Below are 110,970 nucleotides of genomic sequence, written 5' to 3'. Positions count from 1 at the left end.
TACAACCTGAGATGCAGTCTGGTCCTGCTGCTTTCCTGGTGTTTACTTTCTTCAAGGCTCTCCTCACGTTGTGCTTGGTGATGATGGACGCGTTTCCGGTGCTGGCAGTGTCTTCCTGTCTGCAGCCATTAGCGCCGCTAGCATTAGCATCGCTAGCGTCTTTAGCTGCAGCCTCGAAGCGAGCATAGAAAGTGTTCAGCTCATCTGCCAGAGTCACGTCCGCGTTCGTCATACTGGTTGTTGGTGTTTTATAGTCCGTTATTGTTCTTAGTCTCACTGTTGGAGCTGTTACTCTAGTTTCCTCCCGTAGCGCTGCTTCACCTCTTTCAGCGCTTTCCGGACATTAGATGATGCATCTTACAGGTCCATGTCCCCCGATGCAAGTCCTGTGTTGTAGGCAGCGGTGCAAGATCTCAGAGCGTCGCGGATGTTTTTATCCACCCACAGCTTCTGGTTGGGAAACATTCTAATAGTCTTTTTCTCCACGGTATCATCCGCTAGTTTCCCAATGAATCCCACAACCACTTCCGTAAACACGCTGACGTCATCATCGGAGCGGTTTCTGAACATGTCCCAGTCTGCGTCATCGAGTGCGTCCTGTAACGCTGCCACCGATTGGTCCGTCCAGCGCGCAACCTCCCTCTGAACTGGAACTTCCTGTTTCAGCCTTTGTTTGTATTTTGGCATGAGGAAGATGTCAGCATGGTCGGATTTACCAAACGCTGGACGAGATTGTGCCTTGTAGCCGTCCTTGACTGTTGACAGTGGTCCAGTGTCCTTTTGCCCCTGGTGGGGCAGGTGATATGTTGATGAAAGTTTGGCACTGCGCGTTTGAGGTTGGCACTGTTAAAGTCCCTCGCCACAATAAGCGCAGCGTCCCGGTGTTGTGTTTGGTGCTGTGTGAGTGCCAAGGCAGTATCCGTGTCCGCTTGTGGTGGAATATAAACGGCGCTGATTATGACCGATGTAAACTCCCGAGGTAGATAAAAAGGATGACACATGATGGAAAGTAGTTCCAGGTTTGGTGTGCAGGAGCGTGTAAGAGGGACATGTCTCTCTGGAACTTTACCCTGGCCCTGGGGCCATCGAGCTTGTTCCCCAGTGACTGGACATTGACGAGCAGGATTCTAGGCAGAGGTGTGCGGTGTGCATGGGCTCTCAGCCTGTTTCTGACGCCGACTCGTTTCCCTCTGGGCCGCCGTTTCGCATCGCGTCCTTTGTTCTCTCTCAGGATCTCACTCGGCCAGCTCGGATCCGGAGTTAAAAACGTTGAATTGTGAGTACATTGTATACCAATAGAAACAAGAGTGTCTCTATCATTCCTAATGTACTCAATGGTGATGAATTAGCCGGTTTAAAGTTACTGAAAGATAGCTTAAAAGACGAAAACAAAGTAAGATAGGTCAGAGCAGTCATGACGGCAGCCAACCTTACCAGCGCCATCTTGAAACCAGTCGTGGTTCTCACTGCTGTGATTGGCGCAGTCCTTTGTAGTTGGTCTACCGCTACAGTGTGTGTCGGAAAACTAAACGCACAGTACCCTAACTGAACGACAGCTCTGGAGACCTGTCAATACATAGAAAAGATGGCCTAGATTTTACCCTATCAATTCGAGCCGAAGTCTGACGATGAAACAGTTGAAGTGGCACATCGACAAGAAACTGTTTCGCAAGCATGACTTAAGCAGGACTTTTCTCAGTGGTAAGTGTAATATGTTAACAAGAGTGTGGTAACGTTAATTGTAAGATGGCCGGCAAGTTGTTCGCAACGTAGAACGTGGGCGGACATTCTGCAAATATGTTATGCAATGACGTAGATCCGTAACAGAGAAAGATTCTAATTGCTAACGACTCTTTTTTTTTTTTTAACAGACTTCTTCTTTGTCTTTCGGCTGTTGCCTTTCAGGGGTCGCCACAGTGGATCATAACCCTATCCTCTGCAACCTCTTCTCTCACATCAACTCATGTCACATCATGTCCTCTCTCACTGCATCCATAAATCTCCTCTTTGGTCTTCCTCTAGACCTCCTACCTGGCAGTTCCAACCTCTTCTACCAATATATTCACAATCTCTTCTCTGAACATGTCCAAACCACCTCAATCTGGCCTCTCTGACTTTATCTCCAAAACATCTAACATGGGTTGTCCCTCTGATAAACTCATTCTTGATCCTATCCATCCTAGTCACTCCCAAAGAGAACCTCAACATCTTCAGCTCTGCTACCTCTAGCTCTGCCTCCTGTCTTTTCTTCAGCGCCACTGTCTCTAAGCCGTAGAGCATTGCTGGTCTCACCACTGTCCTGTACACCTTTTCTTTCATTCTCGCTGATACTCTTTTATCGCACAACACACCTGACACTTTTCTCCACCCATTCCAACCTGCCTGTACCCGCCTCTTCACCTCCTTTGAACACTCTCCGTTGCTCTGGACCGTTGACCCTAAGTACTTAAAATCCTGCACCTTCTTTACCTCTGCTCCCTGTAGCCTCAGCGTTCCTCTTGGGTCCCTCTCATTTACACACATGTATTCCGTCTTGCTGCGGCTAACCTTCATTCCTCTGCTTTCCAGAGCATAACTCCACCTCTCCAAATTTTCCTCCATCTGTTTCCTGCTCTCGCTACAAAGCACAATGTCATCTGCAAACATCATAGTCCATGGAGACTCCTGTCTTACCTCATCTGTCATCCTTTCCATCACCAGAGCAAACAAAAAGGGGCTTAGAGCCGATCCTTGATGCAGACCCACCTCCACCTTAAGCTCTTCTGTCACACCTACAGCACATCTCACCACTGTCTTACAGCTCTCGTACATGTCCTGCACCACTCTAACATACTCCTCTGCCATTTCAGACCTTCTCATACAATACCACAGCTCCTTTCTCGGCACCCTGTCGTACGCTTTCTCTAAATCTACAAAGACACAATGCAACTCCCTGTTACATTCTCTGTACTTCTCTGCCAACATCCTCAAAGCAAACACTGCATCTGATGTACTCTCTCTAGGCTTAAAACCATATTGCTGCTCAAAAATGCTCACCTCTGCCCTTAACCTAGCTTCCACTACTCTTTCCCACAGCTTCATTGTATGGCTCATTATCTTTATACCTCTATAATTGCCACAGCTTTGCACATCTCCTTTGTTCTTAAAAATCGGCACCAATACACTTCTCCTCCATTCCTCTGGAATCCTCTCACTCTCCCAAGATCTTGTTAAACAAACTAGTCAGAAACTCTACTGCCACCTCTCCTAAGCACTTCAATACCTCCACAGGTATGTCATCAGGACCAACAGCCTTCCCACTCTTCATCCTCTTTAACGCCCTTCTTACCTCACTTCTACTAATATTTGCTACTTCCTGTTCCACAACAGTCACCTCTTCTACTCTTTGTTCTCTTTCGTTTTCCTCATTCAGCAACTCCTTAAAGTACTCCTTCCATCTTCCCATAACCCTCCTGGCATCTGTCAGTACATTTCCATCTCTATCTTTAATCACTCTAACCTCCTGCACATCCTTCCCATCTCTATCTCTCTGCCTTGCCAACCTGTACAGATCCACCTGTCCCTCCTTACTGTCTAGCCTAGCATACAAGTCCTCATATGCCCTTTGTTTGGCCTTTGCCACCTCTACCTTCACCTTACTCTGCTTCTCCTTGTACTCCTGTCTACTCTTTTCAGTCCTCTCAGTGTCCCACTTCATCTTAGCTAGCCTCTTTCCCTGTATACACTCCTGGACTTCCTCATTCCACCACCAAGTCTCCTTGTCCACTTTTCCTTTACCTGATGATACACCAAGTACCCTCTTACCTGTCTCCCTGGTCACATTGGCTGTAGTTGTCCAGTCAACTGAAAGCACCTCCTGACCACCCATAGCCTGTCTCAACTCCTCCCTAAAGACTACACAACATTCTTCCTTTCTCAGCTTCCACCACTTTGTCCTCTGCTCTGCCTTTGTCCTCTTCACCTTCCTCACCACCAGGGTTATTTTATACACCACCATTCTGTGTTGTCTAGCTACACTTTCCCCTACCAACACTTTGCAGTCACTGATCTCTTTCAGATTACTGGTGAAAGAGACTGGTGTTTTAGCAAAGACCCGTCCCGAGTGAGAAGAAGCTGTCGGCCATTGTTTTTCGCTGCTGGAGCAAAATGTCGCCTAAGCGAGTGTGGTGTACAGTTGTTGGGTGTAATAGCGAACACAGCAGTCGTCATTTACTACCGACATCTGAGCCACTGAGGACGCAGTGGCTGAATTTTGTTTTTGAAGCTACAGTAACGTCCCCGCCGATCTACCTAAATGCGTTCATGTTTGCACTAATCATTTTTCACCAGACTGCTTTATAAACAAACAAAAAAAAATTCTTTCATTTTTGTGAAGCTGCTTTGAGACAATGACCATTGTTAAAAGCGCTATATAAATAGAATTGAATTGAATTGAATAAACGCGGGTCAATATAAAGCAGCTTTTGCTAGGAAGCAGCTCCTGAAAAATGAATCTGTACTAACGCTTTGTGTTCCTGCTTCATCTTCACCAGGCTTGGTGAGTGGGATTTCTTTTTCTATGAATCTTTGCAGATCGCCTTTTCTAATAACCACGATGAATACGGAGTGTAAGTTAACTTATACTCTCATAGAACATGGTTATGGCTTTGGTGGTTATGGCTATGGTTTGGCTTTATGGCTTTGTGTACATCCGTCTCTATATAATTCCTAATCACACATTTATAATGAACAATGCATTAAGGTAATTGTCTAGTTGCAAACTGTGTACGTAGTCGGAAAACTATATTATGCTTACCTTTGTAACGTTAGATGGTTTATAACGATGTCTGTCAAAGATTAAGAAGTCATGTAAACACATCGGTAAACACATCGCTTTCGTATGTCTCTCAGTAAGCCTTTTCCGCTTTTGTTTTTGTTGCTCGCGGCAGCATAACAGGCCGTTAATTCATGCCCATGCAGTGATGAAAAAGACAAATCGAGTCGATGCATGTTCATTCTTTTAATTTCTGCGTTGTCAGGCGATATTACAAACTTCTGCGTAGGTTCCGTACTTAAATCAAACCAAAAACTACTTAAGAAAACAGGCTTAGGCTCTATATTCCAGCGTTTTCCAGTTTGGACTGCATTACCCACAAAGCATTGCCCGCACTGTGTTGTGGGCAATGCTTTGTGGGTAATGCAGTCCAAAGCATTGCCCGCACTGGACTACACTCCCGTGGCTATAACCCACGTGTGTTGTGAAGACACGCTCCACAGAACTGGGGGGCGGGCTCAGCAGAGATCATAAGCATTTAAAGGAGCATGTACTGAAACAGGTTGCTGAGAAATGAATTCTCCAGGTAAAATTCTTTTACCAGGTAAAAGTAGTGTTTTTTTTACACAACCATTGAGAATTTTTAATTAAAGTATATTACAAACTTTTCATTAGGACCCTAAAGAATCATATTAACATTTAAAAATGGGACTGGATGAGCCCTTTAACTCACATTCTACCTGTGGGGCATAACCACTAACAACATTGAACATTATCCCTGCAATTTCCAGCTTCAGACTCATCACCCTATCTGATACTCTCTTTACCTCTAAAACATTCCTTACAAACTCCTCTTTCAGAATAACTCCTACTCTATTTAATTTCCTATCCACACCATGGTAAAACAATTTGAACCCTGATCCTAAGCTTCTGGCCTTGCTACCTTTCCACCTGGTCTCGTGGACACACATTATATCCACCTTCCTTTTCTGCATCATATCAACCAACTCTCTTCCCTTCCCTGTCATGGTCCCAACATTCAAAGCCCGTACTATCACTCCTAAACTCTTGCCTTTTCTCTTCTCTCTTTGCTTTCGAACATGCCTTCCTCCTCTCCTTCGACCAACAGTAGCCCAATTTCCACCGGCACCCTGTAGGTCAACAACACCAGTGGTGGTCGTTGTTAACCCGGGTCATGACCGATACGGTATGGGAATTATATTTGTGATTCGCATCATTGATTTGGCAAATGTTTTACGTCGGATTCCCTTTCTGACACAACCTTCTGCATTTATCCAGACTTGGGACTGGCACAAGAAGACACTGGATTGCACACCCCCATGGTTGCAATTTTTTTTAACAGACAAAAAAATTAATTTATCGTGCACTGTCGGCGTCACAACTTTGCAGATAGTTTATGTTCACATACAGCTACATGACACACTGCATGAAAGATCATATTTAAAAACCCATAGTAGGGTCACTTTAATGTGTTTTTAAGTGGCCAATTATGTCTACATACCTAAACCATATTGAGCACCCTTGGGGCGTCCTTAAGTGGAAAGTGGCAGAACGCCTTGTGTCTAACATCCAGCAGCGCCGTGATATCATTATAACGATTGTGCTCACTCTAAATATTGACACTTTGGACAAAGTTTTGATATGTTCACATAGAGTGTACTTATTTTTGTTGCCAGTTACTTAGACAATAAAATCTGCTTAAGTTATTGCTAGAGGACAGTAAATCTGTACTCTTATACAAGCGGCACATTGACTACTCTGAAGTATATCCAATTTTCATTTCCATAGTATGCTCTCAAGGGACACCTTGAGAACATACTGTATAATAAAGTCTTTTGTGAGATACTGTTTGTAAATGTAGAAGACATTTAACCCCTTATGGCTCAATAATAAAAGATCACTTCGTCTAAAGACAGTTATAAAAAAAAGCTGATTTTTGAACGTTTATGATTTTAATAAAAAACTGAAATGTGTTACAAAGGCCTACTTCATAAATCATAAATAACTGCAAAAATAAATACATCAATAAATTATAATATGCATGCTTTTCATTGTTAATTATATAGAATACAAAAATTCAAAAGTAATCATTAAGTTTTTTTTTTTTTTTTTCTATGTTTTATCGCATTATTAACTTCTTTCATGGGTTTGATTAATGCCTGTAATAGTTCAAACTGTCTCCCTTATCTGTGCTTTACACAGGCCAAAACAAGCTCTGTTTCAAGTCTTAAAGACAACCATCGGCCAGTGCTCATACATCGAGCTCACTGCCAGGACTCGCCTTCAGTTTAGACCAGGGTACTTACAACGATGCCGCCTGTTTTTGTGTGGTTTTTACACACGAAATACGCAGTCCTGGCTCAAGCTGCAGGCGTGCCACACACTACGGCCACTGCGCAAGAGTGCGGCTGTGTAGCAGGCCTCAGAAGAAAGAGGAAAGGCCTTTCTCACTAAACGTGTGCTTGAACGCTTGAGATCTGGTGGCAGGAAATGTCTGGAGGAAACACAATTGCTATCGTGTGACAGAAGCGCAGGTCATTTAGCGGCTGCCTGGTTGAGTTTATACCGTTTTCATGTGTGCTTTAAGTCCAGTCTCCGGCCGAGGGGACAGAGGTTCAAGTGTTTTACAACATGCTTAGCGTTACACTCGTTTATTCTACTCATCTCCCTGAGAGAAGGCATATACACACACACACACACACACACACACATATAAATACACCTTTGTTTCTGCTCTGATTTTTCATGAGATGGACTTAAAGATCTAAAATTCATTCCAGATACACAATGATACCATTTTTCTCAAACATTGTTCACAAATCAGTCTAAATGTGTGATAGTGAGCACTTCTGCTTTGCTGAGATAATCCATCCCACCTCACAGGTGTGCCACATCAAGATGCTGATTTGACATCATGAGTAGTGCACAGGTGTACCTTATACTGCCCACAATAAAAGGCCACCCTGGAATGTTCATTTCTCCACCATAAGCCGTCTCCAAAGGCGTTTCAGAGAATATGGCAGTACATCCAACCGGCCTCACAACCGCAGACCACGTGTAACCACACCAGCCCAGGACCTCCACATCCAGCAGGTTCACCTCCAAGATCGTCTGAGACCAGCTACTCAGACAGCTGCTGAAACAATTGGTTTGCATAACCAAACAATTTCTGCACAAACTGTCAGAAACCGTCTCAGGGAAGCTCAACTGCATGCTCGTCGTCCTCATCGGGGTCTTGACCTGACTCCAGCTCGTCGCCGTAACAGACTTGAGTGGGCAAATGCTCACATTCGATGGCGTCTGGCACGTTGGAGAGGTGTTCTCTTCACGGATGAATCTCGGTTTACATTGTTCAGGGCAGATGGCAGACAGCGTGTGTGGCATCGTGTGGGTGAGCGCTTTGCTGATGTCAATGTTGTGGATCGAGTGGCCCATGGTGGTGGTGGGGTTATGGTATGGGCAGGCATCTGTTATGGACGAAGAACACAGATACATTTTATTGATATTCAATTCAATTCAATTTTATTTGTATAGCGCTTTTAGCAATTTTCATTGCCGCAAAGCAGCTTTACACAATCAAAAGAATTATTTAAGTTTGTATGAAATGTGAATTTGTATGAATCAAAATGGTCAGTTTGTCCCTGGTGGGCAAGCCGAGGGCGACAGTGGCAAGAAAAAACTCCCTGAGATGGTAATAGAAAGAAACCTTGAGAGGAACCAGACTCAACAGGGAACCCATCCTCATTTGGGTGAAACAGAAAGCAGTAAATGATCTGCATTTATACAGTGTGTAGGGTGGGAGGCAGTTCAGCTATAATAGCTGATGTTAATTGATGTTAATATGGAGTCCAGACAGTTATTGAAGACCCAGGTAGACTTGTGAGAAGTTCCAGTCCTGAACTATCGAACTGTCAAGACCCCAGAGAAACAGTTGCCAACACCAGTCAAGGCCAGAACCATTTTTTAGGTAGAGAGCAGGGCACCAGGATGGGTCAGACAGGTCCAGAGGGCAGAGGGAGTCTGGATCACTGGCAGCTCGGGAATGACATGTGTAGCTCGACAGAGAGAGAGAGAAAGAGTGAAAGGGGAGACAGGAGGAGAGAGGAAAGAGAAAGGGGGGGGGAAGAGAAGAAGAGGAGAGATGGCAGTTAGGTATGGTCACAGTCACACAATGTATAATGTAAATGTATATTAACTGTCTGAAGTTAACTAACTGAATGCACAGAGATACCGTGATAAGATCCTGAGGCCCATTGTTGTGCCATACATCCATGAACATCACCTCATGTTTCAGCAAGATAATGCACGGCCCCATGTTGCAAGGATCTGTACACAGTTTTTGGGAGCTGAAAATGTTCCAGTTCCTGCAAGGCCAGCATACTTATTGGACATGTCACCTGTTGAGCATGTTTGGGATGTGCTTGACCGGCATATACGACAGCGTGTACCAGTTCCCACTAATATCCAACAACTTCGCACAGCCATTGAAGAGGAGTGGACCAACATTCCACAGGCCACATTTGACAATCTGATAAACTCTATGCGAAGAAGATGTGTTGCACTGCATGAGGCCAATGGTGGTCACACCAGATACTGACCGGTTCTGAGTCCCCAGACCCCCAATAAAGCAAAAAACTGCACATTCTAGGGTGGCCTTTTATTGTGGGCAGTATATGGTACACCTGTGCACTACTCATGATGTCAGATCAGCATCTGTAAGGTGGGATGGATTATCTCAGCAAAGCAGAAGTGCTCACTATCACACATTTAGACTGATTTGTGAACAATGTTTGAGAGAAATGGTAATATTGTGTATCTGGAATGAATTTTAGATCTTTAAGTCCATCTCATGAAAAATCGGAGCAGAAACAAAGGTGTTGCGTTTATATTTTTGTTGAGTGTATATATATATATATACACACACTCAAAAAGCGGATTTCCTTTTAAGAAATAATGAAAACTCAGATAATTCATTCCACAACTTAATAACAAAAATAATTAATACAAAATACTTTCACACACATGCCTGCACACATACAGACACACTAACAGAATCACTCCTCTCTGACAGAGTCTCTGCCAGAAAACTTTTTTAACAATGAGCCACTTGGCTGCACTTGCTTTTGCCTCCTTTTGAGGATTTCATGGAAATGTGACATTACTTTGTTATTAAACAGAATCATCTCCTACACTTCTACAACCTTTAAAACTTTTTTTTTTCTTATCACTGGCCATTGTTGCAGTACAGTTACTAGAGAACAGTCACTACACTAAGACACAAAATAAAAATAAAAAAATGCTTTATTTGCACACACACATGGTCACGATGCTTTAGTAAACAGTACGTGTGCACAGTACAAGGATCTTGACTTATCTTACATGAAAAGTGGTTTTTATTGAATAATAAACGTTTATAGACTTAGATGGATGAGTGAATTAAAGAGGAGAAGTTAGAAATTGACAATGTGCATGTTTGGGTCAGAAGCAGTGTGCACAGTGCCACTGATATCAGTGGCAGGTTGACAAAATAGGCATAAAATTCATGCCATTCATTCAGACATTGAACGGTCATCCAAGGCCTCATCTGGGTGGTCTTTACACCATGTCACTAAATTTCTTATTCTTATTTTTCTATTGTTTTTTATTGTTTTCTAGTGGTTGGCAAGCAAAAAAATAAAATAAAGATGCACAAAGAATGCCATCCCACCTTTGTTTACTGAGTTTTTGATGCATCTGTGTAGATTTTAATGCAGCTGCAGTAATTATCTATATAGGCTGTAGGTTATGCTGATCAAAATAAGATTTTTTATTTTTCATTTGAAGTAATGTAAAGTCTACTATGGTGTCTGGAAGTGCCCATGGACATATTTCCTTTAATTGCAAATTGGACTTGTTTTAAGCAGATCGATTCTTAGTTTTGTGTCCCACCAGGGCCACTTCAGCCCTGGGGAATAAGATCTGGCTCACCGGATTACTGAGCTGCCGCTTTGTCTACCCCTAGTGTGTCTACATGTGTAATTATTTTCCTTTAATTCTTCTAGCACCAAATCAAGTTCACCTGTGTCTACCCCGTAGTCTCTTCTTATTTATTCCAGTCAAACCCGTAGCACCTTGTCTGTTCACTGTTGTGCACCATCATGTCTTGTATGTTTGTGTATATTCTCCCCCAGGACTGAACTGTGTCTGCAGGGTCGGGCGTGTTACGTTTATGAAAGACCACCGTCAAGGTCAAGGCTGAGTGAGGCTCAGCCAGCTGTGTTCAACTCTAGATTGAGTTGTTATTTTTGTTGTGTTTCCTTTTCTTCTCAACCAGCCCACCTGCAGACCCAGCCTGGGGAGACAGCAGTATTATTTTGTTTCTTTTTTTGTTGGGATATTAATATAATCTTGGCTAATAAACCCACTTGTGTTTAACCCTGCATCTGCGTTCGCCTCCTAGTCTTACAGACCTGACATTCTGTTTCTTTCTTCTCCTCTGTCTATCCAATACTTTTTATTACTTCTCCATCCGTTTACGAACAAGGTTTAGGATGTTCTTTGTCTGATGCTTTTGGTTATGTCCCTGTAAAGTCACCCAGTACTTTGCTGACAAATTGAATTTTTCTCATCTCTAAAGGCGTTTCTCTCATTTCTCCTATAGTTGTCTTAAATGCACCTGTACACCATCTTAATGCTTAATATTAAATACTGTAATTTTTTAAAAGCTGTTTATACTGCTGATCCATTTACCACACAACCCTACATTTTGTGTGTGTGCTTTTTCTATGCAAATATGAACATATTTGCACTTTTAACTTTTCTAGTTGGACAGCTGACAGGGTTTGATGTCAGGTTTTTTAATTAGTGGTTTAATAGCTGCTAATTTAAAAGATTTTGACATGTACCTACTGCTGAGTGAAACATTAAATATTTTTAACAGGGGTTGTGTTATTTCTAGCACTATTTGTTTAAAATAAAATGTATATTGTCACTACAGTACATGATGCAGAAAAGATTATGCTTTCATCACATCTACTGTAGGTTGGATTTTTGAAATGCCGTACTGTTTAAATGTTCTTATCCCAAGCATAAAGCTGGGCCCTTAATATTTCTCCTCCTCCACTGAAACCACTCAGTGTTTTGTCAAATGTCCTTTGTCTTCTATATATTATGTTCATCTTTTATTTCTTATTATTTGGATCTTTTCTAAATTTTTGATGGTTCCCAACCCCCCCCCCCCCCCAAATCTGCTTCTTTCTAACTTTGTGACAATTTCCCCTTCTCCCATACTTATTTGCAAAGCTCCGACCCTGCAACCCTGAACTCCTTACCTCATTTTATAAAAGAGGGGTAAAGTCCATGGTCTTCAGCCATCATTTCACACCGGCATGTGTTAGATGTGTAATGGACATCTAATGGCGCTGTCGAGCCCCACGCGTTCATCGCCCAGGTGAAGCTAGCTGCCGACTTTGCGGGCTGGTCCCCGGCGGAAACAGACGTCCGGGTGGCCCTCTCGCAAGAGGGCGAGGCGCTCCGGTCATTGGAAGACCTCCGGGCAGATGAGAGGAAAGACTGGGCGAAGCTGCGGGAGTCGCTTCACTTCCAGTTCGGTGCGGGTGACCGTCAGGAGGCCGCGTGCGAAAAGCTAGTGACCCGCGAGCGGAGCGCCTTCGAGCCACTGGGGGCGTTCGCCATGGACTTGAGATCTCTCGCACGCCGGGGCTACCCGGAATTCGGGCAGGAAGAGCTAGCTCGCCGTGCGTTCCTGCGGGGAATTCGGCCGTCGCGGCTTCGCGAGCACATCCGGTTAGCGGCACCGGCTTCCCTGTCTGAGGCGCTACGCGAAGCCGAGTGTGCCGAGGCCATCATGGCAGAACACCGCGGCGAAAGAGCCGAGCGTTTTCCCGTGGCTCGGGGCCGCTCGGTAGGTGAACCTAGCCGGGGACAGGGCTACCCGTCGCGACTAGGCCTCGACTCAGCATCCGAAATTCCGGATGACACTCACAGCCGAGGGCGAGACTTTGCTACTGGGGAGCAGGTTTGGGTGTATTCTCCCGGAAGGAAAAGGGGGCTCTCGCCTAAGCTCATGTCTCACTGGGTGGGCCCCTGTACGGAAATCGCCCAGCTCTCTGATGTAGTCTACCGGGTGAGGTTGACGGGGCGGTCGCGAGTGGTCGTGCTCCACCGGGACCGTCTCGCGCCCTACCAGCCCAACGCCAGCGAGACCTCGAACTCTGTGGAGGCCGGTCCGCCTCAGGGAGAGGGTAGCGGCCCCCCTTCCCCCGCAAAAAGACCCGACCACCGTCACGCTTCCAGGACTGAGTTCGCCATCGTGACCGGGGACAGTCACAGCTTGGGTGGGGGCAGTGTGGCGTGGGTGGGGTTTGGACTAGTAACCATCATGCTTTGTGGGAGGGGTTGTTAGGTGTTCACCCTGTCGAGGAAAGGTGTTTGGGTTAGTGGCTTTGGCCATGGTGTGTGTGTGAGTCAGAAGTGTGTCCTGTTGTTCTGTGTTTAGTGACTGTTTGACTGTGTGGTTTATGCTGTTTTGTGCCGTGATGAATAAAGTACTCCCAGCCATTTGCATTGGGCAGCAAGGAAGCTCACTTGTCTCTCCAAGTCCCTTTGTAGCAGTGAAAAACGCTACAATATAATTAGAGCTCAGCCTCAAATCACATGCTTTTCAAAAATGTACGTGCCTACATAGACACTCATTTGTTCGGCGCCCCGCGTACACGAACCCAAATGAACATATTACAGTTTAGATTTTTTTTTTAATTGTAAATAAATTATATTAAGAAATACAGCGGAATATTGTGACTAAATGACTATTTAATTATTATAACAAATAATTAGCATGTTAAATAATTACATGTTAAAGTATCATTTTTCACTGCCTAACTTTAAGGGGGCGGCACTCCAGCGCCCCTATTGACCGGCCGCCACTGATGTTGATAATTAATTGCTTTTCTGTGTTAAAAAGACAAACATTTAATCAATGTTGATTTTTGGTTTTGGAACCCATTCAACAATTTAAGGCAAATTAAATTAACCAAGTGCATTTCTATAAAATGTGTATGTGTTTAAAACAGGTTCAAAAATTGACTGCAAGAGATTTTTGCCATGGTTTTCAAAAAAAAAAAAATATATATATATATATATATTTCTTTGCTTTTTTATTTGTAAAACTTACTTTACTTTATTCTCTTGTGTAGATTATTAAAGGTATGATAAAAAATCTTCTCCCATTAAATATTTAAATATTTTCTTCCTGTTGTAATAATAAAAATATTAGACATATTAAAATATTTCTTCCTCTTGTAATAACAAAAAATATTAGACACATTTTTACATTTTGCAAGGTAAATATAATAATAATATATATATCAAAGAGAAATGTGCGAAAATGCAAAAAAAAGAAAAAGAAAAAACGTGCCAACTGTAATGAATCGAGAAGACTGGAAAGTTGTGTGCTGCAACCTTGGAATGATCGTCATGGGTATATTTTTAATGTAGTAATTCTAAGACTTATTACCCATGCAATTTTCCTTGAATGATACAAGATTGGTATAATCATGAAATAGCTTAGTTTTATTTTATTATTATATATATATATATTTTTTTTTGATAATTTTTTTCCCAAAAGTACATTGTGTTCAGGTGATGAATTTTTTTTTTTTTTTAAAGATTCTCCTTTTTTTTCTCCCACAGTGTCCTGGAGCTCCAAAACGGAATTCGCCTCCAAACAAAAGGTTTTGACAGACAGAACAAACAAGGAACAGGAACTGAGAGGATTGGCATAAGGTCAGAGACGGGGGGTTTTAGAGAAAAAAAAATTTGACGGTAAGTTTTGTGTATTTTACTTGCTGTCTAGATTACTAACATACTTATCTCATCATCCCTGTTAATCGTAGTTTTAAATTGCCATATCAATAATTGGTATTAAACAACAACTTTATATTATGCAGTCCTATTACTTATGAATGTGACAAAGTGCCATGCCCAACATGGCGAATAAATCCCGCCTTCTAATTGAAAGCTATTGGCATCTTTTCGCCTAGTATGTGTACAGTTTATTTTTTACACAGAATCGTATTAATTGTGGATACACATACGGTTGAAAAACCTACACTGTAAAAAATAAACCGTAAATTTTACGGTAAAAAACTGGCAGCTGTGGTTGCCAGAACTTTACCGTCAAAAATACGGTAGCAACGTTATTAGTTTTACGGGATGGCAACCACTGTACTGTATATTTTACGGATTTGAATTGTTTTTTTTACAGTTTATAACTGTCTAATTATACTTATGTTGCTAAAAAAACAGTTTATACTGTCAAATTCCAGGGTTTACACTGTAATATTTATGGTTCATGAACATCTTTTTTACAGTTCAGAACTGTCTAATTTAAAGGTTTATGTTGTAATAAATACGGTTAAAACCTATAATTATTTCACAAAGCAGACAGAAAACTAATTAAACTGAGGAAAAAACTTTTTATTTTTAATATAAATAAACTGAACATAAGTGAATTCATTCAGCAATTCTGTCAAAGCACTATTTTATTACATAAGCTGGGAGCAAGAAAAGATAGAAGTTACATTGCTAAACATTGAAATTTTACCTTTAAGAAACTATTAATACTTTTATACAAACCTAAATTAAATCATAAATTGTCTTTTTTTTGTAAAAATACATGTCTGCAGATCCATCAAAGGGGTTTATGATAAAAGAAACACTTGAGTTTGCTATATACTCGCTTAATATTATTGTGAAATCAAAGTTAAGCAGGTGTCTTTCTAGTATATTGTAAAGGCGATCATCTCTTATCCTAAACCTTTTCGAGATGTCTGCAGCGGGCATGTATTTTGACATGACAAGCCATGCAAATATGTTCACAACGTGCGATTGAGAAATTGAGAATATTATGGTCCAACAATACAAAAGACATACTGCACACAAAATGCAACATATTCTAACGGTTCCACTACTTTAACACATTTAAAGAGGGGGAAAAAATGTGTGTGTTTGACACACAAAAAAAAAACAGTAAAACAGTATTCTGGACATGTTTTACATAAGAAAAAAATCATGTCACCCACAAAAAAATAGAAAACAAAAAAGGTTCTCACTGTATGAATCTTAAAAAAAACAAAAAAACTTTTTTAAAAAGGAAAATGCACAACCCTGTCCCTAAGGTCAATAATACCAACTAAACATTTGTTAACTTACCATATTAACAAAATTAAGATCATTTACCCCTATTTTTTCTATCAAATACAAACAAAGCCCAAATATATTGCATACAAAACAAAACATCCAAACATTTTCAAAAAAGTGCAAAAAAGGCCTTCATTGGGAACTCAACTCAGGTGCTTGATGTTGGTTTACTCATAAAGATTGTTTTTAAGCATCTGTACTTTTGGTGAAAGTCTGGTAGCATCCAGCTGGAGGAAGATCTTCTGCAGTACCTCAGAGAATGTTTTCAGTTCCTGAGGATAACTGGAGACATTAAGACCGTACATGCAGTAGCGATGTCTCCCAAGTCATGAAGCACTTCAACACCCTCAATAACAATTCCAACATCAGCTGGAGAGGTAGTGGCATCACCTCCAACACTGATGCTGTAGATGCCAAATACAACATGTTCAAGATCCTCTCTGCAGCACGGCCATCTGTATCCTATTGGTACACAACTACCCGGTAGTTGTTTTTCTAGTCTTTAAATCACTAACATTTGGTCCACACTGATTTCTCACATTCCTTTCTCAAGTACACCTGTGATCTGATGCCATCTAATAGCAGCTTTAACTTATAATTTAAGAAGACTAAATGGATATTGTGATGTTCTGAAGAGCCCAATGATAACATTACTTCTGCAGTAATCATTAGCATTACCTACCAGATATTCTTTGAAGAGACTGTCCGGTTCTTCATTTAGGTAGACACAAAGTGCCTTGATGAGGCACTCCCTCTTCTTCTCAACAGTTGCATTCTTAAAAAAAAACAAAAAGAGAAAAAAAAAAACAGTACTCAATATACTTAATACAATCTTATTAAGTAAGTAAACATTTCACTATGAAATTAGGCACATGGCTAATGTCGTAAATAAAACTAACAAGCTACTCAGAACTAACAAATGAAATGTCATGGTTTTTTAGAGAGCATTGACTGAAATCAACACAAGCAGGTTTAATTTTTAACAAAATAATAACATCATGTTTATCTCATGGTTTTTACATGTGATCCCATGGGTTTCACACAAAAATGTTCCAAAAACACATTTTTGCACATGTAAAAACATGTAAAATTTATGTATTTTCTGTAAAGGATAATACAGTATATTGTTGATTTTACTGCAATTAACCGTATTTTCATATGTTTTTAACTGTTAAATGTAAGGTCTTACTTCTGTAAAACTAATTACGGTTTTTCACTGTAAATTTTACGATTATCGCATGTTTTGTGGAATACGGTTTTATTCTGTAGCATTTATACAGTAGTTTACCGTTAAATTTACGGACATTTATATAAAAAAAACAATATATATATATACCAATAGAGTGTCATGATGTCACTGCAACCAATAGAGTGTCATGATGTCACTGCAGCAGCCAATGGGAGTCTGCAGCCTTCACTATATATATATATATATATAGTGAAGGCTGCAGACTCCCATTGGCTGCTGCAGTGACATCATGACACTCTATTGGTTGTTGCCAGACACTGAGAGAAAGGCTCATCATATTAACAGCTTACAGAAAATGATGCGGTTTGTACTGTCGCTTTGCACATCCAGGGTCCATGTTCGATTCGCACCTCTGGGTCTGTGTGTGTGGAGTTTGCATGTTCTTCTCCCTCTTGGCTGCACTTGTTTTTGCCTCCTTTTGAGGATTTCGTGGAAATGTGACATTACTTTGTCATTAAACAGAATTATCTCCTAAACTTATACAACCTTTGAACTTTTTTTTCTTCTCAGTGGCCATTGTTGCAGTTTAGTTACTAGAGAACAGTCACTACACTAGGACACACACACACACACAAAGAAAAATGCTTTCTTCCTATGCACACACACACATGGTCACGATGTTTTAGTAAACAGTACATGTGCACAGTACAAGGATCTTGACTTATCTTACATGAAACGGGGTTTTTATTAAATAATAAACCTTTATAGACTTTAAGAATGGATGGGTGAATTAAAGAGGAGAAGTTAGAAATTGACAATATGCATGTTTGGGTCAGAAGCAGTGTGGCAGGTTGACAAAATGGGCATAAAATTCATGCCATTCATTCAGACATTGAACGGTCATCCAATGCCTTATCTGGGTGGTCTTCTTCTGAACATCCTTATTTTTCTATTGTTTTTTTATTGTTTTCTAGTGGTAAAATAGAGATGCACAAAGAATGCCATTCCTTGAATGCACTTGCACCATCTTAATGCTTAATATTAAATACTGTTTTTTTTTAAAAGCTGTTCTTGCTGTTAATTCATACACCACACATTTACATTTAGGCATTTGGCAGACGCTCTTATCCAGAGCGACTTATATTTTTATCCCATTACACACCTGAGCAGTTAAGGGTTAAGGGCCTTGCTCAAGGGCCCAACAGAGGCAACTTGGTGGTTGACAAAATGGGCATAAAATTCATGCCATTCATTCAGACATTGAACGGTCATCCAATGCCTTATCTGGGTGGTCTTCTTCTGAACATCCTTATTTTTCTATTGTTTTTTTATTGTTTTCTAGTGGTAAAATAGAGATGCACAAAGAATGCCATTCCTTAAATGCACTTGCACCTTCTTAATGCTTAATATTAAATACTGTTTTTTTTTAAAAGCTGTTCTTGCTGTTAATTCATACACCACACATTTACATTTAGGCATTTGGCAGACGCTCTTATCCAGAGCGACTTATATTTTTATCCCATTACACACCTGAGCAGTGAAGGGTTAAGGGCCTTGCTCAAGGGCCCAACAGAGGCAACTTGGTGGTTGTGGGGTTTGAACCTAGGACCTTCCGAACCATAGTTCAATGCCTTAACCACTGAGCTACCCCCTGGCCCACAGAACCTTAATTCAATGCAGACCCTATTATTCTATATATGTAAATGTCCCTCATAGCCATTCTATCTGCTCCTATCCACTAGGAGAACATCAAGACTTTTGAGAGGGTTAGAGATTGTAAGAGCACTGTTATTTCTACAGCAGAAAGTCTGGGTCACGTAGGCAGAAATAGCCAGCCCCAGATACATTTTATATGTGCTTTTTCTATGCAAATATGAATATAGCTGCTGCATTCTTAACTTTTCTAGTTAGACAGCTGACAGGGTTTAATGTCAGGTTTCTTAATTAGTGGTTTAATAGCTGGTAATTTAAAAGATTTTGGCATGTACCTACTGCTGAGTAAAACATTAAATATTTTTAACAGGGGTCGTGTTATTTCTAGCACTATTTGTTTAAAATACATATACTGTCAAACATATATTGTCACTACAGTACATGATGCAGAAAAGATTATGCTTTTATCTACTGTAGATTGGATTTTTAATATGACTTACTGCTTGGATATTCTTATCTCATGCTCTAAGCATAAAGCTGGGCCCTTAATATTTCTCCTTTTCCACTGAAACCACTGGTGTTTTGTCAAATGTCCTTTGTCTTTTATCTAATATGTTCATCTTTTATTTTCCCATTATTTGGGTCTTTTCTGAATTTTTAAGGTATTTTTCCCCCAGATTTGCGTATCAGGACAAAATCTGCTTCTTTCTAACTTTGTGGCAGTTTCCCCTTCTTCTATACTTATTGTCAAAGCTCTAACCCTGCAACCTGCAATGATGGTCTGCAGCCATTATTTCACATCAGCATGTGTTAGATGTTTAGTGGACATGTCATTGGAAGATCTGTGACTATATAACATATAATAATATATAATATATAACTATATAACAAACACAAAATATAAACAAATTAAAAAGCCATTAAATAAATCTAGTTGTAATAAACTGGTAGCACCATGGCACTTAAGGCTCCTTAATTTAGGTCCACACGGAGACGCGTTTCGCTGTATACGTATACATTTTTTATCATATTGTCGTTTCGTCCACACGAATCCGGCGTTTTAGGAGACTAAAACCGCTATTTTTTTAAACCGGGTCCCAAAGTGGATAAATCTGAAAACGACACCCTTGCGTCTTCGTGTGTACGGCCAATCCGTATATTTTGTGAAACGATGATGTCATTACATCACGTGTCGGCTGCGTAACACGTAACAGCAACAACAATAATGGCGGACTGTTGCTACAAAGCCTACTAGCTTTATTACAGCAAAATCTATCGCTTCTATGCAACTGTTATGAGCAACAAGCGATAATGGACAACACCATCTTGGTTCGTATACAGTATACATCTCTATGGCAGAATTACAGCGGCCCATACTGGTCTGGCATATATACTACACCGTTTTCAGTGGTTTCGTGTGTACGCAGATATTTCTTGAGACGACGCCGTGTTTACACAAAAAAATTATCGGATAGGGAACGCACCGGCTTCGTGTGGACGGAGTCTTAATGTACTGTAGAGAGAAACACGGTACCCAAGACCATTAAACCTAAAGCATTTTATTCTAGTAGCTAATTTAATTTTTAAACTCCTCTGCCACTCAACAACGAAATTAATTTATCAGTTTTATGTACAGAGAATTGCTGGAATAATGCTGGTTTGGATGACATTCCACACAGACCTTATAACAGACCTTGCGCCTGACCTTTGAGGGCAAAGCTGGCCTGTCAGGGCGGGACGGTGTCCATCCCACTCTGGAAGGTGCTGTTCTCATTTCTTGTAATATAGCTCATAGTTTTAGAAGAGGCCTAGTTAATCGGCGACAATCCAGAGCCCAGGCCAGGGAGCAGACAGACAGGCTAAACCAACCATCTGCTAGCTGCATAGAGTCGTCACTCAGCGTTCACTGTATTGAGTCTTTTGCCCGAGCTAAGCAAAAATGTAGAAAGACTTAAAGTCTGTTTTAGTAATTTAATTAACATAAAACCACAAACTCGGGTCTTACTGAATGCGCAGCCGGCACCTCTGATCTGAAGCTAGGACTGGCAAATATTAAATCTCTCGCATCTAAAGCAGTTATAGTTAATGAAATTATCACGGATCAGGAATTTGATATTCTGTTTAACTGGAACCTGGATTAAACAGGATGAGTATGTAACTCTAAACGAAGCTAGTCCTCCTGGATACAACTACATACACCAGCCTCGGTTAACTGGTAGAGGAGGAGGCGTCGCAATTATTTACAATGATAATCTGACTATCGTACAAAAACACGGACACAAATTAAATTCATTTGAAGTTCTCTACAATAACATAACAAGTGTAGCTACAAATATTAAGTCAGCTCAGTCGACCCCGATAATCATCATTTACAGACCTCCAGGGCTCATCTCATATCTGTTCTGCAAATTCATCAACCTGTATAATAGCAATAACCAGCAATAACAGAACCCCTGTTGAGAATAATTAATTCCTGACTCAGCATTAGGTATGTTCCAAAATCCTTTAAAGTAGCAGTTATTAAACCGATTATTAAGAAACCTGACCTCGACCCCTGTCAGCTGTCCAATTACAGGCCAATATCAAACCTCCCCTTCATCTCTCAGATTCTCGAAAAGATAGTAGCGGATCAGCTATGCTCATATCTATATAGAAATAGCATACATGAACAGTATCAGTGAGCATTTAGGCCTTATCACAGCACAGAAACAGCATTTGTTAATTGGCCTCTGATCAGGGTTGTGTAACTATGCTTGTATTACTCGTCCTCAGTGCAGCTTTTAACACCAATGATCATAGTATTCTTCTTCACAGATTAGAAAATTGTTATGATTCACGTCCTGTCTGCACTTTTTCACACGCTGTCACCGTCAACACGCGCCTTTGTTTTTCTTACCTGTCTCATGCCCCTCCTGCACACCTGTTTCCTATCCTCCGCTGAAAACTCCAGCGATTTTCGCTGGATTATCTAGTTATCTAGTTTCTCATTTTCGCTTTCGGTTTCTCGTCTCAGTTTTGTTTGCCTTGCTCTTTGATCTCCCGGTTTTGACCTAATGCTTCTTCTTTTGACTACGGCTCTCGTTTTTCGATTTGGCTTGGACGCTACGTTGACTGATCTCCTGGTATTTATGGAATAAGATCACTGTCAAAAATATTTGTGCGTTAAAATTTGTGTGTAATTCTGTCTTTTGTCTGAGTTGGATTCCAAAATCTATGCCCACGACAGCTTACAGATACATAGTATTGACCTCCGCTTCCGCATTCCTACCTCGCTCTCATCTAATGTTGTAATAGCACACTCATCTGCACTTGGATTCACCTTGTTTCTGCTCAGTTTCGTGACAGAATAATCCAGCCAGCGATATGAATCCAGCAAATGTAGACCGCATGAAAACAGCACTGGAGAATCAGGGTGCTCTTCTTGGAGCTCACCACCAGGGCCTGCTCAGCACCAAGCAAACCCTTGTTGACGTCACGACCCAGCTCCAACTGCCCCAGCTCTCTCCAACTCAACATAGGGACTCCACCATGCACCGCGAACCACGCCTCCCTGCCCCCCCAACCTATGAAGGTGACCCTGGCACCTGTCACTCATTTCTCTCTCAGTGCATGCTGATATTTGAGCTTTAATTCTCCAAATTTTCCTCCTAATGCTCCAAGGTGGCATGTGATAACGCTCCTATCAGGACGGGCTCAAGAATGGAGTACTGCTCTCTGGGACTGTCATGACCCCTGTTGCTCTAACTATGAGGACTTCGCTAAAAAGATGAAGAGGGTTATTGATCACTCATGTCACGGAAGGGACACAGGTCACAAGCTGTTAAAGCTTTACCAAGGCTCGCGCTCCAGCGGGTGGAATAATCAGGCTTTGAGTGATGTTTTCTTTAAAGGACTGACAGAAATACTTTAGGATAAGCTAATCTCTCGAGAACTTCCATCATCACTCCAAGAGCTCATGGATCTGGCTGGCCGAGTGGATTCACGTCTCCGCCTTCGGAGAGTGGCCAGGAGTGCACCACCCAGAGTCCTCCCGCGACCCAACCCTCAGGTGGAACCAATACAACTGGGCAGAACCCGTGTCTTGCCACCGAGTGGAGGGAGCCTGCTTCTACTGCGGTAACTTGAACCATGTACTTAAGAACTGTCCAGTAAAAAGAAGGAACCATAAAGTTCAGCTGGGAGCGCTAGAGGGCACAGCTCCAAAGAGACCTCTAGACCAACGCTGACTGCTTCCCATCTTTCTCATTCACGAACAGCGAACCTACCTGGTGCAGGTATTGATTGATTCCGGTTCGGACTGTAACTTGATCAATGCTGCCTCAGCCTAGGCCCTGGGAATCCCTGTTCTGCCTTTGGAGACCCATCTTAAGGTTCAGGCCATCAATGGGAGCCCACTCCATTCCATCACTCACAGGACCCCTCTTCTTAGTCTAAGGGTCTCAGGCAACCATTCTGAGCAGACTTCGCTATTTATCATGGAGGGATCTCATGCCACGGTCATCTTGGGCCTTCCCTGGTTGATCCGACACACCCCACAGATTGACTGGGCCGGAAACTCGATCTCAGCTTGGAGCCCATCTTGTTCCATGACCTGCTTACGAGCTGCCCTCACCTCATGCCCCAACCCCGCCCAGGCGGACAAACCACTGGGGGAATCTGAGGGGGCCTTCACAGAACTTAAGAAGCTATTCACGTCCACTCCTATCCTCATCATCCCGGACCCATCATGTCAGTTCATTGTGAAGGTCAACGCCTCCAGCACGGGAGTAGGAGACATTCTCTCTCAGAGGTCCGCCCATGACAACAAACCGCACCCATGCTCCTTCTTCTCCCACCGATTAACTCCCACCGAAAGAAACTATGGCATCGGAGATTGCGAGCTCTTGGCCATCAAGCTAGCCCTGGAGGAGTGGAGACACTGGCTAGAAGGAAATGGAGGTTCTATTCCTGGTCTGCACCAACCACAAAAACCTTGAGTACCTACGAGGCGCCAAGAGGTTGAACTCCCGCCAGGCCCGTTGGTCACTATTTTTCGCCAGGTTCAATTGTATCCTCTCCTACCGTCCAGGATCAAAGAATACTAAACCAGATGCTCTCTCCAGACAGTTCACCCCCAGCCAAGACTCCACCACCAGTAACACCATCCTCCCTTCGCCCTGCTTGCTTGCAGTGGCTAAACTAGATATAGAAACTAGGGTGAAGCAGGCCTTGTCCCATGAACCAGGCCCCAGTAATGGACCCCCTAATCGTCTTTTTGTCCCACTCACTCAGGCTCCCAGGGCCTGGAATGGGCACATTGCTCCAAACTGTCTTGCCATCCTGGCTCTGCCCGAACTCTGTCCAAAGTTCAGCAGTGTTTCTGGTGGCCAACCATAAAGGAGGATGTTTCTGGCTTTATGGCAGCCTGTGATGTTTGTCAGCGATATAAACGCGTCAACACAGCCCCAGTAGGCCTCCTCAGACCGTTACCAACCCCGTACCGCCCATGGTCCAATATTGCGCTTGATTTTGTGACAGGATTATCCCCCTCTGATGGCCACACCTGTATCATGACTGGTTCTCCAAGGCAGCCCACTTCATTCCCCTTTGAAAACTCCAAGGAGACTCAGAACTCATGATCCTTCACGTTTTTAAGCTCCACGGCCATCCAAGGCATTCTGTAAGCTTATCGGAGCTACCTCTAGCCTATCATCAGGTTTTCACCCTCAATCGAATGGACAAACTGAAAGGAAGAACCAGGCTCTCAAGGTTGCCCTTAGATGCATGACCTCCCGGGACGTCATTTCCAGGAGCAGTTTCCTGCCTTGGGTGGAATATGCACACAACACCCAAATTTCATTATCCACTGGCCTGTCCCCATTCCAGTGCTGCTTGGGCTACCAACCACCTCTGTTCCCTTCCTTGGAGGAAGAAGTTAACGTTCCATCAGCGCAGCGTTTCATCTGACGATGCAAGAAGACCTGGCTACAAGCTAGAAGGACGTTACCACGATCCAGCAATGCCTACAAAAAACAAGCGTATCGGAGACGTTCTCAAGCTCCAAGTTACAGGGTGGGTCAGAGAGTCATGCTCGCCACCAGAGATATTCCACTAAAGACCATCTCCCGTAAACTCTCCCCCCGATATGTTGGCCCATTCACGATTACCAAGGTCGTCAATCCCTGCGCTGTCAAACTCTTGCTCCCCTCAACCATGCAAAGAATAAACCCCACATTTTATGTATCCCAGCTACGCCGTCTCACCTGCTGCTTTAATTGCTGGATTATCTTGTGTGTTTTGTGCCTCGATTTTCTCGCGTTTGTTTTCTCTTCTGATTTCATGTTGTCAAGCTCACTTTGTTTTTCATTTTCGTGATTATAGATTCCAGCCTTTCATTTGAAGCACATGTAGATAATATTACCAGGATAGCATTATTTCACCTCAGAAATATTGCCAAGATAAGAAATATACTGTTGCTAAACGATGCAGAAAAAATAGTTTTATCACCTTTAGGTTGGACTATTGTAATGCCTTACTGTCTGGTTGTTTAACGAGATGCATAAACAAGCTTCAGCTGATCCAGAATGCAGCAGCGAGAGTCCTCACTAGAACCAGAAGATACAAGCACATCACACCTACCTTATCTTCACTTCATTGGCTCCTAGTCACGTAAAATTTTGCATTCACTCTAAAAAATGATTCTGTGGCCTTGTAAATTTTACAGTAATAAAAAGGTTATTGTTTTGTCACTGTTGTATATAATTGAGTAGTGGCCTCTAAGTGTAAGTAGGGAGTTGTCATGTGACCTGTATTCAGAGGCAGTCAAGCAGAGACAGAGAGTAGCTGTTCGGCTTTCCTTGCAGTGAAATGCGATATTTGAGTACTCTTTGCTTGTAGTAGCATCGTGGGTATGTGTTTATTGTTTTATTGATCCCTACATGTGTTTTGAAAATATTGAGAGCACTTAACTTATTTGAAGTGTTAAGTTCTTGTGCTTTGCTAACATATTGTTGCATTAGCATTTTTTGCAGTTCATAGAATGCTAACACTACATGTACAACAGTGAAAAAAAATAAGTCTGTTAAATGTTATTGAATATGTTATATTTGGGAAAGTGCTACAGTTAAAATGAGAACATTAAATTTATTCCTTTAAGCATTTGTATAGCTGTGCATTTTACACAGAAGTTAATTGGATTATTCTTTTGTACTTTTAAATATTTCAGTTTCACCTTTCTTGTTAATGTCAATAAACCTGTGGACAAGGAGAGTCTCATCTTCAGAGTCTTGATGTTATGAAAGTGTTTAGCTGGCTGTCAAGTTATATTCAGGACATATACCGAGGGCATTTACCTTAATAAAATCTCTAAAAATCACCTACATGATTGTTTGAGTTGGACAAATCAAAACAAATGCCAAAAAAACTACAGTTCTGTTTGTCTTAAACTTACACTATAATTTAAGTTTATTTCACAAATAGAAATTAGCATTTGACTAACTGAATTATATTTTTAACAGGCACTTAATATTTTTGATACATTTCATTCAAAATATTTGGTAATGGAGTAATACTGATTAGAACTACAGTCATCACTCATTCCAACTCGATATTCTTTATGTTTAACAACAAAAACTTAAATAATTGAGTAAATTGCCCTGTGCAAGTGCTCATGGGAAGTCTGGTGTGACATCAGAGACAAGAAGGCTGTGAGGATGGACATGAAACACCTGGAACATTCCTTACAAATCCTGGTGAGTAAACAGCTAACACAAGTTACTTAAATAATGACTCTGTCTGCCTGCACACACAACTTTATAGGGTGTACTGTAAAGTACTGTTCTGAATCCTGCCACTGCCGAGCTCCATACCCAGATAGAAAGAGCATATCATCTGGTAAACATCGAGTTCGTTTTTTTATAGTCGTATTTTGATCGCCTGTAGATCGCCTGTTTGAGCTGTTAAATGATATCATCTTTACGTCTATACAACATCTATACGACGTATCTTTATCATCCGAAATTTGCTGGCATGTGAACGGGAAGCTGCGGCATCAGCTATGACTTGAATGATTTAAGGGGAAATACGTGATTTTTTTTTTTTTATTATTTAGTGGCGGAAACGGGCTTCCATTGGTTTATTCAGAAGAACTACATGAAGAAAAAATATCTGATGTTAATTGAGTGTAATTGGGAAAAGACTGGTTTATATTTTTTAAATTATTGTAATTGTTTCTTTTAACTTACGGCATTAGCTATGAGAAATTCAATCCTTCAATCTCCGACAGAATCGGATGCTGAAAAATCAATCAAAGATTTCCTTCGCTTGGCCCCAGCAGGATGTTATTTTTTGTTATTTGTTATGCATGTACACACTAAAAAAATGCTGGGTTGTTTTTTCTACCCAAACGCCGGGTTGCCGCTGTTGGGTCATTTTTCTGGGTTATTTACAGAGATCTGTAACCCAGCTGCTGGGTTAAAGTTTGCTTGGCCCCTCCCCCAAAGTTCACCAATGTATTCAGCGGCTGTCAGTCAGCTTTGTGACTCTCTTGAGCTCCCATACCGCTGATGAAAATTATGTTAAATACAAGGTCTGTAAACACATGTTCACTCACCTAAGTCACATATGACTGAAAAATTATTACTATATGTAACATTTATTACTGTTACTGTGTTAAGGTTACACACAAACTTTCTGGCTGGTCTGAGGTAAGATAATTTAGCTGAGAATAGCTGTTAGCCAAAGAACCCCACCGGTGTATGAAAGAAACCACTAAGATGTCTGAGCTTTTTAGCTTTCTCTGTAAAATGTTTGCAGGGTGTACGAAGATGGTGAAGTGATGAATGAACGCTAAACTGTTAACTGTAGTGCTAGCATGACGCAGGCATTTAGTTAGGTTGCTAGCATTAGCAACCACATATCTTTCTAAATAGAAACGAAATACTGAACATAAATGTCAACTGTTGTTTAGCGATGTTTAGTCACGTTATTTTGGTTTAAGCTATTTCTTGTATTTTTAATCACACTTAAAATACCGACGGTTATATGCGCGTGCTTAATCTGCGGTTCAGTTATGGTTTGGGTCTGTTCTCATGAGTTGTGAAGCGAGAGGAACAAAGTATAAATATTTTTCATTTGCTAAATTAAGTATCATGAATTTTAATTAAATCTATCTCTATATTTTTTCACAGCAGTTTGTGACTGAAAGTGTCCTGTTTGCATCTGACTTCAGGAGTTTCCTGACCAACCGTATCTAATGGTCATATTTAAAAGTCATAACATACAGTTAAGTACAAAACGTTTTTGTTGGTGTTATCTCGTTTTCTCATTTTTGTATAAATTAATCAAATGTTTGCTTGTTATTAAATGTATTTTTTATAAAAAAATAAACGAATCTGTGTTTTCTTATTAGTTGAGAGTGTGGTTTATTCATTTATTATCATATTTGGTCATTGTAACATGCATTAGGGAGCATTATAGTTGTGCCGAGGGTATTTAATTAAAATAATGGGAGGGGGGTGTTTTAATAAAACGGCGTCTATCCAACGTCTATCCGACATTTGGCAGATGTATAAACATCTGATTAGCATTGTCTAAAAAGCGGATCAGGGTTGTTTTAATTCATTTACGTCTTAAATACGTAGGCTAAGCGTCGTTCTAACATCGGCACAGTCGTCTCGGCGACGTCTGCCAGATAAGCAAATGCCCTCTGCCAGACATCTGCAAGACAGATCATGCCGTTCTAAACTTCAAATGTATTTGAAGTACAAAAGTACTACAAGTACATCACAAACAAAACAGTGTACTTAAACATTATTAAAATGGCTGTTGATGAAATAAATGTGCTAAGTAAAGTACAACATTTCTCTTAGAATTATAATTGGGAGAAAGTAATATAAAGTTAAAATATTAAAGTGAAATATGTTATGTATGTTGTGATATGTAAGTAAAAAAAAAACTAAAACAGATTTTTTATTTATTTTTGTGAAACATTATATATTTTCAATATCTCTTTCACAGCACCAACACCATTAAAGAAGAGAAGTTGAATGGAGATAAAACAGGAGGTAAATGTCAACTTTTTAAATGTTTCAGAAGTATTAAATGTGTAACCATTGAATCCAAGATAGAAATTGAAACAAGGCTTGAAATATTTCACTTTACCTATATTGAATCCAGAATATATTGAATGCTTCTAGCATATTCTCTTTCCCTCTCTCTGTCGAGCTAAACATGTCGTTCCTGAGCTGCCAGTGATCCAGACTCCCTCTGCCCTCCGAACCTGTCTGACCCATCCTGGTGACCCGCTTCTGGTTGGAGATCTCATCACATGGATGCCCCGTGTGTCTCTTTGGGATGCGTCTGGTGTCTGGGGATGGTTTCACTTTACCATAAAGACGGTTCTGGCCTCGACTGGTGTTGACAGCTGTTTCTCTGAGGACTTGACTTGGCTGCGGTTGCTTGATAGTTCAAGACTGCAATTGTCTCTAATAACTACCTGGACTCTATATTAACATCAATTAACATCAACTGTTATAGATGAACTGGCTGCCACCTAACACACTGTATAAATGCAGACCAATTCCTGCTTTCTGTTTCACCCAAATGATGATGGGTTCCCTGTCTCGTTCCTCTCAAGGTTTCTTCCTATTACCATCTCAGCAAGTTTTCCCTTGCTACTGTCGCCCGTGGCTTGCTCACCAGGGATCTGCTCATTTTGATTCATGCACACTTACATTCCATACAGACTTAAATAATTCTTTTGATTGTGTAAAGCTGCTTTGCGACAATGACAATTGTTAAAAGTGCTATACAAATAAAATTGAATTGAAATTGAATTGAATTGAACGGCAGTAAAAAAGGCAAGCCCTACAGCCACAGAGGAGCTCATCTGCCAAGCCACTTTAAGGATGTCCCTGGACGAGCAGCAGGGGGCACCATTCTACAAAAATGTCTCGAGAAGTTCGGTAGAACTTATACGAATACATTTAAAAATACACTTTAATTACGTAATACTTTTGTAATTATCTGTTAAATGTTTTCGTGTTTTTTGTTGTTTTGTTTTTCTATTGAATTATGCTGTTGTGAATGTCAGAGATCCGTGACTGACGTTATAAACAATTTAAAACATATATAAACATTACGGAAGCGCAGGCATTCACAGAGGAAAAAAATCTTAAATAGAGTAAAAGTCTCAAATGGGCAGAGGCTGGGGCTTTGCCTCTGTCTCTAAACAGCACACTTTGTCTGTCTGCTTTTCTTTTCCACAGATCTGCCCGTTTATAACTTTGCAGAGTACTTATGCGTACTTCTGCCCCACGTGAGACCCGCATCGTTACAGGTTTAGCTGCTCCTGAAGGAAGAGAGCCACTTCGAGAGGGACAGAATGTGCTTTCCTCCTGAACAGTCCTAAGCACTTTAGATACCTGTGCAGTGTTGACATACTAATGATGATATCATCCAAATTACTTAATGACATTAATATCTACCAGTATCAAGATCTCATAATTATGACTTATTATCTCATAAATATGACTTATTATCTTATAAACAAAAGTATAATTAATCTTTCAATAATCGCCTGTAAATAGCCATAAGAAGTGCTGGAAAAGCACCAAGTGTAAGATCACTTGACTGCTGCTTAATTAGAAGATCAGGTCGATCTGGTCCAAGCTCCCTAACTTTTTTTCTTTCTTCGTCCAATCGCCTTGCGAAGGGGTATTTTAGTGAAGAAATTACAGAATTTTCTCTCATATTTAGTGCCACTGTTCAATCACTATTCAGTACATTAACTAACAATGTTAATAAGACTTGTTGAGAATGGTCCAATCACATGAGCCCAAATATTTAAAAACAATATTGATTCGCTAAAAACAAAAGTGGGCGGGTTCGGGACGCACAATGCTCCGCCCCAAGGATGATTTAAGAAAAAAAAAATACAATTAGAGCTCAGCCTCAAATCACATGCTTTTCAAAAATGTATGTGCCTACAAAGACACTCGTTTGTCCGGCGCCCCGCCTACAGGAACACAAATGAACATAAAACCCTTGGTATTTTTTTTTTTTGTAAATACATTATATTAAGAAATACAGCAGAATATTGTAACTAAATGACAATTTCATTATTAAATCAAATAATAAGCATGTTAAATAGTTACATGTTGAAGTAGCATTCTTCTCTGCCTAATTTTAAAGGGGCGGCGCCCCAGCACCCCTATTGACGAGAAGCCCCTGTCTGCAGCCTGCAGATCGGGGCGGGGCTGAATCTGGGGCGGGGCTGCACGTGTCGCCCTGCCCACATAGTTTCTTATTGGTTGTAAGTAAATTAATGACATCGACGCAACGTTCCTCCCACAACTCCTCTCATTGGTTAGTGAAATGGATTGAAGTCGCTGCCACGATAAACAGTAAATGCAGTTGGAAACAATACTTATGAATTATACATTTTATACAAACGCTGAATCCTTTGCTTATTTGTTCAGCTTTCAGATGTGTACAAATCTCACTTAAGTTTTTTTTTTTAAATGTACGCTTATGACTGGTTTGTGGTTCAAGGTTACATACATTTACAAGCAAGACTTCTGCACATTAATGACACATTAATGAATTTCACTGTTATTTATTTAAGATGATACTGTTCACAGTTATTTTTGATAGTGGAGAAAGCATGTGGTCAAGCATTAATTCTCCCTCCCAATTAAATAATGGCACCTGGAACAGCAGTCTGGGTCCTCTATGCCATCAAAAAATCCTCTGACGCAACCACGTTTTCCTTTTCTGTAATAACCAAAGCAGGTCTTGAATAACATTTTACACATTTTACATTCTTTCATTTCAAAAGGCACTCGTAATTCAGCCCTTGATGTTTTACTCCAATTTTCCTAGTTCACAACACCTGTAGTCAAAAACACCCGCACAAAGCAGAACTCATCTAGGATTATTAGCCATGCTTTAAAAATACAATAAGCAAAATTACATAAAAAAAACAAAAACGGACAGATGCTTACTGTCAAGCCATGCATAGTGTGCCTTCTGTCTGAACAGGGTCCTGTTCACAATTGCACTAAAGCAACTGCAAGTAAGCGAAAGATTCATGTAGGCAGCATCTCCATCAAGTAGAACTACTTCCAAGAGTATTATTTTCAAGATCTCCATGGGTAACTGGAAAGTATATGGAAAAGGTTTAACCCTTCATTTGCTTAAATGAAACAGGACAGTATTCCAGCACTTACGAGACTTACATCCAAAAGTTGCAACTCAGGAGTCATGATTGCCTTTTGTGCCTAAAAAGAATAGCAGAGAAGACATGTAATTTTACATATGTTAAGAGAAAACGACAAAAAAAGTCATATTAAGTGTAATTAAATTAAATTATTTTCAGTTTGCCTCTTGAGTCTCTTTGTTGTATGTCTTTCTTCTTTAGACCTGTAATGAAATGTAGTAAAGGAGAGGTATGTTTATATTATGTAAATAAAAGTTTTCAAAATAATAAGTGCTATGCCTTTAAAATAAAAAATTGACTGATTCTTATTAAGCGTACAAAAGTTACTCTCTTTGTGCTTTTGTTCATGACCATAAATAGATTAAAAACTGAAGCGATTGTGCATATCGCAATATGTACATTTACAATACTTTAAACATTTATAATTATATTGCACAGGCCTAGTATGTATAATGTAAAAGCGACACCTCGGCAAAAAGTTTAGTGCTAGGCCATAAAATGTAGAGAAATAAAGGAAAGACAATAAACCTCAATAAACCTCAAGTTGAAATTCTCCAAATGAAGCAAACACCACCATTTCCTAATACCAGGCATAGCTGTCTGAGCTGTCTGTAAGATTAAAGTCCCCTGTGGTTGCAAAGCTCAGGAATTACTGGAATTGTAAACATTACAAATACATTTGTTCTATACTGGATCAAAATCTAGTAAAAAAACAAACAAACAAACAAAAAAAACAGCAGCTCTATAAACTTACCATCAGGACAAAGATTAAAAATTCAAAGAACTTTATTAATCCCAGAAGGAAATTGCTAATAAAGAACAGACAAGCCACGAAGGTGGGATGCAACAGTTGTTGCTGAAATGTTGTCGTGGAAGGCCCCATTGATGTAGCCATGAACACAGTCAATCTACCTTAAAAAAACTAATTATTTTAAATGCTTTTACATTTATTTATTCAAATGATACTTAAAAAATCAGACATACTTAAAAATTACACATAAACAGACATACTTAAAAATCATGCACAGAGCATTACTGGCTGGTTTGGCACCATAGTAAACAAAATAAAGTGACAAAAGCAAAAATGTTAAACTCACCGTTTTTGATAGTATACCAACTGTGGTATACTGGTGTATGGGCAGAAAGGGCAATTGCTGCAGCAGTCTTTTAAATACTGCTCACACCGCCCCCTGCTTAACACTGTTTTGTGCATGTTTGCAAGGAAAATGGATCTTAAAAGAGCCCTTGGGTTATGTGAAGAAAACAAAGAGAGCATTGATGGGTAGCGTAAGGGTTAGAGAATAACAGCAAAACAAAACAAGCTAAACAAAATAGAAAATGTGGTGCACAGGGAATATTAATGGGGATGTCAACATCAAGGAATTGCAAATAGAAGGAATAGATCATTGGTTTTAGTATCAAATGATTTAAATTGTGCTTATATAGAAGTTGCATAGTTGTTATATAGAAAGCAAGCCCTCCTGTCATGCAACTTGTGCTGAATGATTTTAGTCACAGAAACAAATCCTAACATTTTGCTCTTTTAAAGTACAAGTTAAAATCACTACATTTATAATGAAACCGTTTAATATAACTTCTTAGTATCATGGACAATACATCACATCCCCTACACAAGTCACTGATGTCATACAGGAGCACGTTCAGCCACAGACTGAGACTACCAAAATCTAAAACTGAACGCCATAGGACATTATTTATACCAGTGGCAATTAAACTCTATAACTCCTCCCTCTTCATTCGGGAGCTGTCATGACAGAATAATCAATAAAACTCTATCATGCCCTGATACACTGTGCAATACTATCACAATAACAATATCACATGCAAAACCACTAATTATACAATATTATGAAAATCATGTGCAATATTTATATATATCAGGTGTCCTATATCATTACTACTCTATGTGCAATATCAAATAACAATTTGATATTGCACATAGTACAATACAATCATGGGTGCAATAACATAAATGTACAAGAGACAATTCTGCACCTTTTTGTACAGTCTGTAGTTTTTTAGTTTTCTTTATCTATTTTTTATTCTATTTATATCTGTTTTCCCCCCTACTGTATTTGTATCTTTTTAAATATGTAGCCACTGGAAAAACAATTTCCTTCGGGATTAATAAAGACCTATCTTATCTTATCTTATCTTATCTTAAAGTTAATTTACTGAGGAAAAAATACATTTAAACAAACTCAGTAACGTTAGTCCCTTTACATTTACTGTTGTAATAAAGATAAAAACTTATTACATTAAGGCTCGTTTACAGTGAAACATCATCCGCAACAGACAGCAAATTGTATACATATGCATAAATTACTAACATTTATAGATGGAAACTATATCCATGACATATCATCTCAAATGCATTAAAAAGCACACACACACAAAAAAACTTTAACACTTTAACAATTCAATTTAACAATTTAACTATAACAAATAATCAATTTACACATAAAATGTAGCAGGTGCACCCACTCACCATGCGCAAGAAATAAAGGTTTCAACGTCATTACTTTGCCACCAATGAGATGAGTTGTGGGAGATACGTGATCTCGATATCATTAATTTACAGTGGCTTGCAAAAGTATTCGGCCCCCTTGAACTTTTCCACATTTTGTCACATTATAGCCACAAACATGAATCAATTTTATTGGAATTCCACATGAAAGACCAATACAAAGTAGTTTACACGTGAGAAGTGGAACGAAAATCATACATGATTCCAAACATTTTTTACAAACAAATAACTGAAAAGTGGGGTGTGCGTAATTATTCAGCCCCCTAAGTCAATTCTTTGTAGAACCACCTTTTGCTGCAATTACAGCTGCCAGTTTTTTAGGGTATGTCTTTACCAGCTTTGCACATATAGAGACTGAAATCCTTGTCCATTCTTCTTTGCAAAACAGCTCCAGCTCAGTCAGATTAGATGGACAGCGTTTGTGAACAGCAGTTTTCAGATCTTGCCACAGACTCTTCAATGGATTTAGATCTGGACTTTGACTGAGCCATTCTAACACATGGATATGTTTTGTTTTAAACCATTCCATTGTTGCCCTGGCTTTATGTTTAGGGTCCTGCTGGAAGGTGAACCACAGTTCAAGCCCCAGTCTCAAGTCTTTTGCAGACTCCAAGAGGTTTTCTTCCAAGATTGCCCTGTATTTGGCTCCATCCATCTTCCCATCAACTCTGACCAGCTTCTCTGTCCCTGCTGAAGAGAAGCACCCCCAGAGCATGATGCAGCCACCACCATATTTGACAGTGGGGATGGTGTGTTCTGAGTGATGTGCAGTGTTAGTTTCCCACCACACGTAGCGTTTTGCATTTTGGCCAAAAAGTTTCATTTTGGTCTCTGACCAGAGCATCTTCTTCCACATGCTTGCTGTGCCCCTCACATAGCTTGTGGCAAACTGCAAATGTTAGGTGGACGGCCTTGTCTTGGTAGGTTTACAGTTGTGCCATACTCCTTCCATTTCTGAATGATCTCTTGAACAGTGCTCTGTGGGATGTTCAAGGCTTTGGAAATCTTTTTGTAGCCTAATCCTGCTTTGAATTTCTCAATAACTTTATCCCTGACCTGTCTGGTGTGTTCTTTGGACTTCATGGTGTTGTTGCTCCCAATATTCTCTTAGACAACCTCTGAGGCCGTCACAGAGCAGCTGTATTTGTACTGACATTAGATTACACACAGGTGCACACTATTTAGTCTTTAGCACTCATCAGGCAATGTCTATGGGCAACTGACTGCACTCAGACCAAAGGGGGCTGAATAATTATGCACACCCCACTTTGCAGTTATTTATTTGTAAAAAATGTTTGGTATCATGTATGATTTTCGTTCCACTTCTTAAGTGTACACCACTTTGTATTGGTCTTTCACGTGGAATTCCAGTAAAATTGATTTATGTTTGTGGCTGTAATGTGACAAAATGTGAAAAAGTTCAAGGGGGCCGAATACTTTTGCCAGCCACTGTACCTACAACCAATGAGAAGGCATGTGAGCGAGGTGACACGTTCAGCCCTGACCCAGAGTCAGCTCCGCCTCGAATAAGAAGGCATGTGGGAGGGGCGACACATGGAAACGTTATGGGAACGTTAGGAGAACGTACAAGTACCTAAACCCCTACTGTTATACACTCCCGGACAGTAGGTGGCGGTATGCACCTGAACACATCGGTTTGCGACCTGCCAGTTAAATCAAAGAAGAAAAATAAACGGGCTTAGCGGACGGTTTGTATTTTTTCCTGCGTTATTTGCTGACACACGTTGCGAGACTGAGACTGTTTGATGAGATGAATTAAAACTCCAAGCTTGTTGTGTCTTGAGGTAAGTTCAGCTAAAAACGGGAGGTTAAACTTTAGGCCAGTGTTTTCCTTTAACAGCAAACCTACCAGATGGCTGGGATTTTGCTGCTACTGGCAAACTTGTGCAAACCAGTGGTGAGCATGTTTACTAGGAGTTGCTGACTTTTCATTATTGCCAGAAGGTTGTTGAAAATGTGTTGCTAGTAGAAAACACTGGCAAACCTGTAACAATTTTTGGCAAGCTAAATTCTTTGCCAAAAGTGAGCTGAAAGCTTGCTGCAAACCTTTCATGTTTGTAATGGAGAAAACAAAAAGAAGACTGAAAGTCTTAGAAGAGCTGCAGGACACTCACTAAATGCTAATTTCATTAAAAAAAAAAAAATGCAAATTTTACCTGAGGGGTAAAAAGGGACAATGTACCAAATCCTGACTTTGTTTCATTTCTTACTGTTTACAGTGATATCATTTTTTTAATTGATGAAATATTTTGTTTGTGATGTGTAGGCTGCATTTTTAAATCTTTGATAAAATACAAATGCTTTAGAATAATGAAACAATTTTTGATTTGTCATTATACTTAGAGTTTTTGAAGACTAATCAGGATGACCTATTAAAGCGATTATATTAGTAGATGTAGTTTGAAGTGTAGAGTGTAACTAAAACTACAAGTGAAAACCCAACCATGATCCAGTTTACAGTGAATAAAGCTGTTTATTGAGACCTAAAAGTGAAGCTTAGATGAATGTAAATTAATTAAAGCATTTAACCATTTTAAACAAAGAATATAGTGTTTTATCATTGCCATAACACTATGAACATTTGCTCATGTGCTCAGTATTGCTATTCATGCTAACAACCTTTGAAGAGAGAAACTCCTAGTCTACAATAACAAAGTAAATACTCAACTCATTTGCTTTAACTCTAAAATTTTGGAAAGGGGTAAAACTAGGGGCGGGCGATATAACCAAAATCTTCTATCACGGTAGAAGCTTTTTTTCTACCTCGATAATGATATCTATCACAATTTAGCAATTTGTATCTGAAAATGCATAAATACAAATTCAAACACAAAGAAACTGTTTTACATAATGTAATTTTATTTAAACTGTGAATTGCTGAGGTTTGCCGCATTTTTTTTTTTGTTGTTGACCATATTAGTTTGGATGCTTGGATTTTTGATGATAGAAAAGGTTTGACGTGTTTCCACTACTTGCTAAAACAGTGCACTTGCATACCTTGCAAATCACGTTCGTCTCATTTGTATAATTTTTATACCCAAACCAATTTCACACCACAGACGATGCACCTTTTTTCTTTACAATCTCGCGATTGAGATCACTCGACGTTGCACGTTAAGTAACCTCGCAATACACATTTACTTCTCTGGGAAGCCAAACACATCTAAAGTGGGACGAAACTGTGGCACCCGATTGCACCAGCGTGGGCAGACCAAATATCTGCGCGGCCCAGTGGACAGCGCAGAGCGACTATTTTGATAGCGCAGAGATGCTCTGGTTTATTTGCGCAGCCCGGTGGATTGCGCAGCGCTGACCAACTTAAGCAGACACACCTAGTCGATTAAAATTTTCTACCACGTGCACCGCTACTGCCTTTCCAGAATTTTAACAGTATGAAATTGGACAGTGAAATGTCTGATAACACTTTTTGTGGGATCCATCAGCACAAGTAAAGCGAGAAGGAAATTTACAGAAACAGGTTGAAAAATTTTAAAATTTTGTGGTGCATTCGAGCCTCTGGTATCATTACCACCGCAACCAATGCAGATAGGTCAACATTGTGTCAGATTTGGGCTGCTAGTGTAGGATTACAAATTTATAAAATGTTTAATCTAGCTTCCAACGTAATAGTATATAAACTAAAAGAGTTATGTACATTGGGTTTTACATTTGGAGGTAAAGATGGTGACATTCTAAGATGATCAAGTCTGGTAGCCCAGGTGTCTGAGACATTAACCTTTTGTCTTTATGGGCTTCCTGACCACTGGGTAGGGTCCCAAAGTAAATGTGAATGCTAATCTTAAGGCCAGGCTGTGCCTTTGTCTCTATGATAATCTGAAGGTCTAGGTGATACTGTAAGGCTGATTAGTAGGGCTGGGTGATATGTAAAAAAAAATCTACGTTTTTTTTTTTCATAAAGTTTGGCCAATTCTATTTCGATTTTTTTTTTTTTTTAAATGTGTAACTAGTCAACTTAAAACATTATAACGACATGACTGAAGTAACATTCTCTTTTTTTTTAAAAAAACCATCTGGTTAAGGAACATTGTATTTTTAATCACCATGCCATACATAAATTGGTCAACAAGGTGTAAATAAATGTAAAACAAATTCTCGAGTTAAATATCTTTGCAGAAGATTTGAATGAAATCTAAAAGTAAATATTAGAAAATAGATTTGAAATAGCAGTTCATTGTACTTTGACAGAAATATTGTGAAGGGCTTACTCCTTCATAACTTGAATATGAATAGTATATGAATCTATAACCTCATATTAAGTGACTGGCACTGTTATTATAAAAGCAAAACATAATCATGATCATAATTTCAGCTATTAATGTACTAACATCTGAATAACTGCGATTTTATTGCTTGAATTATTAATCATACTTACCAATGACATTGTGAAGACAATGTCATTGGTCCATATGTCCGAAACACTGAAGATGCGTCCAGTCGTTCATCTTCTTTGCCTTGATTATGTTCCACTGTCAGTGGTCATGCACACCTGTCGATCCTCCACAAGCTTCCAAGACTCCAGTGCATCTTTAAGCCCATGACCAATTATTTCCCCAGTATGATCGTCAGGAAAATAACATGTCTGGGGTCAAAAACTTTGCAGTTTCCATTCTGCATTAACATAATAGGCTGTAAGGCTCATGTAAGGCTGAAGAGTATGACTACTTCACAGGTCAGTCGTTGTAGAAAAAAAGATGCTTTTTCAAGCTGCTCCGCTATTTTTCACGTGTTTCAGTGTACATTCGGGGAATATTAATGCGTGACCTAGTGTCTTTGTGTGTGTGTTTGTGTGTGTGAAGCAGAGAGGGGGTGCTTCACACACACACAAACACATTAAAGGCAAGAGAGAAAATGTGGGAACTGGCACACGCAGGCACACACACTTAACAACAGAGAGGTAGAAAATAGATTTTTAACCTCTAATAACACTTTCTTTTGCTTTACATGCGCACGCGCGTGTTATAAGAAACAATACATGTGCGCTGTAAACACGCGCTTTTAAACACAAAATAAAATGTGTTTTACGCATGCACACGGTCACAGTGTTATAGTAAACAGTACACGTGTGCATGGATGTTGATTATACCATTAAGAGACGAGCACTAAGACCTAGCAGGGGAGACTATTACCCACAATTCCACAGTGCAAGAGAGAGAAAAACCGTTGGCTCAGTTGTGATCACGTGACGCTCGGCGTCAAAACAAGAAGCGCATGCATGATGCATGGTACTCGTAAACCAAGACTTGCTAGTTTTTCAAGTTAAAATTTATTTAAAAATCTTACAGTGAAGTCCGAGGTTTCACTGTATTTAGCATTTGACAAAAGTTTGTTCAACGTCTGACATCTCAAATCTGAACCATTTCCGAACCATTTCCAAACCACAGAGGAAACGTTACTACCTTTCTCTGGCACAAGGTCATCCTGATGTGAAGAGTCACCATCCATCTCTAGTGCACACAGTGTGGGAGGGGTTTTACTCTCTGTTGCTTATTACGTTCCTTCATATAGTGCTTTAATCTCACAAGTGAGCGGTAAATTAAGCGCGCCATCATGTGGTCGGACAATATTGCCTTTTCATTATTCTGCCATTGGTGCAATTACAATGTATCTAATATTTTTCTAAAGAATCGCGATACCTTGATTCGAGAACAAACGTAATCGTCTTAAAACGTAAATTCGAATTAATCGAAAAAATCTAAAGAATCGCCGTTACCAGGCTGATTCCTCTACTACACTATGCTTTGTTTAGATTATCTCAACCTCTTTGTATCCCCCCCTTAAAAAGGTATTAGTCAGTTAGAGTTTTTAGTCAGACGTGGATTACTACAGCGACGCACGGCGAGTTCTCAATAAAGAGTAACTTCTGCTTAAAAGATATCCCAATGTCTCCTGGTCTGCTTCGACAAAGGGAAAAAAAAAAAGTTTCCAACGCTAGTCTAAACAGAGCCAAATTTAATCTGACCACTTTTACATAACATCATAGACAGTCAGCCTAAGAAACAGATTTGTGACACAGCATTCATGACCTTGTTAATTAATAATAAAAAATTACTTAAACTAAAAAAAATTATATTCTTATATACTGCCCTTGTAAAAAAAATTATTTTTTCCCTCTCCAGATGAGACATTTTCTCAAGTCTTCTCTTGCCCCTGATGTGTTCACTGCACTTAGATTTACCTCCCAAAACACTTCAAGATATGGCCTTTAAAGAAAGTACTAAGAAAACATTATCTGCTCATCGTAAGACATATCATGAAGAAATGAAGAAGCAAAATTACCAGTGCTCCGTTTGTGGGAAGAGATTTAGTCACCCAAGTCGTCTGAAAAGACATCAGCGCATTCACACAGGAGAGAAGCCGTATCACTGCACACAGTGTGGAAAGAGTTTTTCTACTTCTAGTTCTCTTCAAACACACCAGCGCATTCACACTGGAGAGAAACCGTATCAGTGCTTACAGTGTGGGAAGAGTTTTACTGCCGCTACTAATTTTCAAATACACCAGCGCATTCATACAGGAGAGAAGCCGTATTCCTGCTCACAGTGTGGAAAGACTTTTACTGAAGCTAGTTCTCTCAAAAAACACCAGCGCATTCACACGGGAGAGAAGCCATATCACTGCTCACAGTGTGGGAAGACTTTTACTGGAGCTAGTTCTCTCAAAAAACACAAGCGCATGCACACAGGAGAGAAGCCGTATTACTGCTCACAGTGTGGGAAGAGTTTTACACGGGCATGTCACCTGCAAATACACCAGCGCATTCACACAGGAGAGAAGCCGTATTCCTGCTCACAGTGTGGGAAGAGTTTTACCGCAGCTAGTTCTCTCCAAAAACACCAGCGCATTCACACGGGAGAGAAGCCGTATTACTGCTCACAGTGTGGGAAGAGTTTTACACGGGCAGGTCACCTACAAACACACCAGCGCATTCACACGGGAGAGAAGCCGTATAACTGCTTACAGTGTGGGAAGAGTTTTACACAGGCAGGTAACCTACAAACACACCAGCGCATTCACACGGGAGAGAAGCCGTATTACTGCTTACAGTGTGGGAAGAGTTTTACACGGGGAGGTAACCTACAAACACACCAGCGCATTCACACGGGAGAGAAGCCGTATTACTGCTTACAGTGTGGGAAGAGTTTTGCACGGGAAGGTCACCTACAAACACACCAGCGCATTCACACTGGAGAGAAGCCGTATTACTGCTCACGGTGTGGAAAGAGTTTTACTGCAGCTAGTTCATTCCAAAAACACCAGTGCATTCACACAGAAGAGAATCCATAACACAATCACAATATGGGACGTGTTGTATGCACTGCAGTCACTCCTAAATATACTGCTTGTCAACATTTCATCAGAAGGGTCAATTTATTGGGCTGCATCAAGCTAAGAAAACAACTGGAGAGATTTGAAATTACTGGAAAAGGATTAAGAAACTATAATGAAATATAAATACTTGGAAGGATAGTGCTGAACCATCAACTTTTTGGAAGAAATATCGGAAAAAAAATCAAGAATTGAGACTACATAAACACTTTATAAAGTTACATGGCAAAAGATCAACAACAACAAAAAAAGGGTATGTTTAATAGTGGAAGGAAAGAAAGCATTTCCATACACACAGAATGTGATGCCAACTCTCAGGATTGGGACTAAACAGCTGTGTGTCCATAAGAAAAACCACTTAATGACGAGAAACATCAGAAAAACTTGAATTTGCTGGGGGTCATAAAGACTTGACATTGGAGCAATGGAAAAAGGTCATGTGGCCTGATAATTCCAGATTCATAATTTCAGAGTGATGGGTGCATCAGGGTAAGTGAGAAATCATGTGAAATCATGTAAATTCAATAAAATTTTATTTATATAGTACTTTTAACATTGGTCATTGTCTCAAAACAACCACAAAAATTAAAAGAAAATTACAAAAAAAAAAAAAAACTTTTTATAGAAGTGTGTATGTGTGAGAAAAGTGTGTCTATATGATGAGATTGTCCCCTATATAAGCCCTGGGGGCAGTGTTGTCTTTAAAGACTGAACCGTTGGGTCACTATTTAACACTATTGAATACTAAACATTTCTGTGGTTTTTATTGACTTTTTGCCACATAACTTCACAAAGGTTTTGTGATCTCCATTTGTTCTGTTGTGTTTGCCATTGTTTGGGTTAATGTTTTGCCTAACTGCCATCTAGTGGTCTCTTTAGAAAACTGCTGATAATTTATAAAACAGGAAGTGAGTAGCTGAGCACATGGCTGATGTACAGGTCCTTCTCAAAAAATTTGCATATTGTGCTAAGTTTATTATTTTCTGTAATGTACTGATAAACATTAGACTTTCATATATTTCAGATTCACTACACACAACTGAAGTAGTTCAAGCCTTTTAATTGTTTTAATATTGATGATTTTGGCATACAGCTGATGAAAACCCAAAATTCCTATCTAAAAAAATTAGCATATTTCATCCGACCAATAAAAGAAAAGTGTTTTTAATACAAAAAAAGTCAACCTTTAAATAATTATGTTCAGTTATGCACTCAATACTTGGTCGGGAATCCTTTTGCAGAAATGACTGCTTCAATGCGGCGTGGCATGGAGGCAATCAGCCTGTGGCACTGCTGAGGTGTTATGGAGGCCCAGGATGCTTTGATAGCGGCCTTAAGCTTATCCAGAGTGTTGGGTCTTGCGTCTCTGAACTTTCTCTTTACAATATCCCACAGATTCTCTATGGGGTTCAGGTCAGGAGAGTTGGCAGGCCAATTAAGCACAGTAATAACATGGTCAGTAAACCAGTGGTTTGGCACTGTGAGCAGGTGCCAGGTCGTGCTGAAAAATGAAATCTTCATCTCCATAAAGCTTTTCAGCAGATGGAAGCATGAAGTGCTCCAAAATCTCCTGATAGCTAGCTGCATTGACCCTTCCCTTGATAAAACACAGTGGACCAACACCAGCAGCTGACATGGCACCCCAGACCATCACTGACTGTGGGTACTTGACACTGGACTTCAGGCATTTTGGCATTTCCGTCTCCCCAGTCTTCCACCAGACTCTGGCACCTTGATTTCCAAATGACATGCAAAATTAGCTTTTATCCGAAAAAAGTACTTTGGACCACTGAGCAACAGTCCAGTGCTGCTTCTCTGTAGCCCAGGTCAGGTGCTTCTGCCGCTGTTTCTGGTTCAAAAGTGGCTTGACCTGGGGAATGTGGCACTGGTAGGCCATTTCCTGCATATGCCTGTACACGGTGGCTCTGGATGTTTTTACTCCAGACTCAGTCCACTGCTTCCGCAGGTCCCCCAAGGTCTGGAATCGGTCCTTCTCCACAATCTTCCTCAGGGTCCGGTCACCTCTTCTCGTTGTGCAGCGTTTTCTGCCACACTTTTTCCTTCCCACAGACTTCCCACTGAGGTGCCTTGATACAGCACTCTGGGAACAGCCTATTCGTTCAGAAATTTCTTTGTGTGTCTTACCCTCTTGCTGGAGGGTGTCAATAATGGCCTTCTGGACAGCAGTCAGGTCGGCAGTCTTACCCATGATTGTGGTTTTAAGTAATGAACCAGGCTAAGAGTTTTTAAAAGCCTCAGGAATCTTTTGCAGGTGTTTACAGTTAATTAGTTGATTCCGATGATTAGGTTAATAGCTCTTTTAGAGAACCTTTTCATGATATGCTAATTTTTTGAGATAGGAATTTTGGGTTTTCATGAGCTGTATGCCAAAATCATCAATATTAAAATAATTAAAAGGCTTGAACTACTTCAGTTGTGTGTAATGAATCTAAAATATATGAAAGTCTAATTTTTTCAGTACATTACAGAAAATAATAAACTTTATCACAATATGCTAATTTTTTTAGAAGGACCTGTATATGGTTAAGATTGAATGCTTTTTTTGGGTAATCATAATTTTTTTTTTTTTTTTAAGAATTTGAAGGGCAATAGCTGTAAGTTTACCTTTGAGTGATGTATAATTTTGGTATTAATGTGTAAAGTTAATAGAATGTTGTCATTTCTAAACATGATGTTATGTTAAGCCTTTTCATTGCAAATGTTGAATAGAAAAAGTCTGTAAAATTAACAGCAGTCTTGTAACCTGAATTGTTCATCATAATTTAAGTTTATTTAAACATGTTTGTCATATTATTAATAAGAGATTATACAGTGAAACCTTGGATTGCGAGTAACATGGTCTACGAGTGTTCTGCAAGACGTGCAAAGATTTTTAAGAAAAATTTAAGAACAAGTCTTGGTTTCTCGATTTTAGTGCGCATCTTTCACTGGTATAATCCACATCTATGCACGTGTGTACTGTTTAATATAACACTGACCACATGTGTGCACGTACAACATCCTTTATTTTGTGTTTGTATACGTGTGTGTAAAGCGCGCATGTAAGCAAAAAACGTCTCATTAGAGAGGTTAAAGATCCCTTTACTTTTTCTCCCTGGGTCAGCATGCTGTTGTGTGCGTGCGCGTGTAATTTGACACTGTGCGTCTTTCCACACACCGCCTCTCGCCTTTACACACAATCTCTGCTCTACACAGAAACATTGCTCTGTCGCAATTCTTTTCAAACCTAAAGTGCAGGTTAATTTTATTTATTTTTTTTATTTTACAATAGTGATTCCGTTAGCGGTGTTTCTTGATAATTTTTTTCGATAAAACAGTCTTTTTGTTAGTGTTTGTGTGAAACAAGAGAGAAGGAAGTGTTACTGTGTAAACTAAGAAGAGGGGAGGGGCTGATTCCTCCTCTCCTCTTACTTTAGCTTCACACACACAGCGCCTGCGCGCACAAACGGAAACACTTATCTGTCAGGTTTTTTTTTTTTTTTTTTTAAAGGTAAAGTGGTTAGTTTGTTTTGTTTTTACTTTAAATTTTGTATTAATTATTTTATGCATTTATGTTTTTGGGCTGTGGAGCAAATAATTTGAGTTTTCGTTATTTCTTATGGGAAAATTTGATTTATGGAACAAATTGTGCTCATAATCCAAGGTTCCACTGTATTTGTTTTCCTTTAGTTTCACTCTGATTTCTACACTTTCATTGTATAGTTGATTCAAGTTTTAATAAATGCTGGGCTTGAAACTTTGAACATCTTTCAACTTTGTAGTGGATGGAGTTTAGCTTGCTTTCAAATTTCATAAAGGGGAAAACAGGACATGAAGGGAGGACAGTACACCGTTCATGATTTCCTCCGAACCACGTGACGCCAGCCGACCGCATCTTTTCTAACTGCTCGCTCATTCACTGTTGGGTGCGGCGCAACACACTCGGAGGACAGCGCTATCCGCTCCGCCTGCTTGCATGAGCTTACAGACACCCCTGATTGGCTTTGGACCTGCGTTTAATGTGAGTGCACTAAGTACCTTTCATCCCTCCCCTCGGCTGCAAGAGGTTACAGCATCACCCTGGGATCGAACTTTTTTTTGAGACTTTTTTTTTCGAATTGAGACTGTCAGACATACACTGTAAACCCAGATAGTACTATTTACTAAAATAAAGATTATCCATGTAGCAATTAAAACCTGCCATTTGGTTATTACAGCTGAAAACGTATGAGTTTTTATAATGAGCAATGAGGTTTTTATTTAATCTGACTTGGTTTTTGAGTACACTTTGACAGACTCATCATTATTTAAGTATTCAAAGAGATGCAGCGTCTGACATCAACATCTTAGCGGGCTTTACTGTGTTCAAAATTCCAAGATGACTGCCATGTAACAGGAAGAGGAATTTTCATGCAAAACTGGTAAGTTAATTAATAATCTTTTAAGATATTAAACAAATAAAAATGGCTTTAGCAGACTTCTAATGGAATTCTGGAAATTGAGTGTTGGCTGTTAGCTTAAGTTAGGTATGTCTACCTATGGCCAGCTAATTACATTAAGGTAACTTGAAGCCTAATTAATTAAACTGTGCACGACGTGTAGGTATCGTTAACTTGCAGTTTTCCATATTTATAATTTAGTTGTTAATAAACAGGCATGTCTGAGTGTTGGGTAAAGTATGTTCGGGTCATAAAATTATCTCTAATTTGAAAAAATACATGCTAGCATACTTAAAAAAAAAATCCAGCAGGTTGGTTTGCAGAAGGTATATAAAGTAAATTAATTGAACCTATTAGACTTTCACGTGAACCTGGATAAATAAATAAATAAATTTGGTCTGGAGCATGATGAGAAAAAAAAAACTTGTTTCTCTAAGCTTAATAACATTCGCCATAATAGTAAGAATTTTGTAAATACTTAACTATATACTAAATCTTTTACTGACTTAAAAGGGCAAATGTTAAAAATTACCAAATGTTAACAAAAAATTTAAAAATGTTTGGAAGTTTTTTGTTTTGGATGCAATATATTTAGGCTTTGCAGAAACTTGGAAAAAATAGGGTAAATTATGTTAATTTTATGTTAATATGGTAAATTAACGAATGTTTAGTTGGTATTATTGACCTTAAGGGCAAGGTTGTGCATTTTCCTTTAAAATTTTTATATTTTTAAGATTGACACAGTGAGAACCTTTTTTTTCCTTTTATATTTTTGTGGGTGATATGATTTTTTTCTTATGTAAATGTTTTTTCTCTCTCTATCTTTCTCCCCCCCTCTCTCCCTTTCTCCCCCCCTCTCTCCCTTTCTGTTTCACCCTTCTACTCACAAGTAGGAAGAAATGGCTACCACCTGACCTCAATGATTGGCTGTGCCCACTGATTGGAGGATGAGAGAGAGCAGTTGGGATTTAAACAGCATTGCTAACACGGCCCAGGTTGACTGTGTGTGTGAGAGACCATGCTGTGAGGATCCTTTCCCACTTTTGGTCCTAAGAATTCTCTTGTTGCTTTTGGTAATTTATACTTTTGTTAAGTTGAATCCTTTGAGTGAAGTTGAGGTAAATTACTTTTGTTATATATATCGTTATAGTTAAGAAAACTAGTCTTTCTTTGTAAGTTATCTTTGTTTGTTCTTTGTTTGTGATGAAGCCTTAAGTTTTTGGTAACTGTTAATTTAGTTTGGGGTTTAGTAGGGATGTGCACCAACCCATCAGCGACGATCGAGCATGAAAATGACGATCGATTGGCTCTAAAAATGCATTTTTTAAAATTAAATTACTTTCTCTCTTTCTGATTGGTTATGCTGGTATTTGGGTGGTAGTCTGATATTTGATTGGTTACGGCTGTGAGAATTTGCGGTCTAAAGACAAGACCGGAGCACAGAGCGAAAATGGCTTCTAAAGCGCACAGCGATGTCTGGCAACACTTTGAAAAACTTGGCGAAAAAACAGTCAAGTGTAAGATGTGCAGTGCCACACTCGTCTACAGCTCCACAACGAGTTCGATGCGTTATCAACTTGCACATAAACACAAAAAAGCAGACGATGCCGATGCCAATACCAGCAATCAGACAGAAATGCGACAAAGGCAGGGAGACAGAAGATGACGCAGGTAATAGCAGAAATGACAGCAGAAGACTTGCTGCCTATTAGTTTTGTTGAAGGTTTTTTTAATGAATTATGCTGACCCCTACTATACTGTCCTACCCCGCAGAACGGTCACTGCAGGGATTGATGCTCTACACAAAAAATGCGCTTGTTCACTAAAAGACAGTCTGTCGAAGCCAGCGCGGGTGGCAATTGGAACAGAGGTGGGCTGTGTGTGCTATTCTGTCCGATCGCAATGTTACAAAACCTGCAGATGCGAGGACACTTGACCTAAAAGATGAGCACTGGGAGACTGTGGAAAAACTGACACCTGTTCTCAAGTCTCTTAAGTGTGCCACAACTACAATGTGCAGTGAGACCCATGGTTCCAGTTCAATTGTCTATCCGATCACACAGTCTCATCACTAGACATTTAAACGCACAGAGGAGTGAGTCTCCAAGTGTGTGAATTTAAAAATGCTGTAGCCGAATCTCTAAAACAGCGCATAGTCGCAGTTGCTGAGGATGCTGAGAAAGTGTATCTGCCTCTGATTGCAGCGGCTTTGGATCAGAGACACAAACATCTCAAGTTTCTTGAGACAGAGCTTCAGGAGAGAGTAAAAGAGAATCTGAAGCAGCTTTGCGAGACAATCCCAAATCCCGTCAGACCCATACAAAGTAAGCCAGACTCAGCAACGGCGCTCGACACTCTTTTCGGCGAGGACTACGGCATGAGTGATGCTTCTCCACATGACACCAAAATAGAAAGCTACTTCATGCATACTACATGCATCTCTGTAAACCAGGATCCTTTATTGTGGTGAAGAGTAAATGAGTCTCGATTTGCACAGCTAAGCACCCTTGCCCAGTGGTACCTGGCTGTTCCTGCAACTTTTGTGCCTGCTGAACGCGTTTTTTCCACCGCTGGTCTAATTGTAAATAGACTCCGCACTCGGCTTTCATCTGAGCACGTAGACCGACTGATCTTTTTGAATAAAAATGTCCTTATGTTAAGTTTTCTTAGTCATGCAGGGTAAACTATTCAGGCTGTTTTTGTTTTAAGTTTAAGCAGCATAGTTAAATCATGCCGGCTTTAAATTTACCTTTACTGACTAATCATTTTAAAAGAAAAGATTAGGGAACATAACCTTAAGTCTTATAGCTGTGGTAAAAATATTCGGGCTATTTTTATTTTAAGTTTACACAGCCAAATTATGCTGGCTTCTATTTTTTGTTAGGCAATGGGCTACTTAACAGTCATTTGAAGTTATATTAAACATTATTTTTGCGAACCTTTAACAAAAAAAACTTTTTTGATCCACAGCTGTTGATGCTGCTAAAATAAAAATTTTGTTTAAAATAACACTTGAATAAAATAACTGAAAAGCAGGGTATCATGTGTGTTTTATGTTTTATAAACATAGAAAAATGTAACTGATCAGAGAGAGTGGATCTGGTGGGAGGGGTCAGGGTGCAGGGCTTCAGTTGCCGTTGTTTTAAAGTAACTGGAGAAGCGCATCCACTACTTTATGATTGGCATGTAGTTCAAGCTCACATGCATTTTGTGTAGATAAATACAATTTATAACATTTACATATTTATGTATCTAGGCTGTGATTAATTTCATATACAATGCATCATGTAGAAAAAGCACTTCAGCTTCACCTCATGCTGTTTAGTTTAAATGTTTACTGTATACTGTGATGCAAACGCCCCGCCCCTTGCTTAAACTCCACTCCTGATTAATCGAGCTACAATTTTGTCAGATAAAGAAAGTTGACCATATAATTAACAATACTGGAGATTAAGAAATATGAAAAGAGCATATGGCATTAAGTAATAACTACAGTCAGTTGTTACAGCCCCAGAAATCACCAAATAAAACACCACCTCAGATTAGAGCTGTTATGAAGGCTTTACAGAGCAGTAGATACATCTCAATATCAACTGCTCAAATGAGATTATCGCTAAGATAATTAACAAAGATCATATATTTAGGTAGCTAAAAAAAATTAAGTTTAGCATGTGATGTGATTGTATTATAGGAGAGAAGACCGGTCTGGCTGATTGAATAAAAGATTCATCCCAGTGTTCCATTTACAGTACAAACCAGAAATGGTATATCCATTGTAGATTTCATTCCTAATCATTAATATGTAACAACCATAGATACAATAAATTGCAATAATTATGAATGTAAAAACAAATAGATGCAGAAAACATGCTATATTGTTTCCTTTAAAGGCCTTGTATGTTCAAGTCCAATAATGAAGAAATAGAAGTATTGTTTGCAAAATCACTGGAACAGCAAGGCCGTTTTTTTTTTTTTTATACACAGATGTTTGCATTTGATATCAAAACATGACTAAGAGATAATTTCATTTTTCATTCACTGATATTTACATGCTGAGGTGTTAAAAAGGACATGGCCCCTTGGATGGTGAAACACCAAAAACTGTAGGTGAGCAAATATACAGATACACTCAAAAAAATAAAAAAAGCACTTTGGTTGAACATAAATTAATTGTGGACAGTGGTTCCACATGATTACACCACCTTAACATTGGAATATGTTAAAACAAGTTGAAATATTTGTGTTCATTTAACATGAACAGCTAACTTTGATTTAACATTTAAATATTTCTATTTAACTTTTTTTTTTGTTGAACTTCAACTATTTATGCTGTACAAAATTTATTCCTTGATGTAAGTCCTATATGTTTACATCAATTTCAATGAATCCCATTTAGTCATGTTACTACAACCAGATGTTATACCATAATGAATAGCAGCCCTATTTTCCCTTGCTTTAGTGACCCTTAAAGACAACTCCAAAGGCAGTAAATATGTAATACATCCTTTTTATTAGGGAACAACTTAAAAGGTGGCATACTTTCATAAAATAATCTAATTCACACACAAAAAAAATAAATGTTGGGTTTAATTAATTTTTCTTGTCAAGTTCCACACAAATGACTTTAGTAAACTCAACTAACATTTGTAAGGTCCTTTATTCACAACATTAATGTCACAAGCATTTTAATAACAAATGGCACTGTTTGAAATGCAGCACAGAAATCGAGAAATTGAGAATATGATGGTCCAACAATACAAAAGACAGACTACATAATATGCAACATTTTTTTTTTTTTCTTCTTCCTTTTCAAACCTTACTGTCAACTTTGACATTTAAAAAAGGGGGGAACAAAAAACATTAAAAGTTGGTTATCTTCAACTTTTCTTTCAACAGTATTCTGGACATGTTTTACTGTTCGAAGCCATATTTTTACATCTATAAGGGAGAGACGGCATGCAACAAAATAATGCGGAAGCTGTGCGTGTGTGGGGTAGCACTGCTGACCAATCAACAACCTTCATAGGTTAAAGAACAAATTAAACACACGTTGCAACCGAAATAGGTGAAAAACTTACCATGTTCATTGTGAGGAGGCTAAAAACAGGGTTTAGAGATTTCAAGAGGGGAGCTCAGGCCAAAACAACAAACAAAAACACCTATAACTGGTAAACAGAATCTAACTAACCTGCCAATAGAAAGAGACAAAAGTACATAAAAATACCCTAACTAACAAACAGGAAAGAAACAGACTCAAGAACAAAAATGGCACCCCCTCTCTACTAAATCCCAAACTGAATTAACAGTTAGCAAAAACTTAAGGCCTCATCACAAACAAAGATAACTTACAAAGAAAGACTAGTTTTCTTAACTATAACGATAAATATAACAGAAGTAAGTTAACTTAACTCCACTCAAAGGATCCAACTTCCAACTAGAGAATTCTTAGGACCAAAACTGAATCCTCACAGGATGCGCTCTCACACACACAGCCAACCTGGGCTGTGTTAGCAATGCTGTTTAAATCCTAATTGCTCTCTCTCATCCTCCAATCAGTGGGCACAGCCAATCATTGAGGTCAGGTGGTAGCCATTTCTTCCTACTTGTGAGTAGAGGGGTGAAAGAGAGGGAGAGAAAAAAGCAAATACGTCCAAGGACGTAACATTTACATAAGAAAAACAAATCATGTCACCCACAAAAATATAAAAGGAAAAAAAAAGTTCTCACTGTATCAATCTTAAAAATATAAATATTTAAAAGGAAAATGCAAGATCTTGCCCTTAAGGTCAATAATACCAACTAAACATTAGTTATTTTACCATATTAACAAAATTATGTTAAAAAAATTAACATAATTTACCCAATTTTTTTCCTATCAAATACAGTTTTTTTCCCCAAGTTTCTGCAAAGCCTACATATATTGCATGCAAAACAAACAAAAAAAACATCTTTTAATAAGTGCAAAGAAGGCCCTTCATGTGAAACTCAACAAACAAGTACTCGATGTTGGTTTACACCCATGGTTCTCAAAGTGTGGGGCGCGCAATGAACGGGAGGGAATTAGTGGAAAATAATAGGAAAGTACCTATTCTAATTCATGCCTTTTTTTATTGACAATAAAGATTGGACACTCGAAACTAAACAATCACACGCAAAGAAATGGATCATTAATACAAGTAAATTAAAATAACATCAGAAAAAAAGTGGAACCATAGTGCAACAATAACGGTTTAACGTCGGCATGTTAATTCCAGAGGAACAATATATAAAGAAACATTCGGTATTATATATGTCATTTCATTTATTCCAATGTGTATGCTGATGTTTCTGTATTTTTGTTAGGCAGTTCTAGTCTGGCATTTCTAGTTTCCAGTGTGGTAACAAAGTTGCTTTTTGATTCTTCAGGCGCTGAACAAAAGGGAAGATCAATATCGTTCTACGCTTTTTGTTGGTGTGCGGCATTTAGCGATGATCCCTAAATCATTCGTTGCATCGTAGAAAATAATGGTGTTTATGCTTTTAAACATGTATAATTTAAGGCGGATGTAAGCCTGTCACGATAACAAATTTTGCTGGACGATAAATTTTTAAGAAATTATTGCGATAAACGATAATATTGTCGATCTGAGACCATTTTCACCTAGAATAATGATAATGGCATAATGCACATACGCCTTTCAAAATTCAAAAACGTTTATTTTTAGACTACTTAACACTGAAAATGGAAAACATTTTAAATATCCACAATAACAATGAACAAAACTACCAAAAACAATAAAAGCAATGGACTCTCAGTCTCTGTTAACAAAAAATGCACTTGAATAAATACCAAAAACAATAAATAAAATGGATGTAAACAAAATTGCACTTCAAAAAATATTAAACAATAGGCTCAACATGCATTCCATAACAGGCAAAACTGCCTGTTAGGACCTTTGTAAACGAACAAACAAAAAGCCTCAAGCCATATGCAAAAAACTTTTGAAAAATAATTTCTCCAGCAAAAAAAGTGAATTGCAGTCTATGTGCACCAATAATGAGAGAGAGAGATAGTGATTTCATGGCAGATTCCGTGCAAGAAATACCAACATGTTGACTTTGTGTGGCTTAAGGCAGGATCCCTCAGGAGTAGCAATGTTGCCAGCTGTGCTAAACATTCTCTCAGAGCTGGTGCTTGTAGCACAAATGCACATGTATTTTTGGGCCAACTTGGCCATCAAAGGATATCTTCTTTGATTGTCATGCCACCACACCAAGGGATCACAAGATGCATCAATTGCATCCTCTTGGAGGAACTTAGTCAGCTCTGCATCAGCCAGCACTCTTTTTGGAAATGCAGCCTGGGCCTGACTGAGATTACGAGCTCTTCTGTTTTGAAGAAGGTCACTCAGCCTCTTCTTGGTGAGTGCGGCAGCAGTAGGTTCATCCTCGTTTCCTCCAGTGGCCTTGCTGCAGCTCTCACCACTTGTACCTTCTCCACTTTCTTCTTGTCCTAAGTCCAGTAGCTCTTGCACAAGCTGATGTTTGACATCATCCAATGCATCTGCCTCCTCCATGCTGCCACGATACCTTGGATCCAAGATGGTGGCCTTTCTAAGTAGGACATTGATTGCAGGTAAGCTGTATTTTTCAGTCAGTACCCTGCACATGTTTTGTTTAATACTGTCTGTCAGTGCAGTGTCATCAGGGCCTGGAAAGAGAAGGTCGTCTTTAATTAGTTCCAACACAGGCTTAACCGAAGACACCGTGATGTATTTTTCCCCTGAGAGGATGTCTGTGAAGTCAGCCAGTGGTTTCATTGCTGCGTTGATAGACTCCAACACAGCAACATCCTGCCAGGTTGGGTTGAGATGGCTATGTTTTTTGTCTTCAACCAGGACACGTCTTATGGCTGGGAGGTGCTCCAGCACCCTCTCTACCATCTTCTGCTTAGTGCCCCATCGTGTGACAACATTCTGTGTGAAAGATAATATTGTTCTTGTTCATTAGTTTGTCTATCAACATTCTTAAATAAAATAACTTCTTTTTACATGTCCATTATTTTTATTAATGCTCATATTGACCATTTAAACTGTGGATTAAAGTAGGCCTGCTATTTTTATTTGATAAAAAAAAGATGCCGTTTGTTTTCGAAGCTTTAAATTGATTGTGTTTTCTTTTTGTCATCATAATTTGTTAATTATTTAAGTTAATAAAATATATTTATTGTAGGCCTATCTTATGTTTTTAATTTATATTATTTTTTTTTTTTTTTTTTGTTGTCACTGTCAGAAATGCTGCAGGTGCGTGAATTTTATGTGAATCCAGGTTCTGTAACTCCTGTTGTTGATCTGTCCTGCAGTCTTTTAGGGTATGTCTCTACCAACTTTGCACATCTAGAGACTGAAATCCTTGCCCATTCTTCTTTGCAAAACAGCTCCAGCTCAGTCGGATTAGATGGACAGCGTTTGTGAACAGCAGTTTTCAGATCCTACCACAGATTCTCGATTGGATTTAGATCTAGATCTGGACTTTGACTGGGCCATTCTAACACATGGATATGTTTTGTTTTTAACCATTCCATTGTTGCCCTGGCTTTATGTTTAGGGTCGTTGTCCTGCTGGAAGGTGAACCTCCGCCCCAGTCTCAAGTCTTTTGCAGACTCCAAGAGGTTTTCTTCCAAGATTGCCCTGTATTTGGCTCCATCCATCTTCCCATCAACCCTGACCAGCTTTCCTGTCCCTGCTGAAGAGAAACACCCCCAGAGCATGATGCTGCCACCACCATATTTGACAGTGGGGATGGTGTGTTCAGAGTGATGTGCAGTGTTAGTTTTCCGCCACACATAGCGTTTTGCATTTTGGTTTAATCTGACCAGAGCACCTTCTTCCACATGTTTGCTGTGTCCCCCACATGGCTTGTGGCAAACCGAAAACGGGACTTCTTATGTTTTTCTGTTAAAAATGGCTTTCTTCTTGCCACTCTTCCATAAGTGCACGACTAAGTGCACGACTAATAGTTGTCCTATGGACAGATTCCCCCATCTGAGCTGTAGATCTCTGCAGCTCGTCCAGAGTCACCATGGGCCTCTTGGCTGCATTTTTGATCAGCGCTCTTCTTGTTCGGCCTGTGAGTTTAGGTGGACGGCCTTGTCTTGGTAGGTTTACAGTTGTGCCATACTCCTTCCATTTCTGAATGATTGCTTAAATAGTGCTATTTAGTCATTAGCACTCATCAGGCAATGTCTATGGGCAACTGACTGCACATAGACCAAAGGGGGCTGGAATAATTACGCACACCCCACTTTGCAGTTATTTATTTGTAAAAAATGTTTGAAATCATGTATGATTTTCGTTCCACTTCTCACGTGTACAACACTTTGTATTGGTCTTTCATGTGGAATTCCAATGAAATTGATTTATGTTTGTGGCTGTAATGTGACAAAATGTGGAAAAGTTCAATTCGAATACTTTTGCAACCCACTGTCATTTACTTTATATACCTTCTGCAAACCGACCTGCTGAATTAAAAAAAAAATTTATGCTAGCATCTATTTTTTTTAAATTAAAGGATTATTTTATGACCCGAGCATACTTTACCCAAGACCCAGACATGCCTGTTTATCAACAACCAAATTATAACAGGGCTCGAAATTAACTTTTTTATTTGGTAGCACTGGTGCTCCCAACTTCAAAAAGTTAGGAGCACCAGCAAAAATTTAGGAGCACCCACCAGAAATTAATGAGCACCACAACTATAAATTGTATATTTTATATACAAAACAGATTTCTTTAATTTGAATCTAAACATGAACTACTGTTCGGTATCACACAACAGCTCAATGCATATTGCTCCTATATGAAGGAGCCAAAAAGATCGCTGTCTGATATACAGCACAGTTGTTTAGGTTCTGTCACCTGACAAAACAGGATAAACACATGCCATTTAAACAGCAATCATTTTATTTCACTTTTTCTGAGTCTTAGTGTGCAAATCTCGAATCAAATCATTAATGTTTGCCAAGTCAGTGAATGCATTTTAACAATTATTTGTGCGAAGCGGATTGTCTATTGGTGAACTGTCAACAAAATTCTAGCCATGGCAATATTACTATGTAGCACATCAATTTCTTTTACAAGACTGATTTCTGACAAATAGTCGTCATTAGATTAGGAGAACTGACAGGGATCATATTTAAACTTTTACATTTAGATGTTTAATCTGCTGTTATTTTTAAGTCCGTATTCACAGACTATAGCCTGTCCTGCTATAATGAATGTGCGTCAAAGCGGTAAAAAAAATTAAATAAATAAAACTAGCATTAACGTTAACTGTTGTCGTTACTTTGATGGACTTTGATAGATTCACTAGCGAACTTAAAGTGACTTACACTTTTCTTTTAAAAAAAAAAAGCTCCTTATGTCCAGCTTTTTTTTCTTTCATCCAACACACCTTCTTGCAAGGAAAAAAAGTGCACTTCATTTGGCGCTGCTTGTATCTGAACGCAGCCATAGGCTCTCACATGAGAGCAGGGAAAGGCACAGCCAATCAAAATGTTCATATGTGTTTTGGGGGCGGGACACTTGTCCCTACATTTCTTGTGTTTGACACTCTCACCGTGTTTGACCAAGCTCTCGAGCTTAAAGTGCGTAGATTAAGTGGTGAACGCTGTGTTACCTGCAAACTCCGTCCCACAGGTTTTATAGTGAATGCAGTGCATAGAGCCATTTTTATAGCGGAGCCACTCAAAGTCTTTCAGCCATTCCCTCCGAAAACTGTACACCACCTTTTCGGCTGGTGAATCAACATTCACTACATCACTATCACCAGCGCCATTATTTGTAACGTTATGTGGTTTGCAAAATAAATCAGTCAGTGTTCTTTCATTTTCCCTCTTCTTCACCTCTTTAAATTGAAATTTTCCCGCTGTAGTTAGCGCCGTTACCTGACTGAATGATTGACAGCTACTGTATTATTAACCAATCTAAAATCTCAACGGCAGAACGTCATCGTATCAGCATTCAGCGCACAGAACACACACATACTGTTATCGTATTAATCTGTTTAATTTGTAGAGATATTAAAATAGGTCGCACGGCAACAATTACATGCACTCGCACCAATGCTCCCAAATATATTTTGAGGTCGCATAGATGAAATTTCGGGAGCATATGCGACCAAAATGGTCGCAATTTCGAGCCCTGTATAAATATGGAAAACTGCAAGTTAACAATACCTACATGTCGTGCGCAGTTTAAGTAATTAGGCTCCAAGTTACCTTAATGTAATTAGCTGGCAACAGGTAGACATACCTAACTTAAGCTAACAGCTAACACTCAGTTTCCAGAATTCCGTTAGAAGTCTGCTAAAGGCAATTTTATTTGTTTAATATCTTAAAATATTATTAATTAACTTAGCAGTTTCGCACGAAAATTCCTCCTTCTCTTATATGGCAGTCATCTTGGTCTTTTGAAGCCCGCTAAGATGTTGATGTCAGAGGCTGCGTCTCTTTCCATACTCAAATAATGATGAGTCTGTCAAAGTATACTCAAAAACAGTTTAAATGAAAACCTCATTACTCGTTATAAAAACTCATACGTTTTTAGCTGGGATAACCAAACGGCAGGTTTTAATTGCTACATGGATAATCTATAATTATTAATCTATAATCTTTAATCCGGGTGTACAGTCCACATCTTACAGTCTCAATTTTAGAGAAAAATAATAAAAAATAATAAGTTCGATCCCCGGGTGATGCTGTAACCTCTTGCAGCCGAGGGGAGGCATGAAAGGTACTTAGTGCACTCACATTAATCGCGGCTCTACAGCCAATCAGGGGCATCTGTGAGCTTATGCAAGCGGAAGGAGCGGATAGCGCTGTCCTCCGAGTGTGTTACGCGGCACCCCAGGGTGAATGAGTGAGCAGTTCGAAAAGATGCGGTCGGCTGTCGTCACGTAGTTCGGAGTAAACACGTGATGGTCTTCAGCCCTCCGGACTGAGTGGTAATAGTAGCCTTAATGTGGGAGCCCTCTAGTGACGGGGAGGAATTGGACACGACTAAATTAGGGAAACTGGGGAAAAAAAAAAAAAAAAAAAAAAAGGGAAACTGAGGTAAAATGGTTTGTTAAGAAAGCATCTTGGTCTGTAAGACGATGACAGCAGAGATGGGTTTAAGGCACATGTCTGTCAGGACTGAGGTCAGAGATTTTAGTGTCATTTTAGTGACAAATCCTGAATGGAAACGACCGATCCTGCACTAAAACGAAGAAGGGGAGAAACAAAGACTTGTTCTTAAATTTTTCTTAAAAATCTTGGCACATCTTGCGGAATACTCGTAGACCATGTTACTCGCAATCCGAGGTTTCACTGTATAATCTCTTATTAATATTATGACTGAAACGTGTTTAAATAAACTCAAAATATGATTAACAATTCAGGTTACAAGACTGCTGTTAATTTTACAGACCTTTTCTATTCAACATTTGCAATGAAAAGGCTTAACATAACATCATGTTTAGAAATGACAACATTCTATTAACTTTACACATTAATACCAAAATTATACATCACTCAAAGGTAAACTTAAAGCTATTGCCCTTTAAATTCTTCGAAAAAAAAAATATATATATATATGATTACCCAAAAAAAGCATTCAATCTTAACCATATACATCAGCCATATGCTTAGCTACTAACTTCCTGGTTTTATAAATTATCAGCAGTTCCTTAAAGAGACCAGATCGCAGTTAGACAAAAGATTAACCCAAACAATGGCAAACAAAACAGAACAAATAGAGATCACAAAAACTTTGTTTAAAAAAGTTAGGTGGCAAAAAGTCAATAACCACAGGAATGTTTAGTATTCAATAGTGTTCAAAAGTGACCCAACGGTTCAGTCTTTAAAGTACAACACTGCCTCCAGGGCTTATACAGGGGACAATCTCATCATCTAGACACATTTTTCTCACACACACACACTTCCATAAACTTTACTTTCAAATTTTCTTTTCATTTTTGTGATGCTGCTTTGAGACAATGACCATTGTTAAAAGCGCTATATAAATAAAACTGAATTGAATTTACATGATTCCTCACTTACCCTGATCACTCATGAATTATCAATCTGGAATTTTCAGGCCACATGGCCCTTTTCCATTTCTCCAATGTCAAATCTTTATGATCCCCAGCAAATTCAAGTCTTTCTGATGGTTCTCGCTATTAAGTGGTTTTCTTATGGACACACAGCAGTTTAGTCCCAATCCTGTGAGTTGTCAACACATTATGTGTATGGAAATGCTTTCTTTCCTTCCGTTATTAAGCATCCCCTCATTTGTTGTTGTTGATTTGTTTGCCATGTAACTTTATAAAGTGTTTATGTGGTCTCAATTCTTGATTTTTTTCCGATATTTCTTCCAAAAAGTTGATGGTTCAACACTATCCCTACAAGTATTTATATTTCTTTATAGTTTCTTAATCCTTTTCCAGTCATTTCAAATCTCTCCAGTTGTTTTCTTAGCTTGATGCAGCCCAATAAATTGACCCTTCTGATGAAATGTTGACAGGCATATTTAGGAGTGACTGCAGTGCATACAACACGTCCCATATTGTAATTGTGTTATGGATTCTCTCCTGTGTGGAAGCACTGGTGTCTTCTGAATTGACCTACATGTCTAAAACTGATACGGCTTCTCTCCAGTGTGAATGCGCTGGTGTGTTTGGAGAGAACTAGCTGCAGTAAAACTCCTCCCACACTGTGAGCACTGATACGGCCTCTCTCCTGTGTGAATGCGCTGATGAATTTTTAGGTGACCTGCCCGTGTAAAACTCTTCCCACACTGTGAGCAGTGATACGGCTTCTCTCCTGTGTGAATCCGCTGGTGTATTTGGAGATAACTAGCTGCAGTAAAACTCTTCCCACACTGTAAGCAGTAATACGGCTTCTCTCCTGTGTGAATGCGCTGGTGAATTTGCAGGTGACATGCCTGTGTAAAACTCCTCCCACACCGTGTGCAGTGATACGGCTTCTCTCCTGTGTGAATGCGCTGGTGTATTTGAAAACTAGTAGCTGCAGTAAAACTCTTCCCACACTGTAAGCAGCGATACGGCTTCTCTCCAGTGTGAATGCGCTGGTGTTTTTTGAGAGAACTAGCTGCAGTAAAACTGTTCCCGCACTGTGTGCAGTAATACGGCTTCTCTCCTGTGTGAATGCGCTGGTGTGTTTGGAGAGACCTAGCTGAAGTAAAACTCTTCCCACACTGTGCGCAGTGATACGGCTTCTCTCCTGTGTGAATGCGCTGATGTATTTTCAGATGACTTGGGTAACTAAATCTCTTCCCACAACCTGAGCACTGGTAATTTTGCTTCTTCATTTCTTCATGATATGTCTTACGATGACCAGATAATGTTTTCTTATTACTTCCTTTAAAGGCCATATCTTGAGGTATTTTTGGAGGTAAATCTAAGTGCAGTGAACACATCAGGGTCAAGAAAAGACTTGGGAAAATGTGTGATCTGGGGACAAGAAAAAAAAACATTTTTAACAAGGAAAGTACCTAAGAATATTAAGTTTTTTTGTTTAAGTAAAATATTTTTTTAAATTAATTATTAATTAACAAGGCCAGGAATGCTGTGTCACAAATCTGTTTCTTAGGCTGACTCTCTATGATGTTATGTGAAAGTGGTCAGATTGAATTTGGCTCTGTTCAGACTAGTGTTGGAAACTTTTTTTTCCTTTGTCGAAGCAGAGACCAGGAGACATTGGGATATCTTTCAAGCAGAAGTTAATCTTTATTGAGAACTCGCCGTGCATCGCTGTAGTAATCCAAGTCTGACTAAAAACTCTAACTGACTAATACCTTTTTAAGGGGTGGGATACAAAGAGGTGGCGATTATCTAAACAAAGCATAGTGTAGTTGAGTAATCAGCCTGGTAACGGCGATTCTTTAGATTTTTTTCGATTAATTCAAATTTACGTTTTAAGACGATTACATTTTTTCTTAAATCGAGGTATCGCGATTCTTTCGAAAAATATTAGATACATTGTAATTGCACCAATGGCAGAATAATTAAAAGGCAATATTGTCCGAACACATGATGGCGCACCTAATTAACCGCTCACTTGTGAGAGTAAAGCACTCTATGAAGGAACGTAATAAGCAACAGAGAGATCATAGAGATGGACAGCGACTCTTCAGATCAGGATGACCTTGTGCCAGAGAAAGGTAGTAACGTTTTATCTGTGGTTCGGAAATGGTTCATATTTGAGATTTCAAACATTGAACAAACTTTTGTCAATGCTAAATACAGTAAAACCTCGGACTGCGAGTAAGGCGTTTTTTGTGAGTGTTCCGCAAAACGAGCAAAGATTTTAAATACATTTTTACTTGAAAACAAGCAAGTCTTGGTTTACGAGTACCACGTATCACGCATGCACTTCTTGTTTACACACTGATCGTCACATGATCACAACTGAGCCAACGGTTTTTTTCTCTCTTGCACTGTGGAATTGCGGGTAATTGTCTCCCCTGCTGGGTCTTAGTGCCCGTCTCTTACTGGTATAATCAACATCCGTGCGTAAAACACATTATTTTGTGTTTAAAAGCGTGTGTTTACAGTGCGCGTGTCTTGTTTCTTATAACACGCGTGTGCGCGCATGTAAAGCAAAAGAATTTTATTATTATGGATTATAGATTGTTATTAAAGGTTAAAAATCCATTTTCTCTCTCTCCGTTGTTAAGTGTGTGCGTTGTGTGCCTGCGCGTAATTTGATACCGTGCCGGTTCACACATTTTCTCTCTCGCCTTTAATGTGTGTGTGTGTGTGTGTGTGTGTGAGAGAAACACCCCCTCTCTGCTTCACACACACACAAAGACACTAGGGCACCAAGCTGAATAGGAAGAATGTTCAAAATTAAGAGATGAAGACAAACCAAGTTCAAAAGATGGACTTGGCTTTGCATAAACGTTTCAAAGACGTAGCTATTCCCCGAATGTACACTGAAACACGTGAAAAAGTAGCGGAGCAGCTTGAAAAGGCATCTTTTTTTCCTACAACGACTGACCTGTGCAGTAATCGTACTCTTCAGCCTTACATGAGCCTTTAGCCTTACAGCCCATCATGTTGATACAGAATGGAAACTGCAAAGTTTTTGCCTTCAGACATGTTATTTTCCTGACGATCATACTGGGGAAATAATTGGTCATGGGCTTAAAGATGCACTGGAGTCTTGAAAGCTTGTGGAGGATCGACAAGTGTGCATGACCACTGAAAGTGGTACATAATCAAAGCAATGAAGATGAACGACTGGACGCATCTTTAGTGTTTTGGACATCGTCTTTACAATGCCATTGGTAAGTATGATATGCAGTTATTCAGATGTTATTTCATTAATAGATGAAATTATGATGATGATTATGTTTTGCTTTTGTAATAACAGTGCCAGTCACTTAATATGAGGTTATAGATTCAAATACTGTTCATATACAAGTTATGAAGGAGTAAGCTCTTTACAATATTACAAAGTACAATGAACTGCCATTTCAAATCTATTTTCTAATATTTACTTTTAGATTTCATTCAAATCTTCTGCAAAAGATATTTAACTCGAGAATTTGTTTTACATTTATTTACACCTTGTTGAACAATTTATGTATGGCATGGCCATTAAAAATACAATGTTCCTTAACCAGATGTTTTTTTTTAAGTTACTTAAAAAGAGAATGTTACTTCAGTCATGTTATAATGTTTTAAGTTGACTATTTACAAATGAAAAAATAAAATAAAATAAAAAAAATCGGAATTGAAATTGTGAATTGGCCAAACTTTATGAAAAAAAAGGAGATTTTTTTTTTTGCCATATCCCCCAGCCCTACTAATCACCCTTACAATATCACCTAGACCTTCATATTATTATAGAGACAAAGGCACAGCCTGGCCTTGAGATTAGCATTCACATTTACTATGGGACCCTACCCAGTGGTCAGGAAGTCCATTAAGACAAAAGGTTAATGTCTCAGATCTGTCTACCAGACTTGATCATCTTAGAATTTCACCATCTTTACCTCCAAATGTAAAACTCAACGTACATAACTCTTTCAGTTTATATACTATTACGTTGGAAGCTAGATTAAACATTTTATAAATTTGTAATCCTACACTAGTAGCCCAAATCTGACACGATGTTGACCTGTCTGCATTGGTTGCGGTGGTAATGATTCCAGAGAACATTTTCTAATTTTTCATTCTGTTTCTGTAAATTTCCTTCTCGCTTTACTTGTGCTGATGGATCCCACAAAAAGTGTTATCAGACATTACACTGTCCACTGTCCACAGAGTCCTGTGCTCAAATTTCATACTGTTCAGATTCTAGAAAGGCAGTAGCGCTGCACGTAATAGAAAATTTTAATCGACTAGGTGTGTCTGCTTAAGTTGGTCCGCGCTGCACGATTCACCGGGTTGCGCAAATAAACCAGACCATCTCTGCGCGATTTAGATAGTCGCTCTGCGGTGTCCACTGGGCAGCGCAGATATTTGGTCTGCCCACACCGGTGAATTCGGGTGCCACGGTTTCGTCGCACGTTAGATGTGTTTGGCTTCCCATAGAAGTAAATGTGTATTGCGTGGTTACTTAACGTGCAACATCGAGTAATCTCAATCGCGAGATTGTAAAGAAAAAAGGTGCATCATCTGTGGTGTGGAATTGGTTTGGGTATAAGAAAAATGATACAAATGAGACAAACGTGATTTGCAAGGTATGCAAGTGCACTGTTTTAGCAAGCAGTGGAAACACGTCAAACCTTTTCTATTATCGGAAATCCAAGCATCCAAACTAATATGGTCAAAGTAAAAAAAATGCGGCAAACCTCAGCAATTCACAGTTTAAATAAATTTACATTATGTAAAACAGTTTCTTTGTGTTTGAATTTGTATTTATGCATTTTTAGAAATAAATTCCTATACTGTGATATATATCATTATCGAGGTAGAAAAAAAGCTTCTACCGTGATAGAAGATTTTGGTTATATCGCCCGCCCCTAGTTTTACCCCTTTCCAAAATATTAGAGTTAAAGCAATTGAGTTGAGTATTTCCCCTTTCTTATTGTAGACTAGGAGTTTCTCTCTTCAAAGGTTGTTAGCATGAATAGCAATACTGAGCACATGAGCAGATGTTCATAGTGTTATGGCAATGATAAAACACTATATTATTTGTTTAAAATGGTTACATGCTTTAATTTACATTCATCTAAGCTTTACTTTTAGGTCTCAAAAAACAGCTTTATTAACTGTTACCTGGGTCATGGTTGGGTTTTCACTTGTAGTTTTAGTTACACTCTACACTTCAAACAAAATATACTAATATAATCGCTTTAACAGATCATCCTGATTAGTCTTCAAAAACTCTGTTTAAGTACAATGACAAATCTCAAACTGTTTCATTATTTTGTAGAATTTGTATTTTATCAAAAGATTTAAAAATGCAGCCTACACCTCACAAACAAATAAAATATTTCATCATTAAAAAAAATAAATAAATAAATAATTATATATATATATATATATATATATATATATATATATATTACTGTAAACAGTAATAAATGAAACAAAGTCAGGATTTGGTATATTGTCCCTTTTTACCCCTCAGGTAAAATCTGCACAGTTTTAAAATTAAATTAGCATTTACTGAGTGTCCTGCAGTTCTTTTAAGGACTCTGACTTTCACAGTCTTCTTTTTGTTTTCTCCATTACAAACATGAAAGGTTTGCAGCAAGCTTTCAGCTCATTTTTGGCAAAGAATTTAGCTTGCCAAAAATTGTCACAGGTTTGCCAGTGTTTTCTTCTAGCGACACATTTCCAAAAACCTTCTGGCAATAATGAAAAGTCAGCAACCCCCAGTAAACATGTTCACCATTGGTTTGCACAAGTTTGCCAGTAGCGGCAAAATCCCAGCCATCTGGTAAGTTTGCTGTTAAAGGGAAACACTGGCCTAAAGTTTGCATTCAACGACCAAAACCTCACACCAACAAGGCAAAACTAAAGCATAATTTCAATATTATTACATACAAGTTGTGTTCTTATACTGATTGTTGTGCCCGGATTTGTGAATAAAGGTTTAATGTTTTGGAAAAACTCTTAAATGACAGTGCAAGTTAGAGAATTAGCTTGTAGTTTCACTGACATGTTAGAATAATTTTGGGAGATGTTAATTTGCATTTGTAAATAGGACCTTGCCTCAAATTTCCCACAGCTGTTTATCAGAAGCTTAATTTGTTTGTAAAGCTGTTGCATGAAAAATCCCTTTCATTTGGTTTATTGTCTGCAAAGTGGTATCTTACATAATAAACTGCTGCCCTTACTCACATACACACATTTTATCTAACATTTTACACTGTGCCGGAAAAACTAATGTTTGGAAATTTTAAATGATTGTGTACTGAACCATTAATTAAAAAAAAATTAGGCAGCCCCCTGTTTTCAGCTGAACTTACCTCAGACACAACAAGCTTGGAGTTTTAGTTCATCTCATCAAACAGTCTCTGTAAAAAATCCGTCAGTAACATTTCAGTGTGGAGGCGATTATCAACAAAACCTAAGGAAAAATATATAACGCTGACGTTAATTATTAATGCTGAGGTAAAATATCAAAGCAAAATGTTGAAGCGAATGAACAGCGTGAGTCAGCAGATAACGCAGGAAAAATACAAACCGTCCGCTTATTTTTCTTCTTTGATGTAACTGGCGGGTCGCAAACCGATGTGTTCAGGTGCATACTGCCACCTACTGTCCGGGAGTGTATAACAGGAGGGGTTTAGGTACTTGTACGTTCCCATAACGGTAACATATTTTAAATCACCATGTGTGATTAGGTATGCCTCTGTTACGCATCCCACATTATATTGATGTATTGTAGGCTACAGTTACCCTGCTGACTTAGTGGGAGAAGTGACATTTTTTGTTTTGAACAAGAGCAGTGACTTTAGGTTCGTAAGTTGTCAATGCAATTCGAAGGCATTGGTGGAGAGTATGGTCAGTCAGGGAGCAACGAGAGTTGCTTTTTATGGAGTTCATGTGTGAAAAACTTGACTCACATATGTTGATCCAAACATACTGAGCATGACGATCGCTACTTTCTTAATGTTAGGGAACTGATGTGCGTTGACATCAGTCCAAAACATTGCAGGCCCGTTAGTGGAAAGCTCCTGTGCCATGGTTACAGATGACTGTTCGAGTGTGAATTTCCCCTCGTCAATGGAAGGGACCAGTTTCTTAGCTCTGGCGGATAAGTCCCCTTCTATTGCAACAGTGTCTCTGACAAAAAGTCCATCCAATCGACCAGCAAAGTTATTTTTCAACATCACAATGAAATCTGTCATCACATCCGTGATTTATGCGGGGGATAAGATGCATTTGCGGAGTGTCGGAAAATGTAGCATTCGGCCTGTGCTAAAATCATTTGCGAAAAGGTCCAGTTTAACTGGACAGGGTTAAACTTACGATTTTCATCGGCAATTTTACGTTTCAGTGTTGAGAAAGACATATTGATTGATAGTAATCTAAGCTACTACCGGCATGCTCTGCATTGTTTGTGTGTTGCAGGCTATGTAATTGCATTGGAATGCGCGTTTTTGGCGAGACCATAGACATAATAAATACTTTATATTTATATTAATGTACTATATATTTATATTAATATTATATATATATATTATATTAAATAACAATTTATGAATAATATATATTAATTTATTATCTATGGGCGGAACCACGGGCTGGGCCACTCGGAGCCGCCAATTGAATAGCCCTGCCATAACGTTTCCTCAACGATCTCTTAACCTCACCTCCAGTTGCGGCTGGTTAATAGCAAGTACCTCTGTCTGCAGCTTGCAGATCGGGGCTGGGCTGAATCTGGGGCGGGGCTGCACGTGTCGCCCCGCCCACACGCTCTTTCACTTGAGGCGGGGCTGCACGTACATTTTTGAAAAGCATGTGATTTGAGGCTGAGCTCTAATTGTATTTTTTTTCCCAAGTACCAGGGAGGGGATCCAAGATGAAGGAGTGAGTAGCAAGTTTGTTGCAGGCCCTGGAACATTTTGTTGTTTTGTCCTGGAATTGTGCCTTAGTAAAAGAGCGATAACCCAATATTTGTGAATGTAAACTAGTACCAGAATAACCAACTGGCCACCAAATTCGCCTTAATTATCCTGTCTTTTCTGATATTTTCTCCAACTAAGATGGATCATGACCACACCTTGTCGGTGCCAAGAGAGGAGTGTGACGATGATGACGACGTTGAGGCTTTGGAAGTCGACGATACGACCTCCAAAAAAATAAATCCCTGCGCAGCTCCTGTGAGGAACATGCTTGTTACAAAGGGAGGTGGAACCTGAGGCTGACTGATCTTCCTGATAAAGATGATGAGAACACGAGAGAAACGGTCATTGAAATTTTCACCAGAGTTGTACCCATGTCTGTGGATAGACTGAGAGAGTGATATCTAAAAACATGATTTGATTAGATAAAAAGACACCAACATCTGCAGTCGTATTGTTGACATGAAGAAATCTCTTGGTCGTTGGCTGACTAGGGATATTACTTGGTAGAGTCATCCTTTCCAAAGCTGAAGGTCTTTCTAAATTAATTTTCTCCTTGTCATTCTCTATGTTTCTCTCCAAAACATCAAGAAAGTTATTTTTCAATTCCTGTGAAAAAATAAAACCCACTATATTAAAAGATCACAATTGGTGAAAGATTATGTTAAGGGTGGTGCTAGAGCTTTGGACTTTGAATCATTGGTAGGAACTTTTAAGATTAAATGGCTCAAAGCTTGTTTATTTCAATCTGATTTCATGTGGTTTCATATACCCAGATCTATATTTAAGGAATTAGGAGGAATTGATTTTTTATTAAAATGTGACTTTGAGATCAGCAAAATTCGTGTTAAATTATCTAGTTTTCACAAACAGATCCATTCTTTCTGGAAAATTATATTTACACACAACTTCTCTCCCCACATGTCAACACTATGGAACAATAGAGTGATAACTTTTAACAGAAAGCCATTGTTTAATAGAAACTGGCTTAAAGTGGTATTTTGTTTGTGACTGACTTTTTGGACTCAGATGGTATTCTGTTGGGTTATGTATCTTTAATTTAGGTTGTCAGCAAAAAGAATACAAAACGGTTTGTCGTGCTATCCCATTGGCTTTAAGGCAGCTAATATGCAACAGAATGTTATATACAGAAGTCAAACCAATGTTGCCAAATAAAAAAATTGGAAATTGTAATTTAAACGATAGCAAATGTAACAATAAGGTTATAAGTGTAAACTTCAAATTAATTATTTTCCATGAGTTTAACTCAGGTAGGCATTTGCAGGCTTTTGATGGGGATCAGTCACTCATGGAAAAGGTGTTGTCTAAATTTGTTAAGTGGCCTAAAAGTTAAAGAAACTCATTTTAAGATAATTAATAATATATACCCAGTGTCCGAATTTCTAAAGAGAAGGAAAAAATTGAGGTGGACCTATGTTCTTTTTGTGATTCAGCCTGCAAAATGTTACAACACCAGTTTTTTCTATGTCCTGTGTCAGCTGATTTTTGGTCAGAAATACACATCTGGTTATCACTCAAGATCAATGATATTCCACAGTTTGACGTATCTGATTTTATCTTCTACATGGATAACATACACCCCTCTGTTTCTATTGCGATTAACATCATCCTTTTAGGTAAATACCATATACATTGTAGTAAGTGGAGAAATAGTAAACCATCTTTCATATAGTTTTTAAATGACTTTAAACAGTACTTCATGTCACTTAAGAAACTGAAATCAAGCAAATCAGTAAGGATCTGTGATACCATTTCTCATTCGTTACTGTTTTGATTCATGCCTCCAGTGCCGTGCTCTCTGTTATTTTGCACTCAATTTTTATAACTGTTAATCTTTTTAGCACCCCTTTCGTTCCTTTCTTTCTTTTGTTATTGTATTGTAGTAATTGAATGTTGGTTTGTTTTATCCTCTGCAAGATTTTGTACTGTATTGTATTTTGTTTATTTCATAAAAATAAAATAAAATAAAGTACCTAAACACCTACTGTTATACACTCCCGGACAGTAGGTGGGGGTATGCACCTCAACATATCAGTTTGCGACCCACCAGTTAAATCAAAGAAGAAACATAAGCGAACTTTGCGGATGGTTTGTATTTTTCCTGCGTTATCTGCTGACTCACGCTGTTTATTCGCGTCAACATTTTGCTTTGATATTTTACCTCAGCATTAATAATTAACGTCAGCGTTATATATTATTTTTCCTCAGGTTTTGCTGTGTGATGTCGATAATCGCCTCCACACTGAGATGTTACTGACGGATTTTTTACAGAGACTGTTTGATGAGATGAACTAAAACTCCAAGCTTGTTGTGTCTGAGGTAAGTTCAGCTGAAAACGGGGGGTTACCTAATTGTTTTTTAATTAATGGTTTAGTACACAATCATTCAGTTTTTCCAAACATTAGTTTTTCCGGCACAGTGTAAAATGTTAGATATAATGTGTGTATGTAAGTAAGGACAGCAGTTTATCATGTAAGAGACCACTTTGCAGACAGTAAACCAAATGAAAGGGTTTTTTCATGCAACATCTTTACAAACAAATTAAGCTTTTGATAAACAGCTGTGGGAAATTTGAGGCAAGGTCCTATTTACAAATGTAAACTAACATCTCCCAAAATTATTCTAACATGTCAGTGAAACTACAAGCTAATTCTCTAACTTGCACTTTCATTTAAGAGTTTTTCCAAAACATTAAACTTGATTCACAAATCCGGGCACAACAATCAGTATAAGAACACAACTTGTATGTAATAATATTGAAATTATGCTTTAGTTTTGCCTTCTTGGTGAGAGGTTTTGGTTGCTGAATGCAAACTTTAGGCCAGTGTTTCCCTTTAACAGCAAACTTACCAGATGGCTGGGATTTTACTGCTACTGGCAAACTTGTGCAAACCAATGGTGAACATGTTTACTGGGGTTGCTGACTTTTCATTATTGCCAGAAGGTTTTTGGAAATGTGTCGCTAGTAGAAAACACTGGTAATTTTTGACAAACTAAATTCTTTGCCAAAAATGAGCAGAACACTTGCTGCAAACCTTTATGTTTGTAATGGGGAAAACAAAAAGAAGACTCTGAAAGTCAGAGTCCTTAAAAGAACTGCAGGACACTCAGTAAATGCTAATTTCATTTTAAAACTGTGCAAATTTTACCTGAGGGGTAAAAAGGGACAGTGTAAAAAAAAAAAAAAAGGTGAAATCTTTTATTTGTTTGAGGTGTAGGCTGCATTTTTAAATCTTTGATAAAATACAAATTCTACAAAATAATGAAACAGTTTGAGATTTGTCATTGTACTTAAACAGAGTTTTTGAAGACTAATCAGGATGATCTGTTAAAGCGATTATATTAGTAGATTTAGAAGTGTAGAGTGTAACTAAAACTACAAGTGAAAACCCAACCATGACCCAGTTTACAGTGAATAAAGCTGTTTATTGAGACCTAAAAGTGAAGCTTAGATGAATGTAAATTAATTAAAGCATTTAACCATTTAAAACAAATAATAGTGTTTTATCATTGCCATAACACTATGAACATTTGCTCATGTGCTCAGTATTGCTATTCATGCTAACAACCTTTGAAGAGAGAAACTCCTAGTCTACAATAACAAAGTAAATACTCAACGTAAAGCAAAAGCAAGTCTCATAGAGGGTAAAGATCTATTTTCCTCTCCTCGTGTTTCGCGACAGAGCAGAGTTTGTGTGTAAGGCAGAGAGTGTGTGTCTGTGTGTGCGAAGCCAAAAGGAGTTGGGGGTGGGTGAGGGTTTGTAAAGGTGAGTGTGTGTATGTGTGCGCGCGCGTGCGCTTCTGCTAATTCTACTAATAAGCTGAGTCTGAGTTTTAATTATTTGATAGTTTATTTCAAATTTCTTGTTTGTAAAGGCTAAATACAAATAAAAAGTGAACCTTTATTTTTTTGTACTGTTTATATAAATTTTAATAGGAGGAGCCTGGAGGTATTATAGACTTTGCAAATTCAGTTTGCAGACATCCATTGTGTGTGTCCTCGGCAGTTTTTTCCTGAGGCTTTTTAATATTTTCCATACCGATATCGGAATTATATCGTATCGACCAAAATTAAGAAATATATTGTGATATAAATTTTTGCCATATCGTCCAGCCCTATCCTTAATGTGAAAAAGGAATTTGTTCTACTGGATGCATCACCCTACATAGCTGTGATAGCATCTGTGCTTTGTCTGTATCAGACTTGCTCATTAGTCTTGGCACCATTGACAGTACTATGTGGACTTTCAGATTGGTTATTTGGAATCTATCGTGAAGGTTCAATCAAATGATTTAAGTGTCATCAAAGACATGGTAACTGCCGAAAATAGCTCTTTGTGGTCTGCTTGGAATGCGTGTGGTGACTGGTGGCTGGGATTTTCTTTTTTGTATCCTCAGAACACCTTAATGACATTCTTGCTGACTTCTTTATCAAAGCCACAAAACGGCTTTCTCTAAAGTGTCTTATCGTTCCATAACTGTGAAGTTCAGCAGCAAAAACTGCACAACAAAATTGCACAAAAATGTTACTTCTATAGTTCTATTATTCTTTGTGGCAATGTGGAGATCAGTTGGTTCATTTACAAGTCAAGATTTCTGACAGAAGTGACACAGACACCAGAGTTGGAGATCACATAGACGTTATCTAGTTTAACCACAGCAGGAGCAGTGTTTATAAAGCATTCTTCACATGCAAGAAATAAGGAAATTAGTAAAATGGTCAGTTAGGACAAGTCTATGGCAACAGCGTGTTAAGAGTGTGCTAGGTTGCAGGTGTTGTAATAGATCTGGAGAAATGGGGAAAAGAAGTGGGATGTGGGGAAAATTCATAGGTAAAGATGTTTAGTACATCTTAAGCTATACACACATACATAACTATACTGAACTATATTGCTGGCCAGATGGAACACCGACTGCCTCTAACAACAAAACAGTCATTCTGACATCAGTTTCACCTAACAAATTACACAGCCCATAGTCCTGGAGCAGAGGGGTAAAACGGACGAGTGTGGGTCAGATCTGGCGTGTACATTAAGCTGGAGTGAATTATTGGTTTGTGTTGCACTATGCTTTTACACAAAGCTGCACTAAACAAGAATTCAGTAAGCACTTAGTCACTCATCTTACAGACTACACATGCATGTGCTGTCATTTTACTACTTTTTTGCTTAGAGTTTAGGTATAATGAATAACTTGTTACATTTAACCCTTGTTCATACTTAAAGCCCGTATCTGATTTTTGGCATATCACATGATTGAAATCATCTCGAAATTAGATCCAAGCTCAATGAGTTTTTGTGTAGTCTAAACAAGAAAAAAACAAATAAAATAAATTTAAAAAATCAATTTATTCTGATTTTTGAAAATGTAAATGCAGCTAAACCATTCCAGCCGTCCAAAATATTACCAGTATTATTCCATCATAATTTCCATCACTATAATCATATGTTTTTAAAACAAACAATACATTTAGGGAAAACAATGAAATGAAGTAAAATATGAAATAATTAGACATTAAACCTCACTTAACCTTAATTTTGGATTCCTCTTGGCACTGCCTGCTTTAAAAATCAAACTAAAAGTGGTTCCCTTTTTCTTTCTTCCATTCTTGATAAAGTTTTTGGAACCCATGGTGCTATGGTATTTCTCAAATAATAATAATATAATAATAATACAGCCCTGTATGTAAAGTGTGTTCGAGAGCAATATAAGGTATAAAAAGTAAATAAAGTATATAAAGTATAAGGTACACCTGTGCACTACTCATGATGTCAGATCAGCATCTTGATGTGGCACACCAGTGAGGTGGGATGGATTATCTCAGCAAAGCAGAGGTGCTCACTATCACACATTTAGACTGATTTGTGAACAATGTTTGAGAGAAATGGTAATATTGTGTATCTGGAATGAATTTTAGATCTTTAAGTCCATCTCGGAGCAGAAACAAAGGTGTTGCGTTTATATTTTTGCTGAGTGTAATTTTGTAGAATGTTAAAGGTCCCCCATCCCCACCCCCACTATTGCTGCTCAATATGTATAAGCTATGCCCCAGTGCATGCAAACAAATTAACCATGTTTTAAGAAAAAGCTGCAGAATCAACAATTTTATAAAAAAAATATTCGTCTTGCGGAACACTCGCAAACCGCGTTACTCGCAATCCCAGGTTTCAAAATTCACATACACAGTCATACACGGTGCGATATGTAGTGAAATGCTTATACGACTGCCTGTGACCTTAAAATCTTTTTAAAAACAATTAACAAGAAATAAGAGAAATAGAAAAGAATTAATAAATAAATAAAGAGCTTAACTATAAGAAGTTAGACTTTAAATATAAAAGCTATCTGTACAAGACAAAATAAATTTAAATGCAATTATAAGGTGTAATGAATAAAAAATGTCCAGAAGTGTGCAAATGTGCATTGTGTGTGCAAATGTGCTATGTCCATGATTGTCCGGTCAATAGTGTATTGGGGTGTGTGCACAGTTAAATAATGTCCATAAGTGTCCATTTCTGTGCAATGTTGCAAAAACACGGAGATGATTTGTCCTGTTTGTTATCCTGGTTCAGAGACCGTATCGCCTGCGGGAAGAAGCTCCTTCTCAGTCTGTCTGTGTTGGCCTTTAGGGAGCGGAAGCACTTTCCTGACAGGAACAGAGAGAACAGTCCATTTTTGGTATGGCTGAGGTCCTTCACGATCTTCCTGGCCTTGGTCCAGCACCGCTTGCTGTAGATTGAGTGCAGGTCAGGGAGCTCGATGCAGATGGTGCACTCAGCCGAAGGCACGACCCTCTGTAGAGCTGGTCTGTCCAGCATGGTGCTGTTCCCGAACCAGGTTAAGACGTTTCCTGTCAGGATGCTCTTCATGGTGCAGGAGTAAAAGTTTCTGAGCACCTTGGAGGACAGTCTAAAGTCTCTCGAGCGTCTGAGGTAATAGAGACGCTGCCGAGCCTTTTTCACCACGGTGTTGATGTGACAGGACCATGACAGGTCCTGCGTGATGTGAACACCGAGGTATCGGAAGCTGTCCACTCTCTCCACTGGGCTCCAGTTGATGATGGGATTCTGGTAGTTCCTCTGTTGCTTAGTGCTAATGTCCACTATCAACTCCTTTGTCTTGCTGACATTCAGGAGGAGATTGTTCCTCTGGCGCCAGTTCTCCAGATTTCCAGTCTCCTCCAGGTAGGCTGTCTCGTCGTTGTCAGAGATCAGACCCACCACTACAGTGTCATCAGCAAACTCAATGATTGTGGTGGAGTTTGTAGTGGCTATGCAGTCATAGGTGTACAATGAGTACAGCAGGGGGCTCAGAACACAACTCTGGGGGGCTCCAGTGCTGAGTGTGAGTGGCTGAGACATGTCCACCCATCCTTACTACCTGGGGTCTGCCTGTTAGGAAGTTGGAGATCCACTGATGGAGAGTCCCAGGTGCTCCAGCTTGGTGATGAGTGTGGAGGGAATTATGGTATTAAATGCAGGGCTGTAGTCGATAAAGAGCATTTTAACATTATTCCCTTTCCGAGTGTCAAGGTGAGTGAGTGATGTGTGAAGGAGATAAAATTGCATCGTCTGTAGAACGGTTCAGCAGTACGCGAACTGTACTGGGTCTAGTGTGTCCGGTAGTAAAAAGATGAAGTCTCTGACCACCTGCTCAAAGCACTTCATTACTACTGAGGTGAGGGCTACAGGGCCATAGTCATTAAGAGAAGCAGGATAAGTTTTCTTTGAGGCAGGAACAATGATGGACTCTTTGAAGCATGTGGGGATCACTGACTGAGATAGGGAGAGGTTAAATATCTCTGTGAACACAGGTGCTAGCTGATCTGCGCAGGCTTTGAGGACTCCTGAGACCTGAGATGCTGTCTGGTCCTGCTGCTTTCCTGGTGTTCACTTTCTTGAAGGCTCTCCTTACGTCATGCTCGGCGATGATAAACGCGTTTCCGGTGCTGGCAGTGTCTTCCTGTCTGCTAGCATGAGCATCACTCTAGTGTCTTTAGCTGCGAGCATAGAAGGTGTTCAGCTCGTCTGCCAGTCACGTCCGCGTTCGTCATACCGGTTGTTGGTGCTTTATTGTTCTTAGTCCCTGCCACAGGCTCCTAAACTCACTCTATTAGATTTGTGACTCTAGTTTCCGCCCGTAGCGCTGCTTTGCCTCCTTCACCGCTTTCCACACTTTGTATGACGCAGCCTTGTACAAGTCCATGTCACCCGCAAGTCCCGCATTGTAAATCACTAATTTATCAACTTTATGCGCGCGGCTGAGCACTGATTAGGCTACGTAGGAAGATAAAGAGAAGGATCATGATATGTCACGGCGTGCGCCTGTGATGGGCATGTGCCCAAATCTACTATCGCTCCTCGCTCACTCCGTAGGCTCCCTAGATAGGCTGTACCCCCTTCTGCAGGTATGCAAAGGGACGGAGGCGCCTATTCGGGCCGGCTGGTGATAATTAACATTTAATAGGATCTCGGGCTTGATCCGCATTATAAAATTAAGGCGCGGAGTTTAGTGCGAGGTCCGGGAAGTACGTGATGCGGTGAAACAGGACTAAATAGCACGTGAGTGGGGCGATGTGACGTGCCCCAGGGACTTTAAACAGAACACTGGAATTCTGCCCTTCGATCCATGTGCTCCTGCGGCGCCTTCACTCCATGCAGGAGCGCTGCATCCGCGTACTCCGTTCTGCTACTCCACCCACCGCCACCTTTCACCAGCTGTGTGCCCGCATGCCAGTATGGCACAGCCCCCGGACCTGCACGTGCACTTCATCCCTTCCTCTTTCTTTCCTTCCTCCTTTAACCCTTTCCTTTTCTATTTCACTTTTTCATAGTGCCGCCCGTGCAACCCGTTACAGATACCAAATCAAAATCCCAAGCCCAAACCTCATTTACATTAAATCAACAAATATTTTAAGTAAACAATAGCCCACGGTAGACACAGTAACAGTAATATTTCAAACATTTTGCAGGCTGCCGTTTGGAGAAACCAGAGAATAAAGAATAAACCAGTTGTTGGGTCAAAATAACCCAACCAGGTGTTAATTTGTAAATGACTCACTACATCCCATTTAACCCAACATAAGCAACGCAACAATGTGTTTAAAGTACCCGAAATAACCCAGAATTTTGACCCAGCATAAACCACCCAACGATGTGCTTACAGAAACAACACCGCATTTTTAGTGCGTCTTTTTTGAGTTATTGTAATGTTCTATTCTGAAAGTCTATTTTACCGGTTATTTCTATGTTCAAAGTTTAAACATTAGTTTAACTAATGTTTCTCTCTCTATTTTTGTATATATATATATTTTTTTTTAAACTAACATAGAGATAGGCTATATAACAGTTCATTCTTTGTACAAAATAAAATTATCAGCTAGTAAACTTGTTTGTCCAAAAATATTTAACCAGTGTTTGTTTTTTTTTTCACTCATTATTATACAATAAATATTAATATGTCTGGTTCAGATTTTTCATTTTTGTTGTATAAAGTTCTCAGATGTGGAAATTACAATCACTGTAGTATCTAATCAATACAACATATTAAGACTTTTTTAGGACTTAATTATATTTAAAACTGCATAGAGGAAGAAATGTCAATTTGCTCCACCTGGTGGTCATTTTACGAATGACTTTAAATGCAACTGATTTATTTTGGCTGCTGTCGTTTTCCCACAGTAAAAACACAAGTAACTTGAAAAACCATCCGGTCAAGTCAAGGATGATGTGTATTTTTAATGGCCATGCCATACATAAATTGGTTAACAAGGTGTAAATGAATGTAAAACAAATTCTTAAGTTAAATATCTTTGCAGAAGATTTGAATGAAATCTAAAAGTAAATATTACAAAATAGATTTGAAATAGCAGTTCATTGTAGTTTGACAGAAATATTGAAGAGCTTACTTCTTCATAACTTAAATATAAACAGAATGAGTCTATAACCTCATATTAAGTGACTGGCACTGTTATTTCAAAAGCAAAACATAATCATTATCATAGTTTCAGCTATTAATGAAATAACATCTGAATAACTGCGATTTTATTGCTTGAATTATTATTCATACTTACCAATGTCATTGTTAAGACAATGTCCAAAGCACTAAAGATGGGTCCAGTCGTTCATCTTCATTGCTTTGATTATGTACCACTGTCAGTGGTCATGCACACCTGTCGATCCTCCACAAGCTTCCAAGACTCCAGTGCATCTTTAAGCCCATGACCAGTTATTTCCCCAGTATGATCGTCAGGAAAATAACATGTCTGAAGGCAAAAACTTTGCAGTTTCCATTCTGCATCAACATATTGGGCTGTAAGGCTAAAGAGTATGACTACTCCACCGTTCAGTCGTGTAGGAAAAAAAAGATGCCTTTTCAAGCTGCTCCGCTACTTTTTCACGTGTTTCAGTGTACATTCGGGGAATAGCTATGAAATATAGTTTTTGAAATATTTGAGGCTCAGCAACTTGTATCTTGGATCGGCAGCATGTAGCATTTCTATAAACCCTGGCTTTTCGATGATGTAAATTGGAACCATGTTCTTAGCGATATAAAACGCCACAGCATCTGTAATTTCTGTTCATTGGGGTGCCTTTTTGTTGTATGGAATGGAACTGGAAAATTATACCACTAATGACATCTGGCGTTTTGGAATTTTAGGTGGACCTTTTGCACTTGGACTTAGCTTGTCTTCATCTTTTAACTTTGAACATTCTTTTAATAAATAAATACATAAAAATAATTAACACAAAATATAAAGTAAAAATAAAACAAATTAACCTGTACTTTACCCTTTAAAAAAAAAGTTAAAATAAATCCCAGAGATAAGTGTTTCCATTTGTAAGGATTTCTTGAATTTTGGTAGACCTCCTTTTGTCTACTCAGTGCTCAGCCTGTATTCTGTCTGTCCCGCCTGGATCCAGGGAACTTCTCAATAATACAAGTCAGTGCTCAGTGAGACGTTTAAAGTTTATTGTGGGAGACAGTAGTATATACACACACACACACACACACACACACACACACACACAAAACCCAAAGAAAAGGTGGATGCAGGAGTGTTTACATCCGGTCTGGAATGTTTATGAAAGATAAGAACATAAATTTGGGAGTAGCTCTGCATTTACGAGCGTTCAACAGTTTTACGACCTTTAACATAAACTACTATAGAATGTGTTTATTGAAAGTGCAGCTCGTGTCGTGAGAAAAGGAAGAAAAACACTCTGTTCTCACGCACACAGAATATCATGATAAAATCAAATATTTCCTACACGATTTATGCGTGCAGGCGTTGTGTGTTTCTCTCTTGCGCTGCGGAGTATGTGTGTTGTGTGCGTGCGCATACGTAATTTGACACTGTGCCGGTTCACACACACTCTCTCTCTCTCTCTCTCTCACCCTCTCACCTTTAGTGCCTTTGTGTGTGTGTGTGTGTGTGTGTGTGTGTGTGTGTGTGTGTGTGTGAAGCAGAGAGGGGGTGCTTCACACACACAAACACAGTAAAGGCGAGAGAGAGGGGGAATGTGTGAAATTACGCGCGTGCACACAACGCACACACTTAACAACAGAGAGGGAGAAAATGGATTTTTAACCTCTAATAACACTTTCTTTTGCTTTACATACGTGCACACGTGTGATAAACAGTACATGCGCGCTGTACACACGCGCTTTCAAACACAAAATAAAGTGTTATAGTAAACAGTACACGCGTGCAAGAATGTTAATTATACCAATAAGTAATGAGCACTAAGATCCAGCAGGAGAGACGCAGCGCAAAAGAGAGAAAAACCATTGGCTTAGTTGTGATCACGTGGCGCTCGGGGGAAACCAAGACTTGCTTGTTTTTCAAGTCACAATTTATTAAAATCTTTGCTCGTCTTGCGGAACACTCGAAGGTTTCACTGTATTTAGCATTTGACTCAAGTTTGTTCAACGTCTGACCTCTCAAATCTGAACCATTTCCGAACCACAAAGGAAAAATTACTACCCTTTTTGGCACAAGGTCGTTCTGACGTGAAAAGCCTCCGTCAATCTCTATGATATTTCTGTAGCCTATTACGTTCCTTTATAAAATGCTCTACTCTCACAAGTGAGCGGTTAATTAGGTGGGCCATCATGTGGTCGGACAATATTGCCTCTTAATTATTCTGCCATTGGTGCAATTACAATGTATCTAATATTTTTCTAAAGAATTGCGATACCTCGATTTAAGAAAAAATGTAATCGTCTTAAAACGTAAATTCGAATTAACCGTAAAAATCTAAAGAATCGCCGTTACCAGGCTGATTCCTCTACTACCCTATGCTTTGTTTAGATTGTCTCCACCTCTTTGTCTCCTCCCCCTCAAAGTATAAACTGTCCAGAGCTGAGTTTTTAGACAGATTAGGATGACTACAGCAACGCATGGCGAGTTCTCAATAAAAAGTATTCTTCTTAAGTTTCTGCTTAAAAGATATCCCAATGACTTCTGGTCTCTGCTTCGACAAAGGAAAAAAAAAAGTTTCCAACACTAGTCTGAACAGAGCCAAATTCAATCTGACCACTTTCACATATCATAGACAATCAGCCTAAGAAACAGATTTGTGACACAGCATTCCTGACCTTGTTAATGAATAATTATTTAAAAAAAAATGTTTTACTTAAAATAAAAACTTTATTCTTAGGTACTGCCCTTGTAAAATAATCTTTTTTTTTCCCCAGATAACACATTTTCCCAAGTATTTTCTTGCCCCTGATGTGTTCACTGCACTTAGATTTACCTCCAAAAACACTTCAAGATATGGCCTTTAAAGGGAGCACTAAGAAAACATTATCTGCTCATCGTAAGACATATCATGAAGAAATGAAGAAGCAAAATTACCAGTGCTCAGGTTGTGGGAAGAGATTTAGTTACCCAAGTCGTCTGAAAAGTCATCAGCGCATTCACACAGGAGAGAAGCCGTATCACTGCACACAGTGTGGGAAGAGTTTTTTTACTTCTAGTTCTCTCCAAACACACCAGCGCATTCACACAGGAGATAAGCCGCATCACTGCACACAGTGTGGGAAGAGTTTTACACAAGCAGGTCACCTGCAAAAACACCAGCGCATTCACACAGGAGAGAAGCCGTATCACTGCGCACAGTGTGGGATGAGTTTTACTGCAGCTACTTATCTCCAAATACACCAGCGCATTCACACAGGAGAGAAGCCGTATCACTGCTTACGGTGTGGGAAGAGTTTTACACAGGCATGTCACCTGCAAAGACACCAGCGCATTCACACTGGAGAGAAGCCGTATCACTGCGCACAGTGTGGGAAGAGTTTTACTGTAGCTTGTTCTCTCCAAACACACCAGCGCATTCACACAGGAGAGAAGCCGTATCAGTGCTCACAGTGTGGGAAGAGTTTTACTGCAGCTAGTTCTTTCAAAACACACCAGCGCATTCACACTGGAGAGAAGCCGTATCAGTGCTCACAGTGTGGGAGGAGTTTTACTGCAGCTAGTTCTTTTCAAGCACACCAGCGCATTCACACTGGAGAGAAGCTGTATCAGTGCTCACAGTGTGGGAAGAGTTTTACTTCAGCTAGTTCTCTCCAAACACATCAGCGAATTCACACAGGAGAGAAGCCGTATAAGTGCTCACAGTGTGGGAAGAGTTTTACTTCAGCTAGTTCTCTCCAAACACACCAGCGCATTCACACAGGAGAGAAGCCATATCACTGCTCACAGTGTGGGAAGAGTTTTACTGTAGCTAGTTCTCTCCAAACACACCAGCGCATTCACACAGGAGAGAAGCCGTATCAGTGCTCACAGTGTGGAAAGAGCTTTACTGCAGCTAGTTCTTTTCAAACACACCAGCGCATTCACACAGGAGAGAAGCCGTATTACTGCTCACAGTGTGGGAAGAGTTTTACTGCAGCTAGTTCTTTTCAAAAACACCAGCGCATTCACACGGGAGAGAACCCATAACACAATCTTAATATGGGACGTGTTGTATGCACTGCAGTCAGTCCTAAATATACTGCCTGTCAATATTTCATGAGAAGGGTCAATTTAGCCAAATAAATCAAGCTAAGAAAACAACTGGAGAGATTTGAAATTACTGGAAAAGGATTAAGAAACCATAAAGAAATATAAATACTTGGAAGAATAGTGCTGAACCATCAACTTTTTGGAAGAAATATCGGAAAAAAAACATGAATTGAGACCTCAAACACTTTATGGCAAAAAATCAACAACAACAAAAAAAGGTATGTTTAATAGTGGAAGGAAAGAAAGCATTTACATACACACACAATGTGATGACAACTCACAGGATTGGGACTAAACAGTTGTGTGTCCATAGGAAAACCACCTAAAAGTAAGAAACCATCAGAAAGACTTGAATTTGCTGAAGATAATAAATTTTTGACATTGGAGCAATGGAAATAGTCATGTGGCCTGATAATTCCAGATTGATAATTCCAGAGTGATGGGTGCGTAAGGGTAAGTGAGGAATCATCTAAATTCAATGAAAAGAAATTTATGGAAGTGTGTGGACGTGCACAGGTTTTTAAGAAAAATTTAAGAACACGTCTTGGTTTCTCCCCTTCTCGGTTTTAGCTCACATCTCTTACTGGTATAATCAACACCTGTGCACGTGTGTACTGTTTACTATAATACTGATGTGTTCAGTATTAATGTGTTCGCGTACAACATCTTTTATTTTGTTTTTGTATGAAATAAGAGAGAAGGACGTGTTACTGTGTAAGATGAAAAGTGGGGAGGGGTTGATTCTTCCTCTCCTCTTACTTTAGCTTTTTTTGTTTTTTTAAGGTAACGTGCAGGTTAGTTTTTGTTTTTACTTTATATTTTGTATTAATTATTTGTATGTATTTTTTGGGGGGCTGTGGAACAAATTGAGTTTCCATTATTTCTTATGGGAAAATTTGATTTACAAGTGTTTTGAAATACGAGCCCGCTTCTGGAACAAATTGTGCTCACAATCCAAGGTTCCACTGTATTTGTTTTCCTTTAGTTTCACTCTGATCTCTATACTCTTTCATTGTACAGTTGATTCAAGTTTTAATAAATGCTGGACTTAAAACTTTGAACATCTTTCAACTTTGTAGTGGTTGGAGTTTAGCTTGCTGTCAAATTTCATAAAGGGGAAAACAGGATGTGAAGGGAGGACAGTATACCATTCATGATTTTCCTGACATTTCCTTAACAAAGTTAATGGTTCTGCACTATTCATCCAAGTACTGATAATTTCGTAACCTTTTTCCAGTAATGTTAAATATTTTGTTTTCTGAGTTTCACAGCTGTGAAAAAAGAAAAGAATCATATCGGTCGTTACCATTCAGGATTTGTATTGTTTCTTTTTTTTTTTTTTTTTTTTTAGTGTTGAATTACCAGTTTTGTCTATGAGACTAAAATCTCTGACCTCAGTCCTGACAGTCATGTGCCTCAAATCCATCTCTGTCATCTTCTTACAGACCAAGATGCTTTTTTTAACAAACCATTTTACCTCAGTTTTCCTTTTTTTGTTGTTTGATTTTTCTTGGATTTTCTCCCTAATTTAGTCGTGTCCAATTCCTCACCGTCACTAGGGGGCTCCCACAATAGGCTACTATCACCACTCAGTCCAGAGGGCCGAAGACGCCAGCTGGCCGCATCTTTTCGAACTGCTTGCTTATTCACCGTTGGGTGCGGCATAACCACTCTGAGGACAGCGCTATCCGCTTCTTCCACTTGCGTGAGCTTACAGACGCCCCTGATTGGCTGTAGAGCCATAATTAATGTGAGAGCACTAAGTACCTCTCATCCCTCCGCTCATCTGCAAGAGGTTACAGCATCACCCGGGGATTGAACTTATTATTTTTGACTTTATGAAATTGAGACTGTAAGACGTGCACTGTAAGCCCGGATAGTACTACTTACTTATAAAGATTATCCATGTAGCAATTAAAACCTGCCATTTAGTTATTTCAGCTGGGATGTTGGGTAAAGTATGTTCGGGTCATAAAGGTATCTCTAATTTTAAAAATTACATGCTTACATGCAATAGCATACCTTTTTTTTTTTTTTTTGCAGAAGGTATATAAAGTAAATTAACTGAACCTATTAGACTCTTCACGTAAACCTGGGGGAAAAAAATTGTCTGGAGCATGAAGAGAAAAAAACTTGTTTCTCTAAAAATCCTAATTTTGTATTTCAGGCGTATTTTTTTTTTTTTTTTTTTTTTCTTAGCTCGGTTTGTAAGAATTCAAACGGTTGTCAGAATTCCTTGGGGAATTCAGGAAATACTGTTAACATAACTTTACTTTGATTGAAAAGGTAAACTTTTTTTTTTGTTTTAAGTAGTGTTAGGTAATGTTTTGGTCATTTTAGATATGTTTCTGTAACTTGCATGTAATTTACTTACAGGTTAAGTTACTTATGAGTAACTTTGATTAGCATTGTGTATGGAAATTACTTAATAAGAAATAAGCAAATCTTAGTCCTTAATAGAAATATATATTTCTATCATATTTTAGCACAGGATAATTCCATCATTGCATTATTTAAGATGCACTGTTATTCAAAAAGTAATGAAAGTACTTTAAATAAATTCAATTAATTTCATTTGGACTTGAACTGAGGTTTCAAAATATCTTAAAAAATGATGCCTCTGCATCTAAATTACAACCAGCTGCTTAGTGCAGCAGGTGAACAAAATGATCGTGACGTGCATTTGTCCGGCTGCACGTTTATACGGCGTTAAAAAAACGTTGCATGCAGCTTTTTCTTGGCGTTCAAATCCCAACGAACGCAAGGAAAATGCTTCTATTACGTTTTCTTCGCGTTCGTTTTACGCTTCGGAGGACCGGATATATCCCATGATCCTACATGCTATACATAGGGAAATGCGGGGAAAAAAAGCAAAAATAAAATGCTTAAAAAATAAAACTTTCGCAGAAACTTGGCATTTCTTCATAAACCACAAAAAAACTTCCTTTAATTCGACGTTGTACAGTCAGAGGGTGAACCCAGTAGCAGCGGCGATTTATTTCTCTCGCCATATTATTTAAAAAATATTTTATATATATTATTTAATAATTTAATTAACATTTTTAAAACAAAAAGATTCATGTCTAATATATCAAAATGGTCCACATTAAATAAAACGACAAGGGTTTTTATATCTAGTTCCCGACACTGCCTCCAGGTTAACACACAAACTACAATTTGGGCTGCAGGCTGGCGTTAGACAGAGACAAACGAACGCCAATCGAGCGCCACTACAAAACGCAACATAAACGTCTAGGACGTTTAGAGCACGTTCGTTCATCCAAAAATTTTATGCCCGTGTGAACAAGGCCTTACTCAGCAATGGCCAAATCACATATAAATTAATGAAGCAATTGGTTTTACAGTCACATAAGGCAACAACAGCATTGTGTTTTAAGTTTTGATTAGAGCAAAGATGGTTCTTTTTTTTCTGTCAGTTTTCCATTTGTGAACAGAGAGGAGACACATTTTATATGGGTTTCAGATTTTTTCTGTAGCTGCCAGCCCCACAAGTTAAATGTTATGGAACAGTTTTGGCTGCATTTTTGTCTTTTGCTTACTTTTTTCCCTCCTGCTACTGAAAATTTCACCTGTAAAATTTTTCTTTGTTGTACTGCTTGAGGATGTCATAGATGCTATTATGAAATGTGTCATAAGAGGACTCTGGCACAAACTCACCACATACTCCTGCAATAGATCGTGAAGATCCTTGTTGAGGTAGATACAAAGTAAGATGTGCTAGATTAAAAAAAGATAATGATAAATCTTTTTTTATGTGAAAACTAGACTTGGCTAAGTTAATTAGGATTTGGGCTAAGTTATTCAAACATTCCTACACAGCTGCATAATAAAAACCGAAAAAATGTAACTCGCTCCTAAATGAATTATTTTCATTTTATCAGAACATGACTGATATCAACACATTGAAGGCCACAGAGGGCAGAACAGTGGGGATCTACCATATGTTGCCATGTGGACTTCCAGCAGTGACTGTTCTGATGTTGGAGTTATGCGCAAAATTCTTTTACTGAAAGTAAAAGACTGAGTGGTTTGACTGGTTTCTTTCGCCAAATTTAAGGTCTCTGATGATGTGCAGTTGTAATTACTGTCAAATTATTTGCATACGTAATTAATATTACATAGGCTGTTTTATTGTTGTAATTCCTATACAGTTATCTGCATGTTTGTTGTTTCTATTTTGTTTGGCAATATTCTATATATTGCAGAATAATCTTTGCATTGTTGCAGCACCTTAACGTAAACTTGTTCAGTGCATTTCTTTTTCCATGAGTTGTGCAAACTATAATATATTCAAAACTTCAAAACACTAAAATGCAGTGCTTCAGCTTGGTGACATCAATTTTTGTGTCATTTTAACTTTGCCCTTTTAATGTGTGAACACCTGCTGTTGATGAAGGATCTTGATTAAAGGTTTTGAAACAAAACTGTCATTGTTTTACGTGGTGGGAAAAGGTTAAGTTGCTATGTTATGATCGATCAGGAAAATAATACTTTCAAATTGGACAACAAAATGAATATTTGCTGAAAATGTAATTCGTATTTATTTTCTTCATATAAGAATTTATTTTAAATATGAACATATAAAAGTTTATAGCTTATTTTTTAATAATTATAATTCATGAATTCAATTTGATATTTCGTTTAAAATTTTGAAAACATTGGACTAACAAATGAGTTCAAATAACAAGTGATCAAATTATGTTGAAATAAAACTTAGTAGTTTAACTTACTTTAGTCCCAGCCCTACCCTATATATGTATATTTGCACATCTACAATTTTTGGTGTTTCACCATCCAAGGGGCCATGTCCTTTTTAACACCTCAACATGTAAAATAATTAAATGAAAAATGAAATTCTTATCTCTTAGTCGTGTTTTGATTTCAAATGCAAACATCTTCTGTGTATAACAAAACAAACAACAAAAAAACATCAGCCTTGCTGTTCCAATGATTTTGCAACCAACAATACTTGTATTTCTTCATTATTAGACGAGAACATACAAGGCCTTTAAAGGAAACAATATAGCATGTTTTCTGCATCTATATTTGTTTTTACATTCATAATTATTGCAATTTATTATATCTATAGTTGTTACACATTAATGATAAGGAATGAAATCTACAATGGATATTACATTTCTGGTTTGTACTGTAAATTGAACACTGGGATGAATCTTTTATTCAACATTAGCCAGAACGGTCTTCTCTCCTACAGTACAATCACATCACATGGTAAACTTGATATTTTTTGAGCTACCTAAATAAATGATCCTAGCAATAATCTCATTCGAGCAGTTGATATTGAGATCTATCTGCTGCTTATAACTTTCTTGGCAAATGGATGACAAAATTGTAGATGCAGGGGAATACACTTTTAAAAGACTATTCAGAATCAGTCCTTTAAATAAACAAATTGGAATAACTGTGCTTATTACAACGTCTTTTAGTGCAGTGGTATTGCAAGAGAATGTAAGAGTCAAAAGACAAATATAGACACAAACAGATTAGGAATTTAAAAAAAGATTATAGAGTGTTTGACACCACAGGCAGGACTATAGTATATTTAGTAATCAGGAATGTGGGTTAGAGAGACCACATGAAGTAAATATGATTATTTAAATTACTAACTAAAATATTTTCCAGGGCATGTTTTATATCAACTCAATCCATATTTCATGATGAACAATGTGGTGACATCATAAGTATCATATAAGATTATGAGAACATTTATAGTGTATGATTTTATATTTTGATTGCTCTCCATACATACACAGAGGAAATCTTATCATTACTTCCCAGGCTCTATCGCAGGAACAAAATTCACTTACTTAGGATAAGCTACCCTGCTGGATAAAACCTAATGTATGGCAACTAATTAGGGAAGGCTTAGGCCTGAAGCTGATTTAATGTGATTTAAATATTGAGGTATTACACTTGCAGAACTCATTATTCAGAACAGAACAGAGTTTAGAAAATTCACCAATATATTATTAGTCATTCAAAATTTGCACTGACAGAACAGAGGTTTCATGTGAGAAATTTGCATCATACATCAAATAACCTTGTAGTCCAAATAAGCATTCTATCAACACAAGCAACAAGAGAATGAGAGCAAAAGCCAACACTGAAACAATCATCAAACAGTAGGCATCAGCACATCTGATCTTCCACCTGTTTTTCAGGGCAGAAACTTTATCATATGTTGCAACGAGAAATCAGCTTTCACTCCCTGCATCTCTGGTTTATAAAACATGCATGTGTAGTTGTGTTTCTCCTCCACTGGGCCTTTTAGAATGCTTCTTTTCTGGAAGCTCAGTGACGTCTCACTGAGCTCCACATCCTCATAAACATCCTCTCTGTCCTTCCACCAGGTCATATTTAGTGGTTTGGAGAAGAAACCTGTAGCGTGACATATCACCTCTGGAGAAAACGAGTGTTTCAGCCTTAACACAACAGTACCTCAAACATGTTTGACAGATGATGTGGTGGTTTGTATCATGAGCTGTTCCTTACTCCTCCATACTTTCTCTTCGCTTCATTGTGGTACATGTTAATTTTGGTTTTAACAGTCTAACATATCTGGCTATGTTTTTTTTTTTAGCAAATACTAATCTGGATCACCTATTTTTGAGTGAGCATTTTGACCAGAGTTGGGTATAACGCCTTACTGTGTAAAAAGTTACAAAATTGCATCACACAGAATTATTAGGCAAATTAGGAGCGATTTCCTACTCTGAGACACTTAGTAAATATGTTCCCTAATGTCTTTATGAAAGATATATTCTAAAAATGATCTAATTAAATGTTGACTATAATCTGAATAAATGTGTTTCGTTACTTTTTCAATTCAAGCCTGTTAGCAGTAACAGCAGCTCACACACTTTACCTTTTCTCCATGAGGACTGCAGAGTACTTAAGAGTGACACATAGGCCTTCAAGCTCTGCTTTCTCATTAGCTACATGCCAGCTGAGAGTGCTCATATCAAGAAAGAGGAAATCTGTTCCATCATAACTGTACAGATTGTATCCTGTGGTGGTGCCATTATCATGAACTTTACAGCCATACATCCACTGCATTGTGTGATCTCCTGTCCATGGGAACACATACACACACAGAATGGTTCTTGTTATATGATAAGTGCTCATTTGGTAAATGGCTAGAACTTTGTTTAATAGTAACTCTTGGTTGCTATTCAATTACATCATGTGCACCAGTGAAGACACTTCATGTGATTATTAATTTCACTCTCTTATATTAAAGCCTGTGTACAAAAATGAAAAAGCAAACCTAGTTCATCAGTTCCTCTCACTGTTTTGGACATTTTAAACCACTCGTCTTTACAACATTGCCTCACCGTAAAAAATGCTGGGTTAAAAACCCAACTGCTGGGTAAGTATTGGACTAACTACATGCTGGGTTAATTTAACCCAGCAAAATGGGTTAAATATTCAACCCAAATGCTGGGTCATATTTAACTATAATGCTGGGTTAATTCTACCACATTAATTAAAAAAATAATTACAGGAAGCCAGTGCTCCCTGTCCTGGCTTCCTGTAGCTGCCCGCATCAAATTCAAATCACTGATGCTTGACTACAAAGCTAACAATGGCCCAGCACCCACTTACCTCTCTGCGCTAATTACACCACGCACTGCACCACGTTCCCTCCTATCCTCCAGCACTGCTCACCTCATCCTACCATGGGATCGAGGGCGGCATTCATCCAGGCTCTTTTCTGTTCTAGCACCTAGGTGGTGGAATGAACTTCCTCTAGATGTCCGTACATCAGAGACTTTGACTATCTTTAAACGACGACTCAAGACGCATCTGTTTCTCCAGTAATTGGACTAACCCCCCCCTAAAAAAAAAAAAACTCTTCCCAGTTGTGTTGGACTAACTTAGTTATTAACCTAGTTAACCCAGTGTAAGTATGTATCCAATGATGTAAACATTAAAGCACTTTCTGTAAGTCTGGATAAGAGCGTCTGCCAAATGCCTAAATGTAAATGTAATTGGTTATTATTATTTTCATGTTTTACAGTGAATCTGTAAAAAAACAAAAAAAAACTACCCATGTCTATTAAACAGTTAAATTACTCTGATATACTGGTTTATTACCAAAAAAAACTTGAAAGTTTTGCAAAACACACACACACCACATATATATATATATATATATATATATATATATATATATATATATATATAGGCTATATATATATATATATATATATATATATATATATATGTAGGCTATATATATATATATATATATATATATATATACACACACACAGTGGTGTAAAAAACTATTTGCACCCTTCCTGATTTCTTATTCTTTTGCATGTTTGTCACACTTAAATGTTTCTGCTCATCAGAAACCGTTAACTATTAGTCAAAGATAACATAATTGAGAACAAAATGCAGTTTTTAAATTAAGGTTTACGTTATTAAGGGAGAAAAAAAATTCCAAATCTACATGGCCCTGTGTGAAAAAGTGATTGCCCCCCTGTGTTAAAAAATAACTGTGGTTTATCACACCTGAGTTCAATTTCTGTAGTCACCCCAGGCCTGATTACTGCCACACCTGTTTTAATCAAGAAATCACTTAAATAGGAGCTACCTGACACAGAGAAGTAGACCAAAAGCACCTCAAAAGCAAGACATCATGCCAAGATCCAAAGAAATTCAGGAACAAATGAGAACAAAAGTAATTGAGATCCATCAGTCTGGTAAAAGTTATAAAGCCATTTCTAAAGCTTTGGGACTCCAGCGAACCCCAGTGAGAGCCATTATCCACAAATGGCAAAAACATGGAACAGTGGTGAACCTTCCCAGGAGTGGCCGGCCGACCAAAATTACCCCAAGAGCGCAGAGACAACTCATCCGAGAGGCCACAAAAGACCCCAGGACAACATCTAAAGAACTGCAAGCTTCACTTGCCTCAATTAAGGTCAGTGTTCACGACTCCACCATAAAAAAGAGACTGGGCAAAAACGGCCTGCATGGCAGATTTTCAAGGCGCAGACCACTTTTAAGCAAAAAGAACATTAAGGCTCATCTCAATTTTGCTAAAAAACATCTCAATGATTGCCAAGACTTTTGGGAAAATACCTTGTGGACCGACGAAACAAAAGTTGAACTTTTTGGAAGGTGCATGTCCCGTTACATCTGACGTAAAAGTAACACAGCATTTCAGAAAAAGAACATCATACCAACAGTAAAATATGGTGGTGGTACTGTGATGGTCTGGGGTTGTTTTGCTGCTTCAGGACCTGGAAGGCTTGCTGTGATAGATGGAACCATGAATTCTACTGTCTACCAAAAAATCCTGAAGGAGAATGTCCGGCCATCTGTTCGTCAACTCAAGCTGAAGCGATCTTGGGTGCTGCAGCAGGAAAATGACCCAAAACACACCAGCACATCCACCTCTGAATGGCTGAAGAAAAACAAAATGAAGACTTTGGAGTGCCCTAGTCAAAGTCCTGACCTGAATCCTATTGAGATGTTGTGGCATGACCTTAAAAAGGCGGTTCATGCTAGAAAACCCTCAAATAAAGCTGAATTACAACAATTCTGCAAAGATGAGTGGGCCAAAATTCCTCCAGAGCTCTGTAAAAGACTCGTTGCAAGTTATCGCAAACGCTTGATTGCAGTTATTGCTGCCAAGGGTGGCACAACCAGTTATTAGGTTCAGGGGGAAATTACTTTTTCACACAGGGCCATGTAGGTTTGGATTTTTTTTCTTCCTAAATAATAAAAAAACATCATTTAAAAACTGCTAATTAATTTTGTGTGACAAACATGCAAAAGAATAAGAAATCAGGAAGGGGGCAAATAGTTTTTCACACCACTATATATATATTATATATATATATATATATATATGCAATAAACAACATAAACAGCGACATCATTACTATACTATTACTCACAAGGGCAGAATGGAGTAATAACACAAACAGGCTAAGGCAGCTTCTACAGAGCAGGATCTCTCTGTGACACTAGATATCTTTTCTGCAGAACAAAACTATCCAGCCCTGGTCTCATTTTAACATGCAAACACTGTCTATGACTTTTCAAGTAGGCCTCGCTATTTCATATCATCATTACAAAAAGTCCTCTACAGGAGCACACGGCTTTGGATAGTTAATGTCAAAAATATAAAATGCCTTGAAGCACACATCAACCGCCTCAAGTAGTGTGCATTGCTCCAGAGCCTGTCCCACCAGAATGAGGAATACTTGAGAGCAGCGCTGGTCATTATCTCCCAACGTCAGGATGTAGGTGTATGGCCTTGACACTTCAGCCTGCTGGAGGTATTCCACCATGTTGGTGCCAACTTTAGAAAAAATAAAAAAAAGTTAAAAATTTGTTGAACAACAAAGATTAAACTGAATAAGACTATCAATTTAATGTGTAGTAGGATTTAAACTAAATGAAAAAATTACAAAGCTAGGGTATAGGTAACCTGAAACAAAAACATGGAGACAGCTACTACCAAAATAGGCAAAATAAGCATGGCTTTTGGGATAAAGCACATTACAGTCACCCTAATATTAATACTTCCATCTAGTAGTTACCTGTACAGCTGACTTAATTTAGCCTAAGTCACAAGCAACTTTGGTTAAAGTGAGCTACCTGGTTAGCTTACATGCAGCAGTCATATTTGCATACTTACATACTTGCCAAAGGGGGAAAGGTGTAATATATTGTTATAACTCGGGAGAAACGGAAGAGAATTTTGACCGCGGAGTAAATTACTAGCTAGTGAAAATCGGGAGGATAAGCAGGTCTGCATATTTGTAAGGGGAGCAATGTTTTGTAACACTCCAGCATTTTATTGTCTCAAACAGTTAGATTAATTAAGTTCTAATGTTAATGTGGTTGCTAACGCTATCAATCTAACTAAATGCTAGCGTCATGCTAATACTACAGTTACAGTTTCTTCACCCTGCAAACATTCTACAGAGAAAGATAAAAAGCTCAGACATCTTATCCGCTTCTTTCATACACAGGTGGGGTTCTATGGCTAACTATAGCTGCTATTGTCAGCTAAATTATCTTACCTCAGACCAGTTTGAGTGTAACCTTAACACGGCAACAGTAATAAATCTTACATATAGTAATCATTTTTCAGTCATATGTGACTTAGGTGAGTGAACATGTGTATACAGACCTTGTATTTATAGTCATTTTCACTAAAATGATTCGTCATCAGCGGTGTGGGAGCTCAGGAGAGACACGAAGCTCTGACACAGCCGCTGAATACACCGGTGAACTCTGGGGGAGGGGCTTTAACCCAGCAGCTGGGTTACACAAAAACTACCCAACTCTCTGTAAATAACCCAGAAAAATGACCCAACAGAGGCAACCAAGCGTTTGGGTAGAAAAAACAACCCAGCGTTTTTTAGTGTGCTCAGTTTGTTTGTTTGATGGCATTTGTTTATGCACAGCTTTTATGATCCCACCAACAGCATCTTGGTTGGGCTGAATTCTGAACTTTAACTTTGACATTCAAACACCTTCTACTTCTTAAGCCATTCAAATTTGTTGGTATGTTTGGGGACTTATACTAGGGCCTTCATCTGGGTCAGAAGAATGCAAATGGGTCTGAATTTTCTCCAGGACCCAGTTTGGATTGTGTACTTTTTCTATCAAATACAGAGTCCTCCAAAAAAATTATACACACTTCAAGAAAAGAAAAACTTTGACACCACATTGAGCACCTCTTGTAATTGTAAGTTCAAGTTCAAGTAGGCTTTATTGTCATTACAACCATATACAGTTAGTACACAGTGAAACGAAACAACGTTCCTCCAGGACCAAGGTGCTACATGCAACATAAATTTACAACATAAATTATCATAGACACTAAACTAGCTAACCAAGAGGCCTAGTTAGCTGGCTAGCAGAGACAGGACAGAGAGACCTAACATAAATTACAACATAAATTAACAAAAACTAACTAGCTAAGTATAACATTTTTATAGACAACATAAAGTGCACGTGCAAATGTGCAAACAAGAGCAACAACAAAGTGACAGTGCGCAACCACGACATAACAGAACATAAAGTATGGTGTTGAGGTAGTGGGTAAACATAAACATTCCTTAAAACAGCAGCAAGAATTGAGGAATTAGTGCAAAAATTAGTCCAGTAATGATCATTGTGCAAAAGATAAACAATGAAGCATTTACAGGTTGGTGTGTACGATAATTTGGTGGTGTAGGTCAGTGTGTCTGCACTTGTGTTGATTAGTCAGTCCAGTCCCAATATTTTGAGGTAGTTGAGTTAAGCTGTGTGGTAATGTTTCTGTTTGTGTGTGTGTGTGTGTGTTTGTGTTTATCAGTCCAGTCCCTTTTTGTTGAGGAGACGGATGGCTTGAGAAAAAAAACTGTTGCACTGTCTGGATGTGTGTGCCCGAATGCTTCGGTACCTTTTTCCAGATGGCAGGAGTGTAAAGTGTGTGTAAGAGAGGCCAAAGGTAACTTGTATTAATCTCATAATGTCTGAATAAATTCAGTATTAAAATATTTTTCTAGATTTTCTTTTACTGAACATTTTTTTTATCGGAGGGCTCTGTATTTGATTCAATTGTTTGAATGGCAACAGGTAGATACATACGTAGGTTAATTAGCTACATGCTGCTTTAATTTACTATATGTTTCTGGCATAGACAAAATTATAAGCAGTAAATAATTAATCATTTTCAGGCCAATTAAGTAAAATTGGATAATTTCCCACTGTACATCTGATGATCTCTTATGACACACCGTGGAACAGTGGTTGGGAATCACTGCTCTGGAGAACAACCCAAGAGCAATCAAATCCGATTACACTGGGCTGAGATACCACATAGACTAAAGCCAATAATAAAAAACACAACCACATCAAGGAATCTATCAAGAGCAGTGGCTACCTAAGTTGGACTTTTATAAAAACTATAAAATCCAGTAAATGTCTTTCCACAACAGATAGAGGTGACAAGAACTACAAACAGTGTCATGCCATGTGTTGCTGGAGTATTTGAAGTATTTTCTACAACTAAAACATCCTTGCAAAAGACTAAAACAGAAGCTGGTGCACAAAATAAAACACTCAGACATCAGCAGAGCAATGTAGTGTACACAGTCCAATGCACCAATGAATGCAAAATTGGTGCCTTGGAAAAAACCAAACAACTGCTTCACAAACCCATGCCACAACACAGAAGAGCCAGCTCCTCAGTCATTTTGAAAAGAAAAAATCTAAAAGACAAAGATGACTCTTTTGAAGAAAGCAATGTTCACATTCTGGACAAAAACGACCAATTTTTTGAAAGAGATTTTAAAAGAGGCCATCTTTGTCAAATTGGAACAACCATCTCTCAACAGAGGTGGTAGACTAAGATACCACTAATCACCCACGTTCAATGCAGTTCTTTCACACCTTCAGCCCTAAGGGAGTTTTTCTTTCCGCTGTCGCCCTCGGCTTGCTCATCAGGAACAATCTGATCATTCTGATTCAAACACATTCACATTTCATACAAACTTTAATAATTATTTTTGTTTTTTGTGCAAATTGTGTAAAGCTGCTTTGCGACATTGAAAATTGTTAAAAAACGCTATACATATAAAATTTAATTTAATTGAATTAATGAGACAAATGGGTGAAACAATTATATTAGGCTGTTAAGAACTTACAAACTCCACAGGTTTTATATACATGCCATTTAGATAGAACTGATGAAGTCTTTCAGATGAGAGTATAATATGTTTACAGAAACATATAAGTTTAGCAAGTTGCCATTGAAACGGCACCTTTGGGATAACAATGACCAGGATGACTGAAAATCTTGATGTTCAGTTTCTGGTTAAAAAACAATAATAAAAAATTACAACAAAACACTTTAGGTAAGCATCTACACTAGGTTGAATACAAAATTGCAATACTTGAGTTTGTGATTTGCCTTCATCTATGCAAATTATTCTGATGACATCATACAAACATACATACACCTCATACATACACTGTGTATCTAAATGACTTTGACCAACAGAATTTAGTCATAGATAGGTGCATCTCAATAAATTTAAATATCATCAAAAAGTTGTTTATTTTAGATAATTCAATTCAAAAAGTGAAACTTTTACATTATATAGTACAGTAGATTCATTACACACAGACTGATATATTTGAAGTGTTTATTTCTTTTTCATAGGTTTAATGATTATGGCTTACAGCTAATGAAAACCCAAAATTCAGTATGAATTCTAGCTATCAGAATGTGTTTCTGCTGCTATAATGAACATTTAGAATGATAAACCTCAGCTAATTCACTTCTGGGCTATAAACATGTCAGTAGCACCATTTTGATGCTTTACCTAAAAAGGAAAGGGGAAACATTAAGTGATACAGTAGGTAGACAACAAGAATGGATATTACCATCGCGCTCACCGCCATGGGAAAACGCCAGCAGCCAAAATAAATCAGTTGCATTTTAAAGTGATTCGTGAAATGACCGCTAGGTGGCGCAAAGTGACATTTTTCACTCTACACTGTTTTAAATATAATTAAGTCATAAAAAAGTCTTAACAATATGTTGTATAAAAGAAATACTACAGTGATTATCATTTCCACATCTGAGAACTTTATACAACAAAAATCTGAACCAGAGATATTAATATTTATTGTATAATAATGAGTCAAAAAAACAAACATTGGTTTTATATTGTTTGGACAGACGATCAAGTTCACTAGCTGATAATTTTATTTGTACAAAGAATAAACCATATATATATAGCCTATCTCTATTTGTATCTGTTTATTGTTATTTAAAAAAATACATTCAAAAAGACATCAAACTTTAAATATAGAAATTACTGGTAAAATAGACTTTCAGAATAAAACATTACAATAACTCAAAAAAGACGCACTAAAAATGCTGTGTTGTTTCTGTAAACACATCTTCGAGTGGTTTATGCTGGGTCAAAATTCTGGGTTATTTCAGGTACTTTAAATACATTGTTGTGTTGCTCATGTTGGGTCAAATGGGATGTAGTAAGTCATTTACAAATGAACACCTGGTTGGGTTATTTTGACCCAACAACTGGTTTATTCTTTATTCTCTGGTTTCTTCAAACGGCAGCCTGAAAAATGTTTAAAATATTACTGTTATTGTGTCACAACTGTAGTAAGAAAATCCCGGTGCTCTGCACATAACACCGGCCCAATGCAGCCTCGTAAAGAATTTCTAAACGTTTCCTAAACGTTGCCTGTTGGGATTGACAATGACAGGAATGAAATGCAGTGGAAAGGTTTTTTTGGGATTAAGTTAATTTTCATGGCAAAGAAGGACTATGCAATTCATTTGATCATCTGCTCTTCATAACATTCTGGAGTATATGCTAAATGCTGTTATAAAAACTTAAGCAGCAACTTTTCCAATTTCCAATATTTATGTAATTCTCAACACTTTTGGCCACGACTGTACATACAATTATACTTATACTGTAAATTAACGCACATTTGCACATTTATCACACATTTGGTAATGGTTTACAATTTGCACACCTGGAACTGTGCACTTTGTTCTGCTTTTGAGTGTGCATTACTTTTACATTTCAATTCTATTTTATTACTTGTACATATTGTAAATTTTAAACTTTACAACTAAAAGTTTTCTATATTTGTATAATTTCTTTTATTATATTTTATATTTGTTTGAATACTCTTTAATGTATTTGTTTTTTAGGTCTTGGCCGGTTGTACAAGCATTTCACTGCATATCATACTGTCAAAGTCAACTTTATTGTCGATTCTGCTACATGTACAGTGCATACATCTAGAGAATTGAAATTCCGTTACTCTCAGTCCCTTTCCAACAACACTAAGTACAAAAAAACATCTTAAATAACACAAACTAAGACTAACATAGTGGGTAGACAATTGACTAACTGTCCTGCAAAAAGGGACAGATAAAATAACAGAAGGCTGATATGGTGCAAAGTGGAACAGTGCAAAAAAGTGTAGTGCAAATGAGATTTTTTTTATTTTTAGTTTGTTTAAAGTTAACAGTTCTCTATTTCTGGGCTGAGGTACTGAACATTCCAATGCTGCACAAGTGACTGCGCAGGTAAGTGTATGTAAAAACAGTTCAATGCTGCACTTATTGACAGGTGCAGGTGAGTGTGTGTGAAATGGGGGAGTTTGTTTTCAAGAGTAACCTGTGTGTACAGTTTGTGCTGTGTCTCCACTCAGTATTATAATTATTATTAGTAGTAGTGCTCCGAATTTATTATTGTTATTATTCTTATTATTATTGTAACCCACCCGCGCGTGTGCAAAAAGACTACAAAGATGTATGATATGTTAGCCTAAAACATTATTGTTTCACTGTGTTTATGCGCTTTAAATATACACTAACCAATAAACACTGTCTTGTGCAAAGTGAAAGTGAGTTGCGCGTGTGACTTTTTGATCAAAAGGCTGATAAACGTGTGCGCAGATATGAGCAGATTTATCGATAAAATAACAGACATGAAATAAAAAAAAAAAAACATAATATGTGCTACTCTCTGAATACAACGCGACAGCATGCAGAATCCCCGGGCTTTGACTGCACTTTCTCCATTCGTTAGTACTGTACTAGTACACAAAAAAAATGCTGGGTTTCTGTAAACACATCGTTGGGTTGTTTATGCTGGGTCAAATTTTTGCATTTTAATTCAAATCCAACATTTTAATGGTTAGTGATTGGTGCAAGGGCGTCAACTCGCACGTTCTGCGACATTCCATTGTCATTCATATTGCCATAGTTTTAGAGCCCTAAAAAAGCATTCGCTAGTAAGTAAGTAAGTAAGCAAATAAAAGATAAATGAATAAATAGCTTTAAATGGTACTTCAGCGTAGTAAAAGTACCATATATATATATATTGTAGCGTTTTACCGCCGAGAAGGATGTTGGAGAGACGAATGAGCTTACTTGCTGCCCAATGCAATGGCTGGGAGTACTTTATTTTATACACGCAGTCAAACAAAAGCATGAGCAGCACATTCACATGAAGCCTACCTCCCATTCAGCCTAAGCATGAACCAGAGCACATTCCACACGTCACACACACACCACACACAAACAGGGCCGAAGCCACCAACCCAAACACCGTTCTCCTACATGGTGAACACACAGACATCCCCGCAAGGCATGCTGATCGTCAGCCGCCGCTCCACCCACACTGCCCCCACCCGAGCTGTGACCGTTTCTGGTCATTTTGATGAACTTCGTTTCGGAGGCGGTCGGCCCTGGCGTTGGGAACGCCGGAGTACTTTGGCAGGTGAGGGATGAGCGCGTACATTGTCCTGAGGCAATCCGGCTTCCACAGAGTTCGATGTTTCGTTGGCGTGCGGCTGGTAAGGCGCAAGACGGTCCCGGTGGAGCACAACTCGTGCCCGCCCCGCCAACCGCACCCGGTAGAAGACATCAGAGGGCCGAGCAATTACTGTACATGGGCCCACCCAGTATCGACCACGCGCTTTGCTGCCCGGCCGTCGGGAAAACGCGCTGGCGTTAGTGTGTAGGTTTCCAGCTCGGTCTGCTACCGGATGTTCTGCCCCCCGGGTGTGTGCTACTAACCTGTCTGGCTGTGGTTTGGGTCCTAGAAACCTGGCTACCCCGAAGTTACCACACAGAGCTCTGCTAGACAAATTCAGCACCGCACACCATCCTCGACATTCCCCACAACGAACCCGTGTGATTAAGTTTGCTTACCACTTGGAATTGCACCATGCGACACGCCCGTACCTTTACGTAGCCCCCAGCAACGGTGCGGATGTTAAAGGCAGGATCAGTCCGTCTGCAAACACGCTTGCTTTGCCCCTGTAATCCAGAGCGCAGCAGCAAAACAGTGGAGCCGGTGTCCATGAGCGCCCGCAGTAAGACGCCGTCCAGCACACAGTCTATGTAAATCCCAGCGCGGCTTCCCAAACGTCCCCCGGCGCTAGTTTAGTGGCTGCTGGTGTACGCTGTCCCTCAGGCTTGAGGACGTTGCAGTGGTAGTCCTGAGGTCCCCTGCCTCGGCATTGCCGCGAAACCTCGGAGACTTGCTCGTTGCCTAGCCGCGACGGGTAGCCCTGTCCCCGGCTAGGTTCACCTACCGAGCGCCACTGAGCTGCGGGCGGTCGCTTGGCTCTTTCGCCGTGATAGGCTGCCATTATGGGTTCAGCGCGCTCGGCCTCGCGCAGCGCCTTGGAAAGAGAAGCTGGTGCCGCCAACCCGATGTGCTCGCGGAGCCACGGCGGTTGAAGTCCCCGGACAAACGAGCGACAGGCTAGCTCTTCCCGCTTCTCGTGCTCGAATTCCGGATAACCCCGCTCGCGGACCGCACGCTGCCTCCTTACGGTCACCCGCGCCAAACCAGAAGTGGAGCGACTCGCGTAGCTTGGTCCAGTCCTTCCGCTCATCGGTCCGGCTAGCTCCACTTGGGAGAGGAATGCATGGGGTTTAACTGTGCCATTGTAGGAGGGAAGGTGCAGCTGCAGGTCGCCTCGCCGGCTGACGGCGCACGGAGCTGTATCTTGCTCCGGCGCTTGCGCAGCGTCGGCCTCCGCCCCGAGATCCATTGCCGGGATTTTCATCTCGCCGCTCCGCTTTGGTTGCCGTGGTGTGCTCGCGCTAGCTCGGTCGGGAAAGAGCTTTTTCTTTACGAGTAGTCGCTCCACTACTCAAGGGCCCGCTTGGATTTTTAGAAGGTCCTCCGTTGTGCGCTCCAACACGTTACTCTCCATCCCACTTCTGACACCAATATAACGTTTTACCACCAAGAAGGATGTTGAAGAGACGAATGAGCTTACTTTCTGCCCAATGCAATGGCTGGGAGTACTTTATTTTATACACGCAGTCAAACAAAAGCATGAGCAGCACATTCACACGAAGCCTACCTCCAATTCAGCCTAAGCATGAACCGGAGCACATTTCACACGTCACACACACACACCACATACAAACAGGGCCGAAGCCACTACCCCAAACACCTTTCCCCAATATGGTGAACACACAGACATCCCCGCAAGGCATGCTGGTCGTCAGCCACCGCTCCGCCCACGCCACAATATATATATATATATTATGTATTAAGAAAATATAATTTATATATTCGTGTTTAATTAAATTCTAAACATTTTAATGGTTAGTGATTGTTGCAGACATTCACACTATTTTGGGGGGAAGAGCTTGGCTTGTACTGGCTACTATATGCTGATCAACAGTCGGCGCCCTGCCATAACCAGCAGATCAAAAGAGCAGTTATCGGCTATGACACGTAGCCTTCTAAGTTTGGAGGCCAGGTTTGGTTGGTTGGAAGCACGTTTGAAGGAGAAGATAACGTCACACACACAAACTCTACGTGCACACACACACACAATGACACACACACAAGTCCTAAAAAGATGCTTTAAAGTTCATCTTAAATTCATTCATCGGCGTGTATAAACCCGCACCCTTAACAAACGGCAGCGTTTTGATCAAAAGGATGATAAACGCGTGCGGAAAAATGCAGACATGAAGGACTATACTTGACAAAAATATAGAGAATAAGAATTATGTTTATGATAAGATAATTAATTAAATAATAAAATTATATCAAATAAGATTTTTATTTAAAAGCCAGACCGACCAAATTTCTCAATCACTGCTGAAGTACTTAAATATGCTTATACTGTGAATACATTTTAAAAGTACAATCTCAAGTAAATTACAAACTGCATGTAATGTAAAAAATAAATGAAACAGTATTAGACACAAATAAATTATATGGTAGTATATATGCAATGAAAAAGCTATTTACACATGAGTGCTTAAATGTAATGCAAACGCAATTATAATTTTATTGTGTATATTTAGCTTCATTCAGCCGTTTAAGTTATGAAAAAAAAATAATGTTCCTACCAGCCCACTATTATTTTCTGTTCAAATTTAAAGATGCCCGCGCGTGTGTACAAATAGACAAATTTTACAAAGAATACAAAAGTGTATAATCTTTAATAAACTTAGCCTAATACAATATTGTTTCCAATGCTGAAGCAAACATTATTTTGTTTTAGTCTATCCTTTGAGTATATATATATATATATATATATAGTATATATATATATATATATATATATATATATATATAGTATATATATATATATATATATATATATATATATAGAGAGAGAGAGAGAGAGAGAGAGAGAGAGAGAGATTCTGGTTGACTTTTCAAATGCAGATTGATTTGTATATCAACATGTGAAGTGCGCGTCGACACACACAAACTCTCCGTGCACGCGCACACAATCTCTCTAGCATTTGTCTTTGGTGCATTTCTGGCCGAGAATGTCTGCATTTTTATCGATAAATCGCGCGCGATTAGCAGCCTTTTGATTAAAACGCTGCCTTTTGTAAAGTAAAAGTACAAGCCGCGGGTTTCCGCACAGCAAAGAACAGCTTTATTTATTTCAGTCATAAATTCACAATCACATTCCAGCTATTATTCCCTGCTGTGGTTAAATAATGGATTAAATAATTATTTAATGCTGGACACAAACAGCAAAAAACATGATGAAAAGCTCTAAGCACTTTTGTGTTCATAAAATAATAATATATAAGAAACTTTTAAAGCACGAATTTGGGCATCTCATTTCATCATTATGAAAATAACATAAAGCACATATACACACGTTCATTATGAAATATCAGTTGTAAAACAAAATAAAATTTATGTTTGCCTTAGCATTGGAAACAATATTGTTTTAGGTTAACTTTATACACAATTCATCGTTGTACTTGGTCCGGCTTTTAGATAAAGTCCTTCCATGCACCATCTGGCGGATATTCAGTCAAGCACAAAACATTTATTTAAATTCCCGAATGTTGCCTGCGGCAAGTCGGGGCAAACACCGCAGTCTTAATGGCGACATCTGTATGTGTGTGCGTGTATATATATATATATATATATATATATATTTGCATATTAAAACATAACATTCCATATAATTTATTGCAAATCATGCAATTTTACATTTTAAAAACAGAAATGTATACATTGGATAAAATTTTTTACAGAATTCCTGTTTCATTTGAGCCAGATATGTTTTCAGAGATCAATTTGGATATCTATATTTATCACTCCATAAATAAAATAAGGTCAACAGCCTTAAACAGCCTTCATTTTTCCAACTTTTGTCATATAATTAAGGCTACAAGTGACATTTGAATAAACTGTTCAATAAAACCCTTCAGAATTTACATATAGTTTGGTGTAGGTAACTGCTACAGTACTTAAGTGGAAATTTCTGATTATTGACAGAATTGTCAGATTCATGAATTGATAATAGATAACCAAAATTATATGTGTAGAAATCACATTCATTTAAATGAAGGGCATTCTTCAGATCTTTATTTAAAAAAGGTCATTACAAATTTTCATTTATTATCAATGTTGACTGAAATGAAATATTTCAGTGTAATACATTTTTCAGCCACATTGCCCAGGCCTTTTTAACTTTGACCTTTTATGTATCTACAGTATAGCTGCCTATTTCTGTATTTATTTATTTTTACCTTTTCTTCCAACTATGAGTACTGCTAATAATAGAAAACATTTTTGGCTCAAACATTGGACCTGGGTTTACTGGAGAAGAGGCATCCATCAGAGAGAAACTTCCACAACTAATTAGTATTAATGCAGTATGAGACAACTTCGAATCCTTCCATGGTGAGCCAAAGGGAACTCTTTCAACCCAGGACCTTGGGTCTTTTTAAGTCCAGTTTGTAGTAGTCAATCACAAATCACTTCAATGTTAAGCTTAACTTAAAGCTAGGACCAGTAACTGCAAAATGGCTACACAATGTACTGTATGTCAAAGTCAAATGCCTGTTTTGACTATTTATTATTATTTACCTGTTATTATAAGAATCTGACAACATGGAAGGGATATCTGTAGATATAGACCTGTTTCTGTTGATCTAAGTAACAGTTAAGAAACTGTGGGAAAGTGGCTGTTTCTACAGTTATTGTACTGTAGTCCCAGTTGCTGGAGGAAAACACTGTAGAAACAATGTTTTTCTACATTTCCTTTATACAGTAGTTTGATGTCACCACAAAGCAATGACACGGTTCTCCAATTCTTAATGTCCTTTCATAGTTACCAGAGTGAGGGCTGCTCTTCTGCAACCTAGTGGAAGTATCCCTTCAGTTAGACTGTCATTTAGGACTTCTGAGATGTCCGCCCCCAAAGTCTTCCAGAAGGACTTGTAAAACTCAACTGGAAGTCCATATATGCCTGGGGCCTTACCATTGCTCATGTTCTGGAGAGCTGTGTGGAGTTCTTCAAAAGTTAGCGGCCCTTCAAGTTCAGCGTTTTGGGAAATCAGGGGCAGATTTTCCCAAAAAAACTCGTTTGATCTCATAGTTTTCTTTATACTCTGAAGACTATAGTTTTTCATAAAAATGTGCAGCCCTCATACGAATATTGATGTCGTCTAATGAAATATCTTCATTTTCAGAGCACAAACTGTGTATTAAACGGCTTTGCCCCTTTTTTTTTCTAAATTAAAAAAGTATTTGGAAGGTGCATCTATTCGATTGGCGTCTTGAAAGCGACCTCTTACAAGAGCACTTTGCACCCTGAATTCCAGATCAAAGAGCTTCTGTTTTTTTTTTTTTTTTTTTTTTTGAGGGTCTAAATAATCAGACTTTTTCTGATTAAAAAACTTTTTCTGATTATGTCAGAATAAGGGTTGTGTTATGGTAAAAAGAGGATGGTGATTGGAGATCTGTGATTTCTTTCTGTAACTTACACATTGACTGATTTAAAATTTTTGTGACATTGAGAGTGTGCTGTTTACATAACTGTTTAATTTGGATTTTACCAAAATTCCAGAATTGCCACAGTGTTTTAAAACCAGACTTCTTTTTTAAATGTTTTTAAAAAAAATTAAAAAGCTTGGTTCTCTAATAAGTTGTATTAAAATTCCAGTATGCACATTTTGGTTTGATGTTGTTAAATTTGGCCCTACATAAAATCAAGTTGGGATCAGAGAGACTGACTGAGTTGATGTGACAACTCTCAATGATGCTTAGTTGGTGTTTAAAACCATAAAACTTGTCTAACCGTGCGAGGGAGATGGTGGTGTTACTAGCATGAGTCCTAGTGTATTGTTTGTCAGATTCATGGAGAAGGGCTCCAGGTGTCGCACAGCTGAAGTCATTTATGGGAGGGCATATGAGGTTCCTTGTGATTATGGTCCATGTCTGCAGTGGGGCAGTTAAAATCTCCACCCACAAATGAAAAATCAGCAGAATTACAGGTTTCTAAAATCTTGCACAGCTTGTCTAAAAATACCCTGCAGTCTCTCTACAGGTAAGGTTGGTGCATATACACATACTGTATAAAACGAGAGTGTACTTTACTTTAATCTCTTGCACCATTGATGTTTAGGGAGGCAGCACAAATCACTCCCATAATTAAGCAAAAGGTGGCACACAAAAGTACAAAATCAGTTAATCGTACAGGAACAAAAACTTAGCAAATAATTTTCCTCATTATTTCCTTGCATCAGAATTTAGCATGATTGCATCAGTAAAAATAGTCCAATATGTAAAACATTACATATAACACTCATTATAAATAGGTTAATGTCTATACTAAAATTTTAAAATTTCTCTTTGTAATTTTAAGGTAAATCATAATATTTTTATATTACTTTGACATTCAAGTTGTAGATGTAAGTTAAGCATTTTTTAATTTTTTTAAAAGATTATTCACAGGAAGTGGCAAAGGTAAGGCAGCAGAAGCTCCTTACATGTATGCTATAGCATCTGCTTTATGCCTTTAAAGAATGTGAAGAGATTGTAGGAAATTGAGACTCAGTGCAGCATCCATGCACATGTTTTAAACATCCAAAACAAAGGTATTTAAACTACGATTTTATTTTTGTTCCCAAAACCTATTCCCGTTTACTGTCACAAACAATCAGAAGCTTGAGGAGGGAACATTCTAATCACCTGTTTCTGATTCGCTGATCAACACCTGGAGGTGGGATATTCTAATTACAGCTTTCTGATTGGCTTATTTGAATAAGCATTCGAGTGAGGGTGTGATCTGAGTGCACCATATGCCTGAGTTTACTGCTCAGGTATTAGACACGCAGGAAATCTGATATGAACCAGCCAACAGGAAACAGGTGTCCTTTAAATGTTTAGCACGTAGGGGTGATGATACACTGTTGGGCTGCAGGTGAGGAGGACAGCAGACCGAGTCTCTGATGGACAGAGGAGAAGACTGATGATTTTAAAATGTCATCTTGTTTTAGTGTAAGAATAAAAAATACCTCCAAGCTTCTGCATTAAGAATTTCAAAGAGAGAGTCAGCCAATGTGCTCCGAACTGCAGTATAAGTACTTCTGTATAACACTCTTAGCCAGACAGGGTCATAGAGACTTATTTCACATTAACAGCTGCTTTTACTCTCCCAAATGTTACCTTCCACAAACATTGTGTGTTTGTACTTTTAAATAACTCATTCCATTTAAGAAATCAATATTAATACACATCACGTCAAAATAAATGTATATTCATGTAAATATTCCTACATGTATAATACAATATATACACTGACTGACACATCTTATTCTCATTCCAGAGAGATCATTAAGCCAAGGTGATGATTTTCAGCAGGAAAAGAATATACATGAAGTGTATACATTGCATATATACTGTATATCAAAGCGGATTTCCCTTTAAGAAAAAATGGAAACTCAGATGATTCATTCCACAACTTAATAACAAAAATAATTAATACAAAATACTTTCACACACACACAGACACACTAACAGAATCACTCCTCTCTGACAGAGTCTCTGTCAGAAAACTTCTTTAACAACGAGCCTCTTGACTGCACTTGCTTTTGCCTCCTTTTGAGGATTTCGTGGAAATGTGACATTGCTTTGTCATTAAACAGAATCATCTCCTACACATATACAACCTTTGAACTTTTTTTTCCTCCTCAGTGGCCATTGTTGCAGTTCAATTACTAGAGAACAGTCACTACACTAGGACACAAAATAAAATAAAAAAAATGCTCTTTTTTCTATGCACACACATGGTCACGATGCTCTAGTAAACAGTACATGTGCACAGTACAAGGATCTTAACTTATCTTAAATGAAAAGAGGTTTTTATTGAATAATAAACCTTTATAGACTTAAAGGAAGGATGGGTGAATTAAAGAGGAAAGGTTTGAAATTGACAATATGCATGTTTGGGTCAGAAGCAGTGTGCACACTGTATATAAGCTGTCTGTTATGCTGATCAAAATAAGGTTCTTTATTTTTTATTTGAAGTAATGTAAAGTCTACTATGGTGTCTGGAAGTGCCCATAGGCATATTTCCTTTAATTGCAAATTGGACTTGTTTTAAGCAGATCTATTCTTAGTTCTGTGTCACACCTGGGCCCCCTTTAGAAACAAGATCTGGCTCACCGGATTACTGAGCTGCCGCTTTGTCTCCCCCTAGTGTGTCTACGTGTGTAATTGTTTTTCTTGAATTCTTTTAGCACCAAATCAACTTCACCTGTGTCTTCCTCCTTGTGTCTCCCTATTTATTCCAGATGAACCCGTAGCACCTTGTCTGTTCACTGTTGTGCACCATCGTCGTGTCTTGTATGTTAACTTCCATGTGTTTGTGTTTTTTCTATGCAAATATGAACATAGCTGCTGCACTCTTAACTTTTCTAGTTGGACAGCTGACAGGGTTTGATGTCAGGTTTTTAATTAGTGGTTTAATTGCTGCTAATTTAAAAGATTCAAGCATGTACCTACTGCTGAGTGAAACATTAAATATTTTTAACAGGGGTTGTGTTATTTCTAGCACTATTTGTTTAAAATAAAACATATATTGTCACTACAGTACATGATGCTTTTATCACATCTACTGTAGGTTGGAATTTTGAAATGCCATACTGTTTGGATGTTCTTATCTCACGCTCTAAGCATAAAGCTGGGCCCTTAATATTTCTCCTGCTCCACTGACTTTGTGGCAATTTCCCCTTTCTTCCATACTTATTGGCAAAGCATCAACCCTGAACTCCTTAATACATTTTATTGATGAGGGGTAAAGTCCATGGTCTTCAGCTATCATTTCACACCAGCATGTGTTAGATGTTTAGTGGACATGTCATTGGATGATCTGTGACTATATAACAAACATAAAATATAAACAAATTAAAAAGCCATTTAATACATTTAGTTGTAATAAACTGGTAGCACCTTGGCACTTAAGGCTCCTTAATTGAATGTACTGTAGAGAGAAACACGGTACCCAAGACCATTAAACCTAAAACATTTTATTCCAGTAGCTAATTTCCTTTCTAAATGCCTGCCACTCAAATAACAGAATTAACTAATCAGTTTTATGTACAGAGAATTGCTGAAATAGCGCTGGTTTGAATGACACTCCACACAGACTTTATAGCGGCACTAATAAATGCAAGCCCTCCAGCCACAGAGGAGCTCATCCGCCAAGCCACTTTAAGCACGCCCCTGGACGAGCAGCAGGGGGCGCTATTCAACAAAAACGTCTTCAGACGTTCTGTAGAACTTATACGGATACGTTTAAAAATACACTTTAATTACGTAATACTTTTGTAATTGTTATCTGTTAAATGTTTTCGTGTTTTTTGTTGTTGTTTTGTTTTACTGTTTCATGCTGTTGTGAATGTCAGAGATCCATGACTGACGTTATAAACAATTTAAAACATATATAACCCAGATAGTAAGGTGACATTGATTCAATGTTGAAATTTCATCAGAATCATCATTTTGGTTGAGGTTGATTATTCAATGCTAAATAATGTTGAACCAATGTTGATAATTCATTGCTTTTCTGTGTTGAAAAGACAAACATTTAATCAATGTTAATCTTTGGTTTTGAAACCCATCCTTATTCAACAATGTAAGGCAAATTAAATTAACCAAGTGCATTTCTATGAAATGTGTATGCATGTGTTTATGTGTTTAAAATAGGTTCAAAAATTGACTGCAAGAGATTTGCCATGCTTCAAAAAAAAAAAAAAAATTAAAAAAAAAAAAAAAAAAAAATATATATATATATATATATATATATAGAGAGAGAGAGAGAGAGAGAGGAAAAAATAATAATGTGATGGTTAGTTTTGTGTATTTATCTTGCTGTTCAGTTTACTCACTTGAGAGCTTAATTCCTGTTTGCCGTTCAAAAGTACTCAAATTTTGACTCGCATTTAACATCAGAGGGTGTCGGAGGGTTTTTACACGGTCAGTATAATACACTCTACAGGCATGAGAATTCAATATGTTGTAGTCTGGAAGTTCCTTCCACTCACGGTGAAAGAATTTTGGCGATCGGACCTAAGGTATTCTGTTGGGAAGCATTTGTTTAAGAGCTTAGTTCCTGTTTGCCGTTGTCTGTGTCTGACCCAGAGCAGTGTGAGCAGTTTTAGCTGCTGCCTGAGGTGAATAGAATTATTTACTATTTTTAGCTGCTCCTACACTGTTTCGTGTGGCTCGATCGGGACTGCTATGGAATAAATTTTGGTAGGGATTCGTTGCACGGTTTTCCCAAAATTCCCAAAAAACGAATTTTTCACAATTTATCTGTATTTCTTCTTCGTCTTTTTCTTCTTCTTCTTCGTATTATTATTATTAAGTGTGCCTATGCAATTGCATAGGCATACCTATTATTCTTTGACAAAAAAGTTTAGACTTCCACGTTCCACGCCCCACAGCTTTGAAACAACCCCCACGTATGTTACACCGCTATGAAGTTTTGTAGGGATTCGTCGCACGGTTAATTCATATTTCACAAATTTATATGGGTGTTGTTAAAAAGAAAATTTTATTGACTTGATGAATATGCTAATTTTTCATTGATACAAGATTGGTATAATTGTGAAGGAGCCTAGTTCTTAAACCTCAAGGGAAAAATGTTTTTTTTTTTTTTTTAAATGTCTTCAGTCCTTACTATTTACAGTGCTATTTGAAATGGAAATGGCAGCTGGCATCAAAAGCAAAACAGTATATATTTTAGCTTTAGATTTTTGTTTTTGGCTGTCATATTGGTCCAAAAAAAAAAAAAGACTAAGCAACTTTTTTTAATTTACTTATTTATTCCTTTTTGATGTTGGTTTTCCCAAAGATTTTTTCAGTGTTGTGTTCAGGTGATGAATATGTTTTCATTTGAATGATTCTCTTTTTTTTTCTCCTACAGTGTCCTGGAGCTCCAAAATAGAATTCGCCTTTAAACACAAGGTTTTGATGGACAGAACAAACAAGGAGAACAGAAACTGAGAAGGTCAGGGACAGAGGGGTTTTAGAGAAAAATATTATTTGACGGTAAGTTTTGTGTATTTTTCTTGCTGTCTAGTTTACTAATATGCTTAGCTCATCATCACTGTTAATCGTAGTTTTACATTGCCATATCAATCATTACTGTTAATGTTGTGGTAGTATGTATTAGTTTTCTGTTTGCTTAGGTTTATTAATGCTAAATTATGTTTTAGAGGTTTATGAAGGTACTTTTAGTGCAAAACTAATAGGCCTTAGTAATTAATTCAGCATAATGAGAGAACAAATCGTTTGGTAGCTAGCTATGGCTAAGTTATTTTTTATGGGTTGCTTAAATATTTTAGTTTTGAAGTAAGTTGTAAAAACTGTGTCAGATTTTAGTGGTCATGGCTTCAAGTGTCATGGGTATATTATTAATGTAGTAATTCTAAGACTTATTACCCATGCAATTTTCTTTGAATGATACAAGATTGGTGTAATCGTGAAATAGCTTAGTTTTATTTTATTATTATGTATATTTTTTCTTTTTGATGTTGGTTTTCCCAAAGGTACATTGTGTTCAGGTGATAAATATGTTTTTATTTGAATGAGTCTCCTTTTTTTCTTTTACAGTGTCCTGGAGCTCCAAAACGGATTTCACCTGCAAACAAGGTTTTGACGGAAAAACAAACAAGGAGAACAGGAACTGAGAAGATTGGCATATGGTCAGAGACCGAGGGGTTTTAGAGAAAAACCGTGTCAGATTTTAGTGGCCATGGCTTCAAGTGTAATGGGTATATTATTAATGTTGAACGCAATCATTAGCAAAGCCACTAACTTAATGTGCCCTTTACTGTATGTTAGACTGTAAAACCGGTGCAAAAATTTCACACCTATTCTGATTTATAATAGACATAATTCATAATTGCTCATGTTTCCACTTATTTATTCTTTCATTTATGCAGTTAATTCATATTTTACAAATTAATATATGTGTCGTTTAAAAAAGTGTTTAAAAACTATTTTGTTCAGGCGATGAATATGTTTTTATTTGTTATGTTTATTATGTTTAATTTGAGTCTCCTTTTTTTGTCCTACAGTGTCCTGGAGCTCCAAATCGGACAGTTGGTCCACCACGGATCTGATGACTTTGAAA

The 110,970-nt window shown here is 38.5% G+C and overlaps 3 protein-coding genes and 1 long non-coding RNA gene across 10 annotated transcripts; 2 read left to right on the top strand and 2 right to left on the bottom strand.

Moving 5' to 3' along the window:
* Positions 1 to 31,418: 31,418 nt before the first annotated feature.
* LOC128509382 (uncharacterized) lies at positions 31,419 to 32,141 on the bottom strand. The gene is made up of 3 exons (XR_008356040.1): positions 32,033 to 32,141; positions 31,799 to 31,952; positions 31,419 to 31,568 (listed from the first exon to the last, which is right to left on the bottom strand). It is a non-coding gene; the product is annotated as an uncharacterized LOC128509382 (long non-coding RNA).
* Positions 32,142 to 36,059: 3,918 nt separating this feature from the next.
* On the top strand, positions 36,060 to 46,118 carry LOC128509376 (zinc finger protein 135-like). Of its 2 annotated transcripts, XR_008356032.1 has the most exons (3): positions 36,060 to 36,366; positions 40,720 to 42,418; positions 45,712 to 46,118. XR_008356032.1 is itself a non-coding variant. In XM_053481092.1 (2 exons), exon 2 carries the CDS (start codon positions 40,754 to 40,756, stop codon positions 41,885 to 41,887), a length of 1,134 nt encoding a protein of 377 aa, XP_053337067.1. In that variant the 5' UTR covers positions 36,060 to 36,366; positions 40,720 to 40,753; the 3' UTR covers positions 41,888 to 42,887. The 2 variants fall into 2 exon arrangements, 1 of the variants encoding a protein (XP_053337067.1); XM_053481092.1 differs by lacking the exon at positions 45,712 to 46,118 and having other exon boundaries at positions 40,720 to 42,887.
* Positions 46,119 to 50,918: 4,800 nt separating this feature from the next.
* On the bottom strand, positions 50,919 to 66,021 carry LOC128509377 (zinc finger protein 239-like). 4 transcript variants are annotated; one of them, XR_008356033.1, is made up of 3 exons: positions 65,835 to 66,021; positions 59,447 to 60,858; positions 50,919 to 54,323 (listed from the first exon to the last, which is right to left on the bottom strand). XR_008356033.1 is itself a non-coding variant. In XM_053481095.1 (2 exons), the coding sequence occupies exon 2, from the start codon at positions 54,288 to 54,290 to the stop codon at positions 53,427 to 53,429; it is 864 nt and encodes a 287-aa protein (XP_053337070.1). In that variant the 5' UTR covers positions 54,291 to 54,323; positions 59,447 to 60,019; the 3' UTR covers positions 50,919 to 53,426. The 4 variants fall into 4 exon arrangements, 2 of the variants coding, with proteins under 2 accessions (XP_053337070.1, XP_053337071.1); XR_008356034.1 differs by having other exon boundaries at positions 50,919 to 51,967; XM_053481095.1 differs by lacking the exon at positions 65,835 to 66,021 and having other exon boundaries at positions 59,447 to 60,019.
* A 3,499-nt stretch (positions 66,022 to 69,520) lies between these two features.
* On the top strand, positions 69,521 to 86,430 carry LOC128509373 (zinc finger protein 235-like). Of its 3 annotated transcripts, none has more exons than XM_053481089.1 (3): positions 69,521 to 69,545; positions 69,666 to 69,776; positions 80,157 to 82,098. In XM_053481089.1, the coding sequence occupies exon 3, from the start codon at positions 80,191 to 80,193 to the stop codon at positions 81,406 to 81,408; it is 1,218 nt and encodes a 405-aa protein (XP_053337064.1). In that variant the 5' UTR covers positions 69,521 to 69,545; positions 69,666 to 69,776; positions 80,157 to 80,190; the 3' UTR covers positions 81,409 to 82,098. The 3 variants fall into 3 exon arrangements, 2 of the variants coding, with proteins under 2 accessions (XP_053337064.1, XP_053337063.1); XR_008356031.1 differs by lacking the exon at positions 69,521 to 69,545 and adding an exon at positions 85,374 to 86,430 and having other exon boundaries at positions 69,558 to 69,776; positions 80,157 to 81,924; XM_053481088.1 differs by lacking the exon at positions 69,521 to 69,545 and having other exon boundaries at positions 69,558 to 69,776.
* The last annotated feature ends 24,540 nt before the right edge of the window (positions 86,431 to 110,970 follow it).

Source organism: Clarias gariepinus, chromosome 21 (genome assembly GCF_024256425.1).
Source record: "Clarias gariepinus isolate MV-2021 ecotype Netherlands chromosome 21, CGAR_prim_01v2, whole genome shotgun sequence".
NCBI classification, from domain to species: domain Eukaryota; kingdom Metazoa; phylum Chordata; class Actinopteri; order Siluriformes; family Clariidae; genus Clarias; species Clarias gariepinus.
The sequence above is the reverse complement of the archived record's forward strand: the minus strand, read 5'-3'. Positions and strand labels throughout refer to the sequence as shown.

What these genes read in the sequence shown, in the direction of transcription:
- LOC128509376 (XM_053481092.1), top strand. Translation starts at nt 40,754, where the DNA reads ATGTGTTCACTGCACTTAGATTTACCTCCCAAAACACTTCAAGATATG.
- LOC128509377 (XM_053481095.1), bottom strand. Translation starts at nt 54,290, where the DNA reads ATGGTAGAGAGGGTGCTGGAGCACCTCCCAGCCATAAGACGTGTCCTG.
- LOC128509373 (XM_053481089.1), top strand. Translation starts at nt 80,191, where the DNA reads ATGTGTTCACTGCACTTAGATTTACCTCCAAAAACACTTCAAGATATG.